Source organism: Emys orbicularis, chromosome 1 (genome assembly GCF_028017835.1).
Source record: "Emys orbicularis isolate rEmyOrb1 chromosome 1, rEmyOrb1.hap1, whole genome shotgun sequence".
Classification (NCBI taxonomy): Eukaryota; Metazoa; Chordata; order Testudines; family Emydidae; genus Emys; species Emys orbicularis.
The window spans coordinates 170,182,936-170,325,863 of record NC_088683.1 but is presented as its reverse complement, the minus strand read 5'-3'; the positions used below and the strand labels follow the sequence as shown (position 1 = coordinate 170,325,863).

General features: G+C 40.8%; 1 protein-coding gene across 2 annotated transcripts; it reads right to left on the bottom strand.

The window, feature by feature from the left end:
* Positions 1 to 24,028: 24,028 nt before the first annotated feature.
* On the bottom strand, positions 24,029 to 63,932 carry ALCAM (activated leukocyte cell adhesion molecule). 2 transcript variants are annotated; one of them, XM_065420194.1, is made up of 15 exons: positions 63,840 to 63,932; positions 60,039 to 60,258; positions 54,610 to 54,674; positions 54,053 to 54,140; positions 53,335 to 53,517; positions 45,839 to 45,966; positions 43,285 to 43,414; positions 36,476 to 36,588; positions 34,581 to 34,716; positions 34,256 to 34,386; positions 33,430 to 33,562; positions 32,424 to 32,460; positions 32,200 to 32,201; positions 31,597 to 31,714; positions 24,029 to 24,116 (listed from the first exon to the last, which is right to left on the bottom strand). In XM_065420194.1, exons 1-15 carry the CDS (start codon positions 63,891 to 63,893, stop codon positions 24,029 to 24,031), a joined length of 1,626 nt encoding a protein of 541 aa, XP_065276266.1. In that variant the 5' UTR covers positions 63,894 to 63,932. The 2 variants fall into 2 exon arrangements, with proteins under 2 accessions (XP_065276266.1, XP_065276259.1); XM_065420187.1 differs by lacking the exons at positions 32,200 to 32,201; positions 32,424 to 32,460.
* Positions 63,933 to 142,928: the final 78,996 nt, after the last annotated feature.

Sequence of the window (142,928 nt, the reverse complement as noted above, 5' to 3'; positions counted from 1 at the left end):
AGTGTGCTGAACATGTTCATCCTAGTTCCTTTTAAACTTCAACTTGGTTTACCTCCTTGTCTTCTCTGCTCATTAAAAGAACGATTTTTCATTTCATAGCAAACTTTCTTTGGGAGATGTGAAATCCCTCTGATCCTCTCTCACCCATCCTTGCCATGTATTGTGCACTAGTTACAGTAGCCCATGAAAGCTCTTCAACTGCTCTCATCTTCCCCATTCAAGATCTTGATGTGGTTAACAAAGTGATTTCTTCTTTTTTTAACTGGACTCTTTCTCAAGGGAAGAGGGAACATTTAGTGGCTATGATGGCTCCTTTCTTTATAGCTGCTCTTTCCTTTAGAATTGAATGCTGCCATTTCAATAGAAGCGGATCATTAGCCGTTCCTTGGCAGTTTGTTCCGTCCTAAAATGACCAGCTTCCTTTAATTGGACAATTCGTTATGCAACGGCTGGTGACTATGTCTGCCCCAGTCTCTGTGAAATCTTGTATGTTGTTTAAGACAACAAGTTTGTCATACTCTTCTTCTCTAGACAGTTAAACCCATAAAATGTTGGGGAATCTTGCTCTTATTCTTAGTAGTTTCTATGCTGTTTAGACTTGAGATTTTTTTATTTTTATGGAACATGTTGGTAGAAGCCACAATTATAACCTTGTATATATTTGCTTTCTTCCTTTCTCCACATCATGTGTCTTTGTGTGTGCTGTGATAGGCTACTTCCTCCTTTTGGTTATTTGTACTGACCAGATCACATCTAATGATATCTCCTAATCCTAGAGTCTACTGCAGGCACTTAGGGCTGTGAACTTGTCAAATCTCTCAGCTTAAATGTAGCAGAGGCCAGGTTGGTCTTCAGGTAATAGACAAATAGGGAAGTCCTGGGATGATGCAAGTGTAATGCTGACAGACCCCGGTCGTCAGTGGGATCGAACCTGGGACCTCTGGAGCTTAGTGCATGAGCCTCTACCGCATGAGCTAAAAGCCAACTGGCTGGCATTAATTGCTCTCTAAGTGGTCTTTGTGCTACTAGATGGGACCGAACACCACACCCAGAAGGTGTGTGGGTTACACAAGCAGCAGTGTTGGTGAGGCAGTACTAAACTACTGTCCTAGGATGGCACTAGAGAGGACTATAGTTGTATAGTGCCATCTTTGGGACCACTTGTCATTAAAGCTGCCATGGCAATTGTAATAAAAGTAGAGAAACTGGCCTCCATGTCTGCCCCGGTGATTGTAATAAAGGTGTGACACACAGGAGTGTTGGTAAGAAACTAAATGTTTTCTTGGCTCAAGTAATGTGATGTAGATCAGGGTTACAAATGGTAAGGGAATATCAGCTGATTGCAGTGATTTTACAGTGACTGTATTATTACTAGTATTGCAGTAGCAGTTAGAATAGGTTCCCACAGCCCCTGTTCCTAAAGAGCTTACAATTTAAATAGACTAACCGACAAGTGACATGAGAGACAACGTAGGATTCTCCCCGAAGTTGAGATGGGGAAGCTGATGAAGTTGCGATGCAATTAAAGTTATTTTATTTTTAGTACCACATCGCCCTTTATCAATTCTCAAATAGTGAAGCAAGCTTTTCTGAGCATGAAAACTGTTAAATGAAAGGGCCTAGTGAACGCTGTGTGTGTGTGTGTGTGTGCGCGTGTGTGCGGTTTTTTTATGTTGAATGACCTAGTCACTGGCTGGTTAACAGCTTTTGTCACCATTGACTGAGGCAGAATTTTAACTGGCTATGAAGGGCTGAAAATTTTCATAGCACATTGCTTTTTCACTGAGCCATTCACCTTGCCTGAAATGTACTTTTAAAGATCTAAATGATATCTTGTGCATTTCTTGGTTACAGTGATTTTAGCATTTCTTATCCACCCTCGGAAGGAAGCACTGACAGTTCTGCTTGCTTCAAATATTCTCCAGTGGATGACATTCATTATAGCTGCATAGCTTCTCTGCCTCAGATATGTGCGGTGTGTTCCTTGAATGCTGTCATTCCTGCCTAAGAACACAACCCTCCCTTTCTCTCTGCACCATCAGTAATTGGAATTCTTTTCACTGCATCTTACCCTACTCCCCTATCCTGTGCAAGATCTCTGAAAGTTTCCTCCTCCTTTCTCCTAATTACTTGTGTCCTGTGCCAATCACAAATCAAAATCTCTGGCCATGAGAAAAACAATGCAAGACAATGATCAAGTCAAGTAAGATTGAAGAACAAAAGGTGGGGGGGGGATTGCACCCGAAGTGAAGATGAATGATAAAATTATGACAAATCTATGAAGTTGGTGAGGGAGATTTATAGGCCCTTTGAGGTTGAACGAAGGGATTTTAATGACAGGCAAGAGCTGTATTGCTGAGGAAGTGAACATCTTTGCTCCACTTTTCATCAGGGAGAGGGAGGGAAAATCTGCTGCAGAGAGGCTTTCAAGGGTGGAGATCAAATAGAAACAATGACTGAACTAGTGGGTCACCTCAGCCCAGGCTGTTTTATATATTTAAAGAGCAAATAGAAACCAAAATTGGGCCCCACTGCACTTGTAAAAGAATAGGCAGCTGTTTTGAAACTGCTTGTCGCTTTTGTAGCTAATTACAGGCACAGGCTCCCATTCTCATTTCCAGCAGAGCTGAGCTCACCATACAGAGGGGATTGGGCAAAGGTGGGGTTTGAGGCTTCTGTATCCTGGAGGTGCCTGGGACCCAGAACAGGGGCTGCTGTAAATTATGTTCTGCTGCAGGGTCTCCATAGGTCAGTACTGTACAGAATAGCTAGAGTGCAGCTCCACTCACCCCAACTGCACCCCTCTTTTCCCTAGCCAATGCAGATGGCATGGAGCCATCTCACCAGCCTCCCCAACGCTGAGGGTACTCCCCGGGATTCTGTTCCTCCAGTTACGCAGCCCCTCTCCATTGGCTCAGCATATGTGATGGGCCCATGGTGACCATTTAGGAACTCTGCCTTTACCTGAGAACTGTTAGATAGAGATCTTACAAAAAGCCTCTTCTTTCAGGTGGCATTTGGATGCTCCCTCCTTCTTAATCCTGACATAAAAATCCCCTTCCAGGCAGAAATTAAAACGTGCTATCCTTCCATAGCATGCCCAGCATTACTCTCCACTTGTAGTGGGAGAAAACAAAGGTAGCTGAAAGCAGAGAGGACCCATGCCTGCCGATAGGAGTGGGGATGGGGGAGGAGCAGAGTCAGAGCAGCTGGCTTCAGCAGTGTTACTAAGCATGCTCCGTAAAGCTGGGGGGCCACGTGACCTTCCATGCCACCACCTCCCACTCATAGCCTCTGCCTGAAAGGTCACTACCAAATAGTTTTAGTCCATGAGAAGCAGTTTTGGATATTCCCTGGCTGTTTCCAATATCACCCGTCTTCTGGTGCCAGAGAATTAGTACTATGGAGTAACAAAAGTGGAACTGACAACACACTGTTCATACAGAGTGAAATGCAAACAACTCAGACTGAAGTTTTCAGAAAGATCCACTAATATTGGGAGCCTCTGTTCTTCAGTACCCAACCCGAAACACCGAGGGACTGATTTTCAGAAATGCAGAACACTTGCAGCCTCAAGTAACTTCACCTGGGAGGACTCATGACTTCTGGAAATCAGGCCCCAAATTATTGTCATTAATTGGGCACCCAGAATTAGTGGATACTTAAAATTTGGGCCTGAATCATATGCTACAGTCAGAAAAGTAAATTAGATCTCTCTCCCCCCCCCCCCCAAAAATTTAGATGATGATGTCAATCTAAAAACCATTTACAGCAAGCATTTGTTCATTATTAATAATCATTTGAAGGCCTTTTCCACAATCTTAGCCTAGGAACATAAGACTAGAAGGGTCATAGAGCCCAGGCCCCTACTATTGCAAGCAACTTCATCATATAATCCTGTTCATAAATTCATCGAGCACCATCTTAATACTAATTAGGTTGTCTGCCTGCACTAGCCCGATTTGGAAGGTTGTTCCAGATCCACACTGCTCTGATGGCATTGTTCAGAGAAGAGATTGTGGGGGGGGGGGGCTGAACAAACTCATTTTTAAAGGGTGACATCTCCCAATCCTCTTCAACAAGTAGCAGTTCTACTTCTTAGAGTTTTCTCTTCCCTTTTGATATCTCAGTCCAGAGAGCATTCACTTTCCTACCAGTGTGATTTTAAAAGAAGCAGAGTGATTACTTTGATTTGCCCTCTGTTCCTTTGCATCTACTTTGAGTCGCTTGCATTGGTCATATTAACAGGAATGGCATTAAAGTTGCCAGGTTTTAAAAGAAGGACATATCAGTGGTATTAAATACCAGAGTTCAATTTGCTGTGCTTGCATATTAATTACAAATTGCCTGAGACTGCAGAGGAAGCTCAAAGAAATTATACACTCCTTGTATATAGTTTTTAATTTTGTAAAAGCTCCCTTGTAATGCAAGATGTATCTTGTCATAAAGCAGGTTGTGATTAGAGAGCTGCATCAATTTTGATAAGAGGACCCCCAAATCCTATAACTAAAATTTGCAGTAAGTAGAATGACTCTCTGATACTTTGTTTATGGTACTATATATCATGACACATCCAAAGATGGATTTGTTTACACCAAAACATAATTAGTAATTTTTGTAATGAAAAGCTCATCCCCTCAATTGCAAAGTGGGCTCTGATAATTTGTGTCACACTCTAGGCTCTGGTTTCTGTGTATGAGGGGGTCTGTTGTGGGGAAAGGTAATTTTCTTTTTCAAATGTGCCTTTTTCCTTTAGCTGACTTCAGTTTGATATTTAGAAAATTAATGGTGCACATGGTTCAGAGTGATCTGGATCACTTGGTAAACTGGGTGAAAGTAAACAATATGCGTCTTAATACAGCTAAATGTAAATGTATTCATCTGGGAGCAAAGAATGCAGGCCATGCTTCCAGGGTGGAGAACTCTATCCTGGGAAGTAATGACTCTGAAAAAGAAATCATGGTGAATAATCAGCTGAACATGAGCTCCTAGTGTGATGCTTTGGCCGAAAGGGCTAATGTGATCCTTGGATCCATACACAGGAATCTGTACTAGGAGTAGAAAGCTTATTTTATCTCTGCATTTGACTCTGTCGCGACTGCTGCTGGAATAGTGTATCCACTATTAAGATTAAGGGGTGACTTGACAGCATCTACATGAGGAACAAATATTTAATAATGGGCTCTTCTATCTAGGAGAAAAAGGTACAACATGATCTAATGTATGGAAGCATAAATTCAGACTGGGAATAAGGCATAATTTTTTTTGACAGACTAATTAACCACTGAAACAACTTATCGAGGATTGTGGTGGATTCTCCATCACTGACAATTTCTAAATCAAGATTGGATGTTTTTTCTAAAAGATCTGCTCTAGGAATTATTTTCAGGGAGTTCTATGGTCTGTGTTATACAGGAGGTCAGACTATTTGGTCACAATGGTCCTTTCTGGCCTCAGAATCCTATGAAACTATGTGTGTGCTAAAGCACTTAGGGTGAGATCCTCAGCTGATGTGAATTGCTGTAGCAAGTTACACCAGCTGAGGATCTGGCTTGTAATATTTGAGAACTGTATAAAAGATGTGAGTCATCTCCTGGAAGAATTTGAACCAATTACTAAAACAATTGCTTTTGTAACAATAATGTCATTGCACATTTATGATGTTTTTTATGCAAAAGCGGACTCTCTGTGACCTGGAAAATGTATACCTGGAGAAAGACCACTTAGCTGTCCTCAGTTTGGAGCACTTTTAATTTTTTTAGTTCCAGTCCTGCAAATATGCATGCAAAAAGCCTAAAGATGTAAGCATTGAGGTTATAATTTTAAACATAGTGTCAACCACACGGAAATGGTGAGTAGCAAACTGAGCCACTAATTTTTTAACTGCAGAACGCACAGTGGCTAGCAATCAAGAGAACCCAGGTTCTTTACCACAATAACCAGAATAGGTAGCTAGTCAGAGGCATTGTTCTAACACAAGTGCTCAAAAGAGTCCTTCCATCCCAACCCTTTCCTCCAAAGACTCTCATTTAGAGTTCAATAACAATTAGAAGTATGGGTTAAAATTCACTAGACTAAAAGTTTGTTGTTTCTTTGTTCCATGTTTCTCTCCCTTTATCGTCTCTCTTTATTCTCATCATCTTTCTCTGCACACAAACAGCAAGTGCATATTTTCACTCTGAATGACTTTTTGATTGAGGTTTTGTTGTTCTAAAACAAGAAAACAAAAATAAAGTTTTCACATGGGAGCACTGAGGGAGTACATGCGTCTGTCCTCTATCTGCACTAAACTATTCATCATAAAATAGAGGCTAGAGCCAGCAGGCTCCAAGAAACCTGAAGGCATAGTATGCTGAAATCAAGTCCTAAAAGATGCAAGCGTTATACACCAGTTGTATGCCTCTATTGCCACTCCATTTTTCCCCAGGTAGGGTTTTTCCCCCTCCTTTCTGTCACTCCTTATTCTTTCTTCAGAGAGCAGCAGCATCTTTTTTTTTCTTTGTCTTTTTTTTTTGTTTCCATTGGTTCATTCTCTATTCTTATGGTTGCTACTGTGGTGTTCAACCTCCTTCCTGTCCTGCTCTGTGTTGTTTTCTCTTCCACTACACTTCCTTTCTTCTGTAGTCCCTGTTTTTCTGTCTGTATCTTTCTCTCGTCTCTCCCTCCCCAGGGTCTCTTCCCCTCAGTCTTTCTCCAACTCCTGGGTCTCTTCCTCCACTCTCTCTCACTCTGGGCTATCTGTCTCACATTGAGTTACCACCTCACCTCAGGAGTCGCTTACACTGTCTCTCTCTAGAATGTTTCCCTCCTCCATATTGTGTAGGCCGTGGGGTATCCCTTTCCTGCCTGCTCCCTCTTGAGATTCTCTCCTGGGTTTTCTCAACTCCTGTCCTGTTCTCTATGCCCTCATCATTAAAGTCAGATGGAAAATACAAGGTTTGGAGGCATATGTGCAACTGGCTGCTCTCCCTCAATGGCACCTCCACTCTTTCTTATGATGTTGTAATGAGGGAAACAGAAGCAAAGATCAGTGTAGCGGGTAGAAAGGTAATAGCTTCCAGTTGTAGAGCAAACAGCAGTAAATGTGGCTCTTGGGGGAGGAGGCTGGAGAATCAGGGATTTAATCCAACACGTCTCTCTTCCTGACAGATAAATGTGGGAGAGACAGACATGGAGCTCCATCTAATGGTGGAATTTTATCCAGGGGCTTTTGATAGTCCTTTCAGCACTCTGCTAAAGCACTGGCTTAGAGCAGAGAGATACACATACCAAATACCCAACACCATCACCTGATGCACCTTGGTGTTTTAAATTCATATCTCCCATTGGCAATACTCAGCATTTAAGATGTGACAAGACTGTAGCCCAAGGAAGCATGACTTGCTGGTATGGAACTGGTTTCACTAACGCTGCCTATATTATAAGTGTCTGAAACACTGCCAGGTAGTGTCCTGAATTTATGCTATGTGGGTGACAGCCCATCAAAATGAGATGGTTTCTTGATTAGCAGGCTAATATCCAATGACATTCACAACTAAAATTTGATTAGGTTTTTTGACCAGAAAGAAGCTGATAAGAAGTCTGACATTGGCTGCGGGTTGTGGTGTCAACGAAATATACTAACTTCAATCTACTTTTCTGCTGTCAATTATCAGAGTCAATTTTGAGGCTCCAAGCCTGAGAGAGTGAACTCTGACCTAGTTGCCAAATGCCACAGGCTGTACATCTGGAAATATGTTGGAACTTAACCAACACTATGTGAAAATGATTTCAAATGGCTTGATTCATTAAGGCTAAAGATTATTTTTTTCAGTCAGGTGTGACATATACTTTTGTAACAACTGCTGGAGTATTGACATTGGTCTGGATGCTATTGGGAAAGGATGCCCCAAAATCGTGTGATACATTACTCCATATTCTGTTTTGGGAGTGTACGGTGGGAAACTGAGTAACAAGTCCACCCAGTTTAGCCTTAATCAATTTTTGCCTTTATTTAATCCAATTTCAGATAGAATTATTGTCACTTATACACATATTTGACTGCTTAGGTAGGGAACCCAAGTTATTGCATTCCAGGGCACTGGAAAGTTCTCCTGTGCTTTCTGATGGTCATTGTACTGCCTTTGACTTCTTGTCTGATCCTTCAGTCCTGTTCCTTCGGTTTCTGGTCTGCTGTTTCTCTGATTTGTTCACTTGGGTCTTTTTGTACATTTCCTCATTACACATTTCTTAACCTTTCTCCATTCAGCTTTAAGCACATTAGGCATTTTCTTATATAACTGTACACTACGAATGCACAATTTTCAATTTACACAGGTTTTGCTGCTGAGACAATTTCTGTATCATTCTGTTCCATGTCATCGTGCTCCTGGGCTTTCTAGTAAAGAGGGGATTTTGTTTGGTCTTTACAGTTTTGCATACCTTTGCTTAAATCTTCCAGCACAATGTTACCTATGTCCTGTCAGCAATAACATCATTTAAAGCAGATCAGCAATTCTATGTAAGAATTGGCAAAACTACACTTATATCAGCAATGGAGGCTGAGACCTTGGGATATCACTATCCATAATTACAAATTATTAAAATATAACTCATAAATCTTACCATTTAGCTATTCTTCATTTTTATATTTCTGTATCATAATTCAATAGATGGGTATTATCATACCCATTGGGGGGGAAGGGGTAAAAAGCACCACTACCTCTAGGGTGAGCAGATGTCCCGATTTTATAGAGAGAGTCCTGATTTTTGGGTCCTTTTCTTATATAGGGTCCTATTACCCCCCCACCCCCTGTCCCGATTTTTCACATTTGCTGTCTGGTCATCCTAACTACCTCAAAATGTTAATACCACTTTATCTTCTTTAAATACAGGTTCTATGAGTGGTGGCCCCTTAATATTTCTAAATCATTACCAAAAAATTAAAACATCACCACCTTGTTAGTACTTTTTCCAGTGTTGCATCATGAGGGATGTCTTTATTTTAGAGCCTTAATAATCAATTGTTCTCCAACAGTTATCCCACTACATCAGTACCCTTGAAAATATATTTTCAAAGGGTTTCGCTTATATTACATGCTGGAGTAAGGCGGTATAGGCCAATGCTTGTACGCTTTCCCGTTTCTTTTAACGATCCTTTAACATACAACTTATCTTAGAATGTGTTATAAGCAGTGCTACAATTATTATTTGTATCCATAATAAATGTTTGTTTAACACATCTTAAAACTAACATCCACGCCACAGTTGGAAGTTCCCCAATTGTATTCACTTGATCCCACCAGTTAACTGGTTTTAAACTTTGTTCTATTTGATTATTCACTGGATCTAATTAATCCACATGCAGGAAAAATGATTTGTATTTAATCTTAACAAAGAATTCAAGTACAAGTTTAATTTAGCAATAGCCTCAGGACCAGAGTCTGGTCAACTTTTTTTAACTAATGGGTCAACAAATTTGGGTATAGGTATGATTTTTGACTGATCTAATTACAGTTTTCAGTTTAGAGATAAAACACCAATTGAACTGACTACTCAGACATGCTTTTCTTCCATAATGGTATTTTAACTGTTGTGCGACCACATAGTACTCTCCATTCCCCACACGGGTTTGATGTCCATTTCAGGTACTCAGCCATACTGGGCAGTTGAGATGAGTCCTTTCTTGGATTTCTGGTTCATTACTATGATCTATACCACAAACGGGTTGCATAGCCCATAGGGCATCACATCAGCAGATCCATCTGGCTTGCACCTCTGTGCAGCAGTCCAGACAAGGTGCCTGCCACTATCCATCTGACTGTCTTTCCAGTATCTGAGGGACCTGGGCACATTCCTTAAAAATGGAATATTCTAGGACCTCTATTGAGTGGACACATGCTATTGTCTCATTAATGACCTTCTTTTCAATTATTGGCAGGAAAGTGAAAAATAGACTTGCATGTCTTCTATAAATTAACTGTAATCAAGAGATAACAGTTATAGCAGCTAGATCCTGCAGGATATCAGCCTCCTTGACTAGCTCGGTTTCATTCCTGTATCAGTCCAGCAAATATTTGTTGGTGGATGAGGTTAGCTATCATCCCATTTAGAGATCTCTTAAAGCTTCTTGAATGGCTGTGTGTGTGTGTGTGTATGTATATGTGTGTGTGTGTGTGTGTGTGTGTGTATATACACACACACACACACACACACACACACACACATATATATACACCCATTATTTCTTCAGCTGCAGTATGACTTCCAGCTTCTTCATTATTGTGTTTGTTTAACTGATAAACTGTTTCCTGGGTTTCTCTTAATGCCTGGGCAATATCATGCACATTTATTACCATAAGTAGTTCTTCATCAATTAATCTACTCTCTGCCTTAGCAAGGGGATGGAGTGTTTTATTTTTTATACTTTGTTTTAATTTATTTAACTGATTTTGCAGTGCCTCTATATCTCCTTGAGTTACTACGGACATGCCTGTCCCAAACAACCCATAATAGTTCCTGTTATCCCACTATCGTCTCTCTCTTTCTTCTAATATTTGTTCCTTTGCTTCTGGGGTTATCCCAAAGTTGTTGAATAAATTCTCTATAGAATCCCCCAACTTGACTACCATGACCAACTTCAATATTGGTGGAAATCCCATTGGGTTAAGAATAATTGGAACATGGAACAAACATACCTTATCATATAAGGCACTGGTTTTGCTTTTGACAGGGGAAAGTTTTAATCCATTTTCTGGTCCTGGTGTTACTACTGGACATAGGAAAAGTTCAGAAGTGGAGTTTACATTTGTTTGTGTGCTTGTGATAATAGGGGGAATATTTGGTTTAATTAGTTGGTCTGTAACTAATAATTCCATCTCTACTCTTCCCATTTCTGGCAGTTCTTTTACTGTATCTCAAATTCCAGTGTCCATGGTCTGGACATCTCAAATTACCATAGAAACATCTCCCTGTGTTATAACTTGGTTTACAAATTGTGCTCAGCTGTGCTCATGGAATTCTCTATATACACGTTCTGTCCTTTCATTAGAGCATGGCCTATAGTTACCCCTCCTGAACACATTAATATTAATATTTCCTCATTTGCCCCCTTTGGTATGAATTTCCACGTTACAGGAGGGATTCACATTTTGCCTTTTCCTTTTAAAAAATACAGTGTGGCATTACATTGCTCTCTTCTGATCCTAAAATTATTGTTTGAGTGATTGGGACTTTCGTAGGCATAGTCATGAGGATTGGTTTGATCCCTTCTACATTTTCTCTTAATATCCCTTCACCATGTATGTGTTCCCAAATTCCCTATTTCTCTTCTGACTTTTCTTATGCTTGGGTAAATCCTTCAGAGAGCGAGCAAGGTAACCAATGTGTCAACTGATTGGCCATTGCCACCATACGGTAAATGCCCAGCACTTTTCTGGGTATAAATAATAATGCTCAGCTTCCTGTTCTCATTGGAACAGGTGACAGCATGATTAATCATAGACCTGCTCAGAATCACTAGGGGAAAAAAACCTATTAGCATTGCGCTGTTATCCAGATGCTGAGACTGGGCTGGAAGGAAATGAGTTCCGATGTGAGAGAAAACAGTCTGTTTAATTCAAACCACAAAGTTGCACCTGTTGCTAAGACCTGTTCAGTATGGGAAGAGCGCATTTTGTTGCCATTGCTCATTCTTGCTGTTAATAAAGGTAACATTTTAACCAATCCTCTGTAATATTGATTGCAATGTTTTACCTTTAATCCGTGTTCTCTCTCTTAGTGAGAATCAGGATGATTCTCTCTCCAAGTTTGCTCTTTTAGTAATGATAAAATAAAACACCATTCATGTTAATTTGGATATAAATAAGAGACCAGCCAAAATACTGGAAACTTACTGCACACATGTGGTGACTTGTCTCTCTTAGCCTACAATCCTGCACAGATAAACCTTTTTGGCAGACTGCTGAGCCTGTGTGAAGCTCCACTGAAGACAGTGGGTTTCCCTAGGGGCACAGCAGTCTGCCAAAAAGGTTTAATTGCAGGATCAGGGCCTGCAGAAGTGTGCCTATAACTAAGGCTACAATTTAGTCACGGGTATTTTTAGTAAAAGTCATGGACAGGTCACAGGCAATACACAAAAATTCATGGGCCCGTGACCTGCCCATGACGTATACTAGAAATACTCCTGACTAAATCTTAAGGGGGCCACTGCTGGGGGGCATCTGGAGGGGCTGGTGCTGGGGGGTGTTCCGAGGAACTGCCTCTGGAGGGGGCGGGGCCAGATGTGGCCCCTGCTGCTGGGGGCTGCCGGCAGCACCAGCACCAGCTGCCTGGGCACCACTGCTGGAGGCTGCTGGCAGAGGCCACTCCAGCCGCCCAGGGACTGCCACCAGCAATGGCTGCACTGGCCGCCCAGGGACTGCTGCTCGGGTGGACTCTGGGGCCAGCTGCACTGGCCACTGCTCGGGCGGTGCCTGGGGCCGGCTGCCTGAGCAGCAGCCGGTGCGGCTGGCCCTGGGGCCACTCCAGTAGCAGCCGGGGTGGCTGGCCACAGAGCTGCTCCAGCTGGTGGTGTGTTCTGTCACTAGATTTCACCAAGCCAGTAACAAATGTGAGCTCCTGGATCACTATAGCAGTCTTACCATGGAGTCATAGACAGTCCCCTTTGATTCTCCAGCCTATCTTGCCACCCAGACAAACTGGACTGGTCCCTTAAACCAAAAATCACATCAGATTGCTCCAAGTCCCAAGAGACCAGCCACTTACCCCAGATCAATTGGTACTCTAGATCTTATACCAAAGACAGTGATAGCCAAATCTGTAGTAAACTAACTAAAGGTTTATTAGCTAAGAAAAAGAATGAGAATTATTGAGAGGTTAAAGCAGGTAAAATATAACAGGTGAGTCACAGTTTGTAAGTTCAAATTGTGGCAGTGCTGTAATAAACTGCAAGTCTCCCAAAAGTCTCTTCAGGATACCCAGATTGTCTCGGGATCTCTGGCACACTTCCCTGTAAGAGTCCAAATGGAGATGAAGGATTTTTCCTTGAATCCATATTAACTTCTTCTGATAGAAACAAGCTGACCATATCTATACCCACGTGGGCTTTTCCTTTGATGATGTGTGCATTTAGTCCTTTGACCTCCGACCATAATACATAATGGCCCCTTGCTTTGAAATCAGCATTTTCTATTTAAGTCCTTAAATCCTTCATTAGCATTTCACAAGATTTCTTTGAGTTATTTAGTTACAGGGGTATACACAATTTAAATTCTATTACATTGTAACATGAACAGATAAGTGAAAACAATGCATGTAATATCCCATTAGTTTTCATGAAGTTTAAACACCCAAAACACTAATTGCTTTGCTCTATATTAAGATACAAGTGAATTGACCTGAATACACTCTAGCGTGACCTGGTCTGCCAGTGTCACATTTGGATTCACCATACTGCTGAGGAAAGCTTTTATTTCAACGTCATTGAAATTGAAGTCATGGAAATATTGTTATGGATATGAGGTTTAATAGAATTCTTTAAGAGAATCTAAATTTGGGAAATAAAACTAGTTATGTTCTCCCTTTATTTTCATTGTATGATCTGTGCTGGACTTACCCCTCTCAGAAACAGCTATTATGCAGCTATTAATGAAGTCTCAAATCTATATATGGACAGTGTTGAACTACTTACAACATCACCTGAATATGTTTTTGTCTTCTGATACTGGAAAACAAGTCAGTCAGTGATATATGCATGCATGTGAGCCAGTGGTTCTCAAACTGTGGGTCAGGACCCCAAAGTGAGTCGTGACCCTGTTTTAATGGGGTCGCATGGGCTGGCTTAGACTTGCTGGATCTTTGGGGCTGAAACCCAAGCCCCACTGCCCGGGACTGAAGCCCAAGGGCTTCAGCTCTGGGTGGCAGGGCTCAGGTTATAGCCCCCCCCCCCCCGCCCGGGGCTGATGCCCTTTGGCTTTGGCCCGCCTTGCCCGAGGTGGGGTGTGTGTCTGGCGGGCTCAGCCTTCGTTCCTCCCTCCTGGGGTCGTGTAGTAATTTTGTTGTCAGAAGGGGGTCATGGGGCAATGAAGTTTGAGAACCCCTGGATTATTCAATGGCTCATGTGGGCATCTGTGTCATGAAAGCATGATTAGGAAGGTATGATTTTGAGCTGAGAGAAGCTGTATAGATCAGTGATGATTTTTGTGTTTAGGTTTGGAGTTGACGTTTATTTGGTGATATAACCCAAGGTACGTAGAACTTTCAGAGGATTTGCTGCCGTTAGTGATGTGTGAGAGAAACAACCTTCTAAGTAGAGGGAGAGGATGAAAACAACATGATTGTGAATTAGGATGACCCACTTTTCACGTTTATAGCAACATATTATCTGTTTTCCTCACTGTATGTGTATTGTTTGGTGGTTTTATAGAAGTCTTAATCTGCCTATATTTGAATATTTTAAGATGCATTGACGTTGCTGAACAAAATGTTCTACTGTAATTGGAACAGATCATTGTGGGGGTGGGGTGGAGGGAAGCTCTACATAGAAACAAGGGATAGAAAATGGGCATCAGGATATGCTGGGAGAGACTATGTAGTCCTTATCTGATGGCACAGGAGAGCTAGGACAATGGAAAAAGCCCAGCCTGCCTCCTGTCTACAGGAGTAAACTTCAATAACGATTTGTCAATCCCAAGTTTTCTACCTTTTGTTCTGAAGAGTACCAGCATATCCATTGCAGACAGCAAGGCACTTCACTGCAAGAAATGTCTTTCCAATGTGTGAAATTCAGAATATTCACCAGAAATAAAGATTGATTCCTGGGATGGGTGGGAATATGTTCTCGCAAGCTTCTCCTGCATTGCTTTCAGTGTGAACTGGGACTGGCTGGGATGGTCTGATTTGATTTTCTTTGATTCTTCTGTTCTTTAAACCTTTAGAAAATAATTTGCTAACCACTGATGAGCACAACTATCTGAATTTCAGGTTATTTAATCCAAAATGGATGGTTGCTGCTGGTTATTAGAAAAAGTAATTGGCAAGATGAGACAGCCTGTAGCATAATACAATCACTATCCATTTCAATGTGTGTGGGGGGAGGGGGTGTACACAGACCATATATATTGTTAGGATCAAATCTTATACTTTGCAAACAGGCTAACTGTGAGAGAAAATAGCTGTGTTCACACCCTACATGCTATTGTAGTAATGTTTGTACAAGATGTCTTCTGAGGTATCATTTAAACATTCATAATATACTGATCAATAATATTATAGCAGCATTATATGTGAAATTATAAACATAAGCTGAAATCATGACTAAAATACTTTTTTTCCCAGGAAAGTCTGGGGAGTGGTCAGACCAGTTCCTCAGAGATAAAGGGCAAGTTGATGCCTCAGCCAGGTGTAAACAAGGCTGATGGACAATTACCAGGTAAGTGGCCATTCTTTGGCAGGAAAGGAGACGGGGCAAAAAAAAAAATCTACATCTTACTAAAGAAACAGTTTCCTTTCACGTAGTCTGCTTGCCACCTTGCTCCCAGATGGAAATGCTTCTCAAAGGGGGACAGGACAATAAAAAGATGGAGCAAATACCTCAAAGGACACCTCTCTCTCTCTCCATGCCCATCACATTCACTGCACCTGAAGAGACAAAGGAAACAGCCATTGGAGTTTGGGGGAGGGGTCCTGATCTAAAGGGCATGGTCAGTAAGACTGCTGAAAGCACATGGTACTTGGCTTTGAATCTTAGTTTTTATTAAGTTAGGCAGCAGTAAGCATTTTATCTTTATTTTTCTTGTAACCATTTCTGACTTTTATGCCTCCTTACCTGTACTCACTTAACATCTCTCTTTGTAGTTAATAAACTTGTTTTACTGTTTTATCTAATCCAGTGTGTTCAAGTTGAAATGTCCAGGTAACCCCATTTGGGATAGCAAGTTTTGTGCATAGTATTCCCTTAAAGGAGTATCTGACTCAATAGATCTGGGCAGTACAGGATATAGTTTCTGGGGGGAAATCTGGGAGTGTGTTGGGATCACCCTGTGATCATTTTTAATGCTAGCAAGAGCCAAGACGTGGCTGGCTGGCTGCAGCACACACAGATATAGCTGGGAGTGACTTCCATGCTGGAGGCTGTTTGTGAGCAGTCCAGGCTGGAGGCTACAGAAGCAAGGCAACGCACAGGGCATCCCAGGTCACAAGGCAGGGGTGACACAGCTACTCATAGGTCTGAATTGTACCCTGGTATGTTACACTAAGTGGGTTGTGTGCTGGGACTGTTCTTTCCTTCAGGCTGTGAAGCATCTTCTTTGCAGTGCTCTGCCCCCTTCTATATGCCCCTTTTCTGGGCAGTAAATCACCAGTGCAACCGTATCTCCTTTTCCTGTCCCCTGCCCCCTAACACAAGCTCCTGAGAACACTCGTTTGCTAAATGAGCTTCCTCTCTCTCTCTACTCCCCATATGCAGCCCACCCACTGCGAGGTTTGTGGCTATAATCTAGGGCAGGAGTAGGCAACCTATGGCACGCGTGCTGAAGGCAGCACACGAGCTGATTTTCAGTGGCACTCACACTGCCCAGGTCCTGGCCACCAGTCCAGCGGGCCTGCATTTTAATTTAATTTTAAATGAAGTTTCTTAAACATTTTAAAAATCTTATTTACTTTACATACAACAATAGTTTAGTTATATATTACAGACTTATAGAAAGAGATCTTCTAAAAACATTAAAATGTATGACTGGCACGCGAAACCTTAGAGTGAATAAATGAAGACTCGGCACACCACTTCTGAAAGGTTGCCGACCCCTGATCTCGGGGATGTCTCCTCTTGCTAGGGTAACTCAGCACCGTTCCACACTGGCGCTGTGTTGATTTACACCAGCTGCGGCTCTGGGTCTTAATCTTTCGCTTTTCTAAAAGAAGGTGGGAGTCCTCAAGGCTACGCAACAGAATAATAAAAGCACATATTGAGACTGAAAAGGTGAGTTTAGCTGCCTGTCATGCACCTTAGCAAGCTGGAACAAGTTATGTATCAAGAGCCTTTACATCTGTGTGCAAGGATGTGTTTGGCTTGCTTGTAACATCAGTTGATTTGCAGAGCTAGGAAACTGCAAAGTCCCAGGTCTGATGTCGATGGTTTGCACCAAACTCCAAAACCATTCCGTGACACTGGCTGAAACAAGGTATTTCATGCGTATAACTGATAACCTCAGCTAGAATAATTATATACATACAGCCTCTTAAATGTTAGCTAACAGGAAGTTATCTGGCTTCATGGGGTAGTGTTACAAGTAAATCAGAGATTTAAGTGGATTTGTGACACTTCCTGGAGGAATTTTGGTCTAAGACCAATGAATGAATGACATTCTTATACATTATAATAATTTTAATATTTCATAATATTAAATTAACAATCCCAATATAGTTTTAAACACTAATTGCCACTACAAACACACTATATTAATTTTATGTAATTGTTTCAAAACTCAGTAGAAGAGAAATTTCCTGTCCAAGAAGATGCAATACATACTGGGTAAGTAAAGGGTAGTATTGGGGCTGTGCTTTTGTCACTATAGTAAGTCCGGAAATAAGATATACCATAACAAATGGGGAATAGATATTTTTATTTGTATTTCCTACATGTGCATGTATTGGTTACCTGGACCCCTGCTGTTTCAGCTGAAAATTTATTCCTTATCTCACAGCAGCCTCGGTTGCTATAGATTGTGGCTCTGTGTTGTGTCTGATAGATAAATGACTAGGAAACTCATGTTGGATTAGAAAGTCTAAACAAAGCCTGTGGGTTAAGATAGATACACAAAGGGTGAAGTGAATACCCAGAGATGGGCACAAGCAAGCATTACATCATAGATATACTACACCCTTAGAGCCTTCAAAAAGAAGTCAAAGGGCAGAATCTACTATAACTTTCTACTGCGTTTTTGTGTGTGTGTGAAATTACTCCTCCCCATCTCCCCCCATTCAAAAGAGCAGACTTTTAACCACTACATACATTTCTGCCTCAATCTTTTATTGGTGGTGATTGCAGAACTGGTCCTACTGAACAATCAGTTAAACTGGAGAACATAGTCCAGTGCCTTAATCACAAGACCAGCCATTTCCTGTATGACCTTGGGCAGAGGGTTTAATCTCTCTCTCTGCCTCAATTCCTCATCGTTGAAATGTGGATAATAGTTCCTTTCTCCCTCACTTTGTCTGCTTTAATCTATTCAGCATGTAAGCAGGGATTTGTACTGTAGGTAATAATCACAACAATTGAGATCAAATGAATTCATTTGGAGCAGTTGATCTGTAACTGACAGACCTGGGCCCTCATGGCCCATAATTGCAGTTCTTTCTGGAGGCCAAACCTGATTTCCTCACCCTGCAAAATGTAAACCATACATAGGTTTACTTGTAAGGTGCCCATATGTCTCAATGATGGGTACTTAATACATGTACTCATGTTCTGCATAGTGTGATAAGTTTTGATTCTTGGACAGATCCCAGCACCTGTGTGGAACCCCACTGATTTCAGAGATTACTCACAAGAGTAAAGTTACATGCATGCTTAAGAACTCGCAGGATCAGGGTCTTTCCTCACATTCAGAAGTGTTCCTTTGAACTGAAATGTCAGACAAGCAGGTAAATTCATACTTCAGTTTTATTATCTTTTAGGCATGGATTGAAACATTCATATTTTTTTTTTTTGCACTGGTGGTTCCTGAAACATGCCTGAAGTGAATGTTGAACAGGGAAAAATCTGTCTCCTAGGGCTGAAGAGTTAAACTGGATGGGAGATGTAGCAGAATTTCAAAAGGTGAGGTTTTTATTCCTTTTTCACAATTGTGGGTGTAGAAAGTGAGTGATTATTTTTTAAATCTTCCTTGTTTTTTTCTCAAGACAATGGTAAATATTTTTTTGACCCATTCCCTATACTTCTTAGTCTTGAAGGTTTCTTCTCAAAATATAGAGAATTACAATAAACTTGTCATTTATCACATACTTAAAGCCATTACAACTTTTTTTTTCTAGTCACTCCCACTGCATTTCAGTTGGCAGTGGTGTTCTCACACCAAAATAAAAAAAAAATTGTATATAAAGTACCTTTTTTGTGTGTTCACGTTTTATTTTGGAAAACAGGTTTAAAAATTTTAGAATTTTTTTAACAAAATTCTAAAAAAAAGAAAAAAAAGAAAAAAAATCACAGTATTTACAGAGATAACAATGGCTTAGCTATGCAAAACAAACAACTTTGGTTTTTCCCCCACCCCTTTTACTTTGGTTTAAATGTTGACCAAGATTTTTTTTCCCTTTGCCAAATAAAACATTAACAAATCAAAGTTTAGAGGCATATAACAGGATTTCCCCCTTAATATTTTATACAGCATAGAGTTTATAGGACATTTTATGTATTTAATCCATGCCAATGCACTACAGGAAGCTTTTATTAAGACATCAGTCACTACCGCCCAGACATTTAACATTTTACAAATTTACAAGTAACAGTGTTTTTTCTAAATAATGTAGAAGTGGCAAAACGTTTCCTAATTTCCATTTCTTTAATTTATTTTTACTAACTTTTTTTGCCTAACAGTCTATAAAAACTTACTTTCCCCCTGGATCATAGATTTAAAAATGGAAATCTGATGTTCTGCTTACTCTCTGTACTTATTTTCCTCCCATGATCAGAATTGTCTATTACATTCTCCCAGAAACTACACTTCTGTTTAAGAGTACTGAGATGGAACTTCTGAGTTTACAGTTTTCTATTGGCCATCTACCCACAAAATGTTTCCTTTTACATCATCATTCTAAAAATTTCCTCAAGCATAAAACACGTTTATAAAGTTAAATTTGAATGTAACTAAAGATACGTAGACATTTCATTGTTACAATTATATGCACTGTTTGATAAATTATGTACCAGGTAAAAACACTAAAATTATCTCAAGGTGCATTCAATATCTGTAGCGTAGTTAACAAAAACACACAAAAAATATATATATATTCTATTTTTGTGGAAAAATGCAGCTTTGATATGACCACTGTTTTAAAAAAATCTCCAATTCTGACTGTTATCTTTTTGAAATGAAGAAAAGGTACAGTACTTTAAGGCAGTGGATAACCAAAAGGTCTTAAAACCAATTCAAAATTACAGTGTTGCTCTCTCTCTACAATGAGACTGAGGACAATCAATAACTTTTTTCCAAACTGCTATCAAGAACACGTGTGATTCACTCACTCAGAAAAGGATTATTAGCAGCAATCTGTACACAGGCTAACAAGAATTTTGTGGTAAATTCTTTCCTAGACTCCCGAGCTTATTTTTGGAAACGATCTATGCCCTTTTCTGGTCAGTTAGATGTGTTTTACTTTTATGAACCCTTTAGTGCACTTTTGTCATAGCTGGCTCCATCTCTCTCCACGGTGATTTCAAGACTAGAAAAAGGAGCTTGCTCTATCCCCATAACACAACCTTACATTTTAGATCTCTGCTCTACGAAAGCAGGGGTTTTACAGATAGCAATCAGAATTAGAAATGTACCTGCTCAAAGGGTGTCCTAAAAACAAATTGAAATAAAAACATTACACCATACATCAGATTAACAGCAACTCCCAGAACAAAGCCTTACAGTGTATAAAAATAGCTACGTAAAAAATTTACATAAAGGCAAACAAAAAGAACTCTTCAGTGCAGACATTTACAAAAACAAACAGAACACAACATGGTGACCTACTATCTTGGCTGATGCCAAATTAGTTTTTTTTTTTTTAAACTTGAGATAATTGCATCTAAAATCCTTTGAAAACTTGGTAGAATGATCTGTTCGATACTTGAACCATGAATAACTGTCACTTCTTTGTATAGGTTTTGAATACAATCCACGTTCATGCTTCTATACGTATTCTCTGAAAATGTAAAAAATAGTCAGTTAAGCTAGGTAACTGGCAAAATTATCATAATTAGACAAGAGTTTTAATAGCCTTTATTTAACTGCAAAATAAATGTCACCAGAAAATATTACAAACTTATTTTTGTGATATAATTTATAACTTATGTCCATTGCTGATGAATCAATAAATGCATTCTCCAAATCACGAATTTAATGATAAGGAGCTCATGTTTATATAACACATCAGATTTGAAGGAACCCAAAACAATACACAAATACTACCCAGGGCTAATTTCATTCATCACTAATGTACAGTCACCTCTGTAGATGTGGCAGCTACTACAATGTCCAGCACCAGTACACAAAACATTAGGGCAGGAAGTGAGCCATGTCTTTCCCATATGAAATTACAGTGGGAATTTTAGGGATTCAAGTTTCACCATTTTACATAAGAACGGCCATACTGGGTCAAACTAATGGTCCATCTAGCCCACTCTCCTATCTTCCAACTGTGGTGGATGCCAGGTGCTTCAGAGGGAATGAACAGAGCAGGCAATCATTGAGTGATCCATCCCCTGTCATGCATTCCTAGCTAGGGACACTGGGAGCATTTTCCCAGAAATTTGTAAATTAAGTTTAGGGACTAATGTTTTGACATTTCTACCATTTTTACAAGGAAAATGGAGAAACTTCCTTCTTGGACAAAATGAATTTAATTGGGTAAAATTCATTTCACCAGAGTCCTCTCCTCTCTCCTCCCCCATGCCTTCCACATAGTCTAGGCCTGATGAACTTCTAACACTAAGGGTATGTCTACACTGCAATTGGCAGGTTTGACTGCAGCTGCTGATCTAGCTAGATGGAAGCCAGCTCAAGATCCTGGGGTTGTACTGGGGGAGGTCACCCGTACTGCTGCTGTGGCTCCAGTCTGAGCTTGCTTGGTCTAGCTCAGGTATGCCTACAGGAGCTGCAACCATACCTCCTGATTGCAGTGTCAGACATTCTCTAAGGCACTCCACCACCTCTGAAGGCCTTAAATCCCTTACGCTCAGAATCCTAATGTGTTCTTCTTAAGCCTTCACAGCTATAGCAGATTAACATAAAGTACCATAGTATCTTTTGGGCTGGCGTTTGCAGCCAGCAAAATAATCCCTAAGCAATCACTTAGGGGAGGGTGGAATGCCACCCTGTGGCATTGTGAAGAATCCATAGAAGGATTCCCATTTTACTTTGGGTCCAGATATCAGCAATATGAGAGGGCATCTTTCTTAATACTGTTAGCAGGGCAAAGGTAGATAGGAGTAATTTTGCAGCTAGGGACTCATGGGGGGCGGGGGGGTCAGTTAGAGCAGATTTTTCAAGGAAGTTCCAGTAGGGTTTGGAAGCGGAGGTGCTTGTCATTTGCAGGTGAAGGCAGGAGAGACCAGTAGCTAGCTGGAAGTGGGAAGGAGAGGGTAACTGCTTGTAGCTTTCTCCCATCACTCAATCTCCTGGTGTTGGACATTCCTTTCCTCCTACCAGTGTACTCTAGGACTGCAGAATTTCAAGGGTATGAGCAATTAAAAGAGCAGAGCAAGAGTCCCATCACCCCCACCCCCCAAAAAGTTGAAAGCAACCTCCCACCCCACCCTCTCCCTACCTGAATGATGAACTCTGGCACAGCAAACTCTATGGAGCACTTTTGCAACGTAAACTTTAATTAATATATCAGTGACTAGAACACTATTGCACAATAAATAGGGACATTGCACAATAAATAGGGACATTCCTGACAATAATAGTAGTAGATGTTTATATGGACTGTCTGATCACCCTGGGTGTCTCACAGATCTTTGATTCGTTTGGGTATCTGTGGCAAGAAAAGTTGTCTTGTGGTTTATGCTCAGGTTAGAGGCAAGACTGTATGAATAACTGAAACATTCAGATCCAGCATTTTCAAGATCTTATATTTTCCCCCTAAAGTACCCTCCTATCCCCATCTTATTGAAACGAGAAACCTGGTGTAATAATTTTACAATCTCTACACCAAATTTTCAAGAGTGACCAATGATTTTGTTCCTCTCCCCTTTTTTGGCTTTGCAGCTTGACACTTTAAAGAGGGATAACAAAGGATGGGTGCACAGCACTTTCTGAACCTGGGCGTTTTGAGCGTTCAATTTGAGAAACCTTAAAAAGTGGAGGCACAAATTAAAAAAACTAATTTAGAAACTGAGTAAATTTGATAATTTAATAAGAAAGCGTATCTTTTGACTGCTTACTTCCATAATTTAAAGAACATTGGAAACTGATTTCCACCCTCTTTACCCTGGCCTTCCACAATGTGTGTGTGCTAGATGACATCACTGTTCAGAAAGATGGTGTAAGCCCCAGCCTGTGACATTAAAAGAAGAGGACAGAGGCAGCAGTGGGGGCTGCATCTGACCACAGGATGATGCTGTTGGTTTGGTGCAGTACCACTGTATTCATTGCAGTTTGGATTCCGTGGGTTGTCCTGCAGCTTCTGTTTTATAAAGAAGAGGGGAAATCTCCACTTCTCTTGCACAGTCATGGCACAATGACTACATCCAGCATGAGGTTAGTAATAGTATGTGATTTTACGGTAAGAACTTCTTACCTCTTGAACGTACATTGTTTTGAGCCCACCAAAAACTAATTTTTACCTATAGTGAATAGAACTAAACGTTCTCCTTTGGGAGTATACATCATATAATTATTTATAATTAAAACTTCCCTGAGTGCATGAGCTCAAATGCATGCGATAGTTTGTTTCTGAATATCAGAATCCTTTTGCATTTCTTTTAATGTGTGTGCACATGCTCTATTAAAAATCCACAGCTGCTGTGGGTCTTGCTCCCCCTCTCCCTATATCACAAGAATACAAATAATTCCTATTGCCTTTAGTAAGAGTACTTCTATTTTGAAAGGGGAGAACAAAGCTTCATAATTTCATAGTGCTCACTAGACCATATCTCAACTCTGAGGTCCTAGATTGACTAAAGATTGGATCATCTTATTCCAGAAGCAGAGGCTCTCTAGCCCTTGAACTGAAAGAGAACCTCCTTCTGCTGTACAGGATATATGATACACAGGTAAACAGTTCTGATTCTATTTTCCAAAGTTCACATCATTTACCTGGAATGACTGACATTTGTCTTTTAAGCTTCAGGTTTGTGATTGTTTTCTTCTAGCTTTTTATTTTCCTCTATATTGCCAAGGTCTTTGTTTACATGTTTTGATGGTGTCCTACAAGAAAAAAAAAGATCAGTGTCTCATTTGCATGTCTATAGCATTTTGTTCATATTAATATACAGTGTCTCTCTCGCCCTCTCTGCAAAGAAAAAAAATCATAAGAATTCAATTACCAGCACAACTAGACGAGAAACATTTGCATGACTATGAATATACCAATAAGCATTGCAGTAGGACTACATATACATATATTAGTAACAATGGAACTTATACATTGCAAAAGAGCCCAGGATAATTCTGTTTACTGAGGCTAAGCTGGTTGTGCACATGTGTATTTTTTGGACAAATTAATTCCCTAGGTTTTCTGCATGTTTAAGGGTTTTGTCCACAGGCATATTAAATGCAGAAGTGTGGCTAAGACATCTTTATCAACACAACAATCTTTTTGTGTGTTCACATAAAATAGCTTTTGGAGCTAAGCAGAAGTCAATGATAACTTCTTAGATTGAAAACCATTTTGGGTACCACCTAGATTTTATTTGTTTCAGTGCACAAAGCATTTTTTCTGGATCTCTGCTAGTTATGACTGACAATTTTTGGATAGAGAAGAGACTGTAAATGTTGTCAGGGGGAGAAAGGTATGCCTCATTTAAAATAGCAGGTCTGCTTTAATGTAAGCCGTGAAGACGAATTAGTGAGTTAAGTGCTTAGTTTAGTTTAGTTTAGCAGAATAACCCCACAAGCCCTGCATTTAATGTGAGAAACCTCACCATCAGCCAAGGTGAAAGATTGCTGCAATGGTGTGATAACATTTTAAAAGCCACAACTTTTAAAATGTAAATGGCCAGATGTATTTGAGTGAGACACTAAATCCCTTGTGTCAAAGCAGCTTATCATATACACATTTTCTCTGTGATAATTTGTTTCCTCTATAGAAGTAGTATAGTATCTGTTGTGACAGATTTATGCATATGCTCACCACAGCTTCAGGGTAAAGGACTGAAGTGACATTGACTTGCAAACTACAACGATGGCACAAGTTACCAGGACAATATGGCATGTCACATTGGTGCTAGTCAGCATATACCCCTCTAAAATCAATGGCTTTATTTTTGCTAATGGAGGGTGCCTGTGCAAAGACATTAGCTTTATCTAGCAGCATAGGTGAACACTGCAAATGGCCTTCGTTTAAGTGACCTTGAAAAGTATAAAGGGGCTATGGTTTAGTCAAGTCCGGATCCAAATGAGTCAGGGGAAAACATTTCCCAGGGGCTTACAGCTGTATCCCAAATCTCAGACATGGCTGAAATGCTACTACTGGAAGTGCCAATTCCCCAGCATGGGAAGTGGGCAGCAGACCTGATGCATCAGGTCAAGCAAGAGGGACACAGGATGATGGACCTGAAGTCTAAATATTTGAAATTGCAATAGCTGTCTATCTGTTTTAAGGTAGAAGATTACATTGGCTAGTATATTTTAATGCTTGAAGTTACTTTAGCCTTTTTACCACTTTCTTTCAACTATGTTGTCTAATGGTATTGCTAGTGTGGTCTCTCTCTGTGCATGAACTAATTCTGTTAGCACAAAGATCCAAGTCTCTGCTTCATGATCACTGGTTATGCCGAAACTGAACAGTTAACCAGATTGATTAGCACATGGATCTGAGCATTCCCATAGTAAAGCCCTACCTGTGTTACTGGGTCCTCACTGTTTCGGCATAAGCCTGTGCGTATCTCGGGGCTTATCCTATGGTTCTTTGTTCTCAAATGCTTTAGGGTTCTTTCCTTATCAAGTATGGAAGAACTTGTCTATCCTTTGGGGGGGTGGGAGGGGAGAGGGAGAGCATTAGAAAAATACTGAAGAACGATCAGTACTTGAGTGATTTCATCTGTCCTCCAAACCTAGATCAGAGGGTTTTCTTTGTGGATTATACTGATAGGTAGAAATTAAAGCTAAAATTTAAGATCCTGGGTTAACTGTGCAGCATAGACATGCCCATAGACAACTGTCAGTCATTGAAACGTTGGGATTATATCACAAAGTAACTTGATACACCCATTGTAAGTCTCTGCTGGGCAGTTATTTTCATTCTCTCTTTGAATATCTCAAAGCCAGAGAGGACTGATCCACACAGAGGAAAATGAGAGACAGTGAAAGAAACCAAACAAGAAGAAAAATTAATATTGACAGTGGTTGAATTTCTCATATGAGCCTAAATTTTTTTTGCAAATCTCTCTAATCCACAGTAAGAGAAAAAAGCCAAATTTGTTCTCTTTGGATGGATCATACGGATTTTGCTTGTCATCTGAATAACAACTCAGGAGCATGTCTCTTTCCTAACACTGGGTTACAAAAATAGAGCGATTGAGGGTAGGGATGAGAGACTAAAAGAATTTGGAGTCTTGTGGGAGAAGAATGTGCTGAGCAGATCATTACAGACTATAACCCCTGAGGGCCTTTTCAGTGATGAGACCAGGCTTTCTCAAAAGGGGTACCAACAAATGCAGAAAAGGACAAGTTGACAGGAAAACTACTGTTTCTGCCAGGGAACGTGACTGTGCCAGAGAGAGGCCTATTTTTTTATTGGATATTAAAATTTGAACAATTCAAGAGCTGTATTTCAAATGTGACATGTTAGACTTGAAAGAATGAACCACAGCAATTGAGAGAGATGCAGAATTACTATAAAACCACAAAGACACTGTCCCCACATACCCAGAATTTACAGAGCCCAAAACAGATTGGATCTCCTGTGAGCAGCTACTTAAGGTTGGAGGGCTTTGTATCTGCCATTATCATCTGCTTAGGTTAAAGTTGTTCTATTGTAAAAATCATAGAAGTTGCTGTAATGGTCCAACTGGTGTTGGAATAATTTTGTTTAAAAAATAAAACTTGTGTTATATGTAAGGATTGAATATCACATACCTCTTCCTCAGGCCTTCTATTTTGGGTGACTACGCCACCTGTACGAGTGGCCAGATTTTCAGAGGGGCTGAGTACACATCACCTTCACAGAAGTTAAGATATGGCCCACATCAATGCAATGAGAACTGCACGTGCTCAGCCCCTCTGAAAACCAGGCCACTTAGTTAGAAGCTTACACATGGATTTAGAACATTTAAATTTGAAGACTTAACTATGTTGGTGTAGCCATGTTGGTTCCAGGATATGGTAGTCCACAGAGTTCTGTGGAACTCAAAAGCTTCTCTTTCACCAACAGAAGTTGGTCCAATAAAATATATTACCTCACCCACCTTGTCAAGACTTAGCCTCTGCCAACATTGTCATAGTTGAAGTCTCAGTGATCTCACTACAACATTTGCTCAACAATAGGGATTTTAGTGAAAAATTTCCACTGTTGACACCAGTGCAGTTCTACAGCAGGCAATGCTTGTGTAACTGCCAGCATATTTAACACTGTTTACATGACCTTGTTAAAACTCAGGGGCCTTGTTGCATGGAGGCTCTCCGCAGTATGAGGAGTGCTGGACCTGCAGCTCTAGGCTAGCAGGGTGAGCATGCAGAAGTTTCCTAGACACAGCCTGAGTTTATAACCAGTTCATGACACAGGATACAGCTACATTGCAAAAAAACAAAAACAAACCAGCAGCCTGCCCCAGTCAACTGACTTAGGCTCATGCTTTGGCCCTGAAAATCAAAGTGTAGCTGTTCCAGGTCAGCCTGGGCTCTGAAACCTGGGAAGGGAGAAGAGTATCAGAGCCCAACTGGAACAGCTACACTGCTATTTTCAGTCCTGTAGCACAAGGTAGATCAGTTGACCCAGGATCTGAGACTCACTACCACAGGTTTTTTGTTTCATGTCAACTACACTGGGGAAAAATAATTTACAATCTAGTCAATACTGTTAGTCACCATGGTAGCTAACTGCATTGCCTTTGCCAGCTTCCTTGGAGAGCATAAAATTGTTTTTTTTTTTGTAACCATGCTGTAACTCTTATTTTTGCAGTGTAGACAGAACCCCTTATAGTATGTATGTAGAAGACTTGCTAGTCCTCTACAGTGGAGCTTCTGAGTCTCCATTACCCTAAGTGCTGCCGTCTCCCCCTGCTGGAGCAGTAGGGGATATAGAAATGTACACGTTCCCAGAATTAATTCCCAACAATCACCGTTGGGCGGCATGGATGTATAAAGAGAGATGACACGTTAATATATTGTGAAAAAACAGGTGACTACTTGTCTGAACCAAACTTGTAACCAAGTCAGATAAGAGTGTCAGAAATTGGTTATAAAAATACTGTTTTACTTAATTTTATAGATGGTATGTCTGCCTCCTGTACTTCTCTCTTTCTCCACTCAATGTATGGATCCCTATATCCTCTCAATAAAGTTTAATTCCTCATTTGACATTTCAAGCTTTCCTTCAGACGTCCTCAAAATCCTGCCTTCAAGAAAATGATTACCATTGGGGATCACTACTCAAAGGCTCTCTAAAAGGTAGGTAAAATGGTGTTAAAGGGTTTACAGGTTCACTTGTTTTTTGCAGGGGGAAGATTGCTTTCAAGCATTTTTTAAATTTAAATATCAATGTGGAATAAGAAGTATCAGTTAGTGAAAAAATTATTTCCAATGCTGTTCTCTGATTTAAATTATACTAATTAAATATAGAGCACAAACAGCTCACTCCCAGTTTGTCTCCCATGTTTACAATAATGTGAACTTTGTGGTTGGAAGTATATGAGACACATACACTTATGAGTGTTCTATAACACATTGTGCAACTTTTGGTTTTAATATTCTAACCATCTACAAAATAGCAGAAAAGTACAATTTTTGTTAATCATCCAATGACAAACCTCAGTCTAGGAAGGGTTAGCAATTAGCTCAGAATGACTGAGGATGCTGACTGGTTCCAAAAATTGTGTGCATCTGATCATTGTAAAAATTGCTGCAGTTTAATTTTCAGTCAAATTTCAGGTTTTTTCCTTCATTTTAAATCTGCAATAAATCAGTGGAAACTTGTTCTAGTGTAACATTACCTGGAATTTGTGTATTCCCAATCCCAGATAATGAAAGTAGGACAAAAGATTTAATTAATTTCTTTAGAAATGCAAGTTCTCCACCTGGATTTCTGTTTCTGAGTGAAGGGAAACAGAGGCACTACTTGGATTTCTTTTCTAAATGATATATATTTTTAACTCTCTAGGGAATGTTTGAGATGAGATGAAGACAGGAATATTTAGACTTTGCCTAGCTGAGGGTTGCACTGGCAATTTACGCAGATTGCTAATTAATTTGCATTGAACTGGTGCAGAGGATGTGTCAATCAGCTTTTGCATTAAATGAAGCTGAGGTGATGAATAGCTACAGAAGCTAGTTACTGTGAATACACTCCACGGCCGTGAGTACAATTCCTACTATCCTGTATCACAAGACAATAGAAAATTCTACAAACCACAACATACATTAATGAAAAAAAAGTAACATTTTTCTTGCCTCACGAGGGTTTGAAAGTTCTGTGCTGCTGCCTTCTCAGACTTTCCATTGACGTCACTTTGGGGGCAGAGATTAGGTGAATAACTGTTCGAGGGTGGGTTCAAAAAGTGACTAACTGTTCGAGGGAGTGGCCTGCGTGGAAACGGAGGGTTGTGATTGGACACACAGTGTCAATAAGTATTGCAATGGTGTTTTTGAGAGGACAGCATTTGAGATTTCTGGGCTGTGATTTGTGCTGAAATCCTCTGTTTCATACATACTGATGCTCTGCCTGCTCTTTGGAAGTACTGCATGCAGAAAACAGGGAAACTGATTCCCAAGGGAGAGGAGAACAGGTTAATATGAATATATACTAAAAGCGAATGCTTGTCAGCAATATTTCCAGCAATTAGATTCACTTAAGAAACTAGTGACTGTCAGACAGACTGATTATGATTTAAACATAACTATTTAAAAAAAATATTTGGTCCCCAATGAGCCTAACTACTCACTGCTAATTTAATTTTCTACTTTAAGTATAAATATGATATTCCCATTTCTCCTATGACTTTTGTTTCATGCTTAATATTCTAATTTCTGAAATGGTCAAGTTTGGAAAACAAAGTTTAACACCATAAAGCATAGAAACACACCACAGCAAAGGACACACCACATTCTAAGAATCATCACATTTCCCCCCCACAAATGAGTCATTGCCTCATGCTTTGGACTCCCCATTGAGAGAGAAGAAAAATTCTGGACATTTTGTTATAGTAATAACTGAAGGTGGTGGTGAATTTTTTTTATTTTATTTCCTGCAGCTTTATAAATAGCACATGCTTAATATTTCTGTGCTCAGTCATATGTTTATAAAGCTTCCCTATTCAGGAAATTCCAAAAATCCCCTGCACAGCTATGTTTGTGGTATTGTATTGAAGTAAAAATCTAAAGACTGCATGGGAATGCTTTATTATGCCAGAAACAGATGAGGGAAGCCCTTGTAAGTATAGCAACTGAATGAGAAACAATTCTTCATATCAAAACTCAGAATATGTATATTATATAGCTACTGCAAATCAATGTGTAAAGTTATAGGGAAATACAAGTAAACTTTAATACTACATGTCTGTCTATACAAATATGTACACAACATACATAACTGCCTCTGAGAACACTTTATAAATGATCTTGGTGCTGTGTAGGCCAGATCCTCAGCTGCTGTAAATCAGATCGCTCCACTGAATCTCTGAGAAGGCATGGGGGTAGGATAAGTCTGCACTTTCACAGCTGACAGGGCCCCAGTCTGTGTCTGGGGAAAAGAGCATACTACTACGCTGAGCAGAACCAGATGCAAGTCGGATATGGTTAGGGGACCTGATAAAATATCTTCCCCTTCAAGCTCATGGTTAAAGACTTCTTTTAGAGACTGTCCAACGTATTCCATATAGTCTTAAACTTATTTTCCATACTAATGAAACTCTAATTGAAAATGAGCATAGCGAATATGCACAACATACACTCTACCTTCTGGATCTAGATGTTTAGTCAGCCCTGGCAATGTCTAGTTTTCAAGCAATACAACTTCCCTCATTAGCACCTGTTACTCAAAGGATCTCAAACCACTAGATGAACAATTTAATAGAGCTTCACATACTCTCTATAAACAGATGCCAACTTTACAGGAGTATGAGCTGGCCAACTTCTCCTACACTAAGATGACCATCCATGAGGTTGCATAGATGTGACAGCCCATCATTTGACTCGGAAATTGAAATACCACATCCCCTTTAAGTTAAATAGGAAAAGTGTCACTAACTTAAATGGAAACACAATCTGGCACTAAATGACCTGACCAAGGCCACACAGCTGAATCAGGGGCAGATTTAAAGAGTCCTAGCTCTCAGGCCTGTGCTCTAACCCCTAGATGATACACTGCCTCCATATTAAGATGTCCATTTTAATTTCAGATGCAAGATAAGATTTATAGATGAGGATAACTTTTGCCCCTAGATTTTCAGAATGCTGTAGGGAGCTAAACAGGTATGTACACATTATTTTAAATTTTAAAAAGTTAAGAGCAAGCTTCTATGTTAAGTCTTACTTTGATTTCTTCACGTATACCCAGTAGATACCACCAGCAACCAGAGCTGCTAGCAGAAGACCAACCACAATTCCTACTATTAGCTTTGCCTGGTCGTTAACCTTTTCGCTGTTGTCATCTAAAACAAAGAAGAAAAGTTCATGAGGTGTTTAACAATAATACACAGCATTAAACATTTTCTATACAAGTAATCCCCCAGGAAGAAAGATGGTCAAAGAGTCAAAACTATTAGAGCAGGGGTTGGCAACCTATGGCACATGTGCCAAAGGCGGCACGCAAGCTGATTTACTGTGGCACACTGCTGCCGGCCCCGGGTCCCAGCCACCGGCCCCGCTCAGCCTGCTGTCTGCCTGGATGGACGGAACCGCTGGCCGGCAGCGGGCTGAGCGGGGCCAGCAGCCGGGACCCCTGCTGGCAGGGACCGGCGGACGAAACCCCAGACCGGCAGCAGGCTGAGCCGCTCAGCTCGCTGCTGGCCTGGGGTCCCAGCCGCCAGTCCACTCTGCCCGCTGCCAGTCTGGGGTTCCATCTGCTGGCCCCTGTAAATGTAAAATGTACTACTGGCACCTTAAATTACCACGAATAAATGAAGACTTGGCACACCACTTCTGAAAGGTTGCCGACCCCGGTATTAGGGCATTGTGATAACATGAAAATTTGTATTGCTATTAGACCCTGTTAAAAACTTTATGCTTAATTCTTACTGCCCCAGAGACTTGGCAATTTCAATTGAACTCCGAAGGCAGAGAGGACTGTGGAAATTACTCATCTAATGACACTTCATAAAGCTAGAGCGGATAGAGTCAAGAAAGAGGGTTCTGTAGCACTTACATCCATTCGGCTCATCATATTCTGGGATACTTACTGAAATAAAAAAAACATTAAAATTAAAAACAAAAACTTGTTGATACCTGAAAGTCACCTTCACCCCGACACTATGCTGCAATATTTAACAATATAATGATCTATTTTACAGGAAGACCGAAATGCTCATACTTAATGCTGCATCAGCCACACAACAAAATAATTAATCTTATATTTTAGGCAGCAATCCTTGCTTTATATCCATAATGCATCATATGAAAGTGTTTTATTCCAAAAAATGACAAGTTTAATCTTATGAATACTTCTGACTAAGCATTTATATGTTAGCATTCATGATAGGATAACTTTTTACCACTTTATCATTACTGTAGTCCATTAAACCCTAGCACCTATGGATAGATTCTGTTCTGAAATCACATCAAAAGTTAATAATAAACCACAAAACTGGGGGCTCAGAAAAGAAGATATCTCAGTGATAAAGCAGTTATTTTATAATGTGTGTATGAATGAGAAGGATAGCATATAGGTAGTCTGAAGTATTATTCCCAAACCAGATGCATCATGAGCCATGGCCTATTTCCCCTTGCCAATGTGCCATAACCCTAACCTGCAGGGTTCAAATATAGGAGACTGAGGAGGATTCTCTTATGGGATTTCTGCTAAAAGAAGGGAGCTAGTTAGTGCTGCTGTGATTTTTGTGATATGCACACTGGTCCACTCAGAACAGTATTGAAACCATACAACTCATTTCACATACCGTAGGCCACTGAGCAGCCATCCACTAGTAACACATTTCTTTCACTACCAACCTAGGCTGGGTTGGAGGACTAAGTCAGTTAGTGCAGGAGACATGCGGAACTTAAGGGGAAAAAAAACCCTCTAATACTACTGCAGCACCAATCTGCATCTCACATTATTTAGAGAGAAAAGCTGGCAAAAGTATTTGAAACTTTAAGGAAACAGCTTCTCTCGCTCATTTTTCAAATGCTTCTAATTGAAGACACTCACTGGCAGAGACATTCATCGAGGTGACAGTTCTTTCTAGTTGGTTTTCAGCAATACAGGTTAATGTAACATTCTCTTCAGGAGAAATTACAATTTTACTGGAAAAACTTCCATGAATGTAGTTAGTCTCCTCTGTCTGGAAAGGAAAGAAAAATCAGTAGAACAAAAAATGTATACAGTAATGTCTTGTACTACAATTGTTCATAAGGAAAGTTCTAGAAGTAAATACCTTTTAAAAATAAATCTGTTACAGTTTGGAAAAAAGGGAACCATTTAAAATAATAAACTAAATAAACGTATAAGTCAAATAATTGATTTTAATATTTTACTCATTTAAACATGAAAAGCACTTCTCATTTATACTTCCACCACTTGACAATCGCTTTCCCTCTTTAGTGTTTGCACTCTTCAGATAGTCTCTCTCCCGTCAAGCACCATTTGACCAAGCTACACATTTATTTTAATTTTGCCTTAAACATCCCAGTGTCATAAAAATTGGTGTAGCTGTACCCTGAATTTGCTGCCATTTATCATCATCTGCTAAGAGCGCCCAAAATTAATCGTGTTATTTATATAGGTCCAAGACATGATCCACGCCCTGAAGCTGCAACCTCCTTGACTTCAGTATAACTGAAGGTGGTATTTGACCATAAGAAATTAATGCACACTGCTGGTGGGAGCTGTCCAATCTATGCTATGCAGAGGACTATCACTGCCAATCTCTGTGCATGCGTATTTGATTTTTTTCTTTAATCTCTCACAGTCCATCAGGTTTTTCAGACCTCAAATACTACTACTTGTGCATAAATTAATGAGAAAAATTACTTGCTTGATTTATGATGCTTCCACTACCAGTAGTTGTCCATTGCACAGCTGGTTTGGGAAAACCCTCCACGTGGCAGATTATTGTTTTAGATTTATTTGACCCGGTTTTCTTTGTCATTCTGATCTGAGGTTTTCCTAAAAATATTATATTTAAACATTATGGTAAAATAATTGTGAACTGTACAATTTACAGTATTCCCCATTACATGCATCCGACGAAGTGGGCATTCACCCACAAAAGCTTATGCTCCAATACATCTGTTAGTCTTAACGGTGCCACAGGACTCTCTGTTGCAGTATTAACAAAGTGTAACTAACTGCTCCATTACCTTGCACAATAAGTGTAAGTGTTTTCCTTTTCTTTAACCCTTCAACCTCCTGTAGAGTAGTTTCGCAGATGTAGTTTCCAGCATCCTTGTACTGTAGACTTGAAAATGACGGACTTGTCTGCATTCTGGTATTGTCCTGATAAAAGAAGAAGTTAGTCCACATCATTTCCAATTTAGGCCCCAATCCAAATAAGCATATGCTTAAAGTTAAGCATGTGAGTCATCTCATAAACCTCATTACAAATAAGCAGTGCAATTGATTTCAATGGAACTCCTCATGTGCTTTGTGGGATCAGAGCCTTAATCATAGAAACATAAGGCTAGAAGGGTCCTCAAGAGATCATCTAGTCTATCCTCTGCACTAAGGCAAGTAAACCTAGACCATCCAGGTCTGTCTAACCCTTTCTTAAATCTCAAAGATCAGGGATTCCACAACCTCCTCCCTTGGGAACCTATTCCAGTACTCAACTATCCTTTATAGTTACAATTTTTTTCCTATTATCGAACCTAAATCCCCCTGGCTGCAGATTAAGCAGATTCCTTCTTATCCTATCTTCAGTGGACATGAGAACAATCGCTCACTGTCTTCTTTACAATAGCCCTTAACATACTTGAAGACTTATCAGATTCTCCCCCCCCCAAAAAATCATTTTTTCCTCAAGATTCAGGTTTTCTAAACCTTTTATTATTTTTGTAGCTCTCCTCTGGACTCTCTCCAAATTTGTCCACATCTTTCCTGAAGCATGGTGCCCAAAACTAGATACAGTACTCCATCCAAAGCCTCACCATAGAGCTGAACAGAGAGGGACAATTACCTCCCTTATCTTAAATACAACACTCCTGTTAATACACCCCAGAATGTTGCTTGCCTTTTTCACAATTGCATCATATTATTGCCTCATATTCAATTTGTGCTCTACTGCAACCCTCAGATCCTTTTCTGCAGTATTACCACCTAGCCAAATAGTTATTCCTTATTTTGTATTTGTGTATTTAATTTTTTTCTTCCTAATGTTTAATTGTCCAGACAATAACTAAAACCCAGCATTTGACAATGTAATTAGCAACAGCTGTGCCAAGCATGAAAAAAGACGTTGCCAATTTCTAAAAAGTGCTGCATGGACAGCTCTGCGGGCTTTAGTGATCTACTTATATACAAAACAGGGACCACATGGCAAGTATGCTTGCAAGCTTACCTATGCCACTTCCCCGTGCCCACCACAATAGGTCCCAGCTTTGAAGGAGAGGATCAGAGGATAGTTTGGTGTCTATAGTCTAGTCTGCCCTTGGCCACCCTAGTGAGATTGCCAACAAGGCTGCCAGTTTTGGTAACAGTGGTAAGAAATGGACACTTTCTTTCAACACAAGCCACTGACCAGTCATTAGGTGGTGGTCTATCAATCAGGGTCAGATGTGAATACTATCTGACAAACTTTCTCACTTACCAATGCCCTGAGACATCCAGTCACCCACTCCACCGCCCAACATAGGCTGCCTTTTAGTATGTTTATGGGAAACATGACAAAAACAGAATAGCCTAAATCTTCAGACATGTTTAGAGTATGTGGAGACCTCAATATTTTCAGTGCCAAAGTGGGGCACCTTAAAAGGGACTGATTTTCAGGCGCCTGCTACAGTTTTTCAGAAAAATCAGGTGCTTTTAAAGTGTCAAGTAGCACACCCAAAAACGGAGGCATCCAAAATCACTAGTCACCTTTGAAAATTTATGCAAATCGGTCCAAAAATGTATAGTATTAAATGTCCAGCTTAATATTTTAGTCGGTCATTGCTTATAAAAGATCAATTTTAAAAAGATTCTCCCCAAAACACAGAGGGAGAAATCTTAACAGGTAACCAAATAAAATGAGTAGGAGTTAACGAGAATTAGTACTAACCTTTATCCAAAACACAGTTGCGTTTCTACTGGAAGAGATGGTGCATGATACAGGTAGATCTTCTCCAATCTGCTTAGTAACCTCTCCACTAGGTGTAAGTGATAAATCCAAATCTATGATAAAAAGGAACATTGTTAAAAGATAAATACCAGAAGAGTGGACCATTCTGAAGGTTTACAGAAAAAAAGAAATCAGTGGACTAATTGCACTTCTAAAACTTAGATTTTATTTTCTCAAAAAAAGAATCTAAATCAGCTCTTATAAGTGAGACAGATAAAAAGAATGATCCTGAAAAAACACAATGCAGAATATTTGCATATCTACTATAATTATAGTCTAAAAGTGAAACTTGACAGATCAGCTAATAAACAGATGTTTTCCCATCTTGTGCAGCTGGAAAAATGATACAGGAGGGTTCATGAAACTGGAGATGTTGTCCAGGTAAGGGAGAGAGGTTTTAGCAAAGGGAATAGCAGAGTGGAATGAGAAGGATTTTAGTTAGGAGTGGGGTGGAAATCGGATTAGAGGACTTGTCTTGAGGGATAGAGAAGAATTTTAGAAGCTGCTTGTAGGGATATTGGGCAGAGGAGAACAAGGGAGAGAATTCTTGAAATTGGTAGGAAGGAAAGGTTGATTCTCTTAAGAGGTGTGGAAGAGCTTCCCCAGTTTGGGAAGGCAGGGTGAGGGGATGGTGCAGCAGGATTTGGCAACTCAGTGGGAGGAGTGGGTTAGGGCCTTTGTCACAGAGGTAGGGAGGCAGCATATGTTCTGTTCGTTGATTCTTTTTTCCAAGAGTTCTTCCTAACTTAAAACACACTCATTCATGAACCACTATGTAGCTTTTCAATGCATCATTTGCCTTTTTTACTTCTTATATGATTACATATGGCATAAGGTCTCAGACATTCCAAATCCTAGGCCACTCCAGATGCTACTATTTGTTTTTTTTTGTATACATAATCCTATCTCGAGAGAATAGGAAAGTCGCCCAATTAAACATTGCTTTCATCCCCACCTCCTAGCATCTTACTATGCAAACCAAAAAGCCTAGTCATACTAAATGTTGCATGTATGGAAATCAGTGGCTGGTGGAGCTCTGAACCACAATAGATTATAATCCCATCATGGCACAGTATTTGCTGGAAAAGCACTGCAACATGTCCTACCATCTTAACAACAGCTGGGAAGAAAAAAGCCAGGCTAGACACAAGAGGGTGAACCTCAAAAGAAGGGTTTTTAAAATGTTTGTTTTCTTCAGGCCAGAGCCCTAAAGTCTCACTTTGTCCTTTCTAGGGCAGGAGACTCACAAGGCGAGAAATATTTTTGCCCAGCTTTATAATAACATATAATTATTCTCATGAAAATGGTGTTATTGAATTTACTGGATTTTGTTGTTGTTGTTGTTAAAGGATTTAAAACACCACTACCACATTCAGGCAACTAACAGAGTTCTAATTAAATTGTCACCTACTTTTTCTTTATCCCTTTCCCTATCATTACAGATAATCAAGAAATCTATATAAGAGATGCCCCCTTTATTATCCGCTTGTTTTGCCTTCCTGATTCTAAATCCTCAGACATTACAGCAACAGTCATGTTAGAAATACCCGAGACACGGCTGATGATGCAGATAGAAATTCTATCTGTATATTCTCAAGTACTAAAGATCTTAGAATTGTTTAAACCTGTGAATTGTGCTTCATTAATCCCAATAGCAAGCAAATTCACACAACAGAAGAGTCAACTTTTCTGCTGCTTTCAATCACCAATTTCACTAGAAAGAGCATTATAATTAAGGGAAGCAGGCATCAAAGAGAGGACCGGGCCCATCTCGCAATAATAATGAATAATGTCAAATGTCAGTAATATCGGTGTTATTACTAATATAAGCCTAATTTCTACTATTAGTGGTTACATGAACTCTTTCTCTATTGGTTCACTTGCTACTTCACACAGCAGGCACACGTACAAAGACCTTACCAAAGAGAGACAACTGCCTGATCAGTATCATTTCATTTCCCTCTTCCAGAGAGCATGTCCCCAAAAGCAAAACCATCAAAATTCAGTAAGAGATATCAGGAGTTCATCTGTTCTCCCCACAATGACTCAGACAAAGAACAATTGCATAGCTTGCTGCTTCACCTGGCTAAGGGAGGATTAGTTCTCACTCAGCTTGTTTCCTCCTATTCTCTGAGCACATGCTAATATAGGGTAGAGAGGCTATGGCATTTTTTTCCGCCGGGTGATTCCCCTTCAATGTCTACTCAAACCTTTATTTCTTTGAAGCAGGATATCAACTCAGACTCAAGAGATCATAGAAGATCATTCAGGAAGGAAACCTGTCACAGGAAGCAAGAACTCATTAAATTCTTGGCCTTCATCTCTGGCAAGACTGACACTCTGACCACAGCAGTCTTTAAACGCAGACCTCCTCCTGGGTAACAGGCTAGGTTCCCTCCCTTTTCAGTGAAAGAACTGAGGCCACCACCCTTCTCACATATTGCCATGAATCATTCAAAGTTAGGGAAAAAACTGCAGTGAACGTGAGACTTAAGATCTTTACTTCTGAGCTGCAAAGCCCGGAGAGGTGTTTATAGAATGGGCTGGGAGACAAGCTCACATTTAGCAGAGGATTCTCCCTCGGAAATCATTGTGGGCATCTGGGTAAACAGTTTGTCTGCATACACCAATTTTCCTTATGTACCATGACACTTAGTAACGTCTGTGCCAACAGATGAAAAGCGAGTAGGGCAGTATGAAAAAGGTTTGCATGCACTTGCCTTTCTAGAGGGGAAAAAAATTACTAAAATACTCTACTTTTACCCTGACTTACTTCAGGTTTCTCTTTTCTGCCTTTAAAACTTCCTTCATTAATTTGTCATTAAAAACAAACTCCACAGTAGGTGCCATATTTAATACACTAACTTTGAATTTAGTGTAAACGGGAAGACTTGGATCGATAGAGAAGTAGCATGGTGAAGAAGTGAGGATTACATCCCACACGTCATTACACCACCATGCAGCACCTGAGGGTGTAAGAGCCATTTAACGAATGTGGGAAATACTAGAGAGATGTTTCCCATTCTGTTGCGACGGTGGGATTTCAAATCAGGAAACTAGGAAGTGCCATACTGGATTTGAACTATGTGTTGTAATCGGGAGGGTTAAGTGCAGTACGTCATGTAATTTGGGCATCCTGAATATATTAACACTCCAATGTGAACTCCTTCTGGTCTACTGGGAGTTGAAGGTTGTGTCATATCATTTGAAAGATAATTTCCCTTAGATTTTTAATAACGTCTGACTTGGCATCTCTTACAAAAAACTAATGATCTTCTTGCAGTCTAGACGCCTAGGATTGGTTATAGATTTCCTAGAATCATGTTGGTTTACAAGGATAAATTCAATTAGCAGAACCCCTTGATTTCTAAAGTTTCATTTAGCTTGAGCACACATTGCTCAGCAGAAAAGAGGATCCTTTAAGTCTGACATAAGGGGCTAGACAGAGGCAAGCAGCCCCAGCAGGAGGGCAGGGAGGGAACAGTGTCTCCTGGAACGCCACAGAACAGTGAGGACACCCAATTACCCCGTGACAAGGTACAACAGGTGCTCGCCGCTGCCCCAGTCAGCTGTGTTGGTCACTTGATGGGGACCATGGACCCACCAATGTCCCACCTTCCCTTGAGAAGGCAAATGCCATTGTTGGTGCTAACTTCATGCAGTTCTTGTGGTCAGTGCGTGAGGATGCTCCTTCTGCGTTGTCCCCCACTTCCTGTATGGACATAATATACCCCTAAATTTGGTGCGTAACCAAAATTCAGGCGTTTTAATGTCAATAATCAGCTCTACAGGGGTCTCACAATGTACTTTCCACTTAATGTTTTTGTGTTTTGCATGGAGAATCATGATTTCCTGCAAAGTGGTAATGTAATGCATTTTAGCATCAGCAAGAAGTTTTTCCCCCAAACCCAACAGCTGTAAGACACCAATACAGTCAAACTGCCCAATAAAAAGTCTTTTTGGCATCCACTATTATGAATGAAATATAGATATATTTAAAAAAAAAACAAATAACCTGTTGTATATAGATTCATGGATGGAAATAAAGTATTTTCTATTAATTGTTCCTTAAGATCATAAAGTCAAAAGTGAGTAAATAAATCCTTAACCTCAGCAGTAAGACTACTTAAGTATACCATAATTGAATCACTGAAAGGAATGAACACCCCTGCAATGATAGGAGAAGCAAAAAGGCAAAAAAAAAAAAAAAAAAAAAAAAAGTGTAGTTAAATGGACAGGAAGAATTTATTTGAGCCAAACAAGTATTCTTTAAAAACAAAACAAAACAAAACAAAAAAACACCACACCTCCCCAAATAAGCTTATAGAAAGAAGCAAACTATGGTAGGTTAAAAAGTGAGATGGAAGTTAGGAGGGCAAAGATGGAATTTGAAGATCAAATAGGTAAAGACATGAAAACATACAAGAAATTATTTAAGTATATCGGAAGCAGAAAGCACTGGTAGAAGCAGTAGCTCTCCTGAACTATCAGAGTAAAGCGAGCAATTATAGAGGAGAAAGCTGCGGAAGAGAAGCTACATGAGTTCTCACCACAATACATGTTGTGGAGATTTCCATCTTAGGCCAATAATCTTTAAATCATAAAAGCGAGGCAACGTTAGGGATTGAGGGGTCAAAAGAACAGATACAGGAACACACCGATTAAAGAGGAACAATTCAACAGAACCTGATGCTATACATTCAAGAATTCTGAAGGAAGTGGCTGCTGACAACAATATGCACTCATTAAAATCAGTTACTATATTGAAACTCAAAGGCAGTTTATCTATCTTTAAAGATGATGCTCAGGTGATTCTGGGAGTTAGACAAGCAAGCCTTACTAAGTACCAGGAAATTGGTTGAAATAATATCTGAACAACAGGATTATAAAACACCAAGATGAACATTTAATGATAGTAATGAACCAAAATCAGCATGACTTCTCCCATCCATTAGAATTCTTTCAGCCTGTAAACAAAATAGTGGATAAAAAGAACTGGCAGATAAAAATGATTTGGATTTTTTTAAAAAACCCTTTGGAAAAAAAAATCTCTCTTGTAAAAGACTATTGAGGAAAATAACTAGTCACAGAATGAGAAATAATGTCATGGATGAGGAACTCACTAAAAGTCACAAAACAAATGGGGAGTTTTCACCATGGTAAAAGGTTGACAATGGGTTATACTAACACCAGAACTGATGTATGTTTAAATAATCTGGAAAAGGGTATGAATAGAGACATGGCAAAATCTGCTGGTGACAAGAAATTTTACAGGTTAGTCGACACTAATATTTTAGAGCTTCAGAGGGACCTGCAAAGCTCAGTGAATGGACAACATAATGGCAGATGCTGAAAGTCTTTGTTAAATGTATAATATTCGTTAGAAGAACAGTTTGAATTACTCACATAGATAAATCAGTTCTAAATTAACTGTAATCTCTCAGGAAAAAGAGCTAGGCATCCCTGTGGGTAATTAAATAAAAACCTCTGCCCACTATACATTAGCAGTAAAAAAGAAAAAAAGGCAAAACATATTAAGATACGTAAATAATAGGATGGAGAATAATAATGAAATTGTGGTGATGCCATTATATAAATTGATATTATACCATCTCCTGGAATACTGTGTTCAATTCTGGTTACCTTATCTAAAAGAAGATGGAGCAGAAATAGAAGAGATGAAAAGGGGGGGAGGGAGGGAGGAGCACAGGGATACTTCAGCATGAAGACAGATTGAAAATATTTGTGACAGTTTAAAGAAGAGAAATAAAAGAGTGGCATGGCAATGGTATATAAAATAAGGTTGTAAAGAATGCAAACTGGGTGCTCCTCTTTATCCTTGCACATAATACAAGAACAAGTGGATAGTAAATTAAATGGAAAAGCAACACATTTAAAATTAATAAATACTTTTAAAAAAATGCCTACTTTGCCGGTAGAATTTATTGCCACAAGAATTTGAGGTCAAGAGTTTACAGGATTCAAAAAAATGGTTACACATTTTTTATGGATAACGAGACAATCCACAGAGATACATTAAGGGATATAAACTCTCCTACGCTTTACATAATAAAGCCAAACACTAAATGACTGCTTTAAGGAGAAATTTCCACTATGGATATAGTTAATCCTTTATTGTCCACCTAACAAGGTTCCTAGCACATTCCTCTCAAGTAAGTGGTACTTGCCCTTGTCTGAGATAGGATATTGGATTAGTATGATCCAGAATGGAAATTCCTGTGAATCATGGTTTTGATTGACATAATAATGGACCAAATGATGCTTCTGTAAATTTAAATAGATTCTGAGACAGTGCCTTCATACAATATTTTTTTTATTAAAATACATAAGTCATCACTGATCGCAACTTGTCAAAAATACAATGTTTGCTGAGTGTCAGCACAGTTTGCACAGTATGAAGGTCTGTTTTAATCCACTGAATTACAGTGGTATTAAAAAGGTATCAAGTTAATAAAAATGCACTTAGAAAAAAATAAGACAAAGGATCAAATACTGTTTGCAATTATTCCATGCTCAGTTCTCCTGTAGGTGACAGAGTCCAATAAAAGCTATTACTTCACCCACCTTGTTTCTCCCCAATATCCAGGGACTGACATGGTTACAACTACACTGCATACAGTTTTAAGGTAGTCAATAGGACTAATCACATGAGTAAAACAAGGAGGGATTGGCCCAGAATTTGTAAGATGTTTGAATTGTTTCTGGGACTGAAAGATACAATGACTTACAATGAACGGTGATAGTGGTTGAGTCCTCCATGCTTCTGTCAATCAGAGAGCATTTGTATTCTCCTGTTGCATTTCGTCTCACATCTGTCATTATGTAAGTATCTGAGCTTCTTATGCCTTCGGGTTCTCCCTGTGGATGGAAGTATTACACTTATGGGTTACAGAGAGTTGCTAACAACAGGACAGTCACATGTTCTTTGAATAATATTTTATGAAGCAACTTTCAGCCTGAAGTGCTTCACAGTCTATATACATTCAGCACCAGTGAAATCCAACCACCTCGGAGTAGAGCACAGATTTAATTTTGTTGCATGACTGCAGGCATGGTACAGTTGCAAAGTCACTCCCGCATTAACAAAAAAGTTTTACTTTGAACATTCAACTTAAATGACGAATTTCAGAAATGTTAGAAAAATACAAAATCTAAGACGTTTAACAGCTAGATTGGAAGGGAAGATTACATACAGACAGAACAAAATGTATAATAATCATAACATTGCAAAGAGAAACTATGATTGGGGGAACAATATCTTATCCAAAATGCTACAAGTTCCAGTAAACATTAACTACTGAAGTGTATCACAAACATTGTTAGATCCATAACACAGACAGCCTAAGCAAACAGCACTAATTTTAGCTCCCCTCAAGCGAGAGAATGCTGTAGATGTAGTTAGGAGGCTGAAGTCCATGTCAAATGGGGGCCTTAGCTCACCCATGTTCATCACGAAACAAGTGGAGTTCTTGTGCACTGGTGGCTCTTCCCCCCTCCCATCCTAGCCCCCCGCTACAACTGCTGCTTAGCGTGGCTTAAAAGGGGGTTGATTGGGGCATCAGTTCCGCTCTCACTAAGCTTCACCTGCAGCTGAGGTAGAGGAGTGGCTCCAGACCCTGCCTCCCCTCACAGTTCTGCAGCAATGCAAGCTGCAAAAGGAGAGGAGTCCAAAGTAATTGAGGGTTATTAAGCTAAGTAACTGGTGGTCTGGAGCTACTTGGAAGCACACGGTCTTCCTGTCCTGAAGGTAAATTGATTCTCATGGTGTAGTGGGAGCAGAAAACACAGGAAGAGTGCAAGAAACAAAAAGGAGGAAACAAAGGTCAGACTACAGATAATCACATTTCTGTCTGAAAATATTTCACCTATTATTGCAAGATTACTATAGCTAACATATACTATAATATAAATGTTGTTGTTAACTTTATTTTCAATTTTTACTTCCTGCATTTGACAGCAGGTTGTGTATTATTTATTCCACTGTTTCCCTTGTATTGTCAGTCAATCCTTGTTTGTGTTGGTATTTCACACAGCAACAGAGCAAAGACAAAATAAATACAGGAAGATGTGACTGTGGAACCACAAGAAATGGCAGGTGTGATACCTGAAACTACTTTAAACTCATGCAAAAATAATGTTTGTCCCTTTAACACGTAGTTAATAATTTTCAAATTGTTCTTTATAAATCTTATTCCCCATTTAAAAAAAATTCTATTAATACATTGCATCTCTATTTTTCACCATATAATTCTAATGTTCTTCTGAAGGCTATCACTACAGGAATTAATTACTCAGTATACTTTGCAGAGAAAGAGCTAAATCTTAAATAGGATTTTGCCACCTTAATTGCTACATTTGATTTTTCTCGTGGGATTACTCTGTTCGCATTTGAGTTAAACAAACTGTTTTCCTCTGGTCCTTTTTCACCATTGCATTTCTATGAACACCACTGCATCATATATTTCGTGTAAAAAGTTTGCTAATCTGTGAAGAGGGTAAAAAAAATCTTCACTAAATTTTGACAGATTCTCTGCAGACTCCAAACTGGTATCCTCTCAGCGAGTTTGCTGAGCTTGCCAAGGTCATCTTTTCACTTTGTTATATAAGCCTTTATAACTTCAGTCCACAGATAAACTAGTGTTGAACAGCAGTACCCACAGCCATATGCATTTTATGCATGGTGCCTACCATTGGCAGGACTTGACTAAGGTATAGGCAACCTATGCACATGCCTAGGGCATCGTTTGTTGATGGGAGGGGCAACCTGAGCTCCGGCTGGACTGATTTGGGTACCAGTGCAGGAGCCATCCCAACAGCATGGGCCAGGAGGAGCAGCGCTGGCCACCCTGTACTGATTCAGGTTTGGCTCTGGCATGCCCCTCCCCCATCACAATGCAGGGGACATGGGGCCAAACCTGCATGGACAGTGAGGTGGGCCTGCACAGCTACTCCTGGCCACTGCCATGGGTCCAGCTCCTGCATCTGGGCTCCCTACGGGGACGTGCCCAGCCTTGCTCCACTTCCAGCATCTCATGTCCTCTCTGCTCTGCTCACAGGACTTGCTCAGCAGCAGCTCATGACCTGCTAGCAGTACGGGGAGCTGCAGTGAGTGCCTGCCTGGGGGAGCTGACTAGGAGAGGGGCAGTGGGGAGGGACACGAGGGGGTTTTGCCGTGGTAAGGTAAAGTTAGATTGGTTCAGTGTGGGTGCCTCTGGTGTCAAATAATAGGAAGAAATAGTACAGACTATTATAGCTAAGTAACAATAGTAAAGTAATACTTACTGGAATATAAAACAAAAACTCCTGTGGAGGGGGGTTACCATTTCCTGAGCACTTTAGAGTGATGTTATCACCTTCTTTGATGGTATTTCTTTGTGACAGCACTTTAATTGTCACCTTCGCTGTAGGATCTGTGAAAATAATGGACACAAGTTAATAGTTTTTGTCAAGTACCAAGATTACCTTTTATGCATAGTTAATGTCCAGAGTATACACAATTTTCTCCAGAAGCAGGTGAGGGTATTGCATAATTTCTTTTTAATAGAAGGAATGAAGTTAAGAGGTACTCTTCCATACTTAGCACTAATCCTCTTAGAATAAACTACATAGAAACCCTGTATAAAATCAAGTTTTCCTTAGCAAAATGCCTATAACTGAAGCAGCAGTGACCATAATTATTTCATGTAAAAAAGACCAGTAGGAACAATTTCACAGTATGATTTCATTATGAGAGACTTTAATGGCATTATATGCAGCTTGCTGTTTGAAGGGATTGCAGCAGCCACAAAAATAACTAAAGCTATCAGCCCCCTGCACTAATTAGATAATAGTATCTTGTATTAAATAAAAAGAAATATTAGCTAAGCAACTATAGCCAGGCTCCTCTATATGCTGATCAGTGCAGTAGCTTTCAGAAAGATGAATTTGGTGAACTTAAGACTCAACAAAGCTGTAAACGTAACATTTCTGCCATATTCAATAGGGTTGAGCTATAACATATTGTACTGTGGTAATTTTTTAAAATCTTATCTTTACTTTAAGAGTATTCTCTAATATAGGTTACTCCTCCTATGAAGGATGTTAAATATACTTTTCAAAAGCGGAATAAAATGGGCCAGATTAATGAAAGAAAATAATGGATAGATAACTTTTTGTATTCATTTAAATAATATATTGTATTCCAATCATGCGATGCTCTTGCATTAGGATAGGGTATGGTGGACCTCCACTGCCTTCATTAAGACTCCATTAGGGTCCATGCTGGTGGATCTCTGTTCAGCACTGGGACAGTTGCACCTACTTTTTAGTTGACAAAAATGGTTAGGTTTGCTCTAAACAGCAAATCACATGGTACAATTGTTGGTTATAATTTAAATTTTTATATATATATGTATAAACAATCATTTGACAATGCTATTTACTCAGGAAAGGGGAAAACGGAATGGATCAGGAAGTACAAGGCTCTTGGGCTCTGACACAAATGAGGGTGAAGGGCTATACTGTGGTTGCAGCACTAGACATAGTCCACCACACTGAGGGGAAGTCTCAAGTCTTTTGTGGGGCTGTTCTCTTACTCGAATGCAGGGTTAAAAAAGAAGGGAGGGGGGGAAGGGGAGAGCCTGGGATAAAGACTTCTCTGAGGCCCTGTCTGTAAGAAAAAATTGTACTGAATTAATTAAACCAGTTTAGAAATTGATTTAGATAAATGGGAGCATCCCTTGCAAGGTCCCTTTTTGATTTAGGGGTACCTTGTATTGATTTAATTAGTAAGGCTGGCAGCAGACAAAAAAAAAAAAAAAAAAAGATTACTGTTAAGTTAAAATAAGTCCACACAAGGGGATTTCACCAGTTTAACTAAATCTATTTCTCTAACTGATTTAGTTAAATCTGTGTAACAGTGAGGGTAGTTACCCAGCTTAACAAGAGGGTTGTACTAGATTCTTGATTTAAAAATTACTAGTGACTGAGTGTGTATGTTTTTACACAAGGTATGCTTTAGTTCAAATAGGAATTAATTCAGGGAAGTCCTATGTTATACAGGAGGTCAGACTAGATCAGTGGTTCTCAATCTATTCACCATTGTGGGCCGCATATGCAGCTCTCTCGGTGTTGTCTGGGCTTCATCCATACAATATATGTGTTACCTATATGGCCTTGAGGATGTAACATGGGCCACAGCTGTGTGATGATTGGGCCGCAAGCAGGCCGCAGATTGAGAACCAATGGATTAGATGATCACCAATGGTCCCTTCTAAATTATGAATTGTTGGCCCTAACTTGCTGGCCACACATTATCCCTCTCACTAGGTCAGGATCCCCTTCTCCCTGTCCTCCTTACCTTGTGCAAGTAACACTAATTGACCCTGCAAAATGCAGGTGCAATGTCTGGAAATGGATATTGATAGCCAAACATTTCACATGGCCATTCAGTAACCTATCCTGATAATTCTATCACAAAACCACCCCCGCCCCAACCTTGACACTCTTTTGGTAGCATTAGAAGAGGCCAACGAGTGAACAGACGTGGAGTCTGAACCACCCTTTCAAACCTAGAGATACAGTTCTTCCATAACAAGTCTGATGTATGCTGGTGAGGCAGTGTAGGAAAGTTTGTATGTCCAACTGGTGAGTCTTTTCTGTGACTCTCCACTTCTGAGTTCTAGTCAACGTCTATGAAGCCCTAAACTATTTAGTCATCTGAGCTAGCACATCTCTACCGCTGTTCTGTTGCAGGAGTTCATTTAAGTCGCTCTTCCTATAGTTTTCTGGAACTTGGTCCCTACAGCAGCAGCTCACCAGACACTGAATGTAAAGAACTCTGCATAAAACTTATCCATATGGTCAGAGCTTTGAAAGATTTTGGGTCTCATTTTAATGGAAGAGTTTTTTGTTGGTGGTGGGTTTTTTGACAAAATGGTGTGTATTTTTGTTATGGAGTTGAGTTGGGAGTGGGATTCTTCTTCTGGCAGCATGAACAATGAATCAGATGATGTCAGGTACATAAGGTAACCATTCTATCACGGCATCACGTGGAAATGTTGAGCACATCCATCCCCCATCAAGATGGTAAAGAGGGCAGTCCATAGCCAGATGACATGCTGTTTGTTCTTGAGGTCTACAGAGGCTGCATGGTGAGATCAAGAAGCCCCAACAGTAAAGCTATAAGTTAAACCGCCTACGATCACAACATATCCTGTTATAACAAAGAAGAATCTTTCACTTCATCTAGTTGTTCTGAGGGGTATGAAAGAGCTCCTCTAAAGAAATCAGTAGACACAGATCTGAGTTGTCTATCTGCCAAGAAATCCAAAATATAGTCCCACACTGCCTGCTGCCCTGATTCCTTAGGAACGTAATTTCTGATGTACTGTCTGAGGCCCTCAACTACTTCGGAAAAGGGGCGTCTTGACTTCAGCCAGCATTCTTGGTGCAGCTTTGAGATGAAATTGTGAAGTAAGCTATCCTGGTGGTTGGCTGCATACCCCTGCCTTCATGACTCATTGCTGGGGGAGCAATGCCAGCCAGGACCAGAAAGTTGGAGCCTCGAGTTGTCCAGGCTGCACCAGTGATGATATGAAGGGAAGAGTAGATCACGGAGTCCAACTTGCTGCAGTGACTACTAGAACCCCATGTTGCTGCATGGTATTTAGCAGGTGTAATAATTAGGGCACTGGTAGATATCCAGCAGGTTACAGCACTAGCGGCCAATGATAAGCCTGCAGAGGAGTGGATTTTTGCACGTCTTCTCCATGTGTTGTTGGAAGGACAAAGCAGTCAAGCTTTATCCCCAAATAAATAGGGTACAGTTAAAAAACAACTGGCTGATTATTCAGGAGGATCCTGCAGCTGTTGATGAGTGGGATTCATCACTGACTTTAAACTGAACAGCTGGTATTGTGTTATTTTCTGATTAGTTGTCTTTTAGAAATTTAAGGAATGATAGAGCTGGTGATGCATCTGAATGCAAATGACTAGGTAAATAAATAGATTTCCATTTCTTGGAGCTGTAATCTGTCTTTTTTTTAACCTGTACTAAATTCAGCTAAAGAAAATAATTAATAAGAAGGAGATAGAAACTAATTAAGATTACTGACACATTTAAAAAAAACACTTGCATCTCACCAACAACTTCACCTAACAGCAGTGGAGAAATCTGTTCAAAGCAATTCTGGACACCTATTCAAATGAGATTATAAGGATCTCAGTTTAGAGATGCATTTGAAAAGAACAAGGGACTGAAGTTATGTTAAATGAATAAAGGTATTTTCAGAAGGAAACTAGTAATGCTTCATTCTGTGGCTGAGGGAGCTTCATGCCATGTACTCCTCTTCACTAATCAAGGATATGCCCAATTCCCATTGTTAGTTAATTAGCAGTGCAGCGATACTAAATGTCTCTAGAGGAAGCTAGAGATGGGTGCACGAAGAAGTTATCTTAATTAAATTGTCTGCTGAGAGAACAGGATAGAATATGCTTGCTAGCCACGCTCTTTTAATCTTCAGTGTAGAGTACCCGTGAATTCTTCAGTGCAGACGATGTTGCCGTTGGGAACAGCACTCTTTTCTTCACATTGGGCCATGATTGCAACAGTCTGGGGTACATAAATTCAAGAAGTCTGTGCAAACCAGATTCCCAGTGAGTAGGCTAACCTGGGGTCTATAAGTGGTCACGGCAATGGGGACAGCATAACTGCTTAACGGGCAGTAGCTATGGAGCAATTTGAGAAGACAGGAGATTCATGCAAATTAGCTCACTACCAGACTTCCTTTCAAGCAGACCTCACTGTATCCTGGATCCTCCAGTGAGCCTGTGCAACAATTCCCATGTCTTGTAGGAGAGTGGGGCGAGAGAGAATGAGATTAGGTGCCTGCTCTTTAGAGACCAAAAATTAAAGCAAACTCAATTTGATACACCTCTACCCCAATATAGCGCGACCCAATATAACACGAATTCAGATATAATGCGGTAAAGCGGTGCTCTGGGGAGGCGGGGCTGCGCACTCCGGTGGATCAAAGCAAGTTCGATATAACGCGGTTTCACCTATAACGCGGTAAGCTTTTTTGGCTCCCGAAGACAGCGTTATATCGAGGTAGAGGTGTAGGTATGGAGTGGGTGCTTGTAGACATGGGATCTCTTAATGACTTCTAAGAGTAATGGCTGATATTCCCAATGGCCTTCTTCCTTGTCATTTTCCCTGGCTGTTTTGGAAGAGTCAGTCAGTGGAACAGAGGTCTGAATCTCTTACTCAGGTGAGAATCAGGAATAACTCCATTAAAATGCACTGACGCATCATAAATGGAAGACAAGAATTCAGTCCCCATTCTAAATCTCTCCACAGACTTTGCCCCAGAAGGGAATAGAAGCTAGGCAGCCAAGTAAGCCATAGATGGTTGCCTCAGTCTGGGGCTTTCCTCTTCTCTGGATAATGGATCATTGTCCCTGACAATGTCTCTGTCCCTTTGCTAACAGAACATTAGGAATCATTTAGGAAAGGGATAGATAATAAGACAGAAAATATCATAATGCCTCTATATAAATCCATGGTACACCCACATCTTGAATACTGCATGCAAATCTGGTCACCCCATCTCAAAAAAGATATATTGGAATTGGAAACGGTACAGAAAAGGGAAACAAAAATTATTAGGGGTATGGAACAGCTTCCATATGAGGAGAGATTAATAGGACTGGGACTTTTCAGCTTAGAAAAGAGACAACTAAGAGGGGATATGATAGAGACCTATACAATCTTGACTGGTGTGGAGAAAGTGAATAAGGAAGTGTTATTTACTCCTCCTCATAACACAAGAACTAGGGGTCACCCAATGAAATTAATGGGCAGCAAGGAAGTACTTCACACAACGCACAGTCAACCTGTGGAATTCTTTTCCAGGGGATGTTGTGAAGGCCAAGACTATAACGGGGTTCAAAAAAGAACAAGATAAATTCATGGAGAGTAGGTCCATCAATGGCTATTAGCCAGGATGGGCAGAGATGCAACACCATGCTCTGTGTGTCCCTAGCCTCTGGTTGCCAGAAGCTGGGAGTGGATGACAGGGGATGGATCACTCAATAATTGCCTGTTCTGTTCATTCCCTCTGAAGCATCTGGCATTGACCACCATTGGAAGACAGGATACTGGGCTAGATGGACCATTTGTCTGATCCAGTATGGCTGTTCTTATGGCTGCAGAGAGCAGGTGTGCATTGCTGCTGCTCTGGGTTTCACACGGTGGAAGCTCTTGTGGCCAGGACTGGGCCCTCAGGGCATGGACAATAATTTGATCCTGGGAGATGCTGAGCTTCAGCAACATTAAGAGCTTTTAGCAACTTGAATTTTTGGGCCATAAAGTTGGTACAGAGTTTTAAGTTGCTATGTATATTTTGCAAATTTAGAACCATCTTAATATGTTCCAGAAATGCCAGCTCACCCAGTCTGAAATGGGAATCCTTATTTGTTGTAGGCCAAGCAACTGAACTTAATCTGTTTTGCATTTTGTCTTTTCTTTGTTGTAACATCTTCACAAGATGGATTTGAAGGAAAATGTAAGTTTTTTTTCTATTAGCAGCAAACAGCATCAATATACTAAATTATACAGCACCTGGAGAATTCTAGTCAATTTTTTTTTTGTATTTTTTTTTTACTGGTTTCAGTGATCACTTTCTCTCAGCGGCAGTCATTGTAACTCATGAAAATAATACAAGTGCACTACTTAGCATAAACTTATGTAGTTGATGCCACATAAAACAGACAGATGTCTGGACAGAAGCAGCATTCCCAAACCAGAAGAGTTTTATTTAGGATTTGAGCTTTCACTGAAGGTATACAAGAAAAGACAGTTCTGTCTGTATATTTTCTTCAATGTTCTTTTCTCCTCAATTCTCTACTAAGACCTGGTACCTTTCACGCTCATTCAGAAGCTTCTCTCCTCACTTCCTTGACATGGCCTGCCATGCGCTCTACAGTTGCTACCATCTTCCCTCACTACTTCCTGGTCTATTGCCTGCTTTCTTTGCTTAATAAGGGTGATATTGTACTGTAAGATGCAAGTAAATTTTGTACTTCGAAGAGTTGGATATTATTAGCTACATAACTTCTTTATAAAAAAAGCAATAAAAATGCATTTGAAGTGTAAAACTCAATTCAGCATTAACTACAGAGCTGATTGGGCACTGTTGTATTGACATTTTAAGCAGAGGGATAACTTGCACTGTTTGTTTAGATACATGACTTTTTGTGCTCAAGAAGTACTCTAAACATTTGGGTACCTTAGTATACCAATCTTGATGTGTGCTAATTCATATTTACTGCATATTTCACTGGGCAGAGAGAGATGCGAAGACAATCTAATTCTCACACAATATTTCTGAACTCTAGTCAACTACTACAAAAACTTCCAATTCAGCTTATTTAGTAATAGTTTGTTATGAGGACTTGAAATTCCCATTTCATCATAAGATTCTGTTAGCTGCTACACTTTTCCTCCTGAAATAGTAATCTTAATATTCAGAAATCTAATGACTCTCATAATCCTGAAATGGATATGGTGTATGCTTGACTTAAATCTTTTCACTGCAGATCAACTTTGAAAAAGTATTAATCCTATTATCAAAAAGAGCATCATTCTTCTGATTTATCTCACAGTTTTAGTAAAGGGTTTTGCTATCAAAGAAAGTCTGTGACCCTGCAATTTTGCTGAAAGAGACTGATTTCCCCCCCCCCCCCCGAAAGATCATATTTATGAACATAGTTCTGCGACCCAGTTTTTAACAACTTACATTGAACATCAAAGACCACTGGTTCAGATGATATTTCTTCCTGTCCAGATGGTCCATAATATGTCACTTTACAGGCAAACCGTGCATTTGCATCTTTCTTTGTCGGCATGTACTGGAGAGAAGATGTTGTGGTGAAGAGTCCAGTTGATCGGTCCACAACCTTTTGTAAGGTCATGACAACAACTGAAAAGACGGCATTGTTTCAGTATCATTCTTAGTATATACAACCTAATTTTGGATTTTTTCTTATTTTGTATATTATGATTTTTATGCACCTATTGCTCAGCATCCAAGCACAAGACATGAATTTTAAAGCAAGCAATACAACAAACAAAATTCACTGCAACAGACTGCACCCGCTCGTCCTGACACTTTGGCCCACAAAGAAAAAACACCCAACAAAGATTCCTGGTCAAATAATGCTGTCCTAAAATCCTGTAAGTACTAAAAACAAAAACAAACAAGCACTTTCTAATTAATTTTCTAGTTACTTTAAAAAAATCCTTAACTCAGAAATATACATCTAACTTTTTGGCAATAATAATACAATATTAAAACCCACAATTTTATGCCTCAAGCCTGCAAACCTTCCCCCATGTCCATAGCTTTAGTCATGGAATAACCCTATTGATTTAAATAGGATTACTCATATGAGTAAAGTTACTGACATGTGCAGGTTGTTCTAGGATCAAGTTCATTGTTCATTACTGAAACATACCTCCTTCAACGGGCTGCAAAATATTTCCATTTTTGTACCATGTAATGTTGCCATCTGGATAACTCTCTCTTGCAATACATTCCCCGAGCTGCAGAACACAAATGAATTATCAAACATTTTGTCCTCTGACATTTTGATAGAATTACTCCTTCATTTATGCTTACGTGGTTACTCTTGGTTATATGATTAGTTAAAGTCTCAAGAAAGGACAAACAATCCAAAACGTTTTGATTTTTTTTAAAGGATAAATGACAAATGATGCCTGGATATTTCTTGGGGGCAGGGGGCCAAATAGAGCTTGACTCATTCTTCTGGATATGGGGAGGACTAGTTGTAACATTCTAGCATGTTGCTGTTATTCCTGATTCAGCTGAAAACTGATTGTGCAAGAGATGGTTTCAGAAGTTCTATAATCTCAGACTGGGTCCTGAGCAATCCTCCCCATATCCCACTACTGCTAGCTCAGAAAACACACACAAAATATTCCAGCTTGCTGATGGCACAGCTCCAAGCTCACCTCCAGGGACATGAGTTTAAATTAAGAAAAATGCTCTTACCATTTTAAGCTTTTCCGTTTCTAGGAAGTTTGCTGGATGTATAATTTCTGGTTGAGATGGTTGTTCTATAAACAAAAAATATGTGTAAGAGAAAGGAGAGCAGGGATTTCCGTTTGTTGTATAAAGGACTAACGTTCTCCAACAACAAAGACAGAACATTCAGCAACCTGGGTTCAGCAACTACATTAGAACTATTTGGTGAGCTGCAGAGTCATCATGCTTTTCATTTGAAACCTTGTCTTTTGGGGGTTTACATCTTCCTTGGCTGTTAAAAAAAATTGCTCCTACCTAAATATTGGCAAATGGACTTGGGGGGGGGGGGGGGGAGAATCTCACGAGATTTAACAGGAGAGAGAATCATGTTACTGGTTTCACTTTATATATGTCATTTTACATGATCATATAAAAGTAGTGTAAACTTATGCTACACATATTGGCACGGTATATTTTGGCCAGGGATGCTACAACCTAGATTAAGAGAAAGCCTACTGATGAACATGATACATTTCCAGAAGAAGGAAACAGTGGTATATAAAATATAGTGGCACAAAAGAAGTTTTACCACAGATATTAGTTTAGCTTTAATATGGAGAAACTCAACTTAATCCCACTTCTCATTTTCCCCCATACTATTGTTATACTTAAGTAACACCTGGAATTAGTATAATAGAAGCAACTGTAGTACCCTGAAATTACTTTAATTTATTTTTCAAAACTGACTAGATTTTGAGTCGATTGCATCTCTTTAAAAAGCAAACTTTCTATTCAGTAGCAATATACATCATCCTATTTACAGTAGCTGCACCCTTCCCTGTTAGAGTTAAGGCTCCGTCAGCGTTTCCATTATAAAACGCTATTTTCTAGAGACTATACAACTTGTATGTTAAAATTCATTCTGGCCAAAAGCATGGAATGTAAATTTTTATCTCCAAGAGACTGTTTTTCTATAAGTTTGAAGGAAACAAAGTCTGTATATTTACAGTCAAAAAAAGTCTTTGCACTCCAGCTGTGCTTCTAAATAAGCAGACATTTATATACACATACATAAACAGAAACTGTCTCCAAGTTTTCACATTTCAGTTTACAGAAGCTTTTTCAAATCAAACCTATCAAACAATGCTAGTAATCTGGAAAGTTACCAAGTGCCCTGCTATCCTGTTCCAAGTTCTCTTCACACCATTTAAAAATATAAAATAAAGAAAAAAACAGAATAAAAAGTTTATTAATTTATGCAGTCACACTTGTCATGCCTACTACAGCAGTAGCTATGTTTGCACAAGTTTCCATTCTAAGTCTCTTTCTTCATATATTGAGATACAATTTCCTGCATTTTAGAAGATTTGTCCAAACAGACAATCAAAAAGAAAAAAAACCAAAAGCAATAAAGTAAACTATTTATTTGGAATTCTCAAACAACTTGCCTGTGGCAAATAAAATACCAAAGCCATGCACAAAAACCCCTGGGCTCAAAAAGCCTCATGTTGTTCTCAAGGAGAAAACAGAACAGACCGTATTTTAGAAGTGTAAACATTGTTTATGTGTTGTTTTAAAACAAACAGATTAACCCATTTTCCAAACACACTTGCAGGGACAATAGGTTTTCATGCCCATCACCTGAACCACAACCAGGTCTCCTAAACTGCCCTCATCCCACGCAGACAGGTCCCATAAACAAAAATGGCTGTTTTTAGATCATTTTGCCAGCCATCTGATAAACTGAACAAATTTGAAGTTTGCTGTGTCTTTTCGTTTTCCCTTTCTTTCTATGTCCCCCCCAGTGGCTGCACTTGGTTGTTCTTTAAAGAGGGCTATCCACTCTGTTGAGCTCTCCCCTCTCTGAGTTCAGTAAGAGAACGAACCATCTATCCTGCTCCCTTTGGGGTTACCTGGGGGTTTGAGCATTGGCCTGCTAAACCCAGGGTGGAGAGTTCAATCCTTGAGGGGGCCATTTAGGGATCTGGGGCAAAAATCTGTCTGGGGATTGGTCCTGCTTTGAGCAGGGGGTTGGACTAGATGACCTCCTGAGGTCCCTTCCAACCCTGATATTCTATGATTCACAGCAACAAATTATTCACTACCTGGAATGGTAGCAGTGAGCCAGAGCGAGTGCTCTGTCCACCCACATGTGAGGAGGTGGGAGGCAGCGAAAGGGGTACTGCTGAGTAGATGAAGTGGAGAAGGCACAGAAGAGCTGCTTAGAGCTCTCCCTGCCCACTCAGGGTACATCTACACCACAGTTAAAAACCCGCAGCTGACCCATGCCAGCTGACTTGGGCTCAGACTAAAGGGCTGTTTAATTGCAGTGCAGACGTCCAGGCTTGGGCTGGAGCCTGGGATCTAGTATTTGGTGAGGTGGGAGGGTCCCAGAACTCGGGCTGCAGCCTGAGCTGGAACGTCTACACTGCAATTCAACAGCCTCGCAGTTTGAGTCTGCTGGCACAGACCAGTTGCTGATGTCTAATTGCAGTGTAGACAGTGTTTAATTTGTGCTGGGGCTGAGTCCCGGCACCCCTAGGGTTGGCAGTTCATAGCCCCGGCACCTCTAGGCCTGACACATCAGTTAAGTAAAAAAATTGCTTGAGCCCCAGCACCTCTCTCATGCAAATTAAGCACTGAGTGCAGACAGGCTGCTGCAGATGAGGAGGAATAGCAACAGGCTTGCACCTGTGCAAGCAGATTAATTTACTGTGCTTACACTTATTGGGTGCCAGACATTTAGAAGATCATCTGCTGATGCAGAAGGAAATTTTAAGCTCAAGAGTTTAATAGTATCAGAGCATAGGTTGGTGGGGCTTGTAACTTCAGCAAACTGCTTATCTCTGGCTGCAGGGGCTTAGAATAGCACCTTTACAGCTATGTAAGCATATTAACTCGGCTTGCTAGCTGTAGAGTCCAAATAGCTGTGCAAAGAGATAGGAGCTAATGTACGTGGAGCCAGTATGCTTTGGAAATTTTGGCTATCTACATCCAGATGAAGATGCTGGAAAGATCCACCAGGAAAGCTGGCAGAGGTTGTTACTTGAGCAATCCAATGAGGGCTATTAGCAGGTGTTATCTGTGCAATGAGCCAATACACCTCGTTAGCTGCACCAGCTGATTAACTCAGGACTAAGGCTGTAACAAGCTCCAAGGAAACTCAGCTTCAGTCAAACCTCAAGGGACAGATCTGAATTTCAGATAACCAAGAATGTTGGTTACTTGGGATTCGTTCAGCTGTTCGAAGAATTTAGAAGCTTTAGTGGGTGAACCTATGCAACTTGCCAAGAAATCTTAATTTTTCTTTAATATAAACCAACCAGGGAAATTAAATACTAAAATGTGTTAACAGAACTTTAAAATTGTAAAGTCACTCAAAAAAGAAAAAAATCAGAAAATTCTGAAGTAAAGGTTTTACTGGTAATGTTAACTCAGCCACATTACACATTCAGCATTTTCTATTCTTATTTTCCTTCCTAAATGTAGCTTAATTAATGAATGCCATAAAACAGGGGAGGGCAAACTACAGCCCATGGGCTGAATCCGGCCCGTCAGGGCTTTCAATCGGGCCCGCGGGATTGCCAGCCCCATGGTGCAGTGGGGCTAAGGCAGGCTCCCTGGCCCCATGCCACTCCTGGAAGTGGCTGGCACCATGTCCCTGGGACCCCTGGGAGGGTGGGGGGGAGGGAGTGCAGAGGGCTCCGCACACTGCCCTCACCTGCAGGCACCACCCCCACAGCTCCCATTGGCTGGGAATGTGGAACTGTGGCCAATGGGAGCTTTGGGGGTGGTACCCGCAGGTGAGGGCAGTGTGCAGCAGAGCCGCCTGTCCCACCCCACTCCCAGGAGCCACTGCTGGACATGCTGGCCACTTCCAGGAATGGCGTGGGGCCAGGGCAGGCAGCCCGGAGCCGCTCGAGGTAAGCAGCGCCGTGCCGGAGCCCACACCCCGAACCCCCTGCCACACCCAACACCCCTCTTGCACCCCAACCCCCTGCATACCGCACTCCCTCCCGCACCCCAACACCCTGCCCCAGCCCTGCATACAATTTCCCCACCCAGGCCAAAAAGTTTGCCCACCCCTGCCATAAAAGGTATAGGATGTGCGACATGGCTGAACTAACATTGTGTACGCCTTAGAAATAGAACTATATACAGTAATTCAACCACTTGGTATTCAAACATTTTGTAACCACTCTATAATACAGTCTCATCTACATATTTACTCCTTCATGATAAATAACCATTATAATTCTTTATCACTTCATTTCAAGCACCCTGCACACTTATCCCTGCTGTCCTTAATTTAATTGTTCTTGCAGTCAAACATCAAAGTTAAAGAATGGAAGTGAATTATTGTTGACTCCCAATCTCCCTTCAAACTGATTGGGACACTGACAACATTGTGTTAAGATACCAGGATAACAACATTGAAGAATTCCTCACACCTTCTTCCTGCTTGAGTTATAAAATTATCATTACATTTGGTGAATTATGTATTTTCTTTGAGCCAAAATGTCATCTTTTTGATATAGTTATTAACTTTTCAACTTTTCCTGACAACAGAGTTACTTTGTGTAAACTGTATTTAAATATGCATCTTGAGTGCACAAAGGCAAGGAAGCAAAAGGAAATTTTAAGGTTGGGTATGGAGGAGAAACCCACTGTTTTCTGAGAGTCTACTCACAGTAGGAAATGCTCCAGACAAGATTTTCAGTAGTGATTAGTCATGCTGGCTGTCTCAATTTTTACGTTTTATGTCAGAAATCCTAAAGGGGCCTGAATTTCAAAAATTACCAAGCAACTTGTCTGTGAAAATCCTGGACTCTGAAAAATTTAGCAACCCAGAATCACTAGTTACTTTTGAAAATCTTAGACAGATGTGTTCAATAGTAAGGTTTATGGTGTCAAGCCTTAAGTCATAATGCTAATACACCTTTGTTGCTGACATTTCAAGAGGGGAGAAAAATATGAGTTTTGGCTAGTATCCCGTTTTTAAGCCTTTATTTTAAGTTTCGTTATATGCGTGTGCCAGGTTCTTGAGGACATTTAAATACATTTCTTTAAACTCACATACTACCAAACGTTTCCAACATATCACTTAACACTTCCCCCAACCCCAGAAAAGTTTACTTACAGAGTAAGTGAAAATTTTCCCATCAGTCTTATTTTTACATTTTTCATTTTAAGGGCAAAATGATGTAGCCTATGCATACAATTGATTCGTTATCAAGCCCTGAAATTCCTCTTGTTCAGAACTGGCAGACTAAGACTACAGAGAGTCCTGTTACACAAATGCTACAGACAGATTAGGCTTTTTTATTGCAGAAAACTGCTAATGTTAGTCTTTGAATCTGTTTAATATTTTTTTACTCTTTTTGCTTTCATTTTTCTTTTAACGGCAATTCCCTAATTGGAGATCCATATTAGTAGCTATGCTAGCTGTTACTTACTGAACACCTTGACTACTGTAGGCTCTTCATACACGTTGTCCTCAGTTACTAGCATACATACAAATCTTCTTTCATCACTGATCCTTGCATTTTTGATGGATAAGGTATAATTTTCTGAGAGATTCAATCTGCCTTTGTATTCGGCTACGTCATCATATTGAACTTGTCTTTTTGTTGTTGACCTGAAGGCAATAAATACTGGAGAGTTGTTTGCCGTTTCCTAAAATAAATAAATAAAATTAAATAATCTAAATAAATAAACAAACAAATAAATAAATGCTTCATTTTCCATAAATACAGAGACTTATTTAGAAGTGCTCCAAGATCTGCAATGGGTGCCTGCTATTCAGCCAATATGTAGTTAAAAATGATGGCAACAGACATAATTCATAGGATTAGAATTTTTGTTTTGATTTTTGGGGGGGCGGCGAGAAGAGGATGGGGTATTCTCCAGTTGCCGTGCAATCAATTGATCCAATACTATAGAAGTACAAAGAGTGATGATTTGTACTTTGAAGGACAGTCTGTTGTGCTACATAGCATACTGGGTGTTAGACTGGCTGCACTGGAATGGATTATCATTCCATGATACAATACTGACATGGAATGAGGAAGGGCCTTCTGTGACAAAGGCTGGTGGCTGTGGAATTAGCTGCATTTCCACATACCAAAAGGTATATAAAATATCAGAGGCATCCAAAGTTAGACTCAAGATTTCAGTTGCTTTTTTTAGCAGGGCTTTGGAGCTGTTGTTGCCGGCACAGAGGGCCCGAGGACAGCAACAGTGGGGTTCGTTGGCCGGTGTGCTTCGCGCCAATGAACACACCAGGGTGGAGAAGCAAACAAAGTTTATTTGAGATCTCAAAGTGGTGCAAGGAGACTGGCACATCTCAGATCAAGCACACCATCATAAGCATTTTTATACATTTCACCGCTAAGTTCCTCCCTCTTCCCCCCTGCCTTCTCTCCCCCCCCATTCCCCCTCCCTTCTTCTACAAAAGTCATGTTTATACATTTAAGCAGTTAAATCATTTTGGCGGCTAAGTCTAGCTCGTTAGTAACACTTCTCTAAACCGTTATCTGGTCCTGTTTCCCTTTGATTTATTATCTCCCCTTCAGCCAGAAACATACAGGCCTCATTATTACCGCTTGGTACCGGTATGAGTGGGGGTTGCAATTGATAACTGGCTGTTACACATTCCAATTTCTGCCCCTGGCTTTTGAGGTCGATTAGAGTTAAACATGGAAGGAGTTTGGTTCATTTAGGCCTAGTGCAGGAAGGCTTCATCGACACTCGTGGTCTTCCACCCTCCCGAGTTACCTAGGGTGACGCCTAGTGACACCAACACTGTGCTCCGGCTCCGCTCCAGCTCCAGGCAAAAACCTGCAGCTCCACTGCTCTGGAGCTGCTCTGTGCTCCAGCTCCGGGCTCCGCTCCAAATCCCTGTTCTTTAGGCTATTGTTTTTACGTATTTTGTATTGTTTGTCAGGGATGTTCAAATATAGTTCCCCACCTAGGATTTAATCAGGCAAAATTGCCCATTTTATTCTAAATTAGTTTTTAGTTTCTTTTTGTTAAAGCATCCAGAAGTCTCTAAGCATGGGAATATACCTACAATAAAAGATTATTTATGTGTTTTAGGATAACCTGTAAAGTAGTTTCTAGACATCCTCCTTACTTTAATCAGTATGCAGTTGCTATAAAAAAATGGAAAATATCAAAGGAGAACTTTACATGGAGCTGCCATAGAGAAACTTAATATTCATAAGAGGCAGAACTGCAGGCTGTGTTTTGCAAGATTTGTTTTCCCCTCCCCTCCTTTACATAAAAGCAAAGGGAAAGACTATTCTTCATGTTATGATGTTCCAGGAAACAGAGATCTCCTTAAATCAAAGCACCAAGAATTGATAGCACAGTGCTTGTGAGCTTTGTTGTTCCTGTCAGCAATGCATGAATATTCACACATCACAAATGTTCTGCCCTAGCATGCAAAAGTCAAAGTAAAATCTCCGGTAGATTCTCTGGAGACAGACTCTTCTCTGAGTGTTTTGAAGTCCATACCAGGGACCTGGAAGGGCTACCCCGAGAATATTACAGTAGAAACTGAAATCTCCTCTCAGTCTAGAAAATAAGAAGTCTATGACATGCCCAGAAATTGACAAGGGTGTTCTTGCTTCCAATGAAAGGAAAATGTCTTACAAAAGATGAAAAACAAACAAAATCATTGGCATGCTAGGAGGCCAGGGAGCAGGGGGTTACATGGAATATATTTTGGCTGTAATTAGCATGTTAAAAATCTTAGCTGGTTACAGTTGTACAAATTATTATACACAACATATGTCACCTACCCCTGGACCCTTGGTGGTGGTGGTTTAGGAAAGGTGTGACAGATCTAAAGCAATCAGCAACTTCTAAATTTTTTCTCCACTGTTGATTAGTAACTATTCCTGGTGCAAAGGGGTTGGGTGTTGGGGGAAGAGAGCCAGATTTCTCTCTCTCGAAAATAGTTTTGCAAGTTCACCAAGTGCAGCAACTGCTTTTCTAGAAAAAAGCCCGAAAAGAAGGAAGGAAGGAAGGAAGGAGTTTTCAGCAAAATTCTGGCCATCTTTTGTAGGCTTATTTTAAGTATTTTAACCCTCCCCTCTAAGCAAACATGCTCCACAGGACTCTGCAATTTACATCCCAAAATGCAGAGGTGGCTTTGAAAATTCTGATGCTTTTGAGATTCCTCCCTTCTTCCTGCAAGAATTGTTATCCTCATGGAAATGATGGCATCTTGTACGGAAGATGCAATTTCACAATACTGCAGTTCACTCCAAGTCCTTTTAAATTTTAAAGTGGCAGATTTGTTGCACAAAGATGGACCATTTGGCCACCACCAAAAGAAGAGAGAATTAGATTAATGAGCCGGCAAAACTTGGAATAGAAATTCCCTGCTAGAGCAAGAGATCTTGGAATTAAGTCAGCCCTTAACAAATGAGACCTCCACTCCCCAAAACACCTGCCAATGCAGATAACATTTTGGTTTTGGGAAGTGAGAGGACAGCTTTGGAAATGGAGATCATAATCAGGGGAGATGCTTAAATAGGCTTTTCAGAAATATGGAAAATGTTAATTTTGACTTCAGTTAGAGAGAGCTGAAAGGGGATAATGTTTATCATAACTGGTTTGCCCATTCATATTAATTAATTACTGCATACGGTTTCAATGCTGCTATGTACGCTTCTGCTGTTTATTTTTTTAAGCTTACAGTGGTATATGACGAACTACAAAGTGACATTTACTAATAATAGTGAAGTTCACTGTGTATTCTGTGGTGTTTCCAATACAAATCAATGGAGTGAGTCAAGGCAGCATTAGCTTTTTTCTACTGTGCTTCTAGCACATTCTTTGCACACCATTAGCTGCACAGGGAAACAGAACCCAGGTCTCCAGTAAGGCTCACTTTGCCCTTTGCAGCATGCAAAAATACAGTGAAGCATGGAACAGCATGCAGTAGTTGCCAACTTGGGGATCCTTTTCATGAGGATAAAACACTTCCTGCTTTAGGAAGATTCAAATGTGCAAAGATGGCTTTTTTTGCAATAAGAGTGAGGCAACCGGGCATGTTTTTAATGTGGCTTGACAGAATGCCCTAATTCTAATAATTATTTCTCTTGCACATTTGAGACACATTCTACCTACCTTCAACTGTACTTGATAGCAGAATAGTGGAATTATGTACATTTGAATCTGCACTTTTATTCACAAAAAATATACTTATACTGGCAATAATTAAGTTCAAGGTAAGCCATACTCACATATTTCCATTTTCCAAACATCAGGTCATTAGGTACTCCCTGAGAACAAGGCATAACAATGGTATCTCCATATACTGCATTTACTGTGTACAATCCAAGGCCTATGAGAGAGAAAGAAATGGTAAGTGTTTTATTGGAATTTCAAGGTGCTAGTTACTATTTGGTTTAAGGTTAAAAGAGTGTGTCTTACTGTATTGTGTTATTTTCTAGCATAGGGATTCATCCGTGAATGTTTTTAACAAAATAGGATTCAGTACGTTAAATATGTTTAGGTAATTATTCATGGGCTTTATGCACCAGATTTCCTACTGCAGTTAATGGAAGCCATGTGGATTCTGAGAACAGAACTTCACCCTTTCAGGGAGAAGATCATATAAAAAAGGCTATGGACACTGGCTGCTATCTTGTATCAAGCCTTGTTGCCTTAAAACTGAACAAACATGTTTATCTTTCCCATCTGAAAACTCAGCCAGTTCTGTCTGCAGGGCATATGTTGCAACACAATATCAAAATAAGGACAGCCTAGAATCAAAATAAACTTAATACCTTTGGTATTATGCAGTACAGCTGTAGCCGTGTCAAACCCAGGATATTACTTGTTCTTCACTACTTATGCTAAACAATCTGTTCCACCTTTCATTTTGCTGTGACATTTTCCCAGGCCTGAAGAAGAGCTCTGTCTGGTTTGAAAGCTTGTCTCTCTCGGACCAACAGAAGTTGGTCCAATAAAAGGTATTACCACACCGGCCTTGTCTCTCTAGCAGAGGGTTTAGACAAAGTAACCCAAGCACAATAGTGCTAGTGCATGGGAATTTCAAAGTGAAACTGACCAGTGTAGTTTCATTGTCTAAAATGAATGAAATGCAAAAAGTAGAAACACTTTTAAAAGTATTTCAGTTTTAATTTAACAACCTAATATGTTAATAGTAGCGCTGTTGTTACTAATACAGTTTTGCTTTGCTACTATTTTTATAAATCAATTTTACAAAACAAACTACACAAGCCTACGTCACCCCCCTCCCATGGAAAAAACTCACAGTACAGACGTCTAGGGGGAAAACAGCCTTAGCAAGTCTTTCCTCAATATTCTTCCCAGATTGTTCCTCTGCACTGAATGAGGATGGGGTTTGCCCACTGTGTCAGGCATGGCAATTTTGTGAACCTTACAGAATTAATTTAAACCTTAGTGAATTAAATTTAAACCCCAGGCCTACACTACACACTTACTTTGGTATTTCTATGTCGCTCAGGGGTGTGAAAAATCTACATCCCTCAGGAAAACCTCAGGTGGGATTTGAGAACCTGTTCACTGGCCATAGTCCTTGTTGGCATCAAGGAGTGTAGGTTTTTTTTATTTTATTGTTTAATAGGTTTTTCGCATAAGATTTTTACTTAAGAATAAATGTGATCAGTTAGAAAGAGCAGTGTGTAACTTAACTGTGGCAATTTCACTATTTAATGTCTCTGAGGAGAATACTAAAGCAGGCCTGCTTAGGTGTATTCCCTTCCTGGGGAATTCACAGTATAGGCAGGGAGCTGTGCAGCCAGAAAATATTCTGGTCAAGATGGAGGAAGACGACAACAACTGGGGAGGAGGAAGCCTGAGAGTGGTTGCCCTTGCTGGACCTCAGAGGGGGAATACAGATGCAGTTGCCCTGAAATATGACATCCACCACACCTATGGATTTGGGGCTTCTGCCAGAGATCACAGCCATTGGAGAGTGGTCCTGTGCCTGCACACAGGCCTGGGGACCCTTTGCTTCCCTTCTTCAATGCCAAGCCAGCATGGCTTCACTGGAGCTGCACAATCAAAGATTTCCCCCAACTTGCTGCTGAACCAGGAACCTTATTTAAGGAGCAAGAGGGAGCTGATGGCATATCCGGGGCTGTACAAGAAGGTCATACATCCACCGGCTGCATTAATTTTTCAGCAGATTCATCACGCCTTGCCAAGGCCAGATTATGTTCATGGTGTACTTGTCCCCTGATTTACCCTCTCCCAAAGTACAGATCTCTGGGCCAGAGGAGTACTCTCCAGGGGTCTGGAATGGCACTTGGGATTGGCCGACACTCTGCCTGCCATGTGTACATCCTGGTTAGGGATGTGCCCTCACCTCAGTTAGGTGGATAGTTAAAATAAAATATATATTCTGAAAGGGTCAAATACTGAAGTTCTTACCCAGTGTTTACTCAGGCAGACTGACTGTTTTTAATGAGGATTTTGCCTGAGTTTATTACTACTACTGTTGCTAGTACTGAACATTTAATATTGTGGTAACTCCTAAAAGCCACAGTCAGACTGGACCCCGGTTGTGACAGGTGCTTGTCACAGATGTGAGTGTCCTGCCTCGGCAGGACACTCACCAGACTGCTCTGAGGGGAAACAAATGCTGAATCCCAAATGCTTTAGCTTGCTGGGGCTGGGCAGAGTTTAGGCACTATTCCTGGCTTTGGGCCTCTAGGCCCACACTCCAGGTTCATGCCTCATGTCTGACACCCCTCTTGGCACCAGGGACATTCTCGATCCAATTGCCACAGCCCTGAAATTAATGTCTCTCCCAAGACTCCTCAGCAGCACTTGCACATTCTCCAGAAACCCACCAGAAGTGTGCGCCTTCTGGTTTATAGTGCAAGCCAACAGACACAGACAAACTTTGCACAGGATTTTAGATACAATATTCTCTTTACTTAGCACACAGATATGCATAGATCTAGATAAATTAACACACAGCGATATACATTTTCCCTGTCTCTGTTTCCTCACACCTAGGTCAGAATACTCTGTGCAGTCCAATATCCCATCCTCTCTCCACTGTTCACCTGCAATCTCATCCAGGACATGGAATCTCTGCTCTCTTCTTAACCTCTCTCTGTAAAGTGATTGCTGAGGGACCCTCTCTTTTATAACTTCTAGCCCTCTTATCAGATGATTCCCTTAACAGCCTCATCAGGTGATCAAAATCCCCTGCTTGGTGATCAGTTACTGAGTTACCAGCCCACCTGGGATGACTGGTGGTTCTGTGCAAGGCTGAGCCTACTGTCTAGGGTGATTCTATTTCAATGGGAGAGCATTTACATTCATGACCTTTTATTGTTATCCCTATGCTGCTCCCCCTTGGCATTTCTGTCCAAGATGGAGGTAAAAGAACAATGGAGAAGGCAAACTAACCCATTCAAAATGGAGTCCGCAATCTGAAGTGCCCCCTCACTATCCAACAGAATTTAAAAGCTGTACATATATTCCCTAACTCATCACAGTGTTATACAAAAATACTGTAAGTGAAAATCCCTTCTCCAAAATGCTTACAATGTAAACGACAAGACAAAACAGGCAGAAGAGAATCAATCAAGTTGGGATTGAGATCCTGGCCGGGGGGGGGGGGGGGGGAAGAGGGGAGAGGAGGGAGGGTTTAAGATAAATATAATAGGCTGTTATATTTGTTCGCATCCTAAGAGTTCTAGCTTAACAATATTCCTTTTTAACCAAGCTGTTGCTAATCATCTGCTTCTGTTATATGGTCACATACTTAATTTAAATATAACACTGTTCTACAGCCAAAATGCTTCTGAAATAAATGTAGTCAAACTTTACTAATTCTGGGTCACTGAGAACGAAAATGATGCTTAAAATTGTTGATTGGCTCTAGTTTTCAAGATATGCTATTGGGTCAGTATATACGACCCTTGACTTGGGAATGGCAGAGGATAAGTGAGTTATAAAGGGAAGGGATCTCAATTTAAACCAGAAATGACTACAATACATCTTTGACTGGATCTATGAATAAATCTATGACTGGGTTTGGACAGTACTTGCTTTTTAGGCAAAACAATGAATGATGCAATCTGAAGCTGGTATTGCGTCATACATGATATGAATTGCATCATGTTATTCCTAGAAGTCATGGATGATGCAATCATAACGAAGCTTACATCACTCTGCTGAACAAATTGCCCTATATCAGCTCTAGAAATCATACAGTGTCGTGCTCTCTTATTTGTCAGTGTTTGATTTTGCAAAGGGACACATTTCTGTTTAGCCAACGTGAGCAGAGATGCCTCGTACTTGTGTGAACAGCGCAGATAACTTCTGCTATGTTTGTGGTGAAGTGACTTTTGCATCCCAAAAGCGCAGTATAACCACTATGGTTAAGAAAGCCTATCACTTTTATTTTGGCTGCAAAATTGGAGATCAGGACAAGAGGTGGGCCCCACACATATGCTGCAACCCTTGTGCAACAAATCTTCGCCAGTGGTTGAACAGGAAAAGGAAATCTATGCCTTTTGCATTGCCAATGATTTGGAGAGAGCCAACAGATCATACCAGCAATTGTTACTTCTGCATGGTGCCTCCAGTTGGGAAAGGTGTGTCAAAGAAGAAAAAGTGGACTGTGCATTATCCAAACATTCCATCAGCTATACGCCCAGTACCCCACGGAGAAGGACTGCCGGTTCCTGATGCACCAGAATCATTCTCACTTGAGTCAGACGAGGAAGAGGAAGAGGATGAAACTTCTGGTCCTGAACCATCAATGTCACAGGACCCACATTTTCTCCCATCCTCCTCCTCTGAACCACACCTCATAACACAAGGTGAACTGAATGACCTTGTCAGGGATTTGGAACTACCCAAGAGGAAGGCAGAGCTGTTGGGCTCCAGACTACAGCAGTGGAATCTCCTGGCAGGTGATGTTAGGGTTTCCATGTTCCGTGACCGTCCAAAGGATCTTGTCCCATTCTTCTTCATGGAAGGTGATCTTGTAGCCTGCAACAACATCGATGGTGTGATGGCAGCCCTCAACATTGTTCACGATCCAGATGAGTAGAGACTGTTCATTGATTCATCGAAGACGAGTCTTAAAGCTGTTTTACTGCATAATGGCAATGTTTTGCCATCAATTCCAGTTGGTCATGCAGTCTATATGAAGGAAACCTATGACAACATGAAAACTTTTGAGGGGCATAAACTATGACCAACATCAGTGGCAGCTTTGTGGCGATTTGAAGGTTGTTGCTCTCTTGCTTGGTCTGCAGACTGGATACACAAAGTACTGCTGTTTTCTCTGCGAATGGGATAGTCGTGCAAGAGATTCCCACTACATCAAGAAAGATTGGCCACTCCGACAGTCATTGGAGCCTGGGAGGAAAAGTGTTCAGCATCCACCACTTGTTGAATCAAGGAAGATTTTGTTACCACCCTTACACATCAAGCTGGGTCTGATGAAGAACTTTGTCAAGGCCATTGACAAAACACAAGCAGCTTTCAAGTACCTCCGTGGAAAATTTCCAAGGTTAAGTGAAGCTAAGATAAAGGAAGGTGTCTTTGTTGGTCCTCAGATTCGTGAACTTCTTCGAGATGATGCATTTGACCATGCACTGCGTGGCAAGGAAAAGACGGCATGGAAAGCCTTCCAGTTAGTGGCAATAAATTTTCTCTGAAACAACAAGGCAGACAACTACAGGTTGTTGGTGGAAAACCTCCTCAAGGCATACAAAAGCCTTGGTTGCAACATGTCACTAAAGATACATTTTTTGCACTCTCATCTAGATTTTTTTCCACCGAACTGCGGAGCAGTGAGCGACGAGCATGGCGAGCGATTTCACCAGGACATTGCAACAATGGAGAAACGCTATCAGGGCAAATGGAGCCCATCAATGCTTGCAGACTATTGCTGGACAGTGACAAGAGATGCTCCATTTAATGAATACAAGAGACAAGCCAAGAAGCGCCGAGTAGACACTGAATAGGACTAAACTATGTACATAATCGTTTTTTGCCTTTTGTTTCGTAATACATTTTATTTACATAACCCTTTTGCTGATTTTTAAAGTGTTACATAAAAAGGACAGGTGAAATATTATCATGTAAAGCAACCATAAACACATGAAAAGACCTAGGTTTAGAATTTATGATTAAAACTCTACTATCTACACAATATACATAGACATAAAATGTAAAAACTTAAATATCTTAGAAACAGTAGCCAATCAGTTGTTTTAATTGTCATATTTGAATTCAGCACATCAAAATACATAATAAATAGCACATTTTATCTCTGAAGCAGACGACTTCTCAAAAATTGTAGACCAGTGTAATCGGTCATATTTTAAAATAAAAAACAGTCTTCTTAGAGCGTGTTGTAATCTGCTATACAGTTTGATTAAGTTCAAGTGCTATTTTCTAAATTGAGAGAGACAGCATTTGATCCACTAGATGGTGCTAAAGAAATGTAAACTTAAAAGTTACAAAAAAAAAAAAAAAAACAACCTCTTAATTTACAAACATGAAGACCAATATTTCATGCATTCAGAAATACTGTTGGAAACAATAATCAAAAGTAGAAAAGGGGAGGCAACCCTAGATTCCCCTTACCCTGCTCTAAAGAATTGGTTTGGGGTGGGTGGAAGGATGGTGTAGTTTTAATTTTATATTTACAATTCTAATCTTAGTTTCTGTTAAACAGCAAGAAAACTCCCCTTTAAGTTTCCCCTCTGTTGCTTTTTACAGATTCAGACTAACACGGCTACCCCTCTGATACTTGACTCCCCTTTAAGTTGTTTTCCTCAAGAATAAAAAGCAACAAAAGAGCCTTGCTCTTATGTAAATAAGAAGCAAACTATTTGGTATATAAACTACTTCAAGCTCAAGTCAAACAGGCATTTTAAATTATTAGACATGACAGCATTTTAGATAGAAAAGAAGGAGATTTGCTTGTTCTGCTAATGTATACTTAGTGCCATCATGGAAAAAAAATATCCCTGTGGGACTCTCATTGTTGTTCCTTTTTTGTTCACTCTCAGACAATTATATCAACTTCTGTAAGTTGCTACGGTAACAAGCATATACTACAAAACACTCAACAAGCAGCTTCAGGAGCTTTGGGAGTGTGACTGAAAATGCTTATGGAGACTATTTAGGTCTACAAAATTCAGAGTATGTAATCAATGAATGGTCTGGTAAAATGTAAGTTTGGATGATTTTGTCTGAAATCAGAAGCCACATACCAGTTCCCTTGAGATGGCTAAAATAAGATAGTTTGAAGACTAAGGCAATCTCTTGTACAGCAAATTCAGACTAAACTCAAATTATCCAGTTTCGTAGGCAATTGTGCATAACAAAAATACATTTGTGTTTAAACACAGAGAAACTGCAATTGAACAAAATATGAGAGACCCTTCTGCAAAATTCTCACTCCCCCCACCCCCAAAAAAAATTGCAGCAAGGAATCCAGGATGCATAAAAGAATTCTACAATGCAAACTAGCAAAATCACTACAAACACTCAACAGGAATTAGAGAAATCCCTGCAAAACTATTTTAGAAAACTACATATGAAAAAGACATATTTTGACGTTTCTCTTCTGTGTTAGTGGATATATTTGTAAGATGCATGGGGGGAGCAAAAAAAAAAAAAAGGGGGGGGGGAGAATAATAAATTGACACTTTGCAGTATAAAAATCACCCTTACCATTTTTCCAGGCAACTTTCCAGTTTACTTAAGGAGGAAAAAAACCACAATCCAAATATGTAGCAAATTGCTCCACAGCCTGGTATGGTGTGGTCAAGGCCCTGCAACTGTTTCACCTCTGGAGGGAGGGGGGTGGGGAAGCAAGAGCAAGTAGGATTGGTAAGGAGCCTTTTTACAGCCACACAAGGCACTTCTTAAACACCCCTCTGCAGCCCTGCAAGGACTCTAAATGATTACAAACATGTCCTTGAAGTGAGGACATATATAGTGAAACCTTTAAAAATAATGCAACTGGCATATTCTGATCTCATTTGTTGGTGCAAGTTGGGAGTATCTCCTCTGAACTCGTGGAATTATACCTGTACTGTATAACCAAGATCCAAATCTAGCTCAGAGTACTTACTTAGCCTACTTTGACTGAATCATTACAAACAGATTTAAGCAAACCTAGTTACCTCCTAGGTCAGTTTTTTCCCTCTATGATACGGCAGTGAAGTCACCGTGCTTTGGTTGGGACAATAGAGTCAGGCTAGTTTGTGCCTTTCTACATAGGCCTGGATAGGGGAGAAAAGGAGTAGCCTCAGGAGGCGCTGTCAGAGGGGTGTCTCAAAGCACAAACTCTTCCCTTCTTCCCACTTCATAAATAAAGGTGGCAATTGGCTGACAACTTAACAAGTTCTGACACCTTCTGTACCAACTCGGCTGGCACGTGGGAATGGCAGAGCATCTATTCCTTGTCTCTCACCAACTACCTGCTCTAGTGAAAAGCAAGTGGCCATGTGGCATCCATTTATTTCTCTATGACAGCACCCAAGGGCTGGTTAGCCCACACAAAGGTTATGGGGCTGGGAGGTTATTACTCCCCTAGTTCCTTGTGTGGACACTAGCACTTGCATAGCCCTAGTCAAAATCTAGACTGCGGCAATTATGATTTCACAAATTCAGCAGTAACTTCACTGCAGGTCATGTTGCAGGCACAGACAGAATGTCAGACTTTAAGAACAGATATATTTGATACACATTAAAGGGGATGACAACAGAAATTATGGAAAGCGTGTGAATTGTGGCCTGATTTCCCCCTTCTCTCCCCCTTGAAGTGTTGAGTGTTTTTGCATCAAAATCCTGTTTTTTAGCATCTAAGAGAAACAACGTTTGGAGAAAGTTTTAACAGAAATATATTATTTGCATGCATTTTAAAATGTAAAATGTGTTTGAAATCACAAATACAGTCAAGTTATTTTGCCTAAAATAGCAACTGCACAGCGCTCAGGAAAACACTGTCATCAGCACTGCAGGCTCACTACCTTACTTCACAATACCGCTTTAATTGTATCTACTGAAGTTAGAGTGACCAGGTGTCCGGATTTCGACTGGAACACCCGGTCAAAAAGGGACCCTGGTGGCTCCGGTTGGTGGTGCTGTGGATCTAAGGCAGGCTAGTCCCTACCTGTCCTTGCACCACGCTGCGCTCCGGAAGCACAGGTCCGGTTCCTAGGCGGGGGGCATGGGGCTCCACATACTGCCCTCACCCCGATAGCCAGCTCCACACTCCCATTGGCCTGGAGCTAGGGGGCTGCGGGCAAGAGCAGCACGTGGAGCTTCCTGCTCCCCCCCCACCTACTAGCACTGGACTTGCTAGCTGCTTCCGGGGTGCAGTGCCAGGACAGGCAGGCTAAATGCCTAAGCCCCGCTGCGCCACTGACCGGGAGCTGCCGGAGGTAAGCCTACGCCCCAACCCCCTACCCCAGCCCTGAGCCCCCCAAACCCAGAGCCCCCTCCTGAACCCCAAGCCCCTCATCCCCAACCCCAGCCCAGAGCCCACCCACCCGACCCAGGCCTGAGCCCCCGCAAAACCTGGAGGCCCCTCCTGCACCCCAAACCACTCATTCCCTGCCCAGAGTCCGTACCCCTGCCCAGTAAAAGTGATGAGGGTGGGAGACAGCGAGCCACCAAAGGAAGGGGAAAGTAGTGAGCAGGGGTCGGGGCCTCGGGGAAGGGGCAGGGCTAGGGTGTTCGGTTTTGTGCGATTAGAAAGTTGGCAATCCTAACTGAAGCAATGGAAACTTTTGGCCGTGACAGCCTGCCTTAACAATACAAAGTTTAGAGATACTGTGCCACTACTCAGATTTGCTCTCACACAGATTTTTTTTTTTTTAAATACCATGGCACTAAATGAACAAGAAAACCCCATGTTTTGAGCCTGAAATAAAGATAGCCCAAGTAACGGGGGTGCAAAAAAGGAGGCTGTTGCTGAAAATCTGCTCCCTTTGAGTTGGTTTTGTATTTTGTGTACACAAAGAAAGCTGTTTTGTGTTTTCATGCATAATTTCTGGTTGGTGATATTTTGTTGCTAGGAAATTCAGTGCAGCTACTGCTGTTAATTTTCTATGATCTAAAGAATTAAGTCTCATTAATAGAGAGCAGCAGGGTTGTGTGTGGTTTTTTTTTTTTTTTTTTTTTTTTGCGCTGTACTTTGTCCCTGCTACTCAGAAGAGGTAAATTAACCAGCATCTCCATATCCGAAGACACACACAGAGCATCTGGTTCCAAAATTTCTACCAGGTCTAAGAATCCCAATCTCTGCACAAGTTTTGATTGCACATTTAATGCCTCTTTGGGCAGTCCAGATTAATTTGTGTGTCTGTGTAGTGGCAATGGTGCAGGGGGAGGGGAGAAGGAGATGCTTGCTTGCTGTAAATATTTTATTAAGCAGTTCAGTCTCAGCGGTGAAATAGCAACAGGTATCTTTTCATCTTTTTTCCTTGATGAGCCCTAGGGAGACTGCAGATACATATGTAGGGACAAAATTAGAAAGGCCAAGGCACAAAATGAGATTAAGCTAGCTAGAGACATAAAGGGTAACAAGAAAACATTCTACAAAATATATTAGAAGCAAGAGGAAGACCAAGGACAGGGTAGGAAATGAAAGGGGAAAAACAATAACAGGAAATGTGGAAATGGCGGAAGTGCTAAATGACTTTTTTGTTTCACTTTTCACCAAAAAGTTTAGTAGCTATTGGACATCTAGCATAGTGAATGCCAGTGAAAATAAGGTAGGATCAGAGGCTAAAATAGGGAAAGAACAAGTTAAAAATTACTTAGACATGCTAGATATCTTCAGGACACCAGGGCCTGATGAAATACATCCTAGAATACTCAAGGAGCTGACTGAGGAGATATCGGAGCCACTAGCGATTATCTTTGAAAAGTCATGGAAGATGGGAGAGATTCCAGAAGACTGGAAAAGGGAAAATATAGTGCCCATCTATATAAAGGGAAATTAGGACAACCCAGGGAATTACAGACCAGTCAGCTTAACTTCAATACCTAGAAAGATAATGGAGCAAATAATTAAGAAATTTGCAAACACCTAGAAGATAATAAGGTGATAAGTAACTGTCAGCATGGATTTGTCAGGAACAAAGCATGTCAAACCAACCTAATAACTTTCTTTGACAGGGTGACGAACCTTGTGGATGGGGGGGGGGGGGAAAGAGGGGGAAGCGGTAGATGTGGTATACCTTGACTTTAGTAAAGCTTTTGATACTGTCTCACATGACCTTCTCAAACAAACTAGGGAAATACAACCTAGATGGAGCTACTATAAGGTAGGTTCAGAACTGGTTGGAAAACCATTCCCAGAGAGTAGTTATCAGTGGTTCACAATCAAGCTGGAAGGGCATAATGACTGGGGTCCCGCAGGGATCAGTTCTGAGTTTGGTTCTCTTCAATATCTTCATCAGTGATTTAGATAATGGCATAGAGAGAGTACACTTACAGAGTTTGCAGACAATACCAAGCTGGGAGGGGTTGCAAGTGCTTTGGAGGCTAGGATTAAAATTCAAAATGATCTGGACAAACTGGAGAAATGGTCTGAAGTAAACAGGATGAAATTCGAAATGCAAAGTACTCTATTTAGGAAGGAACAATCAGTTGCACACACCAAAAATGTGAAATGACTGCCTAGGAAGGATACTGCAGAAAGGGATCTGGGAGTCATAGTGAAGCACAAGCTAAATATGAGTGAACAGTGTAGCACTGTTCCAAAAAAGCAAACATTCTGCATATATTAGCAGGAGTGTTGTAAGCAAGACATGAGAAGTAATTCTTCCACTCTACTCCAATCCACTGGAGTACTGTGTCCAGATCTGGGCACCACATTTCAGGAAAGATGTGGACAAAGTGGAGAAAGTTAATGAGAAGAGCAACAAAAATGACTAAAGGTCCAGAAAACATGACCTATGAGGTTGAGTCTGGAAGTTTACACAGCAACTGAACAGCTCCAAAACCTGAGCCCCTTGAACCCAAGTCAGTTGGCAAGGGCCAGCCACTGGTTTTTCTTTGCTGTGTAGACATACCCTTAGTTACGCTGCATTTAAACTGAAAGCAAAATTTAGGCCACAGATTGTACTTAAAGGATCACAAGCTATTTCTCAGTGCAATATGCTGACATACGTTTAATGGAACTGTATAGACCTTTAAGCATTTAAAGAAAACCACAAACCTTAATACGGCCATCCTGATAATCTAGTGTTCTATGTTCATTTACATTCAGAGGTTCTTCATTTTAATCAAAATCATTTTTTTTAAAAAAGACTATTTTTAATATTCATGAAGAGGATGGGATTCTATTAATATTTTGCATTCTATTTCACAGATTTAAAATAATTTGCATATATTTCTTCCTTACCTACTTAATATCAACAGACCTTCCAGTACAGTACTGTCCTTTTTTCTTTTCTTTTCTTTTTTTTTTTTAGTTAGATATCAAAATAGAAAAAATGTGGGGATATTTTAAAACTTGAAAGGTTAAACACCTACATCCATACTTAGGCATAAGAAAGTGCCAGAAAATGACTTTCTGGATAAGTGATTTGATATAGGTGATAGAGAGGCTATATCAAATAATTTATATCTTTAAAGAAAGAAATCAGTAAATCTATAATTTGGTGATTAACCAGGGACTAATTGTTAGACGATATCTGGGTCATTGTGAATCTATACAATCATGCGCATTTTTTCCTGTTCAACTTAACAGACAAACCAAAAAGAAATGAACTTTGAAGTTGAGGCTGACACGCTGTACTTATTGTCCTGCTGTGCCAACACAGGTGAATATATAGCATCATGTGCTGATCACAGACATTTGTAAGATGGTACAATAAGGCTATTTAAGGGGTGTCAACAACTTTTTTTTGTTCTTTGTCAGTTTGTCTGAAGCCAAACATTCCTTCAATGTGCTCTTTTTAAAGTGTTAATTTCCCTTGTGGTATTAAGAGTAATTTCAAAAGGAATACAAAAAATACTCTTCGTACGTTTCTAAAAACTGATACAATGGACAATAATGCTCCCTTTGGAATCTTTACTGCTAATGTGGTAACCTCTTTAAAAGGGCCCAAAGAATTGGTTCCATGTAGACAAAAGGGTCTTTTTCATGTGGATACCTTTGCAAGACCCAAACTCAAAATATAGGCTTTACTACAGCAAATCCCTTAGCAAAGGCTTAACTTTAAGCATCTAGGTAGTCTCTGTGCTTGAAATTAAGTAGGTCCATAAGTACTTAGCTCGAGTAGGAACATAGTACTCAGCACATTCCAAGATCAAGCCCCAAGTTTTCTAAACATTCAATAAGAATATGTAATGCAAAAAAGTTAGTTGAAAATAACAGGGCCAAAGAGAATGTGTTAAAACTCAGTGAGGGAAGAAGGCGAAGCTGTTATCTCACAAAGCAATAAGCACAAACAAATCATCAGACTTTCTTCCGAATGGAAAAAATGAACCAAACACATTAACAGCTCTGTGAGGATGGAAACAAGTAGAATGGTATTATCATGAAAAAGGAAGTGCTGAGCAATACATTGACGTAAAGATACTATACATGGCAGGTCCTGACCCTACACTGAAGCTGGCATCCTTTGCTATGCATCATAGAGTTTCTCATATAATGAGGATGTTGTATTGGGAAATAAAAAACCAGCCTAGCATAACCCGTGTAGAAAAATGATGGGGGGAGGGGAAATATAAAAAACAAACAAACTCTCCGGAACTCTGAACCACCGCTGTCTAGCAAAAGATTGGCAACAACACATGGAAATTCCATCGTTACTATTATCTATTTAGAACCACTGGAATCCCCTGTCCCACCCAGCTTAGAAAATCCCCTCTTCTGTGAAATTTAGGAGCTGTGCACCTCCTCCCATCTTCCTACTATACAATGTGGGCAGCAGTTTCCCCTAATCCCTTTGGACCTTACCAAGTCCATGGGGACGGAGCCAAAAGCTTTTGTGGCACTCTTCATTCAGCTCCTGTGCAATTTACACAAGGTGTACCACAGGCCCAGCCTAACCCCTTTATAAGTTATGAAGAAGGGCAGGACTGAGTCAAGGCCTCTACAGCTAGTGCACATGTCCACTAGGGATTTAATTCTGTAGCTAAGCTATCCATGTACACACATGCAGCACAGCCATCCTTAGCTGTACACTTTGGTCTAGATCCTACAAATAGCTTTGCTAACCTACATATATCCAAAGGTGAGTTCAATGTGAGTACTCTTGGGTAAAGACACTCGTGTACATAATTGTCTCCAGAATTGGGATCTTTATGAGTTTAGGGAGAGAATTCATACAAAACCTACTGCATGTAGGCAACACAATTTCAAGGTCTCTCAACCTGATAAAAATCAAAATGGATGTTTTTTATGAGAGAATTCAAATGAAACTTATCTCAGTGAGACCTACCTCTTTGCCAAATTTCAAAATTCTACTACTGCCCTTTCAGCATCAGAGTCATTAAAAATTAGTTGTAAGAAAGCTTTCATAACTGCATCCCCCTCCACTCCCCACAGTTTGTTATTAAAACAGCTGAACCATTTTTGTGTGAGCCTTTTAGAAAAATTCCCTGTCCTGGAAAATTTCAGCACAAAAGATGAAAGTTTTAGAAAGTTAAGGAGGTTTAGAATGGAAACCATTATGCAAAATTAACAGTCATGGATTCTTCTGCTATAATTCCATATACGTGTTTGTAAGCAAGGTTTGTGATGAAAAAATATTTCTTCCATGTTAATATATTCTTCAAATTTAGGTTAACTGCTAAGAAAGTAACTGAGAACATATGAACAGCAAAATAGTCTTTCGGACTCAATAAGCTCAGTTTGAACTTTTCTAAAACTGTGAAGTTATTTCCAGACAATTATGTTTAAAGACTGTCATTTCAACAGTTTTAATTGTGTGAAGTCCCAAAACGGTTATGTCCCTTGAAATTTCTGATAGAGTGCCAAAGAGGTGGAGTTTTCTTTTTTAAAAATTTGCATAGCAATACCCCTGCAGAATTCACATTTCCTCCATCAACTGAATGTAATAGTTCATTTGGAGTGCAGCAAATTCTGTGCTTTGAATCAAATCAAACTTTCAAGTTACAAAAAAGCTGCTTTGTGTGTTAGCTTTTTCAAAGCTTAAGACTAAATGAGTAGTTCAAAGCAAATACGGTCTTAACTCAGGAGTAAATTTTCCAGATGCAATGTGTTAATGCAAAAAGAAGAATTAATGCTAACGTACGGTGGGGGGAAGGAGAGTTTCTATCCCTTTTTCGTAGGGTACACCTACACAGCAGCGAGAAGCAAGTCTCCCACTCTGGGTAGACAGACTCACACTAACTGGGCTCGAGCTAGCATGCTAAAAATAGCATTGCAGTTTGTGTGGCAGCTCAGGCTCTCAAGCCCACCCGAACCCCTTCGTTTGAGCTCAGGTGGCTAGCCCATGTCTCTGCCACAGCTGCCACATCCACGCTGCTCTTTTTTTGCGTGTTGGCTCAAGCTCTGCTAGTGTGAGTCCATCTACCCGGGCTGGGAAGCTCGTTCCCAGCTGCAATGCAGACATACCCTGAAGGCCCAACTCAAAAAAGATAAAGGAAAATGCCAAGATTGGTAGTCCTGAAAACAGATCAGCAACGATTTGTTTGTAGTCATGAGTGCATATCGGTCATTTAATCCACTCCACGGAATGACAGTGAAATCTACAAAAGCATAGGTGCTGGAACTAGGGGTGCTGGGGGTGTTGCCGCACCCCTTGGCTTGAAGTGGTTTCCATTAAATACAGGGTCCACAGTTTTCTTCAGTGGCTCTCAGCACCCCCACTATACAAATTGTTCCAGCGCCCCATACAAAAGAGAAGCCAGAAGGCAGTCACTGTGGCTAGGTCTACACTATGAACTAGGGGTGTGATTCCCAGCTCGCATATGCATACTTGCGGAAGCTGGATGACAGCTAGTGCGAGTGATGCCACAGCCACTTTTGTGCTATTGCAAGTACACCTCTACCCCGATATAACGTGACCCGATATAACACGAATTCGGATATAACGCGGTAAAGCAGTGCTCCGGGGAGGGCGGGGCTGCGCACTCCGGCGGATCAAAGCAAGTCCGATATAACACAGTTTCACCTATAATGTGGTAAGATTTTTTGGCTCCCTAGGACAGCGTTATATCGGGGTAGAGGTGTATGTGTACATGGACAGAGAACCACACTGCTTGCTCGTAGTGTGGTTGTAGTTTGTGAAAGATGCATGGGCTTTTGTGTCACATGGGCAATGAATTAACAACTTTCAAAGAAAAAAACTAAGGGCCACAAGAAGTAAAAATGTTACTCAATGGTTTTTTCCCCCCCAAAGACCATTGACATCAATGGACAGACTCTCCCATGGATTTCAATGAGCTTTGGATCAGATCCTATAAACAGGAAACCTAGTCTATACCCAGACTCTAAAAACCAACCTTCTCTTCTAGGTTTGGTGGGGACTGGTTACCCAGCTTTAAATTTCTGTATTGCAGCTTTTGTTTTGGAGAGTTACCTTTCCTCTCCATCGGTGGGATATTTACATCTGAAGGGACAGAAGAACATTTTGCATTGTAATCTCAATGGCATCCCTTTAAGGAAAATTTTAATTAGCTTGTATTTTATACAAAGTCACCTGGCACTATCATACAATCACACACACAAAACAAAACATATTGCTAGCACAGTCTTGTTGCTGTTTGAGCATGTAGATTTGTCTTCATGGAATGAAGCTGAAATTTTAAATTTGAAAGCTCTTCAAGATAAGAACCTTGTTATTTTATGTGTTTTGCAAAACCCCATATATTTATGGCATTATAGGTAGCAAAGTTTAGTGCAATTCCAAATTATCTGAACTAGTTTACTAGATCAGGGTCTACTAAAAGATTTATAAAACAGTAGATGCCTTTAAACTCTTGAATTCCTGGGAATCCTGCAAAAACAATGTTCCCAGAAAAACTGGGTGGAACCATTTGAAGTGATAGCATTGGAAATTCATTGTCAGTATCATAAAAAGCACTGCATATCTTATAAGAGGTGTGAAATGGAAAAAGTTCTCTTTCCCACAACTGACTTTTGAAGATCATTATCAATAAATGTTTTCCCATCATCCATTTCTTACTTATCTACTATAATATTTCAGAGGAAAGACCAAATTTTTGTTTATGGTGTACTTTGATGAGTAATTTTTCAGAAGCCTTTTCCAAAGAGTGTGTCTATTACTGCTGAAACTATCACAAATATCAAAGATAGTAAAGCTCTGTTGGGTCTACTACTCTACCTTCCAAAGGACATATCCTTTGTCAGATTGTTGACGGAAGTAACTGTGCTTTACTTTAAAAAATGAAAATAAACTGTATAGATATTGTATGATTTTAAAAGTGTTCCATTTGTAAAATAAGTGAATTTAAATGATCAAGCAAAAGTTTGATACAAGCAATGATGGAAGTCTCCTGCCAGGTGGGAAGCAATGGGGAAATGTGGGACAAAGAAAGAGAGAGACTACTGAGACAATACTGCAAATCTAGTATGAAGAATTCGGAGGACTGACCTTTTTGAGTTATGCTTCTGACCATTGTAACATCACTCTTGCTTTTACAAGGAAGCTGTAAAATCTATTTTTTCCATACACAAACTGTTCCAATTACATTTTCATCTCCTTTTCTGCCTCCTCCCCGCCTTGATGCACTCAAGCATCAGACTGTGGTTGCTACTTCTGCTTTCTCCTCTTAGCTAAAATGACTCTGCAGTTCGCCTCCCAGAAAGTATTTTATTTTTTAAATGACAAACTATGAGTAACCAATACTTTAATGTTTTCTAAAGGACTGAAGATTTTTTAATCAAGTTAAATAAAACTTTGTATCTCAGAAGTAGTAATCGAAAATCCCTGTAAATTCTCCACTAGATTAGTTTTTGAAACAATATTGTGTTACAATAAATAAGAAAAACAATCCAGTATTTTTTTTCATAATTTGATACTGAGATGATGGATCAATATACCCACATGATAGCATTTATGCATAAATGCTATGTAAATAACATATGTTTTTCATATTGGACTTGTGAGATTTTATTTTGAAGACATAAGGCTAATTACCGTCATCATAGATTTGAAGTCAATATAGAATTGGCCAGTTTCCAAGAAAACCTAATCTCTTGAAAGAGGTGGAGACCAGACTTTTTGCAAGTTTTTCCACTTTCTGCACATGTATAGAGAGAGGCTTCAGAGATGTGGATGAACCACGATCTTGCTAATGTAGGGATGAGAGAACAGATGGCAGGAGTAGGTGGGGTTTGCTCAGTGCCAGCTGGCCTGTTCTTCAGATCAGGCCATTGAATGCAGCTGGGTGAGAGAGATGGCAGTTTTCCCAAAGTGAACCTGTTTTTCTCAGGGGTGACGGAAGACTGCAGGTCCCTTTTCTCCCAACTCTTGAGTTTTTGTCTTTACTTCACTCCTTGCTGCACTCAACTGTCAAGTCTTCAGAGCCAGCGTCCTGATTTTTGCTGCCCGTGGGGACTAAAACATTCAGAAGTGGAGTGTAGGAGGAGGATACAAGAGCGTATGACAGTCTTTCCACCCCTAACCCTGAGAGAATGTATTACTCTTAAAGTAAAAACTCCAACCACCAAAAGAATGAGTGGGAAAAAAAATCTTTGTTTCTTTCTTTAGGTGTGTACTGAAACATTTTCAGCACTTTATTAAAAGCTTTGTTTAGTTGACGATTAAAATAGACTTATGAAAATTAAATGTTGCTCCATGAAATGCAGCATTTTGTTCCATGCAAAATAGCATAGGCTAATCATAAGTCATAATAATTGATGATGCAGTACTTCTTAGGGACCTCACTCATACTGGGGGCACATCCTGTTGGCTCCTAGGTTCCCCTCTTTCATTAAGACATATGAAAGAAAAATATACTAATTCAAAAGGGCCACAGCTTTTGAGATTGGCATCATTTTGTCTCCCAGGGAAGCAGTAAGGATAGTTGTGGGGGCTAGAATACAAACAGAGGCAGCATTTTCTATGGATCCTGGATCCCTAAATCCACATATTCCTAGCCAAATACATGGAGGGGCTCCTTCATGTTCCCCCAGCCAACAACAGCAACATAGCTATGTCCTACTTTGCCCCACTTTCTGTGCTTCTTCCATGCACTACAACTGATGTGGAAGAAAAGCATGAGAATAGGATAGGTAAAATAGGATAGGTCTTTATATTCACTGACATACCCATAAAGACATCTCAAATTCTTTCAGTAAAGAATGGCATATAGTAACAGTTTTCATAACCCCTTAAGAAAAAGGCATTTTGAGTTTCAGTGACTGAGTGACCTATGCCTTCAAAAGTGTAGATGCACAAATATCCTAGAAAGCTTAAAACATAAGTAATTGGCACCTCAAATGAGAAGAGAAGGAAAAGAGAAAAGAAGAGTATATTCTTACAGCCCCTTTCCTTTAGTTTTATCTCAATAGAAAATAAAATATATCAGAAAATAAGGGCAAGGATTATTTTGCCAAACACCAGAAATCACAAAACATTCTCGTTAATGAACAAGCACCACAATGGAGGTGAGTGAATTGTGGAAAACAAGATTAAAAAAAACAACCAAAAAACTTACAAAAGCTAATTTGTAAAGTCATATGCTGTTGTTGTCTCTTTAATCAGAGAAGTCTCAACATAAGAATGGCCATACTGGGTCAGACCAATGGTCCATCTAGCCCAGCATCCTGTCTGACAGTAGCCAGTGCCATATGCTTCAGGGGAAATTAACAGAACAGGGCAATTTATTGAGTGATCCATCCTCTGCCATCCAGTCCCAGCTTCTGGCAGTCAGAAGTTAGGGAGACCCAAAGCATGGGGTTGTATCCTGGATCATCTTGGCTAATAGCCATAGTTGGATCTATCCGCCATGAACTTACCTAATTCTTCTTTCAACACAGTTATACTTTTGGCCTTCACAACATCCCCTGGCAAGGAGTTCCACAGGTTGACTGTGTGCTGTGTGAAGAGATACTTCCTTGATGTTTGTTTTATACCTGCTGCCTTATAATTTCATTGGGTGACCCTCATTCTTGTATTATGTGAAGGGGTAAATAACACTTCATTATACACCTTCATGATTTTATAGATCTCTATCATATCTCACCTTAGTTATCTCTTTTCTAAGCTGAACAGTCCCAGTCTTTTTAATCTCTCCTCATATGGAAGCTGTTTTATACTCCTAATCACTTTTGTTGCCCTTCTTATGTACTTTTTCCAGTTTTTATATATATTTTTTGAGATGCTGCAACCAGAATTGTAGGTCCACATCTTGAATAGTGCATGCCATGGATTTATATAGTGGCATTATGATATTTTTTGTCTTATTACCTATCCCTTTCCTAATGGTTCCTAATACTCTGCTAGCTTTTTTGATTGTTGCTGCACATTGAGGAGATGTTTTCAGACAACCACCCATGTCATCTCCAACATCTCTTTCTTGAGTGGTAACAGCTAACTTAGACCCCATCATTTTGTATGCATAGTTGGGATTATGTTTTCCAATGGGCCTTACTTTGCACTTATCAACATTGAATTTCATCTACCATTTTGTTGCCCAATCACCCAGTTTCATGAGATCTTTTTGTAACTCATTGTAGTCAGCTTTGGACTTAACTATCTTGAGTAATTTTGTATCAACTGCAAACTTTGCCACTTCACTGTTTGCCCCTTTTTCCAGCTCATTTATGAATATGTTAAACAGCATTGTCCTAGTACACATCCTTAGGGGACCTTGCTATTTTCCTCTCCCACTGTGAAAACTGACCATTTATTCCCATCCTTTGTTTCATGTATTTTAAACAGTTACAGATCCATGAAAGGACCTTCCTTCTTATCTCATGACTGAGTCCTTTGTTTAATAGCCTTTACTGAGGGACTTCAAAGACTTTCTGAAAATCCAAGTACACTGTAAATCAACTGGATCATCATTGTCGACACCCTAAAATAATTTTAATAGATTGATGCGGTATGACTTCCCTCTACAAAAGTCGCGTTGTCTCCCCCCCAACATATTGTGCTTATATGTGTGTCTGTTAATTCTGTTCATTACTATAGTTTCAACCAATTTACCTGGCACTTAAATTAGGCTTGCTGGCCTGTAATTGCCAGGATCGCCTCTGGAGATTTTTTTCTAAAAAAATATATCAGTGTTATATTAGCTTCCCTGCAATCATATGGTACAGATGAAACATCTGAAGTATTTTTCAATATAATTTTTAACATTTTATCACTCACTAAGCTGTGATCTGACCAAAGTTTTCTATGACTGACTTGTTACCCCCATCAAAACACACAATTTCTTCCATTAACCACAAATTCAGCCTTGCACCACTGAAAATTAAATGTGTGTCAAAAGACAGAAGGTGTCCAATAATATATTCCCAATGAAAACAATATCCCCCAAAGTAAAGACGAATCTGTCAAGGCTAAATAAAAATGCTCACTAAATTACAAGACAACTGGCCAAGTGAAAAGGATGTCGCTTAATGGATGGTGATACCATTAACTTTTAGCATTTTAATCAGTTTTACTAAATAGAATATTCAGCTCCATTCTATGCTGGCAGTGCACCTCCATTAGGCCTAATCTTACCACGAGTTTCACATAGGTGGAGCTCTACACATCCATGTAGAGTTTACTGTGAGATCAGAGCCTTAGTAGTTACAGAGCTGAATCAGATATAACTCTGTAGCTTTTACCACTTCTCAATCTGACTCCTTTCCATCCTGTCAAACGTTGTTTAGGGCATGACCAAGGCTTCGTTATCCCTGTCTATCCTGAAGTGATCTTTGTATGTCCTCTACATTAAGTCACTTAATGAACATTAATACTGTTCTGTTGTCCACCATGTCCCATTTTTTCCTAACACTTCCCACTCTCACCTTGATCCCAGGCCTTTCTTCTTCCATCTTTTCTATTGTCTCTCTTTAAGTCCTCCCTAGCTCTCTCATCCTTTTGGCTGTCTAGGATCCTTTTCCTCATCTTCCTCCTCTGGATGACTAGCACGGCTTTTCAATAGAATTATTTTATACTCATCATATCTCAATAACTTCAAATCAACTGACAGACCTGCAAATTCCCCCTGAGATCTGAGAATCAAGTAGGACATTTTTCCTGCTCCATGTAACAGCCCAAATAATTATCCAGCCCAAAATAATGATGCTACAGGCCAAATTCGGCCCTCAGTGGAATTCCACAGTTGTAAATAGTTATCCTTAGCAAAGACTAATTGCCCTCGGAGGTCTGCTCCCTTTGTGTGGCAGACATGAGTACAATATGCAGAAAGGGCAGATGGTGTCATTTTTATATAGTGTCTTTTCAAAGAAGAACTTTGAAACCTAAAGTTCCAACAGGGTTATTTTAATATACCATACATGCAAAATACAATCATATTTGGTCAACATATATTTGGTCAACAACCAGCAAAAATACCAAGTATGGGTAATATATCTTCTGTTCTTGACAAGTGTGCTACTTCCATTAACACTCCAATGGGATTTAATCACCTAAAATCAAAAGAACACACTTATTATTCCCATCTACCCTGTCAGCAAAGTGAACAATAAAAAAACTGCTAGGTAAGAGCAAGTGTCCCGTCAAGTAAATTTCTATAATACTTTCCATTCGTTCTACCTATTTCTCACATACACTCAAGCCACACTTATTTCAATTCCCATCCTTATAAAGGCCCTGAATACAATAAAAAAAAAAAATAGGGAACTTGCACCTGCTAGATAAGCAATGTGCAAAGAATATGGTCTTCCAGAAATAAATGCAATTGACTCAGTTTTAAAAGTGAAAAAACATGAAATACAGAATAAATTCAAAAAAGCCTTATAAAAAAATCAAAAACACTAATGGAATGCGTGAAGTGTAGATTGATCTTTCTATAATTCTAAGCAGGTTGAATCAGCTCTATATGCTTTAAATGGAAAATGTCTATCCTCTCTGTGTCCAAGCAAATGGAAATTTCACTTTTCTATGTCATTCTGCTAGCAATGAGGGCCCTGCTGATGCTCGCAGACTTTTGGTTGCTATGACTGTTTTCCCAACTACATTTTTTACCGATAAAGGGAGATGACAAAAGAGATGTAGATTACATTAATATAGCCCAATCGGAATAATCAACAGTTCAATGCTACCTAGAGACAATCCTCATCATTATACTGAGAGTATAACACAAGTGAAGGGAACGAAGAAAAAGCTCACTGAAAGTATAATGATGTGAGTCAGGCTGGAATCCCTATGATTTATGTTAAATAAATGACAGATTGCTCCTTTGAGGGCCTCTTTAGATTTAAGGGGCCCTCACAGACAACGTTTTTCAAATTTCACAGATGCCTGGAGCTGACCTGGTATTGGCAACTGTCTCCAACTGAATGATGATGAACTGAAACAGATGTGTTCTGTCAGCGATGAGAGAAAAAACACAATTTCACCTTTTATTGCTGAAATTTCTACTTTGCCTTTCTTTTTCAGATCTGAACAAACAAGACTAACAGAGGTGTGCCGTGGTTCAGGCCAACTGCACCTGCATTTCCACTCAGTGGTTCAGCCGGGGCACCCACTGTCAGCTTCCAGCCTCCCAGCTGTTGCCCTTCTGGGTGGAGACCTGCATCTCACTCTCATCTGGCCAGGGTATGTCCCTGAACAGTTCCCTGCCTCTACTGTGTTATTCCCAGCAAAAGCAGTCTGCCTAAACAGACCTGCTTGCTTTCTCTTCTGAGACTGATAACAGAGCGATTGCCACTGATATAAGTTACCACACAGTTCTTCCTAAGCAAACCTGCTTTATTCTTAAGATAAAAGCAATACATACATGAAACACAAAAAACAATAAAAAGAACCTACATGCATGCTAATGAGCTTACCAGGCACGTCCCCAACCTTGGGGCTTCTTTGTGATTACAAGTTTGCCAGAGCTTCCTCTCAGAACCACCACACAGTTACATGAGGCCTCAGTAGACCAAGACCTTCCAATCCTCCCCTAAGGACTGGGGCCCTCCATGGACCAGGGATCCCGTCTGTTTGCTGAATCAGGAAGAAAGCCCTGAGTCAGGTTAAAACCCAGGCTTTTATCTATTAGTGTCTGGAGAATCCAGTTTGAACTAGTATATGCATATCGCCCCAGGAAGATGCTTCAAAGGCTGATAATGGTTGAAGTACATTAGCATCTCCTTGCCCTACTAGAGAAGGTACATACAAAGCCACATTTACAATTGCATTTTTAATATAAGGTACCCCAAAGGTATTAACCCTAATTCAATAAGGTTTAACTTTATTGAATAAAGTTTATCTTAATTCCATATGGTTTGTTCAGGATATTGTCAGTCTGTCACCAGGTGCCAACAGCATATAACTGTAGTATATGATAAAATGGATTAGATAAATTATATAAAAAGGCACACTTTTGATTGGCTGCTGATCTTGTGTGTGTGTGTGTGTGTGTGTGTGTGTGTGTGTGTGAATTCTTTATTATAAAAAAAAAGTTGATAGCAATGAAAAAGGCCAACAAATAACAAAGAAGAACACAATACCAATTATCAGCATGCCAGGAAAAAATAACTAAAGTTGTAGATTATAGCTTCTTATTCATTGTTACTAATGTACTATTTATAGTCTGTAATTAAAAATAATTTTATATGCAATTATCGTGCCAGTATCATATCAATAGCTAGTATTTTAGAAGCAGATTATAATGGATATGTAAATTTGATTAAGCTGTTCTAAAAGCAGTACTATCAAGTTATGGGATGGAGTTCAGTGATACATAAAGGCACAACAGAAAAAAAAAATCCAATCCTGCAAATGTTTATGCACACGCTTAACTTTCAGCCTGAGTAGTCACATTGACTTCAGGACTGGGGCATCAGTTTTACTAGAATATGTCATCATACCTTGAAGTGGCATGCTTCACAATCTATTATTATTACTCTTATTTGTATGGCTGTAGCCCCTAGGAACCCCAGTCATAGTTCAGGACCCCATTGCATGCCTTGATTCTGTGGATAACTGGAGGGGGCAATTCTCCAGAGTTGTCGTTCTGGAACCCTTCAGAAGCACTAAACCAGTATTTTTTTTTTTACAAAGTACAAAATACTAGCTTTTAATCTATTGTTAAATTTTAAATATCAATAATACATTCAAGAATATGAATTATGTTGCAACAGCACTGTAGGCCACGAGTCTTGCAGTGCAACTATGTATGTCCTCAATACACACCACCAATTTCTTATATTATATCTTATTACTTAAGGTGACATGCACAAAATTTAATTTACCTGAGAAAAGATGGATCTCATTAATCTGCCCCTTATAATTTAATACACTGTTGTCTCTCCCACCAACTGCTCAGCTAAGATTTCATAGTAGAGCAGTTCTCACATATTACTAATATTTCAGTACTCTTCATTTGTGGGACCCACATGTTGGCCTCCCTAAAACACCAAGGCTAGGGTATTATTCATGTGGCCTTTGACCATGTTTGAACAGATCTGGAAATTCTGTATATTTTTATGCCTTGATACTGACTATAAGCCTTTTTACAGTAATTTAATGGGAAACCAATGCCATGCAGCCAAGATAAAAATGACTTTCCAAAGTTATACTCCTCAGTTGTCTTTTTAAGAGACCAGGATCCTTGTAAAAATTTCAGTACCAGATTGCTTGAAAGAAAAGAATAGAGGGATGGCATAATGGGCACATGTGCTCTTGAATCTGCGAGCAGCGGTACAGGAGCCGGCAAACAGGGCTGCTAATAGGGGAGTTTGAGTGGGAGTGAGTCTCATTGGAGGAGAAGGTATCTGTACTTGCGTCTGTCTTTGTAGTGCTTGTGTGTGTAGAGGCCTGTAGGGGCAGTGTGCTGGGAGGGCTGCTGAGCCCTGAGCCCTGATTAGGGGGCGGAGCTTGGCTGATTAGGGGGCCTATAAAAGCGGCCACCCAGCCAGGCAGCGGCACAGCTGCTAGCAGCGGCACAGGAGCCGGCAAACAGGGGAGTTTACAGGGGGAGGTGGAAGGGGAGGCAGGAGGGCGCGGTGTCCCGTGTGCTGTGTTTCCCCAGGTGCAGTGGGCAGAGACTACAGCAGCCATGAGCCAAGCAGCGGGGGACACAATGCAGATGATTGCATGTGGCAGCTGCAGTATGTACATGGTCCTAGCGGGGGTGCCTGACCAGAGGTATGTCTGCATGAAGTGCCGCCTAATAGAGCTGCTGGAAGAAAAGATCCAAGGTTTGGAGATGCAGGTAGATACCCTGGTAGAGTTTAGAAGGGGGTTCGAGCAGCTAATGGAGCAAAGGCAAGGAGTGGCTGAAGGGGAATGCTCAGGGGTACAGGTGGAAGCAGGGGCTAAGGTCTGTGAGGGGGGAATGTCGGGGGGAGAACAAGGGCAGTGGAAGCATGTGACTGTGAGAAGCAGGCCAAGGAAAAGGAGGGCCAATGAAGGGGAAATAGAGCTCAGGAACAGGTTTGGATAACGAGGAAGGGGTGCAGCAGGTGGTAACTGAAGGTGGGAGGGTGAGGAAGAAGAGAAGAGCAGCTAGTCCCATAGAAAGAGGGGAGGAGTTGATGGAGACAGCACCAAATCTGGGCCCCGGCGGGATACAGGATGGCATAAGGGGGATTATAAGGGAAAATAGGAACGGAGAGGGGTTGCGACTAGAGGGAACAGGGGATAGATTAGTAGATCGCACTGTCACCAGGCAAAGGCAGGTTTACGTGATTGGGGACTCCTTACTGAGGAGGTTAGACAGGCCTGTGACCAGGGCGGACCCAGAGAATAGAAGGGTGTGTTGTCTACTGGGCGCTAAGATACGGGATGTGGACCTGCGGTTGAAAAGGATTCTAAAAGGAGCAGGTAAGAACCCCTTGATCATCCTTCACGTAGGAACGAATGGCATGGCTAGGTTCTCGCTAGAGAGAATCTAGGGAGATTATGCCAGGCTGGGGAAGACGCTTAAGGAAATCAAGGTTCAGATCATCTTCAGTGGGATTCTGCCTGTTCCTAGAGAAGGGCAGCAAAGGGCTGACAGGATTGTGATGATAAATAGTTGGCTAAGGGAGTGGTGCTATAAAGAGGGCTTTGGGATGTATGGCCACTGGGAGGCTTTCGGGGACAGACAACTGTTCTCACGGGATGGACTTCACCTAAGTAGGGAAGGAAATAGACTTCTGGGAGGGAGGCTGGCTCATCTCATCAAAAGAGCTTTAAACTAGGAATTTGGGGGAGATGGTTGGGAGATGTCCAGTTAATCTCCACGCCAGATTACAACATTGAGAAGGAGGGTGACGAGATAAGAACAGATATAGCCAGGGGGAAGAGATTGGACATAAGGAGGGGGGGGGGGGGGGGAAGGATACTAGACTAATAGGTCATACTGGCAGTACAGTGTCCGTACCAAATTGGATAACTAATGTGAGAGAGGCTAAACGGCATAAATTAAGATGTTTATACACCAATGCGAGAAGCCTAGGTAACAAAATGGAGGAATTGGAGCTCCTGGTCCGAGAAATGAAACCTGATATCATAGGAATAACCGAAACGTGGTGGAATGGTAGTCATGACTGGAGTACAGGTATGGAAGGGTATGTGCTGTTTAGGAACGACCGGAACAAAGGTAAAGGTGGGGGAGTAGCATTGTATGTCAATAATGAGGTAAACTGTAAAGAAATAATAAGTGATGGAATGGATAAGATGGAGTCTGTGTGGGCAATACTCACATTGGGTAAAAAAACTACTAGAGCCTTCCCTGGGATAGTGCTTGGGGTGTGCTATAGACCGCCGGGATCTACCCTGGATATGGACAGAGAACTATTTAATGTTTTTAGGGAAGTAAATACTAATAGGAACTGTGTAATCATGGGAGACTTTAACTTCCCGGATATAGATTGGGGAACAAATGCTAGTAACAATAATAGGGCTCAGATTTTCCTAGACGTGCTAGCTGATGAATTCCTTCATCAAGTAGTAGCTGAACCGACGAGGGGGGATGCCATTTTAGATTTGGTTTTGGTGAGTAGTGAGGACCTCGTTGAGGAAATGGTTGTAGGGGACAACCTTGGCTCGAGTGATCATGAGCTAATTCGGTTTAAACTAAATGGAAGGATTAACAGAACTAAATCGGAGACTAGGGTTTACGATTTCAAAAGGGCTAACTTTAATAAATTAAGGCGACTAGTTAGGGAAGTGGATTGGACTAACATATTTATGGATCTAAAGGCGGATGGCGCCTGGGATTATTTCAAGTTGAAGTTGCAGGAGCTGTCGGAGGCCTGTATCCCCAGAAAGGGAAAACGGTTCGTAGGCAGGAGATTTAGACCGAGCTGGATGAGCGAGCGTCTCAGAGGGGTGATTAAGAAAAAACAGAAAGCGTACAAAGAGTGGAAGAGGGGAGGGATCAGCAAAGAAACCTACCTTATTGAGGTCAGAGCATGTAGAGATGGAGTGAGAAAGGCCAAAAGCTGTGTAGAGTTGGACCTTGCAAGGGGAATTAAAACCAATAGTAAGAGGTTTTATAGCCATATAAATAGGAAGAAAACAAAGAAAGAAGAAGTGGGACCGCTGAAGACTGTAGATGGAGTGGAGATTAAGGATAATCTAGGCATGGCACAATATCTAAATGAATATTTTGCATCGGTCTTTAATGAGGCTAATGAAGGGCTTAGGAATAGAGGCAGCGTGACAGAGGGGAATAAAGGAGGGGGGGTTGACATTACCGTATCCGAGGTAGAAGCCAAACTCGAACAGTTTAACGGGACTAAATCGGGCGGACCGGATGATCTTCATCCGAGAATATTAAAGGAACTGGCGCGAGAAATTGCAAGCCCATTAGCGATAATTTTTAATGAATCTGTAAACTTGGGGGTGGTACCGTTGGACTGGAGAATAGCTAATGTGGTTCCTATTTTCAAGAAGGGGGGAAAAAAGTGACCCGGGTAACTACAGGGCTGTTAGTTTAACATCTGTAATATGCAAGGTCTTGGAAAAATTTTTGAAGGAGAAAGTAGTTAAGGACCTTGAGGTCAATGGCAATTGGGACAAATTACAACATGGTTTTACGAAAGGCAGATCGTGCCAAACCAACCTGATCTCCTTCTTTGAGAAAGTAACAGATTTTTTAGATAAAGGAAATGCGGTGGATCTAATATACCTCGATTTCAGTAAAGCGTTTGATACGGTACCGCATGAGGAATTATTGGTTAAATTGGAAAAGATGGGGATCGATATGAAAATCCAGAGGTGGATAAAGAACTGGTTAAAGGGGAGACTGCAGCGGGTCGTACTGAAAGGTGAACTGTCAGGTTGGAGGGAGGTTACCAGTGGAGTTCCTCAAGGTTCGGTTTTGGGTCCGATTTTATTTAATCTATTTATTACTGACCTCGGAACCGAATGTAGAAGTGGGCTGATAAAGTTTGCGGATGACACAAAGTTGGGAGGTATTGCCAATTCGGAGAAGGATCGGGATATCCTGCAGGGAGACTTGGATGACCTTGTAAACTGGAGTAATAGTAATAGGATGAAATTTAATAGTGAGAAGTGTAAGGTGATGCATTTAGGGATGACTGACAAGAATTTTGGTTATAAGCTGGGGACGCATCGGTTGGAAGTAACGGAGGAGGAGAAGGACCTCGGAGTCCTGGTTGATCGCAGGATGACTATGAGTCGGCAATGTGACGTGGCCGTGAAAAAAGCTAATGCGGTCTTGGGATGCATTAGGCGAGGTATATCTAGTAGGGATAAGGAGGTGCTGCTTCCGTTATACAAGGCACTGGTGAGACCTCATTTGGAGTACTGTGTGCAGTTCTGGTCTCCCATGTTTAAAAAGGATGAACTCAAACTGGAACGGGTACAGAGAAGGGCCACTAGGATGATCCGAGGAATGGAAAACCTGTCGTATGAAAGGAGACTCGAGGAGCTCAGTTTGTTTACCCTAACCAAAAGAAGGCTGAAGGGGGATATGATTGCTCTCTTTAAATATATCAGAGGGATAAATACCAGGGAGGGAGAGGAATTATTTCAGCTCAGTACTAATGTGGACACGAGAACAAATGGATATAAACTGGCCGTTGGGAAGTTTAGGCTTGAAATTAGACGACGGTTTCTAACCGTCAGAGGGGTGAAGTTCTGGAACAGCCTTCCGAGGGAAACAGTGGGGGCGAAAGACCTCTCTGGCTTTAAGATTAAGCTTGATAAGTTTATGGAGGGGATGGTTTGATGGGATAACGTGATTTTAGTCAATAGGTCAATAACGTGCCATCGCTAGTAATTAGTATCAATGGTCAATGCGGGTCTGGCTGGAGAATCTTGCCCGCATGCTCGGGGTTCTGCTGATCGCCATATTTGGGGTCGGGAAGGAATTTTCCTCCAGGGTAGATTGGCAGAGGCCCTGGAGGTTTTTCGCCTTCCTCCGCAGCATGGGGCAGGGGTCGCTTGCTGGAGGATTCTCTGCGACTTGAAGTCTTTAAATCACGATCTGGGGACTTCAACAGCTGAGTCAAGGGAAAGAATTATTCCAGGAGTGGGTGGGTCAGCTTCTGTGGCCTGCATCATGCGGGAGGTCAGACTAGATGATCATAATGGTCCCTTCTGACTTTAAAGTCTATGAGTCTATGAATCATGAACATATTCTACTCCTGGGGGAATTCTGTGCCACTGCGCAGGCACAGAATTTATGTCCCCCACAGATTTCTTTGCTTCCCCGCAGAAAAATGACTCTCTGACAGGGAAGCAAAGGGACACTGCAAAAGCAGTCATGCACCACTCCCTAGCTGCACAGGTACAGTGTTCCAGGCACCCAGAAGAGAGGTAAATCACCACAGGGCAGGGGACACCCCAGCCAGTGGCTCCTACCCTGAGCCAGGATCAGCTGCTAGTCCTGGCAGGGCTGGAGGCAGGAGAGGACAGGACTTCCTCTTCCCCTGCAAGGAGTGGCTGGGGCTGTGTCAGACCCACCCCAGAAACCTCCCCCAGCTGTAGCAAGCTCACCATCCTCCTGTTTTCTGCCCCCATCACTCCTCAGCTATGGGGGAGGAGTCACTGTACACAGAGCTGCTCCCTCATCCACCCAAATCCTGTGCATCTGCACCTCCCATACCCAGATACATACTTGGATCCTGCCCGGTTTTGCCTACCTGTCCCACACCCCGTGCGTGAGGGGTAGGGCCCCAGTGTGTTTCAGGGGCAGGACCAGGCCTTGTGCTGTATCAGGGTCAGGTGCAGCCTCACCAAGTCCATGTCTTGGGGGTGGGGGAGGCTGCAGGGTGATCTCCCACCTTCATACAGCCAGTGGCCTTTGCTCTCCACTGCCATGCTGGAGCCTCTGCATTTATTTATTGACAAATAAAACTTGCAGAATTTTAAAATACTGCGCGCAGATTTTTTTATTTTTTGGCGCAGAATGCCCTCAGGAGTAAATATTCTCAAACCAAAGTATCACTGGGTACAAGACATCTAATTTTAGGTCTGCCTTTAATTGGGCCTCCTTTTTTAACCAATAATTTGGCTGACTTGTTATTTACAGCTGCAATTTAGGCCTTTTAGATATTTAAGTAGTTGCAGGTTCAGTCAGGTACATAGATGTCATTGATCTAAACTGCACCCATAAATAACTGCAGGCACTAAAATGGAGGCCAGGTTTTGGAAATCTAGCCCCTTAAGCGCCAGTCTAGAAAATGCCCTGAGAAGCATCTGTGCTATGATAACCACCCACATTGCAGAGGTTCCTTGGTTATACTTCACTGTTGGGTCAGTCATTTTGTAGGTATCAAAACATTAAAACATATTTCACTCTCATGACTAAAATGTAATCAAGGCCCAACTAAATAATTCCCTAGCCTTGATCTCTTCAGGAGAGCACCATATGGCTCACATGAATCCCTCTGCAAGAATTTCTGCAGAATTTCAGGACTAATTTGATTTGGTGATTCATCTTTAGAAAAATTAAATTCCCATACATACTTTAAATTGTATTCTGCCTAACAAATATTTTTCTAGTGGATTTACAAATCTGTAAAATAAGCCCTTAAGCTCTCAGAACTGGCATTAGTATTACTTTGAAATAGGCACCTTTGCACATTATTATTTTTTACTTGGATTGCAGTAGTCTTTGGAGGCCCCAGCTGAGATCAATGAGCCCACGATATGAGGTATTGTACAGAGAAAGAAACAGTCCCTGTCCTGAAGAGCTTACAATGCAAACAGGTAAGAGAAGCAGTATTACTACTTCCATCTTACTGATGCGGGCACTGATGCACAGAGTTTAAGTGACTTGCCTGGGGAATAGGGACTCAGGAGAGCTGAGTTCAAGCCCAGCTCCACAAAGACCATCTTTCCTCTCTAAAAACACATGACAGTCCTATCAGAGATAAAAACCAACAGTTAAGACTCTATGAAAAGCACGCTGTGCATATTCCAATGAAATATGGCAAATATTCCATAGTTATTGAATTTCAATAGCAGGGATGAAATAATTTCATAACCTCTATAAGGCAGAGAGATAAGATCTCTTGCTGAAATTGCAATTTAGCTGTACTGTACTACAGAGGTGGTTTCTCTCTGGATGGTTCTCTCTGGATAGCTAGTTGTATACCTAGTTAGGGACAATGTTTCTTAAAAAACTGGTGTGAGCAGAAGGTCTTATTTAAAAAAAAAAAAAACCTTTCTGCACCTCTATTTCCAGTAATTTCAACTGCAAAATACATTCTTCCACAGATAACGAGGTGCACCACACTTATCATATTGTGGAGGTAGGGCTATAGAGAGATACATGGCCATTGTATCATATAGCAATATCTGCACCTGGTAATGAAAAGGTCACAAAGCAGATATTACATTACTATAGGTTGGAAACTTGTGACAAGTATAATTCAGTCCCCAAAGCTCATGCAAAACCATAGGAAAATGTATCTAGGCTCCTCAGATCAATATGCCAAAATATCACAAAGATTTATCACACAGCAGGAAGGCACTGAAAAGCAGAAGAAAAAGTACTTGGCATCTGAAATCGCACACTGTTGAAGGGCTAAATTGGAAGAGTGGTTTGCTAACCATGCTGAGGAGCTAAATTGGAAAACTAGTCTGCTAACCATAGTTCAACACCAGGTGTGAAAGAGTCACATATAATTACATTGTACCAGCCCAAATGTTACAGACAGACAGTACTTTTTAAAAATAATATATTTTATGCTATTGTACACATCTCTAACATCTTTAAAAAAAATCTGTGAAATTCTAGAGAAAAATGGAACCATGAGCAACAAACATGGATTTAAGAAGAACAAACCATGCCAGAAGAACTTGATTGCTTTTTCAAAAGGATGTTTTAAAATCAGTGTGTGAAGGGAATTCAGTACATGTAATGCATTTGATATTCAGAACACTCATATAATCTTAAAAAAGGAATTCAAATTGGCCAGTAGATGACCAATGTTATAATGTCTCAAACTGACTGAAAGACATCACACAGAGAGTAGTGATAAATAGTATTATAGTAACTTCACTGTCAACCAGAATTTATTGAACTTCATCTATTGGTTTCTTGACCTAATTTTAAAGTTGTTCAAGCAAGAGGCAACAAAATAAAAACATCCAAGAGAAGTAAAAAAAAAAAAAAAAAAAAAAAAAAAAGTGGGTAAATAACTCTAAGCCAAAATAGATGGTGGAAGATTTTATAAGAAAAAATGGTTTAATTTATAAGCTTTACACCTGTGTTAGAGCGGTTCACACTTAATATGAAAACATAATATTTTCTGTTCTCTTCTGTTACTGGAATAGGCTTCCAAGGGAAGTTGTGGAATCTCTATCATTGGAGGCTTTTAAGAACAGATTAGAGAAACACCTGTCAGAAATGGTCTAGGTTTACTTGGTTCTGCGTCAGTGTAGGGGGCTGGACTAGATTTCTATGGTTCTGTGTTGTGTGGAGATGCCTATGGCCTGAGCTTTGGATCATGTCCCTGGTGGGGCACTGCAGGAATGGTACAGAGTCTTGTCTTATTTCAACATTTTCTTTACAAATCTAAAAGGTGATAAACAACAGAGTAAGTGTATTTGCAGATTTTACTACCAGTGGGAGAGACCACTGGTGACAGAAGGACCTAGAGTGGTTAGAAATCTAAGAAGAAAATCAAAATGAGATTCAACCTAGAAAATGCAAGCCAATGCATAGTCAGGAAAAATAATAATCCAAACCACAGAATGTACAATGGGAAGGAGGAGAAAACACCTAGAAAGCAACAGCACTGAAAGAGGCCAAGAGATGATGGTGAAGGGGAGGATAGACGACTAAGGGAGGGATATGATTGAGGTCTATAAAATCACGACTGGTGTGGAGAAAGTAAATAAGTGTTATTTACTCCTCATAACACAAGAACTAGGGGTCACCAAATGAAATTAATAGGCAGCAGGTTTAAAACAAACAAAAGGAAGTATTTCTTCACTCAACGCACAGTCAACCTTTGCCAGAGGATGTTGTGAAGGCCAAGACTATAACAGGATTCAAAAAAGAACTAGATAAGTTCATGGAGGATAGGTCCATCAATGGCTATTAGCCAGGATGGGCAGGCATAGTGTCCCTAGCCTCTGTTTGCCAGAAGCTGGGAATGGGCGACAGGGATGGATCACTTGATGATTACCTGTTCTGTTCATTTCCTCTGGGCACCTGGCATTGGCCACTGTTGGAAGACAAGATAGTGGGCTAGATGGACCTTTGGTCTGACCCAGTATGGCTGTTCTTATGTTCTTATAAACAGCAAATTAAATTTTGTACCCTGGAACTTGCAATGTGATACAGCATCCGAATCAGAAAGATGAAGACAAATTAGTGGGAATTCAGGGAGACGCAAAATCATTAAGGAGTTGCTTTTGTTCCTATTATACCAAACATAAGTACCTGTACAGAATGGTGCAAAACTTTTCTGATATGAGGCTGCCCAAGTGAAATAGATACAGGTGCATACAATTTAAAGTTTCTTGTTTAATTGTTACTGCATATACAATTGAACATTCTGCTGGCCCATATTAAGTAAATATTCTTGGAAATTTAAGCTTTAACTTTCAAGAAAAAGAGTTACTGCTTGATTCAGGATATTTTGAAGTGTGATTCTGCTAAAAATGCCTGTAAAAATAATAAACCTTACTCACCAATCCTGCTCCCACTATGCATTTGGAGTCATAGCTGCTCACTTTAGTGACAATATTTTTAATCTTCTTTCTTTACTCCCGTTAGCTCTGTAGAGCTATGAGAGGGGGAGTCGGAGTCAACAATCTGGCTCACACTAAATCAAAAGAATTTTTAACAATATTTGATTTGCTGGGCCAAAATGTGCCTTCCTTTATACATTTGAAATCTCTGAGCTGCAGAATCTTTCACTGATGATAATCCTTGAGTAAGAAAGAATCCAGCTTGATTCTCAGATCCCAGGCTAAGTTTGCAGTTAACAAAAGCCCTCCCTTTTTACTTGTAAACAGTGCAAATTTGATCTGCAAGCCAAACGGTAAATAATCAGTTACCTGCACAAGACAAGTGTAATCTTTCTATTAAATAATTTTAAAGAGATGAAGAGAAAAACCTTAAAAAAAATATGAAAGTGTACAACTAAAAAAATAGCAAAAACAGTAAAAAACATGTAGAAGACCAATTGAGGCAGTGATACACATGGAGGATATAATAAAAGCATTATGCTGCTGGCCTGCAGCCTACATTTGTCATATAATAGCATAGTTTATGCATTAAGGCTTAATTCCATCAATTCTGACAGAACTTCAGTTTGCTTGGCTTTGTATACTTGCTTGGAAGATAATTTCCTGGGGGCCAGCTACTTAACAATCCACTCACTAGCAAGACTCTAGGCAATTTAAGATACCTACTCTCATCTCCAAAGAACTAATAAAAGATGGTTGCAATATTTAAGATTCCAGTAATGCTGAACTGGTAGGCTGGACATGGTGGAATAATGCAACAGAAAAGCTTTGCAACCCTGTGTAGAGGTTTGCGTGTTTTGTATAATAGGGATGCTCACTCTCTGAAATCATGAAAATCTTGATCTCAGACAATGCTCTAGGCAAGAGCAAAAAGGAAGCAATACAGAATAAAAGAACCTATATCGTCTGCTAATGAGCCCCACTGTGATGTTCTGGACCTGAAAGGAAGGATTTCAATACTATCTCGAGACTGACCAAAAGATCCATTACTGAAGTGCTTCCAGATTTACTCAACTTATGCCATAGTTAATAGTGTGATTGTTGCTGAATGTTTGTTGTTAGGTAAAAAGTTGGACTTGTTATTTCCTTCATCCATGTTATTAGCCATAGTCTTGTAACAAGTTCACATAATTTGGTTTTAACAGATATATATTTAAAAAAAAAATCCTTCTGTGGACCACAGTTTTCTTCCCCATAAGAAAAGAGTAAAACCAGACCCGTTTTCAGAACAGCAATATTCTAGTTTCTATTTGCTATTCATATCAATTACAGCACAACACCTTCAAAAGGCAAGCCTGGGAACTTAAATTCATAACTCTGCTAGACACTGAAAACAATGGACACTGCTTTTATAGCCCATTACATGAATTTGTAACACAACAAACACTACCTGCTACTATTAACTGCCCACTTTAGACCCTTTACAAAAATGCCCCAAATGTCCACTTCCTCTCAAGTGACCACCTCCAATATGCCTTATCCCTTCTGCTAAACAATCTGTCCCAACTTGCATTTAGCTCAGACAGTCTGCTTTCTTCCCCATGAAGAGCAGCTATTTATAGCTCAAAAACTTCTACCTTCCACCAACAGAAGCTGGTCCTATAAAACATATTACCTTATCTACTTTGTCTCATTCATACCAATGTCTTTTAAATGTATTGGGTTTCAATGGGAGTTTAGGTATCTAATGTGTATAAGCACTTTTGAAAATCCCACCCATCATTAGGAATCTTCACTTATTGTACTTTCAGAGGGGGACTATATTTACTACAAATGCCTGGTTCTCATGGTATTCCTCTGTGCATTTAACATGACCTGTGCGCTACCTTGATCTTCACTACTTCTACAGAATACACTGATCCTTTTACAAAAAGAAAGCAAGCAAGTGGGGGGGGGGGGGGAGGGGGGAAGTGTCCACTCCCTTGGCGGATGTGTTTACATACATCCTTTATGAATCTTGGTATGTACAGATCCCCCAGCCAGAGAGATAGCAAAAGAATTATATAGTCTTAAACATCCCAAATGTACTTTTTAATATATGTGTTCATTTTAAAAACTACTGAGCTCTGAATTTGCAGACTATAATTTACCAGTTTCAGCAAGTAGGGCCTTCTAGTAGCCAATATGAAAATGGGAAAGTCAAAAGATAAATAGCAGCAATTTAGTGAAGTAATAGCTATTCCAGATGTATTTTTGGCACACCTTACTCTTGGCACTTAGGTTAACTGAATGGATCATGTCAGACCTGTGAAGACTATTGTATTAAGAGTTCTAAATAATATTTTCTGTTATCGATCATGGGCAGTTGTGCCATAAATTGTAACCTACCACAATGAGAACACATCTAAGAATTATGATTAATATAAATACACACGTCATCCTTAATATAATCTACAAAGTAATATTTGGTTAATTAATGTAAAAGTATATGCTTTTTATTTAAACTATTGCTTAAACCAGCTTCCAGTCTTAAACCAGTGAAGACACCCCATCAATACTACAGTATTCTTTTTGTCCACATTATATTTCTTTTCTTTATATTTTATTTTGTCAAGGATCCCTACCCTCTTGAAAAAGTGACAGAAGAGGAATGCAGAGTTAAGATGGCAGAAGCCTTTCAATTCTGTCTCCTATCCAAAGCAGCAGCATACCCAAAGCATTTAAATATGTTAACGTTAAGTTCCTCTAGTTTTAATGAAACATTTTTGTTTTCTACCCAATAATCCTTTTGTAGTTTTACTGACAAACATGTTACAAGGTTTTGACTGCCTGAGATTATTGAAGAGCCACAGTGCTTCCCCCTTCCCCTCCCCCCAAAAAAGAATCTGTAAATATTCAGCTGTCAACCCAGTGTCCTGACCAAACTGCAGCTCAAAATTACATTTTTCCCCCCTCACCAAGGTTTCTGCTTTAGCTTCCACTGAATGTAGAATTATTTTCTTCTTAACCTAATCATGTAATGAGGATACGTGAATATCTTAGACAGTTCTCATATTCCACTTCACCAGTGGTTGTATTTCACAGGTGGGCCAACTGATCCCTCTTTATACCTTGTTTCATCGGTAAAAAGCTTTGGGATTTTTCCAGTTGAAAGGACCTATCTGAATGTAAGATATTATTATAACAATCATGCCTACTATACTTTGAGTGGAAACTATTTTGCATCTTCAGCTACCTGTTTTTATACACTAACATTTGTTCTGAAATTTCCCATTATTGATTTTTGCCTAAAGGTAAATCTTTTTGTTGCAAAGGTTAAGCATTCAGCTATTTTAGACCTGAGAAGGTAATCCCCTCCCCCCCCCCATCTTGAAACAAATTCTAACAACTTCTTTTAATGGATAACTTTAAAAACAGCCGAACAGTAAAATTTAAATCTGCTACACAAATGGCCTTAATGAGCAATTCGTTCTTCATTAAGTTTGAATAAATTGGTTTTAAAATAAAAGTTAAAACACGAATGAATGAAAATTCAAAATTGAGCATGCATATTAGAAAATAACACACAGCTGTTTGCTGATGATTTAGAAATGGCGGCATTACACAGGCTATTCAAATATGCTCCTTCCTACTTGTTTACAGGACTTTACAAGCTCAGCTGCTGAAGCAGGAAGGGACTGCAAGCTTGAAAGACTTAACAGTTATCAAGTAAAGGGTGGTGGATCTTGTAAGTGACGTCACTTAGCTCCAAACTAAAAAACTTACAGCACTGTTGTCTCCGCTTGAGCCCTTTAGTCACAGAAAAAGGAATTTACAAGCTGCACTGGTGATTAGCTCTGGATTTTTGTTACCCCTCCCCCTTTTTAAAAAATAAGACAAAACAGTTGGATTGGGCTCTTTGTTCCAAGAGCTCAGGTTTGACCATTTAAACTTCTGATTTATCCAGAACTCTTGTTCTTCATCCAATGCATACAACTAAACTTGCTCAATGCCTACATTTTTGCAGTACAAGTTCTCTAGGCACCTATGTTTTTGCCTTTGAGCATGTGGACTGCAGCCCCACACCAGGCAACTGGATGCCTCGGCCCCATAACAACGCATGAATCAGGAAAAATAGGAGTTCCTCCACCTAATTGACCTGCAGGGCTGCTCTGGTAAGTGTGATTGGAACTCATCTACTGGATTGGGCCTGTATAGGTGAGCTTTAACAAAACACGCAGCATCTCCTGTTGAAGCTGTTCCATTGTGGATAGAAAATTAAAAAAAAAAAAAAAAAAAAAAGTAATTGGAGCAGGGGGACTGGATTCTGGGTCTTCTACCTCCCAGGTGAGCGCTCTCACCACCAGGCTAGAGTCATTCTCATGCTTGCTCCCCTCTGTCTCTCTGGCACCATGATTCTTTCATTATTTATTCAAAATGAAACTGCTTCAACAGGAGAGATGAAGGCAGTCCCACATCAGAATATCCCATAGCCCAGCGACTGAGAGGAGAGAAATCCCTGTTCAAACCCCTTCTCCCCATCATGTGGAGGAGGGACTTGAACCAGGGTCTCCCACATTCCAGATGAGTACCCGAACTGCTGGGCTAAAAGTGATAAGGGAGCTTAAGCTCTCCTTCCCCCCAAGCTTCTTGCTAAAATGGCATTGGTGCCTAACTCCAAGAGAGGGCTTGCATGTGAGATACCCCAGCAGAGGCAGGTGCCTCCCTGCAGCCTGGATTTAGGCACTTATCTCAGAGAGGGATGGGGTTTAGCACGCACCCCTTGGTTTGGCATCTCCCACTGGCTAACTTAAGCAAAGAGCCACCTAATGAGCTGACTTTTGTCAATCCCATTTATCTCTCTTCATTCATTGTATAGGGAATGCAGGTGCCCAACTCTGGCTTTGTGAATCCCAGTGATTTTCTAGGCACCTGAAACTTAGGTGTGGCAATGCTCAGTGTCACAACGCCCAAGTTCTGTTGTGAACCTAGCCCAGTCTGCTGTGCAGACAGCTGCAGTTGTATATTCAAAATCATAAACTATTAGTTAGCAAAGTTTATTCTATTCTAATGCTCAGTTTACTGACAAAAAAGATTTGCTCTTAATTAGTAATAAAATGCAGTTAACATTTTTAGTTTGATTGAAAGCTGCAATATAAAGGATAGTGCAAATTTTACTTGTGATAAATTATCATTTAACGTGAGTAGTCACATTGCATGCAAAAAGAACCATACAAGTGTTTTAGAATAGTTTAGTTACTGTGATTTGCAAGGAGAGAAATGTTTCAGGCAGTTTTTTTGTGACTACAAAATGACTATAGCATATCTGCATGACATACTATATAGCTGATCACTTTTAGTTTAATTTCTTATTTTTTAAACTGCATGTTTTATATGAAAGATTACAGGTAACTACACAGCTACAGTTTTAGATGTAGTATTAGCATACATAGATAATTCCATAAGTACTCATCTGGTGAAGACAATGTTAGGCATATGTACTGTGCCTTTAAGAGCAGGGCATAGGTTAGAGGGAACTGGATTGGGGGCAGTTTAATGGCAGATTCACAAAAGACACACAGTTAGGAGCTCATGGCTCTCTTTTAGCTTTTGTAACGGTTTTAGTTCTAATACTGTAAAGCCTTACTTCTAAGAATCCAGACTGTTTCTCCTTTTTATGAATTCACAAGACACAGGCATTTTCCTTTAAAACCTATGTACTATACCTACATGTGTATATTACCTGCATATATTTCTATGCAAGAACAGCTTAAAAATACTAAGCAACTTAACAGAAACTGAACAAATGTAGATCATGAAGTATTTTTTTAAAACAGAACCAAAACACCAATACCAAGCTACACTGAAAACAGTATTTGTAAAATTTAAGTGAGATTAAAAAGAGACCTTTCTGTAAGACTCCATACTATTTTATTTGCCAATAATTATGTTTTCCTTTTTGAGATGTATATACAACATTTCAGTTTTGCGCCCTATTGGTTTTGCCCTATAAAGCCCTAAGCTGCTTGGAACTTGTCCTGCATGTAAACTCTCCCATGCTGTACATCAAGGACTCCCAACCGTAATGGAGTCAGATTTTGAGCAGTGGCAGAGCTTGGGGGGTGGGAGTGCAATGCGTCATTGGTGGTGTCACCTTCAGTAAGTACCTATTGCCTTGAAAAGGCACCACACATATGCTTAAAGGCCACAGAGGGGTGGGGTCGGAGGGAATTGCCCGCCCTCCTGTTATCTCCATCACTGGCACCCAGAGTTTTGGATTGGCACCCTTTGTAATGGACTTTGTATTAGACTGAAATCTTAAACCAAGTGCCCTAGTAGTACCGACAAGCTTCATCTATAAAAGGCTATGCAACTACAACTTAGACCAATGTCCAAGACTAGAGCCTTATGCATTCTCCATAACCAACAGATTCTCATACTCTACTTACACATCCTCTCAAGTCTCTCCCCTGGAAAACCTGGAAGAGGAGATATACTTTGCAATGGTACTTGAAGATGGTCATCAGATCTAGGAGTAGGCTGAGTAATACAGGAAGTGACTTCAAAAGTTCATGACCTTTACTGAAAAATTCCTACTCCAAGCCCTTCGCTATTAGACGACTGTACTGTTAAGCTGAGTACCTTGGCTGATATGAATTGCCACTGCAGTAATGTACAAGAGAAGAGATGATCTCCAATCTTCTTAACCCAACTCGTATAGATACTGTAAAATAATGTTTAAATACCTTCAGCTGTTGATGTAAAATTTAGTGATTTCTGAAGAAAAATATAAACTTCTGCTTCTAATACCCCATCAAAATCTTTTAAAACAAAAAAGTATCTTAATTTAATTTATGTAGAAATACCAAAAACCAAATAAATGGAGAAAATGTTTGAGGAAAAAAATAGTTCTTATAAGTCAGCTAGTACATACTGCTAGTTGAAATATTAAATTATAATCTGTCCACCAGTGGTGACCTCTATCTTCATCACTACCAACAAAACAAATGGCTACAATTTGCTGTTCCATTGTGAAAGAAGAGAGCACATAACCTTTTTCAGTTCTGGAAAATTAAAACACTTCTTTCTTTCAGCCAATATTTTTCATAAAATAGAAAAAAAGCTTAAATCTGCAGGTTTACATTTGTCACTGAAAGCACAGCTACTTAGCAAATTAAACCCATTATACATTACATTATATATGCACGGTGCAAGTCTCCTAGGTATTAACCTCATGTTCTAAGTACAATTTAATCTGACTGGACAACCTGTCACGGAACTAGGAAAAGCAAATTCTCATAAAGTTTCCTACGTAACACATTGATCAGTTCTTCTAATGACTGGCTGATATTCCATATACAAAGTGTTCTCTGTGAATATTAGCAGTCCTGTTTGGTGACTGATTACACTTTCAGCTCAAAATTATGCGAGGGCAAACAGCAGCCAGCTTCAAAGTGTAAAAAAATACACACCTAATCTACTTGATTGTATAAGGACACCAGCATTTTTTATCCATTATAATAAATGAGAGAACACTTGCAAATGATCACACAGCTCAATTAAATGAAAGCAGTACAAACACCCATACTGCATTTCAAACACAGCCAGTACCCTAGCTGTGCTAGCCACTATATCAGACATATAGCTGAAGACAGTCCCTGCCCCAAGGAACTTACAAGGTAAACAGACAAGAAACAAAGGTTGGAGTAAAAGATGTTCCCATTTTTGTAGCCAAGGAACTGAAGCACAGCAAGAATGAGCGTCTTTCCCAAGCTTACTCAGTAATTCTATGGACCCGAAGAAGAATTCAGTGTACCCTGAAAACTTCTCTCTCTCACCAACAGAAGTTGGTCCAACAAAAGATATTACCTCCCCCACCTTGACTCTACAATAATTCTGTGCCAGAATCAGGAACTGAACCCAGATCTACAGTCCTATAAGACCATCTTTCATCTCTAGAATCTAGGTCCACAGAGTGTTTTTCTGAAGCATTTGTAACAATCATTTTATTTATTTAGCTTCTGCCCAATTAAAAATGTGCCTGAGTCTCCATAATACAGAGCAAAAGCAAATACAACTTAAAATATCCTCTAAAAATTTCAAATGATGGGGTTCAAAGGGAAAGAAACTTATTGAAAATGAAGATAATAAGTGCAAGGTCACAATCACTATATAAGCAGTGAGTTTGGTTGTTTTTAAGACCAATGTTTTTAAAGTGAGGAGGGACAAAAGGAGAGGGATTTCTGGGGGTAGGAAGGAACGAATGGTAGGGACCACTCCAGCAAATATGCCATTGTTCCTGCCTTCAGATGCAATGGTGGAAATCCCAAATCAAGTGCCACCTGCACTTGCTGGTGTGCAAGTGCAGGTGGCACACGCGGCTCGAAGGGCAGGTCTCAAATATCCAAGGCCAACATGGTTAAAGGGGTTATAAAATCTGTAGTTCTAATATAAGAAGATAGGGTGAGAGGCATAAGAAGATCGTGTCTCCTTTCCACATTCTCTCCCCTCCCAGCCCTTTTTGTTCCATGCCTCTCATTCGCTTCTTCCAGGCTGTACCCTTGCATGGAACCGCACCATGAAATTCACCATTCCTTATTAAAGTCTCTCTTAGAAACTCACTTCTATCACATCAACTACAAGTAGCCTTTTTTATTTTAATACTGATTTAACAGAACCATTAAGATGGATACATGCGTTATTGAGATTCCACATGTTCCTAGAACACTTTGTCTTTCCTCTACCATTCTCACCACTTATTCCAATGTGCCATATCTGAATTTAGATTTGCACACTCTTCAAGGCAGGAACCTTGTTTATGTCAGAAGCTTTGCCTAATTTTGGGCACTCAAAAATTACTCTGAATAATTAAAAGGTATGTCAAACAAATGTGCCATCATGCTGCCACATCCTGAAAAAGCTGCAAGCACTGGAGCAATTTTATTCTGTGCTTTACAAACAGAGAATTGGAATAAAAGGGCCTTTTGGTCTCAAGGGCACCTTGTTATTGTATGGTATTCATGGGACAAAGGTGAAACCATCACATCACATGCAAATGAAAGAAAAACACTTTCATACCACCTCCAACTCCACCCATGAGAGTTTCTATGAAAAGGTCATGGTTACAAAGGATGCCGAGATCTTTTACAAGACTTACTACTTCAAACATGTTTCCTAGGCAAAATGAGGACATGAAAGCAAGCAAAATATATATGAACTCTATAAAGTACAGCCACATCTATCTTCCCACAGCTGAGGGAAAGACTCTGTCCAATGCACAGAGCTGGCAACATCAAATAAAGTATTGTTCCAGAAAAGAGACTGAACTTCTAGGGTTCACAAGACAAGAGATATGCTGATGACACACCATTGTATACTGGTGACACTCCGTTTAGAAGTGAACTCACCAAAAGGCCGTTAGACTCAATAAGTTATGATGATTGACAAGGACATTAGAGAGACAAGCTTGTCTCCTTCACCAACAGAAGTTGGTCCAATAAAAGTTATTACCTCACCCAGCTTGTCTCTCTAATGCCATGGGACCGATACAGCTACAACTACACTGCATCTGACAAGGACATTCATCTCCATATTGGAACTTACCCCAGATATCACTGTTTAAGCATTCAGTCACCTAAAAGCAGGAGGTTTGAGACCTGAAGATGGGACAGACCTCTGCATGTTAATGGGCACTGCAGTCCATAGAGTCACGTTATTTCTCGAAGAGGTTCACCAAATGTTGACTATGCTTAGCAATAGGATTGAGCCCTGTGGGACTCCACAAGTGAGTGCTTGTTGGGAGAAGCAGCAGCTTTCCATCGTGACCATCTCGTATATATCGGAGAGGAATGAGCAAAGCCAATTTTGTGTAACTTATTTCTTTCTGCAAGGTCTCATGTTAGCAGCACCTCATGGATGATTGTGTCAGAGGTTGTTGAAATATCTATTATCATTAGCATGGATGCCAAGCCTCTGGAATGCATCCATCAGTGCAAAAAGATCAGCCATCAGTAGATTATCTATCAGAGCAACCTGTGTCATCTGTTTTACATCCAGGCCTGTTGCCTCATCCAAAGTATCTATGGTGTTATAACGGCCAGGTGCAGCTAGAGCTGGCTCACCTCTACCTCTTCAATCAGGAAAGCTCAGAAACAGGTTAATGGTTGGTAAGGCTGGTAGCAGCCGCCAGTGATTATTTTAAAAAAATAGCATCCTTTTTAAAAGAAACATTATAAAAGCAGTTATCGTGATTATCATTAGAAATGCTTTATCACAATTAAAAAAAAAGAAAAAACTCTCAATCAAATGTCTCATGGAAAAAGTTAATGAAAGTATTAATTCAATTATCAGTCTCATTTTCAAAAGATCTTGTCAAAACAGTTTCTGGCCTAACTTTTCAAAAGGTGACTAGTGATTTTGAGCACCTCCAGTTTTGGATGGCTGAACTGAGCTACATTACAGTGCTGATTTCCAGAAAGTGTTCTGTACCCCTTCGACCCTCTGAAAGTCAGACTCATTTAAAGGTGTGTCAGATGGGGCATCCAAAAATTGAGACATCCCTATCACCAGTCACTTGTGAAATATAAAAGCCTAAATTGTCACATGTTCTTAAAAAAATTACTTGGCATAGGGAAGTAGAATTTTGCAAAACTACTCTAAACCATCTAATCCCAAGGCATCTCTTGCCTCTAAGTATACAGCAGTGGATTTACACACAGTGAAGAAGAGAAAAAAAAAGAATGGCACCTACTTTTATATTTGTCACACTTCAGAAAATCTAAAGTTACATGTTTTCCAAGTGTATTTTTAAGCAATAATTTTGTTACAATTAACTTTTTATATATTCACTGAGGACTTCTCATGTACAGAAGGATGTCACGATTCATAGTGAAAACGTTTCTCAATCTAGAACACCAGCCTTTCAAGTCAAACATTTTGAACAAGGTATTCTTATAAATTATTTACAAAGTGGCTTAATCTTAGCTGTGGCAAGGTGAAGCTTTCTGCAGCTTGCTTAGAAGATCTGGTATCTTTTGGATTGTGATCTTAGCAAGAAAAAAGAGCCAGCAGCAGAGTACTGGCTGCTTTAGTGCCCCTGTGCACCACAATGCATTGTAAATGAAGCACATTCTCCTCAAGATTTGCAAGATTTGATAGTCTAATTCTTTTGCAATAGGTGCTACAGGACAATTGTTAATTTCAACCGTCTCTCACTTTTCCTTATTTCCTGCATTACATTAACTGGTCAATTGCATAGAATTTTAAAACTATTTTCTCTCGCTTTTCCCTTATTGTTAATGGAGGCTCTGACCCAGACGGCTTCCAAAACTCTGCCCCCTTTCAATAGAATGAGAAAATAGTTTGGGCTCTGAATGGAAAACTTCGGAAGAGTCATTTTAGACATTAGGAGAAATACATGAGACTTATAAGCCTGATCCATTTGAGTCCCAAGTCTCTGTTTTACTTAGGTACTCGTTTAAATCGAAGGACACAGAAGGAATGCCATAAACTTTTGTCCTGTAAACTACTCTAGCAGTGCTATCTAGCAACTGACACTGTCTTAAGGTCTGAGGATTGTCATACAAACCTTAAATAAGCAAATGTATTTCCTACTACTCTGCTGTACTTGTTTTCTGTTGTCTATCTGTCTGCAGCATCATAATATTCCCAGAGCTCCTTTGATTTACCAAATGTTACCTTCTGGCCTCAGACAACAGTAATGCACCCTCAAAAAGCTAGTTCCTGACAATTACAGCAGAAGCATTGAAGGTCTTCCAATGTGTACTCAGAGAAGCAAGCAAAATAAAATGCTTGGGAACTTTTTGTGGAAAAATAGGAGATCAAGATTCAGAGGCACAGAGATGGGGAAATTCTTTTATGAAAGTTATGATGAATAGAAATAATAAGAGGCATGGACAATTGCTCCAAGTTGCATCCTAAAATGAGCATTTTTTTTAGCTGAGCATTTCTTTATATCTAAAGAAATAATGCTTATCCCTCATACTAACCCCCTTGTTAGAGATTAAACCTAAGAAACATCTTTAAATAGCATTCTCTGAAACACCAAATATACTGATACAAGTTGAAAATTTAGAGTAAAACAAATTCATTTACTAGCCTTTTTTATTGCTTAAAAACCTAGTTATTTCAAAACCTGTGTTAAAAATAGTCCCTCTGTCTTGTAGATTTACAATCTCATTTTCCCATTGGTTCAAACCCCACACTAAGATTAGCTGTTAATGGCATTTAGAATATATCTATACTGCAATCGGAGGAGTGACTGCAGCAGTGCAATCTTTAACCTAACTAGCATGGCTAAAAATAGCAGGGAAGACAACAGCAGAGGTTTCAGCGTGAGCTGTACAAGTCTGTCCAGGGTCCATGCTCTCACATCTTCACTATTTTTAGCCATAATAGATTAAAGCTAGCGTGGGTATGCCTACGTGAGTTGCAATCATCCCTCCAATTGCAGTGTAGACATACCCTAAGAAGCAAGGAAATGCTGGGCTATTTTAGAAGCACTGCAAGTTAGTGGAATAGATTCTGTATTACATCTTTTGCACCTGAGCTAAGGCCTCATATAAAGCCCATTAAAATCACTGGAAGACTCTAATAGGTTTTGGATGAGGCCCCTATCTAAGTTTTAATTAAGGGTTTGCCAGTCTCCCACTGTTGTTCATGTAGAAGTTACCCTTTTAGAAAATGGTTAGAATTTCCTTTTAAGCTTGTAAGTCTTTTTCCTGAAGGACCAAAATAAACCTCTCTTGTCCTTAATTTCTGGGAAAGATTAAAATATGTTTCAACTATTTTCTAAAGGGCCAGGGTATACAGTGCACTGTTCTTTGTGTTCTAAGTATTGGTGATAAGGAAGGCAGAGTATACATTTGATTAATTGAAGAGCAAATGAACTTTTCAGCTAAATCCTGGGACACTAAAAAGATTAGCCCGGAGACCGCAGGAAGAACCCACCCCCCCAAGAATATCAGAAGATCTGACACCAGCTCTCTGAAAACAAATAACTACAAGAAAGGCACTTGGAAAAAGAGGAATTACAACAAATCAAGAGGGAGAGGCTCAAAAAGGTGGTGTCATTAAGGAACTCAGCACAGATTAAGACTCCAGGGAGGAAAGGCTTTCTGAATGTCAGTCTTATTAAAAGAGGAACACTTTTCAAAAATTGTGACTTAAAAAGCGTTAAACAATTTCCCCCCCCCCTGAACTCTACCCCCGGACTGCTGAAATAGCTGCTATTTGCACTAGAGAGTCACCTCTAGAGATTTATCAAGGCCACTTAGAAGGAATCTAGGATCACCAGCCACTCGTTAGGAGGAATTGTGCCAATGGATACCAGAGACACGTAGACTGGTCATGTCCACATCATATGAGCAATGGCTATGGGACCACTTTGTCTCCTGAGTTTGTGATTAACCACTCTGAAGCTGATGCTGGGGCATGAGCAACTGGAGGATGAGGCCTTGCAGTCAGAGGGGTGGAACTGCAAAAATCTCTATGTTCCTTAAAAAGAAAACTGTCCCCAATGCATTTGGCGTAGTGTTCCAAGAGCAGATAGAGATAAAACAAACCACAAAGATGTTTCTGAAAACAAAAAGTTCTTACTTAAAATAAACATTTCTTACCCTAATGCTTGTAATGGTGGCCATCTTGCTGAAAAGTGACATTTCACCATGCTTGATAGATCAGTGAAAGTTAGAGTTTTAAAGAGTAAATCATAAATGAGAAGAATTGTACTGATTTCTATTTAAATAAAATGTTTAAATAGAACCATCACGGAGACAGGACTGACATGTCTTACTTTGTGATGCCAGGCTCTTCTCTTAAATATCACTGGAATGAGGGGAAATGTCATCAGTGGCAAGAAAAGACCCATATGTGAGATGAAATAGCAGCAGCAATTACATAAGCTAAGTTAGACCTCTATAATTTCCTTGAATGTAGTACATATGGCAGGATGTCAGATATTGACACACAGCACAGACCCCATGAGAAGTGTTTCACATTATGAGAAGAATTTTTAGAATGCTGTGCTAAGCAAAATGGATTCTAGTTTCTTTTGACTGTATTAAGTCAATATTTAGAAGATTTAAAGCCTCTCATTCTGGAGAAAGAATGACTATTTGCATACAAAGGAACTTGAGAACTTCCTCCAATAGTAGGCTTCCTTAACACACTCCAGTCTGGTTAGGTGTTGATACCATAACATTTGTTTTTGTGAATTCTGGTGCTTTGGGATTTGTTTTTGGGCAGTGGGGATGGGTGGTGTTTTTTTGTTTTAGAGAGACCCTTTCTTTTAACATGTAGATTACATTTCATTTATGTAATAACATTAATAGATCTGTTTCCCCATTCAGCTACACAAATAACTTTTGCATGTACTAACATTTGGAGTGAATGGAAGTTGAGACTTAAAATGCAGCTGGACAAATGGTATCCAGTTATTCTACCTATACATTAACTCTGCCATTTAAACCATTCACTTTTCATTGAACATACACCTTCACTTTTAAAAAAACGTATTCCATAATATTTGAAGAGCTTCACTGTAGGCGTCACTGATTTTGTGCATGTTGTCACAGAGTTCGTTTATAAATTAGGTAATTTGCTATGAAAACAGACACAGCCACCAAATGAAAACATAAGATGCTTACAGGACAGCCATTTTTCATCCCAGTGTAATGGGAATGTTCCTGTTCCTCACACTACAGCCAACTTTTCACTACAGTTACCTCATGACTCCTCTACTTAGAAACACATACAAAATAACAACCACCACCACCACCACCCCCTCCCCCCCCCCCCCAATTCCCTGCCAGAGCAACAGGTCACTTTTCCTATTGTAAAGTGATGACATATGTTCTAGGAAGCCAAACATTCTATTCATGCAGGACTCCCTTTGTCACACTAGACAATGTAACAAATCTACATTATGGACTAAAAATTCTTTTGCAGTTATAAAGCTATTTTTGATTTAAAGAAGTGTAAAAAGAGCATCTTAATCCTACTTTGTATGGACTCCTTTAAAAGCTGATTTTGTGTATTTATTCATTCATAAGAGATCACAAATACACAGATTCAGAACAGTCATTTTTTATAGCTGAGTTATGAATATGAGCTCTTGAAAGTAGATATTTCCAGTGAAAATGCGGATATAAACTTCCTGCAAGTGTCACCATTACCTTATAATACTGTACAACTGGAAAAAAATTCTTTGCCAGATCATTTAATAGATCACCGTTGCTTGTACTACTTAGCACAGATAAGGTAACTGATAGCCTTTGCAATGGTATAATTTGCTGTAGTGAAACCAAATCAATGCATTTTGAAAATGTAATATGAAAGATACATGTTCTGAAAACTGAAAATCATCTAAATAAAAAATAGAGTCAGTGAATAACAGCTTTTCCCACTAATTTAATAACTTGAAGCAGAAATTGTGCTGTTAAAGACAACAAATAAGGATTCACTGAGAACATTTTTCATTCTACGGCACTGAAGTCTTGGTGGTAATACTCAGTAAGTAAGCTTCATTGTATATTCAACCTGGAAAATGCAGAAAATGTGCAGTCTTACTTTTAAGACAGGCAGAATTATTAATATTGGATTCCTTGCAAACGGCATGTCTTTCAAAAGAAAGAGCCTGGTCTTGTGAGGCAGATGGGACTTATTCAAATAATCTTCTTTTCTGTGATCTGGCCTTCTCAGCACAGAGCATGGGTGTCTTCTCTCAAGTTCATAGGCAGGTTGCAGTCATTGTAGAAGACTCTCCATTCCCCCAGCCAGCTCCCTTCCTTCCACTTTCAAAGGAATATCCCCAGTCTTCTTCCTATCTTGCAAGGCAATGTATGCAAAAAATTATTGACTTTAGTAGTCTGAAGTACATAGCTCAATATTTCTCTGAAGTTTTCACACAACATCCTCATTGGTTCCATTGCAGCCTGCAGGGCTATTTGAGTTCAGCCATGGGTTAGGGATATTTCAAATTATTGCTTTCTTTCCTTTTAAGAGTTGTTCTAGATTCAAGCTGTCTGATCTCTTGGAAAAGCCCTCCCCATACTAGCAACTCAGGCCATCTGAAGGCTTCCAACTCCTCCTGGTGTTCTGCCAAGAATTAGTCTTCCTTCTTTACTTGACTAGCTTCTGCCAACTATAGGACTAATTTCAAAGTGGAAGTGATCGTTTCTTTACTACATCTAATGAGTCCTCCCAGCTCTTCCACACTCAGTTTGCACGTATTCTCTCTTCCCCAGGCAGACATGGGTCTATGTGGAAAGTCCCACTGGATTTCCATTATATCGGAGTAATTTTTTCTCTCTAGTAAATAAAGGGATTACTTTATGGAATTCATTCTTCTTTTTCAGTCCCCTCAAATGGTAGCACTCCTGTCTAACTGCCAATAAAGGATATCATAGCACACAAACATCTCTTCTCTGCCTAAAAAGCAGAACCAGTTTATCAAACAGCAGGAAATTTGGATGGAGATGCTGTCCATTACTGAACAAGATCAGCTGATATCCATTGATCTGAAGAATATTTACAATAACTTTATGGTCACAAGTGTCTGTGCTGATTCATTTGGATATGTCGTCTGTCTCTGATACTACTGAGCACAGTTTTGTTTACAGGCCCTGTAGTCCCCCGGGGGAGAAATGAACATACACCTCTACCCCGATATAACGCGACCCGATATAACATTAATTCGGATAGAACGCGGTAAAGCAGTGCTCCGGGCGGGGCGGGGCTGTGCACTCCAGTGGATCAAAGCAAGTTCGATATAACGCGGTAAGATTTTTTGGCTCCTGAGGACAGCATTATATCAAGGTAGAGGTGTATCTGCTCTTTTTCTTTAGAAAGTTCACAAAGGGAGGTTGAGGATGATTACTCCTCTTCACACAGGGAATTATTTGACCAACCTGCATCTTCAATCATGGGGAGGATTAGTGAGGGGACATGAGTTTTGGTGTTCTCATTATCTGTGTCTCCATCATATCTGACCCCATCAGCACAATGGAATGAACAAGGTCTTTTAGGATTGGGTCTCATCCACTTTGTGTAACCCAGTCCCCAGCCTCAAAGACAAAATATTGGTAGGTTGGAGGAAGCAGACAGACTTGATGAAGATGATATCAACACACTATATTGAGGAAGTATGCCCGCTATGCACAACAGAGATTCACAATATAGGTGTCTTGTTCTCTTGTGCAGTCTTTTACACCAGTGCAGAGTGAGCGCAAACTGGCTGTAAACCACTCCCATTTTGGTTTGGTAGCATTTTACGTCCATTTTGCACTTGTATAAAATGTCTGTGTAAGGTGAAGGGCCATGGAGGATTATGCCCCCTTGGTTACACTAGATCCTAGGCTGCTGCTGATTGTTCAGGTAGCAGCTGTGGCCACCACACACACACACGCCTGCACCTCAAAGTTAAAATATTTATTGCAATAAGTTCTACACAGAGCTGTTCATGGAAGCTGTTTGGAATTTGCAGCTAGTGCAGCAAGTGTGGCCGCCAGTTTATTAGGCAGAGATTCACACAGAGATGACCTTATACTTGTGCGCCAGGACCTGCAGGGGCTAACAAATTTTGGAGTTCAAGCTTTTCTATATATCCCTCAATAGTTTGGGGCCTAGTTATGAAGTGCCTCTCTCTCCATACAATATCACCAGAGTTTAGATCAGTGGAAGGGGGTTGAGAGCTAAGAAGGGAGGAGTCTCTACTCAAACTCATTTCTGTCCCTTGGCAGTCAGGGCCCAGATTTGTTAACCTTCCAGCTGTGCTCAATCCCAATGAATTGATAGGTCGATAGATACAATGAGGATTCAGGGCAGCTGTTAGGGAATTTTTCTTTAGTGGGTTAATTGTTGTATGTCACACTTTTTATTCCTTTTGGGGAAACTGCTTCCTCCTCCTATCCCCAGACCTCCTGGCTAATGACCCAATTTTACATTCTGATCTAAGCCCATTAAATATTTTTGGACGGTTCATGACAAAATCGTTGCTGAGAGAACCGGGCATCTTTGATAGAGTAGCTAAGATCACACCTCAAGCTAGAAAAAGATAGTGGTTCACTGGCTTACTTTCTGAACTGGTCCACATTAATTTTCTAGTGTAAGGGGCCCATTTGGGGACTGTTCTGTGAGATCTTCCCCTCTGGACGATTGCCTCATACAAAGCTTATCCTGGACCTGAGATACAATATTCCTTGGTGGACTCTGGTTTCCAAGAGCCTAGAGGCCAACAGGCGCTGGTGCACATGCTGATGAGTTTTAGTACACAGTACTTTACAAACATTAACAGTCATAATACTATGTGAAGTAGGCAAGTATTATCCTCCCTATTTTACAGATGAGAGAAACTAAGGCAAAAACACATGATATGGCTTGACCAACCCCACAGAAGGGTGAGGAGTTGGTATTAGAATGCTTCCAGTCCCCTAGACCATGTTGTTTCTCATACTACCCCTCTTTTGGCCAGAGGTTAACTGAAGACAAGCACCCCTTCAAAAGCACAAACTAATTTAGGGTGCTCCTAACTGCCCAGTGGCCGCTGGCTATCGTTTTCATGGACCTAAGTAGTCAGCTATCTGTGGCTATTAAGAGGAGGCCATCAATAAACTGCAGTTTTATGCAAAATCAAACTTTCAACACTAACAGCAGATTTATGTTTTCAAGGCCATGGCAGAGAGGAAAAACAACTGGATGCTTTAAAAAAAACAAACAAACAAACAAACAAAAAAACACCACGAAAGCAGAGATTCTCCTTTAGATGTGTTGGTCCCCAAAAATCATAAAGGAACACATAGCCATGGGCTCCACCTGATCCAGGAGCTAGCTCTAGGCAGAAATTTATCTTTGATTTGTTGCATCCTGCTTTGTAACTCAGGGGAAATGATATATGATCAGTATTGGTTTCCCCATACCAAAGAAAGCAAATTATTCAGGCAAAAGGAAAAATTGCCTTTTCACCACTTTTCCAGTTCAAATTAATTGCAAAATATATACCAACATACCATACAAATGCCAAAATTGATATGTTTTGCCTCTGTAAGGACACCCACAGTACGAGATATATGTTTTTTTTTTTAAACAAAAATTATTAAAAAAAAAAGGCCTAATTTTGAAACAGGCCTAATTACAAACACTTTTCACAACAGCCATGTGAGCTAGGTAGCCACAAAAGTAATACTATCCATATTTTAGTGACTGAAAAGCCAAAACAGATCAAACAGCAAAGTAGAGATGGTGAAGCAGAGATTAGAACTCAAGAAATCTGGACATCCAATTCGTTAGACTGAACGGTCAATAGCACATTAGCCATTTAGGGCTAGATTGTGCCTTCAGGTAGAGCTCCCTACAGGCCAGAGTAGTCAAGGCTCTACGCACTTCCCTCCCATTTTCTTGTAACAGGGAGTAGCGACTGCATGGGCTTCCCTTCACCTGGTGCTGTGAGACAGAGAAGCCACATGGTAAGTGAAAGCATGTGTGTGTGTGGGAGGCAGGAGGTGCAGATTTTATTTTCCCATATGGGGCTGCATTAGATCCAGCCATGATCATTCTAACCCTAACTTACTTTTTTTTTTTTTTTTTTAAATTAAATAGGTCATTAGTTTTTGTTTTGTAAACAGGTAATATAGCTAGACCACAATGAAGACCAATATTGTGTGACATTTCATTTAAAAGAAGAAAGGCGATTTTTGAGTAACAGAGGTACAAAAAAAGCAGCATTTGTAATTCATTGTAGCTGTGGAATGTGATCTGTAGAAGCAATCCCAAGGGATTAGAGTGGCTTGATTGTGTTTTCTGTCAATTCCATGTCTTTAAAGGCGAAACTGGTAGAAGGCTCTCTTTACAGTACGTGTGTGTAATTTGACAGCAGACCCATGCTTATTTTAGTAGGTTCGGTTTCTCCAATTTATGCGGCTGACCTTGTAATTGGAAAACACATATGCAGGGCTAGTGACGTACAATGAGAAAACCCAGCTCCAGTTCAAAAATATGCATTTTGACTATATTGGATAACTATTAGGAATGTGTGACAATATTTTGTGACAATATCTTCCGTGTATGTCATTTGCCACAATACAACATATTCCTGATCCGTGGTTCCTGTGCTCTGGCAACAGGGCAAAATGCTGTGATAATATTCACAGGTCCACAGTTGTACTTGATCCTTTATGGTAACATTTCAATTGCAAGTGACTGCTCATGAAAATCTCAGAAGTAACAGAAAACCTTCTAAAGTATTAACCTGGCAATTAAACGACAAAAATACTTCACAAACATTAGAAATGACCTATCAGGTCCCCTAGTCCTATGGCTCCCAAGCTGTGATCTGTGGACCACAGCTCTCAGAAGGAGAGTTGTCCGGTCAGATGATGTTGGTTGTGCTCCTCAACTCCAGTTAGAAGAAAGAGAACTTACAGGAAGGGGAACTGCAACGAAGCACAAGTAGATAGTATGATTCACTTTTTAACAAAAAGCACAAAACACAGGACCTGACTATCTAATGATTGAAACCAGTGGGACTACTTGGATGAATAACTGCTTGCCAGTGAGAGCAAGGGATTTGCAATCTGATCTTTACCATTAAATACACCTAAAAATGCACACATTTACCTAATATTCCTTTTCCATGTATGCAATTGCTGGTGCTGCCACAGGGATATTTTGTGACTGTGACAGGAGGCATCCACATGAGTAAATATATTTATATTAAAATGTGGCTCATGCTCTAAAAAGCTTGACAAGCCCTAATGTAGCAATGCTCCCCCTGCCCGTGGTAGGATATTATCCTACAGTATACTCAAGTGCTTTGTGCAGTCTAGTTTAAAATATTTTAAGTGATCTAGCTTCAAATCATTCCTCCTTTAAAAATCTCAGTGCTGAGAAATGGCACCTGATAAACTGAAGAGATTTGAAATTAAGTTGTAGTGCTCTATGTTCTCATTCATAGTAAATAATTCCTTTCACCTTTTTATGGAGAGTGGACTTGTTTGTATTTAAAATTATAGACGCCAGTTATGGCACTCCTTATAGAGTGCACTACCCTGAGGTTTGATTTCAAAAGCCAGGCAGTGTACAGTACATTCACTGCTGACAAAAATTCATTTAGAGTATATTACATCATTCTTCAAGAAGTCTGCAAGAGGGGTAAGAGTCAATGAAGGGAAACCTGAAGTGATCTCTGATGAATTATTGTGTTAATCATCTTGGCACCAGTATGTCTGGTGTCTAATGCTTATGACATGCAGCTTATCAAACAGCACAGTACTAAATTCCTGATATATTGTGTAAACAAAAGATGTATGCAGCAGTACATGCCTTTGTAGTGAATTGTGGAAGTAGAAAACTAGTTAAGGCAAGGGGGGAAAAAAACCAATACAACCCCTCCTCACCACCCCGACACACACCACATTTCAGAAATACATAAATAAGACAGAAGGGGGTTCCTGGTGAAATTCAGTGTCCATTCCCAACATTAGAAAGAAGATAAAAGGGTACTGTCAAGGCTGTTAGGCTTAACTATAGACCTACTGCACTATACCAGCTCTGTTTGATGTTCAGACACAATGTACCTGTATGGACACACATGCATTTAGGGTTGTATTCTCTTCTCAGAGCAGGTTTTATACATGTTCAATACCTGGCCTGATTAGAAGAATCAAGAAAGGAAGGAGAGCAGAAAGGAGAAAGGTAGAAAGGGGGGATTGGAGATGATGCCTTATAAATAATTTTGTACTATTTTAGCGAGACTAGAGGCATTCACAAAAACCTTAGTTCAAGGATTTATTTCAGGGATGTGCAAACTTTTTGGCCTGACAGCCACATCGGGGAATAGAAATTGTATGGCGGGCCATGAATGCTCACAAAATTGGGGTGGGATGCGGGGGGGGGCAGGCTCTGGGGTGGGGCTGAGGAGTTTGGGATGTAGGAGAGTGCTCTGGGCTGGGACCGAGGGGTTCAGAGGGCGGGAGGGGGATCAGGGCTGGGGCAGGCATGCAGGAAGGGATGCAGGTTCCGGCTGGGGGTGCAGGTTCTGGGGTGGGGCGGAGGATGAGAGGTTTGGGGTACAGGAGGGTGCTCCGGGCTGGGATCGAGGGGTTTGGAGAGCAGGAGGGGGAGCAGGGCTGGGGCAGAGGGTTGGGACGTGGGGAGAGGCTCAGGGGGTGCAGGCTCCAAGCAGCTCCTGGAAGCAGTGGCATGTCCCTTCTCCGGCTCCTACGCGGAGGCACGACCAGGCTGCTCTGCACACTGCCCCATCTGCAGGCACCGCCCCTGCAGCTCCTATTAGAGCATGTAGGGGCCGGAGCGGGGCCATGCCACAGCTTCCGGGAGCCGTGGGGTGTGGCCCCCAAGCCACGTGGTGCGGCTCACGGGCCGGCTTAAAACGGCCCATGGGCCGTAATTTGCCCACCCCTGATTTATCATCCCTCAGCCCGCGCCACTGCCAGCAGCTCCGATTGGCCTGGAGCAGCGAACCGCGGCCACTGGGAGCTGCGATCGGCCGAACCTGCGTACGCGGCAGGTAAACAAACCGGCCCGGCCCGCCAGGGGCTTTCCCTGCACAAGCAGCGGAACAAGTTTGGGAACCACTGACCTAGACACAAAGGCAATGCAAAAATCTCTGCTCTACTCCACTCCAACCCTTGTGCCTCAAACCCTGACCTGGAGAGACCTAGGAGTCAGGATAGTTTTCAGAGCTATTCAGCCCTTTGCTTTTATGATGAGACTTCCATTTAAATGTCAATTGTTATTTAATAATCTCAGTTGTATTTCAAATAGACACCTGTCCATAAGGAACTGGACAGAGGTCACCTCTTTATGTCAGCTTGAGTTATCTGTATTGGATATTAGATCCATCTTACAAGCCCAACTTTTCATGCTTTCAATTCAGGATCTGGCACTTACTATTCATTTGTTTCAGCTCTATCACTTTTTTCTCATTGTATCTTTTCAGAGTCCCATCCCCAATCCCAAAGCTATATACCACAGGAAACCCTCACTGGGGTTTATCTCGAGTACAATAATATATAGGTTGTGCATTTTAAAAAATACGTATTAGCTAGCACATGCTAACCAACATGTTCTAAAATACTAGTATAGAATAATCAAATTGTATATTAACGCTTTGTAGCTGGGCGAATTGAAATCGAGGGAGGTGCTTTCTCAGCAAGCACCACTGTGTGAACCTGGTGAAAGTTAGTTATACAAAAGATGAAATCTGATGAAAGTTATACAATGTGCAATTTCCCTCCACTATTACCTTACAGGATTTTCATGTAATAATTGATTTGAAATAATCACAACTCATTTGGAAGTTTGTCCACTTTGAAGTCAGTAATAATTACACTTTTGATTCTTTGACATACTTTGACGTACATCCTTTGACCTTCTTGTAATTTTAATGGGCACTTGGGGCCGTGAAAACCCCTAGAAACAAAGCCTTTATCTCCATTATCTTCCAGATATCCCCTAAACAGAACTGAAAAGCTCCTTTAGAACAGAAAGGAACATTGTACTTGAAGTGATCATATACAATGTCTTAACAGCTGCATTTATGGTAATCACTTGAAGATGAAAGTCCTACATGCTTATCAGTCTTCAGGATCACTTTTCTGCATTAAAGAAAGGTTAAAATGATCCTTACCTTGTCAGTGTTAATGGAACATGCAGCACTGAACCTATCATAGTATAAAGGCTCAATTCATACCAATTTAGTCTTTGTATTGCACTAGCATTTCACAAATCATTGTATGTGATGCTGAATATGCTCCAAAATTTCCTTAGGGATTGAAAGGATATATTATAAACTTAAAGGTGCACAACATTTCCAGCATTCACTTGATGTGAACAGTTCCGTCCCACTCCCCGGCAATAGGCCTCATTAAAAACTGCCTCTAGAACTTGTATCTAAACCCTATAAGGCTGATTAGTTTGATTGGCCTAATAAAGGGGGGGAAAAGTACAGTATATTTCAACCTTCACCTGATGTTGACAAAGCCTTTACATGGCATGGTTCCTGGCTTTCTTAGCAGACAGACAGAGTTTGCAATTTAACTGTGCTGAGGAGTTACACTGAAGGTTACGGATTAATTTTATTTTGGAACCATCTAATCAAGTCCTGGAGACAATAAATAAAAGAAACTATAGCCTGATTAATGCAATTTATACAGTTACATTTTTAACTCCGCTTGACACACCGGACCTCAACATTTTACATGGAGATGGTCAGGAATTTTTCTCCAAAATTATTTTCTAATTAAAAATGCCCTTTTTGCAAACAGCACAGTTTTTCAATGAGAAAATTTCAATTTTACCACAAAATTCAATGTTCCGTTCACAGCTCCCCAACTGCCTACCTGGAAAGCTTCCGTCAGGCAGAAAGTGAAACTGGCAAGAACCTTCCAGAAGGGTTACCAACGCCGAGCTCTCTGCCTCCTTGGCTCTCAGCCTTCCTGCCCAGCTGCCTCCCTGCTCCCTATCCCCCTAGCCTTTAGACTCCAAGATTGGAGAGGCAGAGATCCCAGGCACTCAACCTTCCCAGCCCCAGAGCCGTGAGGGAAGTGGGAGGCCGAGCAGCTTGGCTCTCTTCCTCACTGGCAGCCAAAGCTTGGTGCAGGAGGGAGGTGCGCTGTGAAACAGAGGGTTTCCTGGCACTCTCTTTTACTTAAAATCCCTTTCTATAAGAAGTTTAATAATTTTTGCTTTTTCTCCCAGTTTGGGGAGATTTTTTTCCCCCTCAAAACTGAAATTTTTCACAGGAAGGGAGTTCCGTTTTATGGCTAGCTCAGTTTTCAAGACCATAACTGAATAAAGAAAAATAGGTTCATATGCAGCATTTTCCTGCTTGACTATTACGGCTGCTTGTGCTCCCTAAAAATGAAACCTACAATTATAATTTCTATATAATATACATGCACCACACATGGATGTCTTAAACTGAGGTGACACAAAAAAAATGCATTTATCATGCACCTTTGACCATCTTATTGTGGCCACTAGTCCATCTCTTCAGTATTTAACCTAACATTTCAAACAGATGCCTTTGTTTTAAAAAAGCCACCTAGCAAAGAAATGTATTTCTCCCTTTACATGAATATGTAATTTCCCCACATAATACCTTGACTCAGAATGGGCAAGATTCAGCCTACAACATAGGTGTCACTGTCATGGCTTTAAAGTCTGTTATTTCATGATCCCATAAAGGAAAGAAATAGGAGTTTTATATCATTAGAAAGAAAGAAAAAAAAAAAAGAAAAAAAAAAAAGATTCCCAGCCTCCTAAGGGACCCTTGCATCTAGCTCTGGAAGGGCCCAAGATACTGGACCTTAAAATTCATGGCATTTTTAGGTCTGAAACTATTGTGTGTCATTTTAGAGGTTTTATGGGTTCCCCTGAGGAATGCATGGTGGGACTCCCGGTAACTAATCCCTCCATCTGGAGATACAAGTGCATGGATACCAAAAATAGTCCCAATAAGTTTTATGTATTCTATACACGCCACAGGTTACAGTGTGTGCTATAAAATTTGTATCCATCTGAATTCTGGATAGGCCTATTGCTCCTTTACATGCCATGAGCCTGACTGCCTCTTCACAAGGAAAATACTTGAGGGAGGGGCTCTGGGAGAGGAAAAAAAATCAGCAAGGATCATCTGATGATGCTTGTGCTAAATCACGAGAAGAGGAAGAACAGGAGTTTGCTGCCCAACAGCTGTAATGGCATCCCTAAAATCGCTTTCTCAGGAGGCCAAGGCTGTTCATGTGGAAGCCCTATGCCTCTGCTCTAGCTTGAGTCTCCTCTGCCTCAGCTCTAATGGAGCCATGCTGCCAGATGTTCTCTTCATTGTTGTCTGTGGGGGGCTCCCAATCTCGCCTCAAAGGTATTTCACCAACATAAAGTTTCATGGAACAGTTAATACGCCCTTAGGTTACATTATTATACCAGTGGCTTTCCCTGCCAGCATCTAGGAGAACAGAGGTAACAGGAGGAGGAGGAGGAGGAATGGGGTCTGCTAGAATATGCTGACACCCCATTCCTCCCTCTTTCGGTCAGTCATCCACCTACTCATCACTTACAGACACTGTACTTCATGAAGAGACCGCAGTTACGGACTACGACTGGTGGGAAAGCTACTATGGAATGACTGACCCCAGAGTGCAACTGTACAACTGTCTAATGGAGAAGAAAAAAATAAACTAATGAATTTTTGAAATGCATTTTGGTTTCTCTTAATCTCTCTGGTTGGAGCTGCCCCACTTTGTATAATTAATTGAGTATTCATTGGGCCAGAGAGATTGAGAAAGACTCGTAGCCCGGTGGTTAGGGCAGTCACTTAGGATATGGGAGACCCAGGTTCATAGAATCATAGAAATATATGTCTGGAAAGGATCTTGAGAGGTCATATAGTTCAGCCTCTGAACTGAAGCAGCAACAAATATCCCTAGACCATCCCTGATATGTATTTGTCAAAACTGTTTTTAAAAACCTCCAATGATGGGGATTCCATAACCTCCCTTGGAAGCCTATTTCAGTGCTTAACAATCCTTAATGTTAGACAGTTTTCCCTAATATCTAACCTAAATCTCCCTTGCTGCAAAATAAGCTCCTTACTTCTTGCCCTACCTCTGTGTCCACTGGAAACAATTGATCACAAGTTCTCTTTATAAACAGCCCTTAACATCACTGAAGATTTATCAGGTGCCCCCCACCCCCAATTTCTTCTCTCAAAATTTTTCTTCTCTCATAGGTCAGGTTTTCTAAACCTCTATCAGGAAAATGCTGCCTCTATGGAACTGTCCACACACCCTTCCCCCCACCCTGTGATACACATTTGTGAAGTGTGAGGGTCAAGGCTTGCGGAACCCTTTAAAGTTTTGATTCTGCTCTTTTTCTGCATTATCTTTTCCCGCCCCCATATTTTTCCAGTCTGGAATGACCTAAGGAGTTTGAGAGTATATTTAGTATTATCACTCAAGTGTTTCCCAAGTGGTAAACACAATGCTATGCTATCTGGTTAGCTATTGAGCCAGCCCTTGGCTTTTTGAGATCCAGGAACACACTTGCAAATTACCTCAACACAATTCTGTCATCTGTTCCAGGAAACAGTTAAGATATTACTTGAAAGTGGATGTTTTTGTTCCAATAGAAGTATGTGGGATTCACTCACACAGACCCTATACACTGGCCTGGAGCCCAGATAAAGTCAGTTGGACTCCTGGGCTGGTTCCTTTGCAATATTGATCAGGGCCTTAAATTAGTAAATCTGATTGCAGAATACTGGACAAGTTACTTCATGTTTTCCTCATAAGGCAGCACAGATTCTTTTCCCAAAGAACTACTGACAATGATAATTATCATAAAATCTTTTTTAAGTAGAAAGTCTTAAATTATATCCTTGAGATCTGCATATATCCAATGAAGTAGCAGCAGCATCTAGATCTGAATATATTTTATTCATAAGGATAATTAATTTATTAAAAACTCTATTCTAGACATGGATTCAAAGTTTAATAGCAAGAATGATCATTACTCACCTGTTGTAACAACACAGGATGATGTAGCAATTTATGATGAAGAAAAATTGTCAGTGTTTGCTCCCCCCTCCACTCATGCCTTCCCAGAGTGGCACTGATTGTCTGCCAAAAGGGCACTGCAATAAACATTGCCTTTCTATGGAGAAGCAAGAAACTACAAAGGTTGCACCCAAAGTGTTTTGTCAGTTTTGAAAAAAAAATACCATAATGGTATATCAGTTTTTCAGTCTTTTTTTGATCTTCATCCTTTAGGTCAAGAATACAATTAATAGGACTAAACGTACTTATGTCTATGCACTGCTCTAGTTTCCTCACCTACTTTGTTTGGGCTGTCTAATATTCTAGAAGACAGTGAAGAAATAATCTTGTATTGTAAAGGCTAACTGGCCATCTCCATTTCAATTTAGTACATGAAGATAAACCAATCAAAATACATACTGCTTATTTTTCATGACCACTTTTAAGAACCAGACTCAAGCTGGCTGTGCTTCAAAACATGAGGTTTCATTGTGCCCTCAAATCATCATTGCAAATTTCCGTGGTTAGGAATAATTTTTCATAAAATGTGCTGCCAGAAGCCTCTGTTTTTCTGCTGCACCAGCCTGATTCTTCACTGAGTTTGAGGTGGCAGATCTCCAGAAAGGGGTGAAGGTTGGCTAAGAGTAAGTGGATTTAGATAATCACACAAGTTGTTTGAAGTATCTGAATCACACAGATTGGAATCCAATATTAATATAAATTGCAGTGGATTTAACTTCATAACCGTCTACAACTGTCTAGCATAACAGTTATAACTTCATAACTGTCTAGCAAACAGGCAACTGTCTGGATACAATTGGTCAAGTCCCCATTCAAGGCATTAACAAATGAAGTAGACTAAGTGTGTTACCAATATACTAAGTGTTATACAGGTATTGGCATAAATTCACAATCAATTTATTTCCTCTATCAGTGCTATCATTGCAAATTTAAAAGCCTGGAGACAACGGCTCATTTCAATTTCAAACTCCTGATGACATTCAAAACTTCCTTTTAGACATCAATGTACCATACTTCATGAAAATAATAATAATAATAATAAATAAATAAATAAATAATAATAAAAGACAATGCCAGTTTTGTGCAAGAGTTAAGAAGTTGTATGCCACCCTTTAACCAAGTATTTATAGAGATGATCCTGTCTAGCAACAAATCACAGGAACATAGATAAACTTCAGATAATGCAACTGCTTGCTGATGTATTCATTTTCAGAAATAGGTAGAGAACTAATTCGGTATTTAGAAATCAAAATGCAGCACACAGCATAAACACACGTGCACGTGCACCATTAAGGCTGTTCAAATTTGATATTTGTTTGTCCGCAAAGTCAATGTAATTAAGAGTCCTTTTCAGCATAGCACTTCATTTTTAAATAGCCTTAGTGGTAAGGATGCATATAGCTTAAACATCCATCTTGTTTGGAAATACTACATTTGATAAGACCACACAATAATGAAATTCACGAGACTCTAGCAGCAGAATTTGTATAAGATCTGCTCCCCAGATTGTGTTAAAAATAACACACTTGCTTTTGAGGTTGCCATGTAGTAACTCCTAAACAGCAGAACTGAGTGTGTTAATGATGGATTTTGTAATACAACCAGCTGGCAGAAGCTAAGTTATAAATGAGTTCAAGCACTGTTCTTTTAACTGATTAAAAAATGAAATTTCTGCTCTTATGAATTGTGTGATACTGCACTGTAACCAAGCTGTCAATATCCATTTAAGCTTTCTTCTTACATATTAGAATAGATCTGCTTATATATCCTGCTCTGAAATTTAATTTTTTAAAAGACTCTGAACAAAAAATTAGCTCCAATGTTACTACTAGTGTACCATCATTAAAGGCCACCTGTACATATATGTTTAAATGCACTAATTTTAGGGTTATGTGATGAATGCCTCAGTAAGCAAGCTAAACTGTATAGGGCTAATTAGGTTGTTTAGGCTGATGAAGGAAATTCAGCACAACCTTAAAACCACCCTTCCCCCCACCCCCAATATGTTTGGTATTAGGTTCCTTAAGTTGCCTACCACTGGCTGCCATTCTGATTTGACATCACATTAATGTCACAGCTCCCATTAAATCTTTTTACTGGAGCATGAAGCCTGCCTAACAGTCAGATAAATGGCATTATTGTCCCATATAAAAATGCTAAGAAAAAAATAGCAAAGTATATTTTATAATAGACAGATCATTGGGATTGTATATTATATATACACATTTATATTTTAGTGACACGTGAGCAGCCAACTCTCTGGAGACCACCACTGGTCCACAAGACCACACATTGGAAACCTCTCTACCATACAACAGCATATGTTGGGGCCTTGCTCTGAAGCCAAAGATTGTTATCCATGGCTTCTAAAACAAGAAAAAAAAATTATGGCACATATGTACTAAGTGGCCCCTTAAGCTTGCTATTTGAAGCATTCAGAAAATCACCTTACAATTTGGCTTAAAAACCCCATACATTTCATTTCTAAAGATGACAAGTAAGTAACTGTAAAAGTTCAAATGTATTCTTTCCTCACTTGTAATACAATAATAAGCTAAAGAGTTGCACTCTTACAAGGCAACAACATCCTCACAAATTAGTAGCTGGATATTGCAAACTAGTACCGAGTCTCCTACTTGCTTTTAAAAAAAAAAATCGGTGGGAGTCCTTCCACTGGCTACATTGGGCATTACATTAGACACTAACAGGTCAGTGAGGAAGTGAATGGGAGAGGAGAGGACACAGCATCTAACTGGACATATTCATTTGTTCAAACTAATTAAGAATAAAGTGGCATTATCTTTAGCAACCATACAAAAGTTTTCTGGCACTTTCTTTTATATTTGTATTTTATTAAGACTCAGCTTTACTGGAACAATTTTTAAATCATTTGCAAAGAAAATCCATCTTTTTACTGTTGTATCATAACCAATTAAGGTGTTTTAGATACTTTTAGTTCCATTGGCACATATCTGAAGAAACACATTATAAATTTAAAAGAAAAAAAATCTACTGGCTTCATTTGTAAGCTTCCTGAAGGCAAAAAATAAGGAGACAAAAAACGGTTACCTCTTTTCGTAACTGTTGTTCTTCGAGATGTGTTGCTCATGTCCATTCCATTCTAGGTGTGTGCGTGCCCATGTGCATAGATGTCGGAAATTTTTGCATTAGCAGTATCTGGAGGGTCAGCTGTGGTGCTGCGCTCATGCATTGGTATATTAGGCGCTGCCAACCCTGCATCCTCTCAGTTCCTTCTTGCCAGCAACTCCAACCGAGGAGTAGGAGGGCAGGTAATGGAATATACATGAGCAACACATCTCAAAGTAACAACAGTTACGAAAAGAGGTAAACTTTTTTCCCTTCGGGTGCTTGCTCACAAGCAGCATCCTCAGAGGTGGGATCAGAATTCACAATCTAGTGGCCTGCAGTACTGCTCTACCAAAGCCAGCATCGTCCCGAGCCTGCTGGGTAAGTGCGTAATGGGACGTGAATGTGTGGACAGATGACCAGGTGGCCACCCTACAGATTTCCTTGATAGGCACTTGGGCCACTAAAGGTGCCGAAGAGATTTGCGCCCTGGTTGAATGGGCGGTGACAATTGCCCAAGGTGGCACCTTTGCCTGAACGAAGCAGCAGCGAATGCAGGCAGTGATCCAAGAAGAAATTCTTTGAACGGACACTGGACGACCTTTCATCCTGTCTGTCAGCCACCACAATGAACAATTGCGCCGATTTGTGGAATGGCTTGGTCCTTTCAATGTAGAAGGCTAGCACCCTCCTGACGCCCAGGGGATGCAATCTAAGCTCCTCCGACTTATGCGGCTTTGGAAAAAAAGACAGGCAAGTAAATATCCTGGCCCATATGAAACTGACTACCTTGGGCAGGAAAGCTGAGTGCGGCCGCAGCTGGACCTTGTATTTGTAGACCATATAGGGCAGTTCCGAGGTAAGGCAGGGCGGGCAGATGTTATCGCAGCTAAGAATGTGACCTTTCAGGACAGGAGGAGAGAGCAGGAATCATAGAATCATAGGACTGGAAGGACCTCGAGAGAACATCTAGTCCAGTCCCCTGCACTCATTGCAGGACTAAGTATTATCTAGACCATCCCTGACAGGTGTTTATCTAACTTGCTCTTAAAAATCTCCAATGATAATGATTCCACAACCTTCCCCTAGACAATTTATTCCAGTGCTTAACCTCCCTTGCTGCAATTTAAGCCCACTGCTTCTTGTCCTACCCTCACAGGTTAAGAAAAAAATAATTTCTCCCTCCTCCTTGTAACAACCGGTTATGTCCCCTCTCAGTCTTCTCTTTTCCAGACTAAACAAACACAATCTTTTCAATCTTCCCTCAGAGGCCATATGTTTTCTAGACCTTTAATAATTTTTGTTGCTCTTCTCTGGACTTTCTCCAATTTGTCCACATCTTTCCTGAAATGTGGCTCCCAGAACTGGACACAATACTCCAGTCGAGGCCTAATCAGCATGGAGCAGAGCGGAAGAATTACTTCTCATGTCTTGCTTACAACACTCCTAATACATCCCAGAATGATGTTTGCTTTTTTTGCAACAGCATTACACTGTTCACTCATATTTAACTCATGTAAAGCTTGTGTAAAGCCTGTAGCTTGAGAGAGCTCGAATGGGGTCCCTGACATTGATATGTAGGTAGTGATCGTGACTCGACCAACGACCTTACATGCTGAAATTGCCCAGGTGGTCTCCCCAACCCACGAACTTCAGGGTGTAGCCCAAAAATACAGGCAGGAGCCAGTGGCGATTCACCTTTTATAGGTGAGGGGCGAGTTTCCCTTCAGGCTCAGACCATTGCCCTTCCGGTGACCAGGGCGCAGCCATAGATGCTTGAGTCTGACTGACCCTCGTCAGTGACTGGCAAGGAGAGGGCAAGGACTGGTGCCTGCTCGAAGAGCATTACCGGAGAGCCAGAGACCGGTGCCACAACCGGGAACAATCCCGCACTGGGAGGGATCGATGCCTGGGAGACCGCCTAGGCGACTGTGATCTGCGCTGTGGCAAACTCTGGCGGGAGGCCAGAAGGTACAATGGCTACGGGGATCGTTATCGTGGCTCAGGTGTCCTGTGCCTTGCAGGTGGAGACCTTGGTGTCAGGGACCTGTATCTTCTAACCAGGGATTGAGGCTGTGGTGCCGGAGTCCGAGGCCTGCAGTCTGGGATCAGGGACACTCTGCTGCTTTAGGGGGCAGTCCCATAACCGTCTTGCCTGTATATGCCAGGGCCTTAGCCAGGTCCATCACCTGGCTTGGTGTCTGTGGTGCTGGTCAGCCTACTTGCTCTTTGGCTGCTGGGCCCACTTTGGGCACAGATGACCCTACTAGGGGGCTGAGAACCCCTGCCGCTCCCAGGAGTCAGAGGTGGGTCCCTGGTTGGGCTAGGGGGTCCGACTGCAGCAGTCCCCCCCGAGGAACTCCAGGGCAGGCATGTGGCCTAATAGCTCCTTTGCCCAAAGCCTCTTTTCCTGTGGTGCCGGTGGGCCCGTCAACTTCGACTGCTTCTTTGGCACCGGGGAGGGGGAATGGTGCCGGGTGGATTCTGGTGATGCGCTGCGCGCCGATGCCGAGGTGCTGGGTGTGGAGTCCGATCAAGAGGGCTTCGAGGTAGGACGACACACAACTCCTTCTGAGTTTGAGGGCGAAAGTTTTTGCAGATCCTGCACTTATTCTTTCTGTGGGACTCCCCCAAATACTTTAAACAGCTCTTGTGGGGGTCACTAATGGGCATCGGCCATCTGCATGATGAACATGGCCTAAACTACTACTCTAACACTTAAAGGTCTAACTAAGTACCTATCAACTAACAACAAAGGAGACAGAACAATGGACTGTAAGAACTGCTAACGCTCTTGCGATGTCAGACAAGGCGCTCTGACTAACTGTTACGGCCAGTAAGAAGGAACTGAGAGGGCATAGGGTTGGCAGCGCCTAACATACCAATGCACGAGCCTGGCACTCATGGGGGCGCTACAGCTAGCCCTAAGGATACCACTAAGATAATCTCTGGTAACCATGCACGTGGGTGCGCACAAACACCTAGAATGGAATTGACATGAGCAAGCACTCGAAGAACAAATTGTTTCTAGAACTATTAACACTGGTTAATAGTGCAATGGTGTAGTTCTGTTTTCCTAGTCAAAATGTCAATGAGCGGCATCATAAAGGCTTGTTTCAATGCAAAAATAACCTGGTAATGGGAGCTGTAGAAAAAACCAGCAATAGGGTAGATAATCTACATTACTGAGGACAAAAATATCATTATCTTTGATTAAGCCTGTGCTTAACTCCAACTGAAGTCAATGGGACTTAAACACATGCTTTAAATGGGACTGAATCACATGCACATGCATTACTGCTGTCCTGAATTGTGGCCTTTCTGGTTTACTAAATGTAAATAAAATAATTTAAAACAGATTAAAAAAAAAAAAAAGCAGTATTTTGTATTTAAAGTCATTCCAATATTTTAACACACGTTTTTATGATGTAATATAATACTAGCTGACAAAACTAGCTGACTGGAGCACTGTCCTGGATGGGTATAAACTATTCAGGAAGGACAGGCAGGGGAGAAAAGGTGGAGGAGTTGCACAGTCTGTAAGAGAGCAGTATGATTGCTCAGAGCTCCAGTATGAAACTGGAGAAAAGCCTGTTGAGTGTCTTTGGGTTAAGTTTAGAGGTGAGAGCAACAAGGATGATGTCATGCTGGGCATCTGCTATAGACCACCAGACCAGGAGGATGAGTTAAACGAGGCTGTCTTCAGACAACTAACAGAAGTTTCCAGATCACAGGCCCTGGTTCTCATGGGGGACTTCAATTACCCTGATATCTGCTGGGAGAGCAATACAGCAGTGCACAGACAATCCAGGAAGTTTTTGGAGAGCATTGGGGACAACTTCCTGGTGCAAGTGCTGGAGGAACCAATTAGGGGCTGTGCTCCTCTTGACCTGCTACTCACAAAAAGGGAAGAATTGGTTGGGGAAGTAGAAGTGGGTGGCAACCTGGGTAGCAGTGACCATGAAATGGTCGAGTTCAGGATCCTGGCAAAAGGAAGAAAGGAGAGCAGCAGAATACGGACCCTGGACTTCAGAAAACCAGACTGTCTCCTCCAGGGAACTGGTGGGAAGGATCCCCTGGGAGGCTAATATGAGGGGGAAAGAAGTCCAGGAGAGCTGGCTGTATTTTAAAGAAGTCTTATTGAGGGCACAGGAACAAACCATCCCGATGTGCAGAAAGAATAGCAAATATGGCAGGCGACCAGCTTGGCTTAACGGAGAAATCTTTGGTGAGCTTAAACACAAAAAGGAAGCTTACAAGAAGTGGAAACTTGGACAGAAGATTAGGGAGGAGTATAAAAATATTGCTCAAGCATGCAGGATTGTAATCAGGAAAACCAAAACAATGAGAGTTGCAGCTAGCAAGGAATATGAAGGGTAACAAGAAAGGTTTCTACAGGTATGTTATCAACAAGAAGGTGGTCAGGGAAAGTGTAGGACCCTTACTGAATGGGGGAGGCAACCTACTGACAGATGATGTGGAAAAAGCTGTAGTACTCAATGCTTTTTTTGCCTCGGTCTTCACAGACAAGGTCAGCTCCCAGACTGCTGCAATGGGCAGCACAGTATGTGGAGGAGGTGAGCAGCCCTCAGTGGTGAAAGAAGAGGTTAAGGACTATTTAGAAAAGTTGGACATGCACAAGTCCATGGGTCTGGATCTAATGCATCCGAGGGTGCTGAGGGAGGTGGCTGATGTGATTGAAGAGCCATTGGCCATTATCTTTGAAAATGCGTGGCAATCGGGGGAGGTCCCGGACGATTGGAAAAAAGCAAATATAGTGCCCATCTTTTAAAAAAGGAAAGAAAGAAAATCCGGGGAACTACAGACCAGTCAGCCTTGCCTCAGTCCCTGGAGAGAAAGGTGATCAGGAACAGTCAACATGGATTCACCAAGGGCAAGTCATGCCTGACCAACCTGACTGCCTTCTATGATGAGATAACTGGCTCTGTGGATAGGGGGAAAGCAATGGACATGATATACCTTGGCTTTAGCAAAGCTTTTGATACGGTCTCCCACAGTATTCTTGCCAGCAAGTTAAAAAAGTATGGATTGGATGAATGGACTATAAGGTGGATAGAAAACTGGCTAGATCGTCGGGCTCAACGGGTAGTGATCAATGACTCAATGTCTAGTTGGCAGCCGGTATTAAACGGAGTGCCCCAGGGGTCGGTCCTGGGGCCGGTTTTGTTCAACATCTTCATTAATGATCTGGATGATGGGATGGATGGTACCCTCAGCTAGTTCGCAGGTAACACTCAGCTGGGGGGACAGGTAGATACGCTGGAGGGTAGGGATAGAGTCCAGAGTGACCTAGACATATTAAAGGATTGGGCCAAAAGAAATCTGATGAGATTCAACAAGGACAAGTGCAGTGTCCTGCACTTAGGACGGAAGAATCCCATGCACTGCTACAGGCTAGGGACCAACTGGCTAAGCGGCAGTTCTGCAGAAAAGGACCTGGGGATTACAGTAGACCAGAAGCTGGAGAAGGCTAACAGCATATTGGGATGCATTAGTAGGAGTATTGCCAGCAGATCCAGGGAAGTGATTATTCCCCTCTATTCGGCACTGGTGAGGCCACATCTGGAGTATTGCATCCAGTTTTGCCCCCCCCCCCCCCCAGAAGGGATGTGGAAAAATTGGGGAGAGTCCAGAGGAAGGCAACAAAAATTATTAGGGGGCTGGGGCACATGACTTATGAGGAGAGGCCGAGGGAACTGGGCTTATTTAGTCTGCAAAGAGAAGAGTGAGGGGGGATTTGATAGCAGCCTTCAACTACCTGAAGAGGGGTTCCAAAGAGGATGGAGCTTGGCTGTTCTCAGTGATGACAGAACAAGAAGCAATGGTCTCAAGTTGCAGTGTGGGAGGTCTAGGTTGGATATTAGGAAAAACTATTTCACTAGGAGGGTGGTGAAGCACTGGAATGGGTTACCTAGGGAGGTGGTGGAATCTCCATCCTTGGAGGTTTTTACGGCCCGGCTTGAAAAAGCCCTGGCTGGGATGATTTAGTTGTGGTTGGTCCTGCTTTGAGCAGGGGGTTGGACTAGATGACCTCCTGAGGTCTCTTTCAACCCTAATCTTCTATGATTCTGTGAAAACATTTTGATTTTTTTAAATCTAGTCCTTTGCATCATTCAACCCTTACAATGAAGTTTCCCTGTTAAGAATCAAGAGACTTTTCAAACTGTAATATGGTCTATTGTAAAATAATGCCAAGTTATCATGTCATGACCGACAATATGTATGAACTGACTTTTTTTTTTTTTTTTTTTTTGTAAAACAAAGAGTAAGAGCCAGATCTTGCCAATACACACAGGAGCAATTTTATATATGGGAGCCATCACACTGAAACCAGTGGGAATAATCATGTAAATGAAGTTACTCACAGGTGTAAGAATTTGCAGGATGCCACTGTAAACCTCTTTACTACTGAAAAGGTTAATTAATATTGTTGGGGGAAGAAGGAGATTGTTTTTTAAACAGACAAAATAATTCTTTGGGTTGTGTTGCTAGATTTTTACGTATATTGTATATTTTCAGATACCCTACAGAGCTTGAGGTTATGCTTTCCGGGATTCCAGTAAAATACATTTTGTACGGCAGCTGTACCAAATTATATGGCTTATACCAGCTTATGTGGCAAAAGTAAAAACTCCAACTCCCTTTTATCCCCCTCCGCCAAACAGAAGGTCACATAACTCCTGCTCAATGTACTGCTTCGCAAACTCATCAGTAGAAGGAATTTACCTTCCCCCCCCCCACAGCCCCTTTCTAGTTCAGATAGATTACATCTGTAATCTGAACCCTACTCTGTTCTTCCAACATTTCACAATAAACTTGGTCTTAATTCTCTACTTGCTCACAGTACCAAAATTTACATTGGTGTAATGCTACAGAATTAAATGAAATTTCTCCAAATTTAGCATCAATTCAGAAATCATTTAAGTGGTGGTTAACCTTAAACATATACTTAAGTCACTGAAGCCAGAGAGAAAGAGCAGGATTTCACCTTTTTAAAAAACAATCTGACTTCTTTTTTTAAAAAGTTCCTTTAACCAATAAAATAAGAAGATGCACCTCAGAATGTGGAAATTGACATCTTGCTGTCTCTTGAGAAGTTTTCACAGGACAGAACTCACTCTGCATTAGGGTACTTAGAATACTGTCTTAAGTTCAAACTTTTTTCTATATAGAGCTTTGTTTTTCTTTAGCTTTATCTTTTTCTCATAGGCAGATGATGAGCAGAAGCTTTAAAAAAAAACAAAAAAAACACACAGAACAGACTTGCTATTCTTTAAATCACTCTTTCTAGTACCCTCCTTCCCCCAGTGCCAGGTTCTCTACCCAAGTCCTTCCAAGCCCCACCCACCATGCATTCACAGGAATTCGCCAGCTTCTTTTCTCCTTTTCATCAGCCATCCATTCAGAAATTAATGCCACCCCATTCTAACCACTGGCAACAGCTACACCCTAAGCCCCCTCCCCTACACAGCCCTCTTATTACCAGAGTCACGTACCCCCCCCCCTCCCTGATATGAAGGAAAGAAATGCCTAGGGGAAATTTGATAGTGTGTTAGAAGTGTTATTCCTGGGGGAATTCTGCACCAAAAAATTAGAAATTCTGCACACAATATTTTAAAATTCTGTAAAATTCTGCATATTTGATTTCTCAAAATAACACAAAATAAACATTCCAGTTTCAATTATTTTGGTAATTTATTTCAAAATATCTGTCAGCAAACATGTCTGTAATAATACAGACCAAAAAAAGATTCTGGTAAAAAAAAAATTTTTTTTGTTTGGAAAAATAGATTCCTTACTAGACATATTAATACAGAACTCTGAGTAATTCATTTAAATTACAGTACAGAATTTTATTTTCTGCACTCTTCAGAAGCAGTGCAAAGCCTTGGGGGTGTCAGAGGTAAGAGGAGCTGAGAGAGAGGGAAGGAGCCTGGAGTGAACCTGGAGGGCTGTTGGGTGTGAGAAGGAGAAGTATGGAATAGGCTTTTGGGGGGAGGGGCAGGATTGTTAGGGAGTTGGGGAGCCTCCCGCATGCAGATCCTGGCTGACCCCAACCTCTCCCATTCAGTCAGGCACATCTGCCCTTGTCCCTGCACCCCCATCCCGATGGGTCTCTGCAGCCTTCTCCCCCCATCCCCATGTGTCCCTGAAGCCCCCCTTTCCAGTCCCCAGGTGGCCTTGCACCCCCACTTCCATTCAGCCCCTGGCTCAATGCTATCACCCCATTAGCTCCTGAGCCCGTGCCCCAGTCTGTCCCTCCCACTAGCTATTCTGAACCTCCAGGAGCTCTATGTATCCCACTCTGTCTGTCCTAAACTGGCTCTGCAGGTAGGGTGCTGTGATGAACTTCTACTCCTGGGGGAATTCTGTGCCACTGCACGCACACAGAACTCTTCCCCCTCCCCCCTGAAAATACATTCTGCCCTAGAAGTGCTGCAGTTCCGCCTTTTGCCCATTGCAGGCTGCTGTGGCACCAGAACCGCCAGCTGCAGTCATGCTGTTGGCTGTTTCGTTGCCAGCACTTCTTGGACAGAATGTATTTTCTGTGGGGAAAAAATAAAATTCTGAATCCTGTTTCCATTTTTGAAATTTTGATGAAAACGTCATTAAAAATTCTTTTCCCCCCTCCCCCCCAATTTTCAATCAGCGCTAGAGTGTGGTATGTTGGACTCAGATAGGTCAGAATCATGTTGAAAGCACTTAAGAAAGCACAGTGATTCTCTTTACATTGTATTGCAGTGAGTGGAACATTAACAAAAGACATGAAAGTGAAGAGTCAGAGGAACTTCATAAAAAGAAAATGAATGGTTCCAAAAGCCTCATTAGTTGAGGATTGTTGTGTATCTTTATTGGACTGAACAATTAAAAGATTTCACAATGACTGTCCTTCATTTGAAGAATAGCGTGGAATCTGGTGGAAGTCTTAGGAAAGACAAAATGTGAATGACTGGAATTTTAAAAACTATTTCCAACCACTCCCCAAAATAACAAAATCTAAGAACGCTGAAGTAGTTAAACAAGACCTCTTATTTAGTTTGCAGACTCAGACTGATTGGCAAGTTATAGGCATAGTGTAAAATATAGATAGTCTCTGTCCCATCTCTTCATGATGTCAGCATGTCTGAACAGCTTCCAACAAACAACTGGAGGGGAGAGGAATATCACAGTTTACCTAGAACGTCAAATTCCCTTCTCCACCCTCTCCCATTTGACAAGGAATCAGGGTAGCTTAGTGGTTTAAAGCTTATGGAATCAGAGATATCTAGACTCGCTGGAATAAAAGGTTCAAATTCCAATAGGGTTTCATCCTTCCATGGTAGACGAATTGAGTTCTAAGTGAAAACTAAGGACCTGTTTGCTCAATATTGATATTGAAGATCCAAGGGTATTTTAGTTAGGGTAGAGATTTTGTCCAGTGTCCTTGGACAAAATTTCTCTCGTGTTTTGCATGGGAAGTTTGCCAAGTATAGCTGTTCTCTTCCACTTCAATAAAGAGGGTGAAGCAATTCCTATATGAATATTTTTTTAAATATTTTATGAATCTTCAGGATGAAAGATGCTATATAAATGTGAGACATTTTCGTGGCAACCATCCACTTTCAGATGAACATGAAAGGACTGTTGGTTTGGTTCAGTTTTTTTAAAAAAATAGAAGAATGAGGATCTGAAATGCAAGCATTGTTAAACTACAGTTTTTTGTTTTTCTTTTGTTTGCAGAACAAAACTGCATATTTTGGTATTACAAATTACTATTTCACACAGTATAACTGTGAAGACTTCTTTAACAGGACTGGCCTATCCTTTGAGTATTCACTTAAGCAGGTTTTAAGAAGATTCTAGATTGGACATAAATTAATGTGGAGAAGATTTAGGAGCTTTAGAGAGGTTTCTGTTTTACAGACTTGATAATTATTGTACTTCTCCTTTAGCACATTTTCATTCATTTAGTAAGTTTACCTTTCTTACGAAGAACTTCAAAAATATTGAAAGACAACACACTTTATCAGCTGAATTGTACTTGGCAACCTCAGGAAAAAAAGATGCCATTGAGCACATCTATTAGAAACACCAAAAGATTAAAAAGTATGGAAATTACAAGTACGTTCACATATGGAACTTGACATCAACCATAACAACCAATTCAGGCATTCATAACCTTAAAATGTTTAAATTTAATAGTAAGAAATAAGGTTGTTTGGGTAAAAGTCAAAGATTTTTAGTACTTTAGTATTTTTGTTAGAGGCAGTTAACTACTAAGTCTAAATGATTGAACCAAATGATACATTGACAACGTAGCTCTCTCTTAGAGCAGGGATGGGGAATCTACGGCCCACAGGCCAGATCCAGCCCGCTGCTTAATTTCATCCGGCCTGCAGCAAGTCTCCACACCGTGGCCCGAAAGCCGCGAGCCTTGACTCACCCTGCTGTGGGGGGAAGCTAGGGTTGCCAAGCTGTTAACAGTTCGGTTGGCGCCGCGCAGTTCCTGGAAGCAGCCAGCATGTCCCTGTGGCCCTTAGGTGCAGGGGCGATCAGGGAAGCTCTGCGTGCTGCCCTTGCCCCCCAGCGCCAGCTCTGCAGCTCCCATTGGCCACCTGGCCATGCCTCCGCCGAGGGGCCAGACACGCTGGCCGCCTCTGGGAGCAGTGCAGAGCCAGGACAGGCAGGGAGCCTGCATTAGCCCCGCTGCGGCGCTGACCAGGAGCCGCCTGAGGTAAACACCACCGGGCCGGAGCCTACACCCCAAACCTCATGCCCCAGGTTGGAATCCCCTCCTGCACCCTAGCTCCCTCCCAAACTCTGCATCCCTACCCCAACCTCTTGCCCCATCCCTGAGCCCCCTCCCTCACCCAAACTCCCTCCTGGAGCCTGCATCCCTACCCCAACCTCTTGCCCCATCCCTGAGCCCCCTCCCTCACCCAAACTCCCTCCTGGAGCCCACACCCCGAACCTTCTCCCACACCCCAACCCCCTACCCCAGCCCTGAGCCCACTCCCAAACTCCAAGCCCCTTGGCCCCAGCCCGGAGCCCCCTTCTGCACTCCAAACCCCTCATCCCTGGCCCCACCCCAGAGCCCACACCCCAACCCGCTGCCCCAGCCCGGAGCCCCCTCCCAAACACTGAACCCTTCATTTCTGGCCCCACCCCAGAGCCTAGGGGAAGTCCTGAGCCTCCACGCCCCCCCTCGCAGGGCTGTGTATGGCCTGCTACTGATTTTTTTCTGTGGGTCAATGGCCCCTGATAGAAAAAAGGTTCTCCACCCCGTCTTAGAACTACATGTAAAAACGTCCATACCTACTGTTATTTAAACAACCATACACAAGCCACAAAATTAACCAAAATAAAAAGCCCAAAACACACAAAACCATCAGTTCAGCACTAGTTGACTATCTTTTTTCACAAAGCATAATAATTTCACATACCTGCAACTAAGCAAACATCGTTACAGAAAGAACTATGATCTGACTAAACTAAACTAGAGATTTATTTACAGATGTAGGGCTGAAACATTTTTCTTTACCTTGGTTTCATTATTAGGCCATGTTACAATGAAATATTCCTTGTCTTTAGATCGTCTTTGTAAAGACGCTTAGAATCCTTCTGGCATGAGAATCTTATAAATATGTAATAAAATTATGATAAGAAATTACCTTACTATAGTATTTATGTAAAGCTGTATTAAGGAGCAATACTGTCATGTGCAAAATAAAATCTGGACTGCATCCTATATTATAAAATGGAATCCCAAACATCTTTTTTGCTCTGTCCAGTGCGTAATGTTTTTATTACGATATTAAACATAAAAGGTTCTGCAGAACACAGTTAATCTTCCAGTTTTTGCCTACATCTTATAAAATTTGTGTTAACAGTTCTTTAGAGTGTCTGACATCACAGCCAAAGAGTAGATTAATATTAAAAACAGACACCAGCTGTTTAAATATTCTTTTTTATTTACAGTGGTTTCTACCTAGTTTAATAAAACACCAGTCTCTCAGCAGAAAGTCTTCCAGGATATCACCTGCATGTGGAACATTTTTTAAAATGTGAAGTACAGTTCCTTAACAGTTCAATAAAAATACTTTAAATATTGAACAGCAGAGTTTCAGGATGTAAAGACAGTATTCTAACACACTGAAACCTGGGTTACAGTCTGACACTGGACTTCCATACTTCTAGTGTCACAAATGATATCCCTTTTCAATAAAAACGTTATTCAAGCCAAATTGACTTAGTGACAGTAAGAGATCTATGAACTGTTATGGCTTTGAACAGAGAAGCCACTCCTTATTCCAAGAGGGGATAACCCCACTGATTATGTCCACATAATGCCAGCCTCACGATATGAGGCCATCTGGTCATGCCCTGATTTTAGGAGGAGAATGACCCACCACTCTTCCCCATATCATCTCTCCCTTTCGCTTACCACATTGCTCACTCTCCTTCTCCCTCCTAAATTGGAAATCATCCTTCCAACAGCTGACTCTGCTGTTCTACATGGTATACATCAGGACAACAAGATGAAACTTTGTGAAGAAAAGAATGGAGCAATGTAGAACTACTGATGGGAGGAGTGGATTAAAGGGTGAAATTAGTAGGAAAGGGAACTAATTAGATTAAACATCTATCCATATAACTCAGGGGTGGGCAAACTTTTTGGCCCGAGGGCCACATCTAGGTATGGAAATTGTATGGCTGGCCATGAATGCTCACGAAATTGGGTGTTGGGGTGCGGCGGGGGGGAGGGCTCCGGCTGGGGGGTGCAGGCTCTGGGATGGGGCAGGGGGTTTGGGTGCAGGGGTGGGGGGGGTCAGGGCTCCAGCTGGGGGTGCAGGCTCTGGGGTGAGGCTGGGGATTAGGGGTTGGCGGTGTAGGAGAGTGCACCGGGCTGGGACCGAGGGGTTCGGAGGGCGGGAGGGGGATCAGGGCTGGGGCAGGGGGTTGGGGTGCAGGAAGGGGGTCAGGGGTGCAGGATCCAGGCGGCGCTTACCTCAAGCAATTCCCAGAACCAGCGGCATGTCCCCCCTCCGGCTCCTACGCGGAGGCACAGCCAGGCGGCTCTTCATGCTGCTCTGTCTGCACGCTGCCCCATCTGCAGGCGCCGGCCCTGCAGCTCATATTGGCCGTGGTTCCCGGCCAATGGGAGCTGCGGGGGCAGCATGCAGAGCCCCTTGGCTGCCCCTAAGCATAAGAGTCAGAGGGGGGACATGCCACTGCTTCTGGGAGCCGACCCCACTCCCCAGCTGGAGCAACGGAGCAGGGCAAGCCCCGGACCCCGCTCTCTATCGGGAGCTTGAGGGCCAGATTAAAATATCTGGAGGGCAGGATGCAGCCCCCGGGCCATAGTTTTCCCACCCCTGATATAGCTGGTTAAAAAAACCTGATCTTTTAACCATTTGCTCTATGAATAAACGTGGTTTATTCTTAGGGGTTCTCTTTGGGTTGG

Excerpts from the sequence above, each read along its gene's own strand:
- ALCAM (XM_065420194.1), bottom strand. The coding sequence starts at position 63,893 with ATGCCTTGTTCTCAGGGAGTACCTAATGACCTGATGTTTGGAAAATGG. Across the intron at positions 54,675-60,038 it reads TACAGTAGTCAAGGTGTTCA|AACAACCATCTCAACCAGAA; the intron begins GTAAGTAACAGC and ends TTTTGTTTATAG. Across the intron at positions 24,117-31,596 it reads GTATACGTGAAGAAATCAAA|GACACCATCAAAACATGTAA; the intron begins GTAAGACTTAAC and ends TTTTTCTTGTAG.